We start from the raw sequence: 144,179 nt of genomic DNA, 5'->3' as shown, positions 1-144,179 counted from the left end.
GGGGGTAGGTAGGTGTCAGTGGTCGGGTATGGGTGAGAGGCGATGGCTGGAAATAACACACAATACTGCCTCTTTTCTGACACATTGACACACAGATTATGTCACGTGAGAGAAAAAAAAACCAACCCTCTCTGCCCCTGGTTGCCCCAACTATCCTTCCTTCGTAATAGAGGGGTCTTATCTTCCTCCCCTTCATCACAGTTGTGACTGCGCACACAGACCAGATAGCAGGGTGGGATTTACACTAGAATATTAATAAAAAATATTCGTCATCATCACCTGCGTTTATATGCAATCAGAGGCGCCCTCCCATCGCACATAGAGGCATTGTGAAGAGTGTAAATCCCAGGCAGGAGGAGGAGAGCGCGAGCGACACCAGTTACCTAGTGAACGCTCCTTTGTATAGTGTTTATTGCTGTTTGTCCTGGGGTGGTAGGTTGGGGGTGATGGGTGTTAGTCTGGGGTATCAGTGGTGGGTGGTAGGTGGGAGTCAGACGTTGGGGGTAGGTGTCAGTGGTTGGGAGTATTTGGGTGTTAGGCTGGGGTTTCAGTGGTTTGGGGTAGGTGGGTGTCAGTTTGGAGTGTCAGTGGTTTGGGTGTAGATGGATTTCAGTCTGGGGTGTCAGTGGTTGGGGGTAGGTGGGAGTCAGATGTTGGGGGTAGATGTCAGTGGTTGGGAGTATTTAGGTGTCAGACTGGGGTGTCAGTGGTTGGGTGTAGATGGGTTTCTGTCTGGGGTGTCAGTGGTTGGGGGTGATGGGTGTCAGTCTGGGGTATCAGTGGTTGGGGGTAGGTAGGTGTCAGTGGTTGGGGGTGATGGGTGTAAGTCTGGGGTATCAGTGGTTGGGGATAGGTAGGTGTCAGTCTGGGGTGTCAGTGGTTGGGGGTGATGGGTGTCAGTCTGGGGTGTCAGTGGTTGGGGGTAGGTAGGTGTCAGTGGTCGGGTATGGGTGAGAGGCGATGTCTGGAAACAACACACAATACTGCCTCTTTTCTGACACATTGACACACAGATTATGTCACGTGAGAGAAAAAAAACCAGCCCTCTCTGCCCCTGGTTGCCCCAACTATCCTTCCTTCGTAATAGAGGGGTCTTATCTTCCTCCCCTTCATCACAGTTGTGACTGCGCACACAGACCAGATAGCAGGGTGGGATTTACACTAGAATATTAATAATAAAAAATATTCGTCATCATCACCTGCGTTTATATGCAATCAGAGGCGCCCTCCCATCGCACATAGAGGCATTGTGAAGAGTGTAAAGGTAAATCCCAGGCAGGAGGAGGAGAGCGCGAGCGACACAAGTTACCTAGTGAACGCTCCTTTGTATAGTGTTTATTGCTGTTTGTCCTGGGGTGGTAGGTTGGGGGTGATGGGTGTAAGTCTGGGGTATCAGTGGTGGGGGGTAGGTGGGAGTCAGATGTTGGGGGTAGGTGTCAGTGGTTGGGAGTATTTAGGTGTCAGACTGGGGTGTCAGTGGTTGGGTGTAGATGGGTTTCTGTATGGGGTGTCAGTGGTTGGGGGTGATGGGTGTCAGTCTGGGGTATCAGTGGTTGGGGGTAGGTAGGTGTCAGTGGTTGGGGGTGATGGGTGTCAGTCTGGGGTATCAGTGGTTGGGGGTAGGTAGGTGTCAGTCTGGGGTGTCAGTGGTTGGGGGTAGGTGTCAGTCTGGGGTGTCAATGGTTGGGGATAGGTAGGTGTCAGTGGTCAGGTATGGGTGAGAGGCGATGGCTGGAAACAACACACAATACTGCCTCTTTTCTGACACATTGACACACAGATTATGTCACGTGAGAGAAAAAAAACCAGCCCTCTCTGCCCCTGGTTGCCCCAACTATCCTTCCTTCGTAATAGAGGGGTCTTATCTTCCTCCCCTTCATCACAGTTGTGACTGCGCACACAGACCAGATAGCAGGGTGGGATTTACACTAGAATATTAATAATAAAAAATATTCGTCATCATCACCTGCGTTTATATGCAATCAGAGGCGCCCTCCCATCGCACATAGAGGCATTGTGAAGAGTGTAAAGGTAAATCCCAGGCAGGAGGAGGAGAGCGCGAGCGACACCAGTTACCTAGTGAACGCTCCTTTGTATAGTGTTTATTGCTGTTTGTCCTGGGGTGGTAGGTTGGGGGTGATGGGTGTTAGTCTGGGGTATCAGTGGTGGGTGGTAGGTGGGAGTCAGACGTTGGGGGTAGGTGTCAGTGGTTGGGAGTATTTGGGTGTTAGGCTGGGGTTTCAGTGGTTTGGGGTAGGTGGGTGTCAGTTTGGAGTGTCAGTGGTTTGGGTGTAGATGGGTTTCAGTCTGGGGTGTCAGTGGTTGGGGGTAGGTGGGAGTCAGATGTTGGGGGTAGATGTCAGTGGTTGGGAGTATTTAGGTGTCAGACTGGGGTGTCAGTGGTTGGGTGTAGATGGGTTTCTGTCTGGGGTGTCAGTGGTTGGGGGTGATGGGTGTCAGTCTGGGGTGTCAGTGGTTGGGGGTAGGTAGGTGTCAGTGGTCGGGTATGGGTGAGAGGCGATGGCTGGAAATAACACACAATACTGCCTCTTTTCTGACACATTGACACACAGATTATGTCACGTGAGAGAAAAAAAACCAGCCCTCTCTGCCCCTGGTTGCCCCAACTATCCTTCCTTCGTAATAGAGGGGTCTTATCTTCCTCCCCTTCATCACAGTTGTGACTGCGCACACAGACCAGATAGCAGGGTGGGATTTACACTAGAATATTAATAATAAAAAATATTCGTCATCATCACCTGCGTTTATATGCAATCAGAGGCGCCCTCCAATCGCACATAGAGGCATTGTGAAGAGTGTAAAGGTAAATCCCAGGCAGGAGGAGGAGAGCGCGAGCGACACCAGTTACCTAGTGAACGCTCCTTTGTATAGTGTTTATTGCTCTTTGTCCTGGGGTGGTAGGTTGGGGGTGATGGGTGTAAGTCTGGGGTATCAGTGGTGGGGGGTAGGTGGGAGTCAGACGTTGGGGGTAGGTGTCAGTGGTTGGGAGTATTTGGGTGTTAGGCTGGGGTTTCAGTGGTTTGGGGTAGGTGGGTGTCAGTTTGGAGTGTCAGTGGTTTGGGTGTAGATGGGTTTCAGTCTGGGGTGTCAGTGGTTGGGGGTAGGTGGGAGTCAGATGTTGGGGGTAGATGTCAGTGGTTGGGAGTATTTAGGTGTCAGACTGGGGTGTCAGTGGTTGGGTGTAGATGGGTTTCTGTCTGGGGTGTCAGTGGTTGGGGGTGATGGGTGTAAGTCTGGGGTATCAGTGGTTGGGTGTAGGTAGGTGTCAGTGGTTGGGGGTGATGGGTGTCAGTCTGGGGTATCAGTGGATGGGGGTAGGTAGGTGTCAGTCTGGGGTGTCAGTGGTTGGGGGTGATGGGTGTCAGTCTGGGGTGTCAATGGTTGGGGATAGGTAGGTGTCAGTGGTCGGGTATGGGTGAGAGGCGATGTCTGGAAACAACACACAATACTGCCTCTTTTCTGACACATTGACACACAGATTATGTCACGTGAGAGAAAAAAAACCAGCCCTCTCTGCCCCTGGTTGCCCCAACTATCCTTCCTTCGTAATAGAGGAGTCTTATCTTCCTCCCCTTCATCACAGTTGTGACTGCGCACACAGACCAGATAGCAGGGTGGGATTTACACTAGAATATTAATAATAAAAAATATTCGTCATCATCACCTGCGTTTATATGCAATCAGAGGCGCCCTCCCATCGCACATAGAGGCATTGTGAAGAGTGTAAAGGTAAATCCCAGGCAGGAGGAGGAGAGCGCGAGCGACACCAGTTACCTAGTGAACGCTCCTTTGTATAGTGTTTATTGCTCTTTGTCCTGGGGTGGTAGGTTGGGGGTGATGGGTGTAAGTCTGGGGTATCAGTGGTGGGGGGTAGGTGGGAGTCAGACGTTGGGGGTAGGTGTCAGTGGTTGGGAGTATTTAGGTGTCAGACTGGGGTGTCTGTGGTTGGGTGTAGATGGGTTTCTGTCTGGGGTGTCAGTGGTTGGGGGTGATGGGTGTAAGTCTGGGGTATCAGTGGTTGGGGGTAGGTAGGTGTCAGTGGTTGGGGGTGATGGGTGTCAGTCTGGGGTATCAGTGGTTAGGGATAGGTAGGTGTCAGTCTGGGGTGTCAGTGGTTGGGGGTGATGGGTGTCAGTCTGGGGTGTCAATGGTTGGGGATAGGTAGGTGTCAGTGGTCGGGTATGGGTGAGAGGCGATGTCTGGAAACAACACACAATACTGCCTCTTTTCTGACACATTGACACACAGATTATGTCACGTGAGAGAAAAAAAACCAGCCCTCTCTGCCCCTGGTTGCCCCAACTATCCTTCCTTCGTAATAGAGGGGTCTTATCTTCCTCCCCTTCATCACAGTTGTGACTGCGCACACAGACCAGATAGCAGGGTGGGATTTACACTAGAATATTAATAATAAAAAATATTCGTCATCATCACCTGCGTTTATATGCAATCAGAGGCGCCCTCCCATCGCACATAGAGGCATTGTGAAGAGTGTAAACGTAAATCCCAGGCAGGAGGAGGAGAGCGCGAGCGACACCAGTTACCTAGTGAACGCTCCTTTGTATAGTGTTTATTGCTGTTTGTCCTGGGGTGGTAGGTTGGGGGTGATGGGTGTTAGTCTGGGGTATCAGTGGTGGGTGGTAGGTGGGAGTCAGACGTTGGGGGTAGGTGTCAGTGGTTGGGAGTATTTGGGTGTTAGGCTGGGGTTTCAGTGGTTTGGGGTAGGTGGGTGTCAGTTTGGAGTGTCAGTGGTTTGGGTGTAGATGGGTTTCAGTCTGGGGTGTCAGTGGTTGGGGGTAGGTGGGAGTCAGATGTTGGGGGTAGATGTCAGTGGTTGGGAGTATTTAGGTGTCAGACTGGGGTGTCAGTGGTTGGGTGTAGATGGGTTTCTGTCTGGGGTGTCAGTGGTTGGGGGTGATGGGTGTCAGTCTGGGGTATCAGTGGTTGGGGGTAGGTAGGTGTCAGTCTGGGGTGTCAGTGGTTGGGGGTGATGGGTGTCAGTCTGGGGTGTCAATGGTTGGGGATAGGTAGGTGTCAGTGGTCGGGTATGGGTGAGAGGCGATGTCTGGAAACAACACACAATACTGCCTCTTTTCTGACACATTGACACACAGATTATGTCACGTGAGAGAAAAAAAACCAGCCCTCTCTGCCCCTGGTTGCCCCAACTATCCTTCCTTCGTAATAGAGGGGTCTTATCTTCCTCCCCTTCATCACAGTTGTGACTGCGCACACAGACCAGATAGCAGGGTGGGATTTACACTAGAATATTAATAATAAAAAATATTCGTCATCATCACCTGCGTTTATATGCAATCAGAGGCGCCCTCCCATCGCAGATAGAGGCATTGTGAAGAGTGTAAAGGTAAATCCCAGGCAGGAGGAGGAGAGCGCGAGCGACACCAGTTACCTAGTGAACGCTCCTTTGTATAGTGTTTATTGCTCTTTGTCCTGGGGTGGTAGGTTGGGGGTGATGGGTGTAAGTCTGGGGTATCAGTGGTGGGGGGTAGGTGGGAGTCAGACGTTGGGGGTAGGTGTCAGTGGTTGGGAGTATTTAGGTGTCAGACTGGGGTGTCTGTGGTTGGGTGTAGATGGGTTTCTGTCTGGGGTGTCAGTGGTTGGGGGTGATGGGTGTAAGTCTGGGGTATCAGTGGTTGGGGGTAGGTAGGTGTCAGTGGTTGGGGGTGATGGGTGTCAGTCTGGGGTATCAGTGGTTGGGGGTAGGTAGGTGTCAGTCTGGGGTGTCAGTGGTTGGGGGTGATGGGTGTCAGTCTGGGGTGTCAGTGGTTGGGGGTAGGTAGGTGTCAGTGGTCGGGTATGGGTGAGAGGCGATGTCTGGAAACAACACACAATACTGCCTCTTTTCTGACACATTGACACACAGATTATGTCACGTGAGAGAAAAAAAACCAGCCCTCTCTGCCCCTGGTTGCCCCAACTATCCTTCCTTCGTAATAGAGGGGTCTTATCTTCCTCCCCTTCATCACAGTTGTGACTGCGCACACAGACCAGATAGCAGGGTGGGATTTACACTAGAATATTAATAATAAAAAATATTCGTCATCATCACCTGCGTTTATATGCAATCAGAGGCGCCCTCCCATCGCACATAGAGGCATTGTGAAGAGTGTAAATCCCAGGCAGGAGGAGGAGAACGCGAGCGACACCAGTTACCTAGTGAACGTTCCTTTGTATAGTGTTTATTGCTCTTTGTCCTGCGGTGGTAGGTTGGGGGTGATGGGTGTTAGTCTGGGGTATCAGTGGTGGGTGGTAGGTGGGAGTCAGACGTTGGGGGTAGGTGTCAGTGGTTGGGAGTATTTGGGTGTTAGGCTGGGGTTTCAGTGGTTTGGGGTAGGTGGGTGTCAGTTTGGAGTGTCAGTGGTTTGGGTGTAGATGGGTTTCAGTCTGGGGTGTCAGTGGTTGGGGGTAGGTGGGAGTCAGATGTTGGGGGTAGATGTCAGTGGTTGGGAGTATTTAGGTGTCAGACTGGGGTGTCAGTGGTTGGGTGTAGATGGGTTTCTGTCTGGGGTGTCAGTGGTTGGGGGTGATGGGTGTCAGTCTGGGGTATCAGTGGTTGGGTGTAGGTAGGTGTCAGTGGTTGGGGGTGATGGGTGTCAGTCTGGGGTATCAGTGGTTGGGGGTAGGTAGGTGTCAGTCTGGGGTGTCAGTGGTTGGGGGTGATGGGTGTCAGTCTGGGGTGTCAATGGTTGGGGATAGGTAGGTGTCAGTGGTCGGGTATGGGTGAGAGGCGATGTCTGGAAACAACACACAATACTGCCTCTTTTCTGACACATTGACACACAGATTATGTCACGTGAGAGAAAAAAAACCAGCCCTCTCTGCCCCTGGTTGCCCCAACTATCCTTCCTTCGTAATAGAGGGGTCTTATCTTCCTCCCCTTCATCACAGTTGTGACTGCGCACACAGACCAGATAGCAGGGTGGGATTTACACTAGAATATTAATAATAAAAAATATTCGTCATCATCACCTGCGTTTATATGCAATCAGAGGCGCCCTCCCATCGCACATAGAGGCATTGTGAAGAGTGTAAAGGTAAATCCCAGGCAGGAGGAGGAGAGCGCGAGCGACACCAGTTACCTAGTGAACGCTCCTTTGTATAGTGTTTATTGCTGTTTGTCCTGGGGTGGTAGGTTGGGGGTGATGGGTGTTAGTCTGGGGTATCAGTGGTGGGTGGTAGGTGGGAGTCAGACGTTGGGGGTAGGTGTCAGTGGTTGGGAGTATTTGGGTGTTAGGCTGGGGTTTCAGTGGTTTGGGGTAGGTGGGTGTCAGTTTGGAGTGTCAGTGGTTTGGGTGTAGATGGGTTTCAGTCTGGGGTGTCAGTGGTTGGGGGTAGGTGGGAGTCAGATGTTGGGGGTAGATGTCAGTGGTTGGGAGTATTTAGGTGTCAGACTGGGGTGTCAGTGGTTGGGTGTAGATGGGTTTCTGTCTGGGGTGTCAGTGGTTGGGGGTGATGGGTGTCAGTCTGGGGTGTCAGTGGTTGGGGGTAGGTAGGTGTCAGTGGTCGGGTATGGGTGAGAGGCGATGGCTGGAAATAACACACAATACTGCCTCTTTTCTGACACATTGACACACAGATTATGTCACGTGAGAGAAAAAAAACCAGCCCTCTCTGCCCCTGGTTGCCCCAACTATCCTTCCTTCGTAATAGAGGGGTCTTATCTTCCTCCCCTTCATCACAGTTGTGACTGCGCACACAGACCAGATAGCAGGGTGGGATTTACACTAGAATATTAATAATAAAAAATATTCGTCATCATCACCTGCGTTTATATGCAATCAGAGGCGCCCTCCAATCGCACATAGAGGCATTGTGAAGAGTGTAAAGGTAAATCCCAGGCAGGAGGAGGAGAGCGCGAGCGACACCAGTTACCTAGTGAACGCTCCTTTGTATAGTGTTTATTGCTCTTTGTCCTGGGGTGGTAGGTTGGGGGTGATGGGTGTAAGTCTGGGGTATCAGTGGTGGGGGGTAGGTGGGAGTCAGACGTTGGGGGTAGGTGTCAGTGGTTGGGAGTATTTGGGTGTTAGGCTGGGGTTTCAGTGGTTTGGGGTAGGTGGGTGTCAGTTTGGAGTGTCAGTGGTTTGGGTGTAGATGGGTTTCAGTCTGGGGTGTCAGTGGTTGGGGGTAGGTGGGAGTCAGATGTTGGGGGTAGATGTCAGTGGTTGGGAGTATTTAGGTGTCAGACTGGGGTGTCTGTGGTTGGGTGTAGATGGGTTTCTGTCTGGGGTGTCAGTGGTTGGGGGTGATGGGTGTAAGTCTGGGGTATCAGTGGTTGGGGGTAAGTAGGTGTCAGTGGTTGGGGGTGATGGGTGTCAGTCTGGGGTATCAGTGGTTAGGGATAGGTAGGTGTCAGTCTGGGGTGTCAGTGGTTGGGGGTGATGGGTGTCAGTCTGGGGTGTCAATGGTTGGGGATAGGTAGGTGTCAGTGGTCGGGTATGGGTGAGAGGCGATGTCTGGAAACAACACACAATACTGCCTCTTTTCTGACACATTGACACACAGATTATGTCACGTGAGAGAAAAAAAACCAGCCCTCTCTGCCCCTGGTTGCCCCAACTATCCTTCCTTCGTAATAGAGGGGTCTTATCTTCCTCCCCTTCATCACAGTTGTGACTGCGCACACAGACCAGATAGCAGGGTGGGATTTACACTAGAATATTAATAATAAAAAATATTCGTCATCATCACCTGCGTTTATATGCAATCAGAGGCGCCCTCCCATCGCACATAGAGGCATTGTGAAGAGTGTAAAGGTAAATCCCAGGCAGGAGGAGGAGAGCGCGAGCGACACCAGTTACCTAGTGAACGCTCCTTTGTATAGTGTTTATTGCTCTTTGTCCTGGGGTGGTAGGTTGGGGGTGATGGGTGTAAGTCTGGGGTATCAGTGGTGGGGGGTAGGTGGGAGTCAGACGTTGGGGGTAGGTGTCAGTGGTTGGGAGTATTTAGGTGTCAGACTGGGGTGTCTGTGGTTGGGTGTAGATGGGTTTCTGTCTGGGGTGTCAGTGGTTGGGGGTGATGGGTGTAAGTCTGGGGTATCAGTGGTTGGGGGTAGGTAGGTGTCAGTGGTTGGGGGTGATGGGTGTCAGTCTGGGGTATCAGTGGTTTGGGGTAGGTAGGTGTCAGTCTTGGGTATTAGTGGATGGGGGTAGGTGTCAGTCTGGGGTGTCAATGGTTGGGGATAGGTAGGTGTCACAGGTCGGGTATGGGTGAGAGGCGATGTCTGGAAACAACACACAATACTGCCTCTTTTCTGACACATTGACACACAGATTATGTCACGTGAGAGAAAAAAAAACAGCCCTCTCTGCCCCTGGTTGCCCCAACTATCCTTCCTTCGTAATAGAGGGGTCTTATCTTCCTCCCCTTCATCACAGTTGTGACTGCGCACACAGACCAGATAGCAGGGTGGGATTTACACTAGAATATTAATAATAAAAAATATTCGTCATCATCACCTGCGTTTATATGCAATCAGAGGCGCCCTCCCATCGCACATAGAGGCATTGTGAAGAGTGTAAAGGTAAATCCCAGGCAGGAGGAGGAGAGCGCGAGCGACACCAGTTACCTAGTGAACGCTCCTTTGTATAGTGTTTATTGCTCTTTGTCCTGGGGTGGTAGGTTGGGGGTGATGGGTGTAAGTCTGGGGTATCAGTGGTTGGGGGTAGGTAGGTGTCAGCGGTTGGGGGTGATGGGTGTCAGTCTGGGGTATCAGTGGTTTGGGGTAGGTAGGTGTCAGTCTTGGGTATTAGTGGATGGGGGTAGGTGTCAGTCTGGGGTGTCAATGGTTGGGGATAGGTAGGTGTCACAGGTCGGGTATGGGTGAAGGCGATGTCTAGAAACAACACACAATACTGCCTCTTTTCTGACACATTGACACACAGATTATGTCACGTGAGAGAAAAAAAACCAGCCCTCTCTGCCCCTGGTTGCCCCAACTATCCTTCCTTCGTAATAGAGGGGTCTTATCTTCCTCCCCTTCATCACAGTTGTGACTGCGCACACAGACCAGATAGCAGGGTGGGATTTACACTAGAATATTAATAATAAAAAATATTCGTCATCATCACCTGCGTTTATATGCAATCAGAGGCGCCCTCCCATCGCACATAGAGGCATTGTGAAGAGTGTAAAGGTAAATCCCAGGCAGGAGGAGGAGAGCGCGAGCGACACCAGTTACCTAGTGAACGCTCCTTTGTATAGTGTTTATTGCTGTTTGTCCTGGGGTGGTAGGTTGGGGGTGATGGGTGTTAGTCTGGGGTATCAGTGGTGGGTGGTAGGTGGGAGTCAGACGTTGGGGGTAGGTGTCAGTGGTTGGGAGTATTTGGGTGTTAGGCTGGGGTTTCAGTGGTTTGGGGTAGGTGGGTGTCAGTTTGGAGTGTCAGTGGTTTGGGTGTAGATGGGTTTCAGTCTGGGGTGTCAGTGGTTGGGGGTAGGTGGGAGTCAGATGTTGGGGGTAGATGTCAGTGGTTGGGAGTATTTAGGTGTCAGACTGGGGTGTCAGTGGTTGGGTGTAGATGGGTTTCTGTCTGGGGTGTCAGTGGTTGGGGGTGATGGGTGTCAGTCTGGGGTATCAGTGGTTGGGTGTAGGTAGGTGTCAGTGGTTGGGGGTGATGGGTGTCAGTCTGGGGTATCAGTGGTTTGGGGTAGGTAGGTGTCAGTCTTGGGTATTAGTGGTTGGGGGTAGGTGTCAGTCTGGGGTGTCAGTGGTTGGGTGTGATGGGTGTCAGTCTGGGGTGTCAATGGTTGGGGGTAGGTAGGTGTCAGTGGTCGGGTATGGGTGAGAGGCGATGGCTGGAAACAACACACAATACTGCCTCTTTTCTGACACATTGACACACAGATTATGTCACGTGAGAGAAAAAAAACCAGCCCTCTCTGCCCCTGGTTGCCCCAACTATCCTTCCTTCGTAATAGAGGGGTCTTATCTTCCTCCCCTTCATCACAGTTGTGACTGCGCACACAGACCAGATAGCAGGGTGGGATTTACACTAGAATATTAATAAAAAATATTCGACATCATCACCTGCGTTTATATGCAATCAGAGGCGCCCTCCCATCACACATAGAGGCATTGTGAAGAGTGTAAAGGTAAATCCCAGGCAGGAGGAGGAGAGCGCGAGCGACACCAGTTACCTAGTGAACGCTCCTTTGTATAGTGTTTATTGCTCTTTGTCCTGCGGTGGTAGGTTGGGGGTGATGGGTGTTAGTCTGGGGTATCAGTGGTGGGTGGTAGGTGGGAGTCAGACGTTGGGGGTAGGTGTCAGTGGTTGGGAGTATTTGGGTGTTAGGCTGGGGTTTCAGTGGTTTGGGGTAGGTGGGTGTCAGTTTGGAGTGTCAGTGGTTTGGGTGTAGATGGGTTTCAGTCTGGGGTGTCAGTGGTTGGGGGTAGGTGGGAGTCAGATGTTGGGGGTAGATGTCAGTGGTAGGGAGTATTTAGGTGTCAGACTGGGGTGTCAGTGGTTGGGTGTAGATGGGTTTCTGTCTGGGGTGTCAGTGGTTGGGGGTGATGTGTGTCAGTCTGGGGTATCAGTGGTTGGGTGTAGGTAGGTGTCAGTGGTTGGGGGTGATGGGTGTCAGTCTGGGGTATCAGTGGTTGAGGGTAGGTAGGTGTCAGTCTGGGGTGTCAGTGGTTGGGGGTGATGGGTGTCAGTCTGGGGTGTCAGTGGTTGGGGGTAGGTAGGTGTCAGTGGTCGGGTATGGGTGAGAGGCGATGGCTGGAAACAACACACAATACTGCCTCTTTTCTGACACATTGACACACAGATTATGTCACGTGAGAGAAAAAAAACCAGCCCTCTCTGCCCCTGGTTGCCCCAACTATCCTTCCTTCGTAATAGAGGGGTCTTATCTTCCTCCCCTTCATCACAGTTGTGACTGCGCACACAGACCAGATAGCAGGGTGGGATTTACACTAGAATATTAATAAAAAATATTCGTCATCATCACCTGCGTTTATATGCAATCAGAGGCGCCCTCCCATCGCACATAGAGGCATTGTGAAGAGTGTAAATCCCAGGCAGGAGGAGGAGAGCGCGAGCGACACCAGTTACCTAGTGAACGCTCCTTTGTATAGTGTTTATTGCTCTTTGTCCTGCGGTGGTAGGTTGGGGGTGATGGGTGTTAGTCTGGGGTATCAGTGGTGGGTGGTAGGTGGGAGTCAGACGTTGGGGGTAGGTGTCAGTGGTTGGGAGTATTTGGGTGTTAGGCTGGGGTTTCAGTGGTTTGGGGTAGGTGGGTGTCAGTTTGGAGTGTCAGTGGTTTGGGTGTAGATGGGTTTCAGTCTGGGGTGTCAGTGGTTGGGGGTAGGTGGGAGTCAGATGTTGGGGGTAGATGTCAGAGGTTGGGAGTATTTAGGTGTCAGACTGGGGTGTCAGTGGTTGGGTGTAGATGGGTTTCTGTCTGGGGTGTCAGTGGTTGGGGGTGATGGGTGTCAGTCTGGGGTATCAGTGGTTGGGTGTAGGTAGGTGTCAGTGGTTTGGGGTGATGGGTGTCAGTCTGGGGTATCAGTGGTTGGGGGTAGGTAGGTGTCAGTCTGGGGTGTCAGTGGTTGGGGGTAGGTGGGAGTCAGATGTTGGGGGTAGATGTCAGTGGTTGGGAGTATTTAGGTGTCAGACTGGGGTGTCTGTGGTTGGGTGTAGATGGGTTTCTGTCTGGGGTGTCAGTGGTTGGGGGTGATTGGTGTAAGTCTGGGGTATCAGTGGTTGGGGGTAGGTAGGTGTCAGTGGTTGGGGGTTATGGGTGTCAGTCTGGGGTATCAGTGGTTGGGGGTAGGTAGGTGTCAGTGGTTGGGGGTGATGGGTTTCAGTCCGGGGTATCAGTGGTTGGGGGTAGGTAGGTGTCAGTCTGGGGTGTCAGTGGTTGGGGGTGATGGGTGTCAGTCTGGGGTGTCAGTGGTTGGGGGTAGGTAGGTGTCAGTGGTCGGGTATGGGTGAGAGGCGATGGCTGGAAACAACACACAATACTGCCTCTTTTCTGACACATTGACACACAGATTATGTCACGTGAGAGAAAGAAAACCAGCCCTCTCTGCCCCTGGTTGCCCCAACTATCCTTCCTTCGTAATAGAGGGGTCTTATCTTCCTCCCCTTCATCACAGTTGTGACTGCGCACACAGACCAGATAGCAGGGTGGGATTTACACTAGAATATTAATAATAAAAAATATTCGTCATCATCACCTGCGTTTATATGCAATCAGAGGCGCCCTCCCATCGCACATAGAGGCATTGTGAAGAGTGTAAAGGTAAATCCCAGGCAGGAGGAGGAGAGCGCGAGCGACACCAGTTACCTAGTGAACGCTCCTTTGTATAGTGTTTATTGCTCTTTGTCCTGGGGTGGTAGGTTGGGGGTGATGGGTGTAAGTCTGGGGTATCAGTGGTGGGTGGTAGGTGGGAGTCAGACGTTGGGGGTAGGTGTCAGTGGTTGGGAGTATTTGGGTGTTAGGCTGGGGTTTCAGTGGTTTGGGGTAGGTGGGTGTCAGTTTGGAGTGTCAGTGGTTTGGGTGTAGATGGGTTTCAGTCTGGGGTGTCAGTGGTTGGGGGTAGGTGGGAGTCAGATGTTGGGGGTAGATGTCAGTGGTTGGGAGTATTTAGGTGTCAGACTGGGGTGTCAGTGGTTGGGTGTAGACGGGTTTCTGTCTGGGGTGTCAGTGGTTGGGGGTGATGGGTGTCAGTCTGGGGTATCAGTGGTTGGGGGTAGGTAGGTGTCAGTGGTTGGGGGTGATGGGTGTCAGTCTGGGGTATCAGTGGTTGGGGGTAGGTAGGTGTCAGTCTGGGGTATTAGTGGTTGGGGGTAGGTGTCAGTCTGGGGTGTCAATGGTTGGGGATAGGTAGGTGTCAGTGGTCGGGTATGGGTGAGAGGCGATGTCTGGAAACAACACACAATACTGCCTCTTTTCTGACACATTGACACACAGATTATGTCACGTGAGAGAAAAAAAACCAGCCCTCTCTGCCCCTGGTTGCCCCAACTATCCTTCCTTCGTAATAGAGGGGTCTTATCTTCCTCCCCTTCATCACAGTTGTGACTGCGCACACAGACCAGATAGGAGGGTGGGATTTACACTAGAATATTAATAATAAAAAATATTCGTCATCATCACCTGCGTTTATATGCAATCAGAGGCGCCCTCCCATCGCACATAGAGGCATTGTGAAGAGTGTAAAGGTAAATCCCAGGCAGGAGGAGGAGAGCGCGAGCGACACCAGTTACCTAGTGAACGCTCCTTTGTATAGTGTTTATTGCTGTTTGTCCTGGGGTGGTAGGTTGGGGGTGATGGGTGTTAGTCTGGGGTATCAGTGGTGGGTGGTAGGTGGGAGTCAGACGTTGGGGGTAGGTGTCAGTGGTTGGGAGTATTTGGGTGTTAGGCTGGGGTTTCAGTGGTTTGGGGTAGGTGGGTGTCAGTTTGGAGTGTCAGTGGTTTGGGTGTAGATGGGTTTCAGTCTGGGGTGTCAGTGGTTGGGGGTAGATGTCAGTGGTTGGGAGTATTTAGGTGTCAGACTGGGGTGTCAGTGGTTGGGTGTAGATGGGTTTCTGTCTGGGGTGTCAGTGGTTGGGGGTGATGGGTGTCAGTCTGGGGTGTCAGTGGTTGGGGGTAGGTAGGTGTCAGTGGTCGGGTATGGGTGAGAGGCGATGGCTGGAAATAACACACAATACTGCCTCTTTTCTGACACATTGACACACAGATTATGTCACGTGAGAGAAAAAAAAACCAGCCCTCTCTGCCCCTGGTTGCCCCAACTATCCTTCCTTCGTAATAGAGGGGTCTTATCTTCCTCCCCTTCATCACAGTTGTGACTGCGCACACAGACCAGATAGCAGGGTGGGATTTACACTAGAATATTAATAATAAAAAATATTCGTCATCATCACCTGCGTTTATATGCAATCAGAGGCGCCCTCCCATCGCACATAGAGGCATTGTGAAGAGTGTAAAGGTAAATCCCAGGCAGGAGGAGGAGAGCGCGAGCGACACCAGTTACCTAGTGAACGCTCCTTTGTATAGTGTTTATTGCTGTTTGTCCTGGGGTGGTAGGTTGGGGGTGATGGGTGTAAGTCTGGGGTATCAGTGGTGGGGGGTAGGTGGGAGTCAGACGTTGGGGGTAGGTGTCAGTGGTTGGGAGTATTTAGGTGTCAGACTGGGGTGTCAGTGGTTGGGTGTAGATGGGTTTCTGTCTGGGGTGTCAGTGGTTGGGGGTGATGGGTGTCAGTCTGGGGTATCAGTGGTTGGGGGTAGGTAGGTGTCAGTGGTTGGGGGTGATGGGTGTCAGTCTGGGGTATCAGTGGTTGGGGGTAGGTAGGTGTCAGTCTGGGGTGTCAGTGGTTGGGTGTGATGGGTGTCAGTCTGGGGTGTCAGTGGTTGGGGGTAGGTAGGTGTCAGTGGTCGGGTATGGGTGAGAGGCGATGGCTGGAAACAACACACAATACTGCCTCTTTTCTGACACATTGATACACAGATTATGTCACGTGAGAGAAAAAAAACCAGCCCTCTCTGCCCCTGGTTGCCCCAACTATCCTTCCTTCGTAATAGAGGGGTCTTATCTTCCTCCCCTTCATCACAGTTGTGACTGCGCACACAGACCAGATAGCAGGGTGGGATTTTCACTAGAATATTAATAAAAAATATTCGTCATCATCACCTGCGTTTATATGCAATCAGAGGCGCCCTCCCATCGCACATAGAGGCATTGTGAAGAGTGTAAAGGTAAATCCCAGGCAGGAGGAGGAGAGCGCGAGCGACACCAGTTACCTAGTGAACGCTCCTTTGTATAGTGTTTATTGCTCTTTGTCCTGGGGTGGTAGGTTGGGGGTGATGGGTGTAAGTCTGGGGTATCAGTGGTGGGGGGTAGGTGGGAGTCAGACGTTGGGGGTAGGTGCCAGTGGTTGGGAGTATTTAGGTGTCAGACTGGGGTGTCTGTGGTTGGGTGTAGATGGGTTTCTGTCTGGGGTGTCAGTGGTTGAGGGTGATGGGTGTAAGTCTGGGGTATCAGTGGTTGGGGGTAGGTAGGTGTCAGTGGTTGGGGGTGATGGGTGTCAGTCTGGGGTATCAGTGGTTTGGGGTAGGTAGGTGTTAGTCTTGGGTATTAGTGGTTGGGGGTAGGTGTCAGTCTGGGGTGTCAGTGGTTGGGGGTGATGGGTGTCAGTCTGGGGTGTCAGTGGTTGGGGGTAGGTAGGTGTCAGTGGTCGGGTATGGGTGAGAGGCGATGTCTGGAAACAACACACAATACTGCCTCTTTTCTGACACATTGACACACAGATTATGTCACGTGAGAGAAAAAAAACCAGCCCTCTCTGCCCCTGGTTGCCCCAACTATCCTTCCTTCGTAATAGAGGGGTCTTATCTTCCTCCCCTTCATCACAGTTGTGACTGCGCACACAGACCAGATAGCAGGGTGGGATTTACACTAGAATATTAATAATAAAAAATATTCGTCATCATCACCTGCGTTTATATGCAATCAGAGGCGCCCTCCCATCGCACATAGAGGCATTGTGAAGAGTGTAAATCCCAGGCAGGAGGAGGAGAGCGCGAGCGACACCAGTTACCTAGTGAACGCTCCTTTGTATAGTGTTTATTGCTCTTTGTCCTGGGGTGGTAGGTTGGGGGTGATGGGTGTTAGTCTGGGGTATCAGTGGTGGGTGGTAGGTGGGAGTCAGACGTTGGGGGTAGGTGTCAGTGGTTGGGAGTATTTGGGTGTTAGGCTGGGGTTTCAGTGGTTTGGGGTAGGTGGGTGTCAGTTTGGAGTGTCAGTGGTTTGGGTGTAGATGGATTTCAGTCTGGGGTGTCAGTGGTTGGGGGTAGGTGGGAGTCAGATGTTGGGGGTAGATGTCAGTGGTTGGGAGTATTTAGGTGTCAGACTGGGGTGTCAGTGGTTGGGTGTAGATGGGTTTCTGTCTGGGGTGTCAGTGGTTGGGGGTGATGGGTGTCAGTCTGGGGTATCAGTGGTTGGGGGTAGGTAGGTGTCAGTGGTTGGGGGTGATGGGTGTCAGTCTGGGGTATCAGTGGTTGGGGATAGGTAGGTGTCAGTCTGGGGTGTCAGTGGTTGGGGGTGATGGGTGTCAGTCTGGGGTGTCAGTGGTTGGGGGTAGGTAGGTGTCAGTGGTCGGGTATGGGTGAGAGGCGATGGCTGGAAACAACACACAATACTGCCTCTTTTCTGACACATTGACACACAGATTATGTCACGTGAGAGAAAAAAAACCAGCCCTCTCTGCCCCTGGTTGCCCCAACTATCCTTCCTTCGTAATAGAGGGGTCTTATCTTCCTCCCCTTCATCACAGTTGTGACTGCGCACACAGACCAGATAGCAGGGTGGGATTTACACTAGAATATTAATAAAAAATATTCGTCATCATCACCTGCGTTTATATGCAATCAGAGGCGCCCTCCCATCGCACATAGAGGCATTGTGAAGAGTGTAAATCCCAGGCAGGAGGAGGAGAGCGCGAGCGACACCAGTTACCTAGTGAACGCTCCTTTGTATAGTGTTTATTGCTCTTTGTCCTGCGGTGGTAGGTTGGGGGTGATGGGTGTTAGTCTGGGGTATCAGTGGTGGGTGGTAGGTGGGAGTCAGACGTTGGGGGTAGGTGTCAGTGGTTGGGAGTATTTGGGTGTTAGGCTGGGGTTTCAGTGGTTTGGGGTAGGTGGGTGTCAGTTTGGAGTGTCAGTGGTTTGGGTGTAGATGGGTTTCAGTCTGGGGTGTCAGTGGTTGGGGGTAGGTGGGAGTCAGATGTTGGGGGTAGATGTCAGTGGTTGGGAGTATTTAGGTGTCAGACTGGGGTGTCAGTGGTTGGGTGTAGATGGGTTTCTGTCTGGGGTGTCAGTGGTTGGGGGTGATGGGTGTCAGTCTGGGGTATCAGTGGTTGGGTGTAGGTAGGTGTCAGTGGTTGGGGGTGATGGGTGTCAGTCTGGGGTATCAGTGGTTGGGGGTAGGTAGGTGTTAGTCTGGGGTGTCAGTGGTTGGGGGTGATGGGTGTCAGTCTGGGGTGTCAATGGTTGGGGATAGGTAAGTGTCAGTGGTCGGGTATGGGTGAGAGGCGATGGCTGGAAACAACACACAATACTGCCTCTTTTCTGACACATTGACACACAGATTATGTCACGTGAGAGAAAAAAAACCAGCCCTCTCTGCCCCTGGTTGCCCCAACTATCCTTCCTTCGTAATAGAGGGGTCTTATCTTCCTCCCCTTCATCACAGTTGTGACTGCGCACACAGACCAGATAGCAGGGTGGGATTTACACTAGAATATTAATAATAAAAAATATTCGTCGTCATCATCACCTGCGTTTATATGCAATCAGAGGCGCCCTCCCATCGCACATAGAGGCATTGTGAAGAGTGTAAAGGTAAATCCCAGGCAGGAGGAGGAGAGCGCGAGCGACACCAGTTACCTAGTGAACGCTCCTTTGTATAGTGTTTATTGCTGTTTGTCCTGGGGTGGTAGGTTGGGGGTGATGGGTGTTAGTCTGGGGTATCAGTGGTGGGTGGTAGGTGGGAGTCAGACGTTGGGGGTAGGTGTCAGTGGTTGGGAGTATTTGGGTGTTAGGCTGGGGTTTCAGTGGTTTGGGGTAGGTGGGTGTCAGTTTGGAGTGTCAGTGGTTTGGGTGTAGATGGGTTTCAGTCTGGGGTGTCAGTGGTTGGGGGTAGGTGGGAGTCAGATGTTGGGGGTAGATGTCAGTGGTCGGGAGTATTTAGGTGTCAGACTGGGGTGTCAGTGGTTGGGTGTAGATGGGTTTCTGTCTGGGGTGTCAGTGGTTGGGGGTGATGGGTGTCAGTCTGGGGTGTCAGTGGTTGGGGGTAGGTAGGTGTCAGTGGTCGGGTATGGGTGAGAGGCGATGGCTGGAAATAACACACAATACTGCCTCTTTTCTGACACATTGACACACAGATTATGTCACGTGAGAGAAAAAAAAAACAGCCCTCTCTGCCCCTGGTTGCCCCAACTATCCTTCCTTCGTAATAGAGGGGTCTTATCTTCCTCCCCTTCATCACAGTTGTGACTGCGCACACAGACCAGATAGCAGGGTGGGATTTACACTAGAATATTAATAATAAAAAATATTCGTCATCATCACCTGCGTTTATATGCAATCAGAGGCGCCCTCCCATCGCACATAGAGGCATTGTGAAGAGTGTAAAGGTAAATCCCAGGCAGGAGGAGGAGAGCGCGAGCGACACCAGTTACCTAGTGAACGCTCCTTTGTATAGTGTTTATTGCTCTTTGTCCTGGGGTGGTAGGTTGGGGGTGATGGGTGTAAGTCTGGGGTATCAGTGGTGGGGGGTAGGTGGGAGTCAGACGTTGGGGGTACAAGTCAGTGGTTGGGAGTATTTAGGTGTCAGACTGGGGTGTCAGTGGTTGGGTGTAGATGGGTTTCTGTCTGGGGTGTCAGTGGTTGGGGGTGATGGGTGTCAGTCTGGGGTATCAGTGGTTGGGGGTAGGTAGGTGTCAGTGGTTGGGGGTGATGGGTGTCAGTCTGGGGTATCAGTGGTTGGGGGTAGGTAGGTGTCAGTCTGGGGTGTCAGTGGTTGGGTGTGATGGGTGTCAGTCTGGGGTGTCAGTGGTTGGGGGTAGGTAGGTGTCAGTGGTCGGGTATGGGTGAGAGGCGATGGCTGGAAACAACACACAATACTGCCTCTTTTCTGACACATTGACACACAGATTATGTCACGTGAGAGAAAAAAAACCAGCCCTCTCTGCCCCTGGTTGCCCCAACTATCCTTCCTTCGTAATAGAGGGGTCTTATCTTCCTCCCCTTCATCACAGTTGTGACTGCGCACACAGACCAGATAGCAGGGTGGGATTTACACTAGAATATTAATAATAATAAATATTCGTCATCATCACCTGCGTTTAAATGCAATCAGAGGCGCCCTCCCATCGCACATAGAGGCATTGTGAAGAGTGTAAATCCCAAGCAGGAGGAGGAGAGCGCGAGCGACACCAGTTACCTAGTGAACGCTCCTTTGTATAGTGTTTATTGCTGTTTGTCCTGGGGTGGTAGGTTGGGGGTGATGGGTGTTAGTCTGGGGTATCAGTGGTGGGTGGTAGGTGGGAGTCAGACGTTGGGGGTAGGTGTCAGTGGTTGGGAGTATTTGGGTGTTAGGCTGGGGTTTCAGTGGTTTGGGGTAGGTGGGTGTCAGTTTGGAGTGTCAGTGGTTTGGGTGTAGATGGGTTTCAGTCTGGGGTGTCAGTGGTTGGGGGTAGGTGGGAGTCAGATGTTGGGGGTAGATGTCAGTGGTTGGGAGTATTTAGGTGTCAGACTGGGGTATCAGTGGTTGGGTGTAGATGGGTTTCTGTCTGGGGTGTCAGTGGTTGGGGGTGATGGGTGTCAGTCTGGGGTATCAGTGGTTGGGGGTAGGTAGGTGTCAGTGGTTGGGGGTGATGGGTGTCAGTCTGGGGTATCAGTGGTTGGGGATAGGTAGGTGTCAGTCTGGGGTGTCAGTGGTTGGGGGTGATGGGTGTCAGTCTGGGGTGTCAATGGTTGGGGATAGGTAGGTGTCACAGGTCGGGTATGGGTGAGAGGCGATGGCTGGAAACAACACACAATACTGCCTCTTTTCTGACACATTGACACACAGATTATGTCACGTGAGAGAAAAAAAACCAGCCCTCTCTGCCCCTGGTTGCCCCAACTATCCTTCCTTCGTAATAGAGGGGTCTTATCTTCCTCCCCTTCATCACAGTTGTGACTGCGCACACAGACCAGATAGCAGGGTGGGATTTACACTAGAATATTAATAATAAAAAATATTCGTCATCATCACCTGCGTTTATATGCAATCAGAGGCGCCCTCCCATCGCACATAGAGGCATTGTGAAGAGTGTAAATCCCAGGCAGGAGGAGGAGAGCGCGAGCGACACCAGTTACCTAGTGAACGCTCCTTTGTATAGTGTTTATTGCTCTTTGTCCTGGGGTGGTAGGTTGGGGGTGATGGGTGTTAGTCTGGGGTATCAGTGGTGGGTGGTAGGTGGGAGTCAGACGTTGGGGGTAGGTGTCAGTGGTTGGGAGTATTTGGGTGTTAGGCTGGGGTTTCAGTGGTTTGGGGTAGGTGGGTGTCAGTTTGGAGTGTCAGTGGTTTGGGTGTAGATGGGTTTCAGTCTGGGGTGTCAGTGGTTGGGGGTAGGTGGGAGTCAGATGTTGGGGGTAGATGTCAGTGGTTGGGAGTATTTAGGTGTCAGACTGGGGTGTCAGTGGTTGGGTGTAGATGGGTTTCTGTCTGGGGTGTCAGTGGTTGGGGGTGATGGGTGTCAGTCTGGGGTATCAGTGGTTGGGTGTAGGTAGGTGTCAGTGGTTGGGGGTGATGGGTGTCAGTCTGGGATATCAGTGGTTGGGGGTAGGTAGGTGTCAGTCTGGGGTGTCAGTGGTTGGGGGTGATGGGTGTCAGTCTGGGGTGTCAATGGTTGGGGGTGATGGGTGTCAGTCTGGGGTGTCAATGGTTGGGGATAGGTAGGTGTCACAGGTCGGGTATGGGTGAGAGGCGATGGCTGGAAACAACACACAATACTGCCTCTTTTCTGACACATTGACACACAGATTATGTCACGTGAGAGAAAAAAAAACAGCCCTCTCTGCCCCTGGTTGCCCCAACTATCCTTCCTTCGTAATAGAGGGGTCTTATCTTCCTCCCCTTCATCACAGTTGTGACTGCGCACACAGACCAGATAGCAGGGTGGGATTTACACTAGAATATTAATAATAAAAAATATTTGTCATCATCACCTGCGTTTATATGCAATCAGAGGCGCCCTCCCATCGCACATAGAGGCATTGTGAAGAGTGTAAAGGTAAATCCCAGGCAGGAGGAGGAGAGCGCGAGCGACACCAGTTACCTAATGAACGCTCCTTTGTATAGTGTTTATTGCTGTTTGTCCTGGGGTGGTAGGTTGGGGGTGATGGGTGTTAGTCTGGGGTATCAGTGGTGGGTGGTAGGTGGGAGTCAGACGTTGGGGGTAGGTGTCAGTGGTTGGGAGAATTTGGGTGTTAGGCTGGGGTTTCAGTGGTTTGGGGTAGGTGGGTGTCAGTTTGGAGTGTCAGTGGTTTGGGTGTAGATGGATTTCAGTCTGGGGTGTCAGTGGTTGGGAGTATTTAGGTGTCAGACTGGGGTGTCTGTGGTTGGGTGTAGATGGGTTTCTGTCTGGGGTGTCAGTGGTTGGGGGTGATGGGTGTAAGTCTGGGGTATCAGTGGTTGGGGGTAGGTAGGTGTCAGTGGTTGGGGGTGATGGGTGTCAGTCTGGGGTATCAGTGGTTTGGGGTAGGTAGGTGTCAGTCTTGGGTATTAGTGGTTGGGGGTAGGTGTCAGTCTGGGGTGTCAATGGTTGGGGATAGGTAGGTGTCACAGGTCGGGTATGGGTGAGAGGCGATGTCTGGAAACAACACACAATACTGCCTCTTTTCTGACACATTGACACACAGATTATGTCACGTGAGAGAAAAAAAACCAGCCCTCTCTGCCCCTGGTTGCCCCAACTATCCTTCCTTCGTAATAGAGGGGTCTTATCTTCCTCCCCGTCATCACAGTTGTGACTGCGCACACAGACCAGATAGCAGGGTGGGATTTACACTAGAATATTAATAATAAAAAATATTCGTCATCATCACCTGCGTTTATATGCAATCAGAGGCGCCCTCCCATCGCACATAGAGGCATTGTGAAGAGTGTAAAGGTAAATCCCAGGCAGGAGGAGGAGAGCGCGAGCGACACCAGTTACCTAGTGAACGCTCCTTTGTATAGTGTTTATTGCTGTTTGTCCTGGGGTGGTAGGTTGGGGGTGATGGGTGTAAGTCTGGGGTATCAGTGGTGGGGGGTAGGTGGGAGTCAGACGTTGGGGGTAGGTGTCAGTGGTTGGGAGTATTTAGGTGTCAGACTGGGGTGTCAGTGGTTGGGTGTAGATGGGTTTCTGTCTGGGGTGTCAGTGGTTGGGGGTGATGGGTGTCAGTCTGGGGTATCAGTGGTTGGGGGTAGGTAGGTGTCAGTGGTTGGGAGTATTTGGGTGTTAGGCTGGGGTTTCAGTGGTTTGGGGTAGGTGGGTGTCAGTTTGGAGTGTCAGTGGTTTGGGTGTAGATGGATTTCAGTCCGGGGTGTCAGTGGTTGGGGGTAGGTGGGAGTCAGATGTTGGGGGTAGATGTCAGTGGTTGGGAGTATTTAGGTGTCAGACTGGGGTGTCAGTGGTTGGGTGTAGATGGGTTTCTGTCTGGGGTGTCAGTGGTTGGGGGTGATGGCTGTCAGTCTGGGGTATCAGTGGTTTGGGGTAGGTAGGTGTCAGTGGTTGGGGGTGATGGGTGTCAGTCTGGGGTATCAGTGGTTGGGGATAGGTAGGTGTCAGTCTGGGGTGTCAGTGGTTGGGGGTGATGGGTGTCAGTCTGGGGTGTCAGTGGTTGGGGGTAGGTAGGTGTCAGTGGTCGGGTATAGGTGAGAGGCGATGGCTGGAAACAACACACAATACTGCCTCTTTTCTGACACATTGACACACAGATTATGTCACGTGAGAGAAAAAAAACCAGCCCTCTCTGCCCCTGGTTGCCCCAACTATCCTTTCTTCGTAATAGAGGGGTCTTATCTTCCTCCCCTTCATCACAGTTGTGACTGCGCACACAGACCAGATAGCAGGGTGGGATTTACACTAGAATATTAATAATAAAAAATATTCGTCATCATCACCTGCGTTTATATGCAATCAGAGGCGCCCTCCCATCGCACATAGAGGCATTGTGAAGAGTGTAAATCCCAGGCAGGAGGAGGAGAGCGCGAGCGACACCAGTTACCTAGTGAACGCTCCTTTGTAAAGTGTTTATTGCTCTTTGTCCTGGGGTGGTAGGTTGGTGTCAGTGGTTTGGGGTGATGGGTGTCAGTCTGGGGTATCAGTGGTGGGGGGTAGGTTGGAGTCAGACGTTGGGGGTAGGTGTTTTTACTATTACTATATTTGAAAAATGTTTAATGATTTCTTTAATTGCGGTAGAAATGTGTTTCTCGTGTTCTATTTAGCCACCCTGATTGCTCCTTTGCATCTTTCATTGCATTCCTTGTAAATCTGGAATGCTGAGGGTGTCCCTCCTATTTTGTATTTTTATGGCCTTTTTTTATATATTTGTTTTCTTTTATACATTAGAATTTAGGGTCTCAGCTTATTGTACATAGTTTGCTGTTTTGAAATGTGGAGTTCTTGTCATACCAACATGCTTGTCTTTCCTGTAACGTATACCAAGTATGATTATACCATAATCGCTATTATCCAGGTTGCCTCTAAAGCTGGCCATACGTGAATCTTTTGTATTTGATATGTTTACTGTACTTACTGCAAAGTCAACTTCCATTCCAATATTGAAAATTAATGAATGAACATGTTTTAATTTTTTTTTTGATTGAGTGATTTTAAAAAATGGGAGCGATATGCTCATGAGCAGTAGGGTAGCATTTTTAGTCAATTGGAAAAAATTATGTTTAATGTTGAAAACAATCAGTAAAATGTTGAAATTCACAGGAAAATATCTGATACGATGGCTGGGCCCACCGAATGTTAGATCAAAAGAACGTTTAAATTTTTGTATGAACTTTCGTTCTTTTTTTTTTATCCATGTATGGCCAGCTTAATGTGCACATTTGTAATGAACTCCATGTTGTTTGAAATGAACAGATCCAGCAAAGCATCTTTCCTTGCTGGGGCTGTCACCATCTGTTCAATTAAATTGTCCTGCAATATGTTTAAGAAATGACATGCCTTTATTGACTGTACAGTTCCATTTGCCCTATCAATATCAGGATAGTTCAGATTATCCATAATGATAACATTGTATGGCTTCCCAGCCATTTCTACCTGTGAAAGGAGCTGAAACTCTTCTCCATCCTATGTAAGGGGGGCTATAACATACTTCCACAAGTAATTTAATATTTGTTGAACTCTTATGGATCTCCAGCCTTCATGATGCTGCACCATTGCAGTTCTTAGTGATATAATCTCTCAAACTCACTTTCAGATCACTCCTCATGTACATACATACCCTCCACCTCTTCTACCAGTTCTATTCCTCTGAAATAAAGTGTACCCCTCAATATCTGCAGCCCATTTGTGTGAGCATTCCAAAGTCAAATTGCTCCTCCAATAACAGAAGTGTTAGTTTATCCATTTTATTTGCCAGGCTTCTTGCATTTGTAAACATATCTTCTAATTTTGTATTAACGTTTAATACATTATTATTACTCATTTTTGAGTAATAATTTGATGCCACTACGAGGGGCGGACTGACAACTCATGGGGCCCCCGGGAAAAAGGGGATCATGGGGCCCCTGTGTCCTTGCCCAAACTCAAAAAAGGCTATGAAAAAGGTACCAGGGGCATCTCATGGTGCCCCCTACTGACCCCGGGCCCTCGGGAAGTGCCCGGGTTTCCAAATGGTCAGTTCGCCCCTGGCCACTACACTTTTTATATTGACTTAGGTGATTTTTCTCCCGTCTAGTTTGAGCCCAGCTCCCCCCACTATTCTACCTCTTCTATATCCTGTTCCCAATAAACCATTGCCTTCCATATGGAATATTCTTTTCTGATCTCTCCCGCCCAGATCCTTGGGGTTTGTTGCCATGCGCATTGTATTTACTTTTCCCTTCTATCTATTTCAAAAAATGTTGTCCAGCATAAAAGAGGAACTTCAAGCATATCATGGTACACATTTACACTTTCTTAATCCCAGGCTGGGACAAGCTTTCAGAAAGCTAACAACCTAACAAGAACACGTTTATTATAATAACCAGAGTGTATTTATTTTGGTTGTATTTTTACTTTTAATCATAACGCATTGTAATGACCCTAAGTGGCTCATTTTATATTTTCGTCTTGACATTTCAGATAGAAAGCATAACACCAAGCAGTTCATGAATATTTTGGCATTTATCCCAGTAAAAGGTTCATAATTGATTTATGTTGTAGAATCAGAATCACTTGACTGCTGAGATCAATAGTTATACAAAAAGTGTCTCTGGCTATTTGTAGTGCTTTTGATGAAAATGAAAACATATATTGGAGAATTAACATAACAGAGCAATACAAAACCCACCAATATTCAAAATATAAATATACACTGAAAAATGTGTCATTTTCTGTAGCCAGTTCTGGGATCTATGGTCTCCTGCCAGTCAAAATAATAAGGTCTGAAAGTCCTACTACAGCCACAGCACTAAATAGGGTCTGAGCACACTCCCTGATTGCTGATTGGACAGTAATGGCAAAGCAGCACCATGACAAAGTCAGCCTTCTACTGCCTCTCCCATCAACATGGCTATCATTAGATCCTACTGCAGTTATTATGTTCATGATTCAAAGAATATCATATAAAAATACAGTCTATATACATATACAGGTATGGGGGTCATAATTCCAATTAATACCATGTACCGTATTTTCCGGCGTATAAAACGACTTTTCAACCCCTGAAAATCTTCTGAAAAGTCGGTTTATACGCCGGTGCGAGTGTCAGGGCGGCACTTTTTCGAGGGGCGGCGCGGCGCCGCCCCCCCTCCTCCTCCAGCAGACACTAAATACAGGGGTGGGCAGAGGGGTTGCTGTACCTTACCTGGCTCCGGTCCCACGACGCTCCGGTCCAAGAAGCGCGACTGCTCCTTCTTTCAGTTCGGCCGCTCTATGGTCACGCGCCCGCTCGGCTCCGCCTCCTCACCGGTGATTGGGCGCCAGCACACAGGCGACCAATCACCGGCGAGGAGGCGGAGCCGAGCGGCCCAGTGAAAATCGAGCGGCCGAACTGGAATAAGGAGCAGCCGCTCCTCTCCCCCACTGACACTAACGATGGGGCACTATTCCTCCTCCACTGACACCAACAATGAGGCACTGTTCCTCCCCCACTGACAACAACAATGAGGCACTGTTCCTTCCCCACTGACAACAACAATGAGGCACTGTTCCTCCCCCACTGACAACAACAATGAGGCACTGTTCCTCCCCCACTGACACCAACGACGAGGCACTGTTCTCCCCACTGATACCAATGATGGGGCACTATTCCTCCCCCACTGACACCAATGATGGGGCACTATTCCTCCCACTGACACCAATGATGGGGCACTACTTCTCCTCCCCACTGACACCAACGATGGGGCACTATTCCTCCTCCCCACTGACACCAATGATGGGGCATTATTCTCCCCACTGACACCAATGATGGGGCACTATTCTCCCCACTGATACCAATGATGGGGCGCAATTCCTCCCACTGACACCAACGATGGGGCACTATTCCTCCAACTGATACCAATGATGGGGCACTATTCCTCCCACTGACACCAATGATGGGGCACTATTCTCCCCACTGACACCAATGATGGGGCACTATTCTCCCCACTGATACCAATGATGGGGCGCAATTCCTCCCACTGACACCAACAATGGGGCACTATTCCTCCCACTGATACCAATGATGGGGCACTATTCCTCCCACTGACACCAATGATGGGGCACTATTCCTCCCACTGATACCAACGAGGGGGCACTATTCCTCCCACTGACACCAATGATGGGGCACTATTCCTCCCACTGACACCAATGATGGGGCACTACTTCTCCTCCCCACTGACACCAACGATGGGGCACTATTTCTCCTCCCCACTGACACCAATGATGGGGCATTATTCTCCCCACTGACACCAATGATGGGGCACTATTCTCCCCACTGATACCAATGATGGGGCGCAATTCCTCCCACTGACACCAACGATGGGGCACTATTCCTCCAACTGATACCAATGATGGGGCACTATTCCTCCCACTGACACCAATGATGGGGCACTATTCTCCCCACTGATACCAATGATGGGGCGCAATTCTTCCCACTGACACCAACGATGGGGCACTATTCCTCCCACTGATACCAATGATGGGGCACTATTCCTCCCACTGATACCAACGAGGGGGCACTATTCCTCCCACTGACACCAATGATGGGGCACTATTCCTCCCACTGATACCAACGATGGGGCACTATTCTCCCCACTGATACCAATGATGGGGCACTAGTCCTCCCACTGATACCAATGATGGGGCACTATTCCTCCCACTGACACCAATGATGGGGCACTATTCCTCCCACTGATACCAATGAGGGGGCATTATTCCTCCCACTGACACCAATGATGGGACACTATTCCTCCCACTGACACTAATGATGGGACACTATTCCTCCCACTGACACCAATGATGGGGCACGATTCTTCCCACTGACACCAATGATGGGGCACTATTCCTCCCACTGACTAATGATGGGGCACTATTCCTCCCACTGACTAATGATGGAGCACTATTCCTCCCACTGATACCAATGATGGGGCACTATTCCTCCCACTGACTAATGATGGGGCACTATTCCTCACACATTGACACTAATGATGGGGCACCATCATTGGTGTCAGTGGGAGGAATAGTGTCCCATCATTGGTATCTGTGTGAGGAATAGTGCCCCATCATTGGTATCTGTGTGAGGAATAGTGCCCCATCATTGGTGTCAGTGAGAGGAATAGTGTCCCATCATTGGTATCAGTGGGAGGAATAGTGCCCCATCATTGGTGTCAGTGGGAGGAATAGTGCCCCATCATTGGTGTCAGTGGGAGGAATAGTGCCCCATCATTGGTGTCAGTGGATGAAATAGTGCCCCATCATTGGTGTCAGTGGGAGGAATAGTGTCCCATCATTGGTATCAGTGGGAGGAATAGTGCCCCATCGTTGGTGTCAGTGGGAGGAATAGTGCCCCATCATTGGTGTCAGTGGATGAAATAGTGCCCCATCATTGGTGTCAGTGGATGAAATAGTGCCCCATCATTGGTGTCAGTGGGAGGAATAGTGTCCCATCATTGGTATCAGTGGGAGGAATAGTTCCCCATCGGTGTCAGTGGGAGGAATAGTGCCCCATCATTGGTGTCAGTGGATGAAATAGTGCCCCATCCTTGGTGTCAGTGGGAGGAGTAGTGCCTCATCATTGGTATCAGTGGGAGGAATAGTGCCCCATCGTTGGTGTCAGTGGGAGGAATAGTGCCCCATCATTGGTGTCAGTGGATGAAATAGTGCCCCATCATTGGTGTCAGTGGGAGGAGTAGTGCCTCATCATTGGTGTCAGTGGGAGGAATAGCACCCCATCATTGGAATACCATACTGAAATAGCATACCATATTGAAATCAAATCTGATGTTTTTTTATTTGGTGTGCGTTGGAAGAGGGGTAGTCTTATACGGCGAGTATAGCTCAAACCCTATATTTTAACAGGAAAAGTAGGGGGTCGTCTTATACGCCGGAAAATACGGTAAATGCAACTGTTGGGTCCCTGTGTACATCTTTCTGTTAGAGGGTAGTTTCAAAGCATATTCATATACAACCTTCCTCTTTAAGCTTTGTGCAAACTAGGAACTTTTAGAAAGGTTATACAAATGCCTGTCAGATCTCAAGTGACACTAGAAATTCTTTAGTTTCAGATGATGTCTATTTTCCTTGAGGGTCCATTTACACTTTTTATGTTGTGCCAATGTGTGAATCAATGTGTGTTGCCATAATGCATGGAAATGCAACTGCTGTATGTGCATTGTGGTGTAATTCACTCCAACTCACTACACACTGTACAGTAGAGTGCAATGCATGACACACTTCAACATGCCACAATGTACTTACTATGCGTTGTGGTGCACAGTGCTGCTTAAAAAAGAGTCATGTGTGTTTTTTATCCATTGTGGCGTGTTGGCAGCTCATTCATAATGAAAGGGGTGCCCTAATGCAGCACATGTTAACACGCATTAATGCACCACAAGGGATCACTTAAGTGTGATCGGGCCTTTAATCTTATTTTAGTTGGACAAGTAAGCCCAAACATGACTAGAAAAAAGAGTGGATAATGGAAAACAGTATATTATTATTATAATACAGGATTTATATAGCGCCAACAGTTTGCACAACACTTTACAATATGTTATATAAAACAAGAATTTTACTGCTAAGTATGAAAGCCTTTAAACTATTATTTAGTTGACCAGCAAATCACTTTCATGCTCATTATTTTTAATTTATATACCTATTATTATATTATATACATTATATATTATTATTATATTATAATGTTAAAATAAAATGAGGTCAGTTCTTAAGTTGGAAGGATTTAGGAGTTTGCCCAGAGAACCAATAAACAGCAAGGCACAGCAAAACTTTGGCCAGCCATATTTTTGGTTTGGCTGAAAATTCAAGAATAGGAAAAGTACATGTATAACCTGTGGTGTAGCTTTACCTTTTAATATATATTGCCATGTGTACAATTGCTTACTGTAGGTGTTTTACGGATTTTGAAAGAACAGCTTGACTATATTACAACTGAAATCCAGACAAATGCAAATATATATGAATTGTAAGGGGATCTACTTGCAATTCTTTCTCCATTTTTTCTTTTTTAATGTGACTTTAACATGACTATGTTGTACTGTTTCATAACAGCATGTGCATTTTGTAGCATCTCTTAAGCATGTTATTTATAGGATTTGTGTTATTTCAATTGTTTACCTTGAAGCCGCCTGAAAATGCCCTCTCCCTGATTTGTTAAATATTTGTTTGGCATGTAGATGTACATGAGCCCCTTGGCAGTACCTGGCTTATTATGCCCTAATAGTTTGCAATTGTCCTTGAAATTCAAAATTAAATAAAATTCACCTACTAGAGACCTCAATGAGGCTCCTGATAAGTTTGATGGACTGCAAACTTGACAAATTCAGGTCAGCAAACCTCAAAGTGCACTAAGCTTGGGTTTGCCAAGCTTAAATTTTGGGTTCAGGCAGATTATCCCAAATGGGGTTCATCCCCATTCCTTAGCAAGTAAGAATTGCAAGGAAACATAAAACGTAGGAACACTTATAGCGACATAAAATAAAACAAGCTTTTAAATAAATTTTACAATAGTTTGCAATTGTCCTTGAAATTCAAAATGAAATAAACTTAACCTATTATAGACCACAATGAGGCCCCTAATAAGTTTTATGAACTGTAAACTTGAAAAATTCAGGTCAGAAAACCTCAAAGTGCACTAAGCTTGGGTTTGCCGAGCTTAAATTTGGGGTTTCGAGCAGATTACCTTAAATGTGGTTAGCAAGTAAGAATGGCAAGGAAAGATAAAACGTAGTAACACCTATAGCAACATAAAATAAAACAAGCTTTTAAATAAATTTGAGTTTACAGTTAGACATAAAAAGCAAAAAAAAAACAAAAAACAAATCTAACTGGCTCTTGATGCTGACCAGGCACGTTTTTTTCCACATATATATATCATGAGAAATTTCAATATCCATAGAAGACTCTGGACTAACACAGAAACTGTTATGCACCACTCACATTGAAGAAAAGGGATGGGGAGGTTGCTGCTTCAGTTTCAAATTACCTCTAACATGGTAGTGTGTTTATGAAAATAATACTTAATGCCATTTGCACCCTCAAGTTGTCCACTTTATGGAAATAGATCTTGCAGAGGATAACAAGGTGGCTTCCTCCAGGAACCAGAAGCAATGCCAAATCCTAAATAGACAGCTGATCTGTGAAGATAGCTTCTACACTGTGCTAACAGGCTTTGCAGAGTACATGCCATGACGTCAACACACTAAGAGGTTATCCAATCTAAAAGGGACCATAAGTATAAATTATAAAAATAGAAATGCAATTACAAAACAGTACATATAATCTACAGTATGTATATACACTATATTGCCAAAAGTATTGGGACGCCTGCTTTTACACACACATGAACTTTAATGGCATCCCACTCTTATTCCATAGGGTTCAATATTGAGTTGGCCCATCCTTTGCAGCTATAACAGCTTCAAATCTTCTGGGAAGGCTGTCCACAAGAGTGTGTCTATGGGAATGTTTGACCATTCTGCCAGAAGCGCATTTGTGAGGTCAGGCACTGATGTCGGACTAGATTCTCCTCTCTAGTACATCTCAAAGGCATTCTACTGGGTTGAAGTCAGAACTCTGTGCAGGCCAGCCAAGTTCTTCCCCCCCAAACTTGCTCATCCATGTCTTTATGGACCTTGCTTTGTGCACTGGTGTGCAGTCATGTTGGAACAGGAAGGGGCCATCCCCAAACTCTTTCCACAAAGTTGGGAGCATGAAATTGTCCAAAATGTCTTAGTATGTTGACGCTTTAGAGTTCCCTTCATTGGAACTAAAGGGCCAAGCCTGACCCTAAAAAACAACCCCACACCATAATCCCCTCTCCACCAAACTTTACACTTGGAACAATGCTGTCAGGCAAGTACCATTCTCCTGGCAACTGCAAAACCCAGACACGTCCATTGGATTGCCAAACAGAAAAGTGTGATTGCTCACTCCAGAGAACACATCTCCACTGCTCTAGAGTCCAGTGACGGTGTGCTTTACACCACTGCATCCGAAGCTTTGCATTGCACTTGGTGATGACAAGGCTTGGATGCAGTTGCTCGGCCATGGAAACCCATTCAATGAAGCTCTCTATGCACTGATGTTGTGCTAATCTGAAGGCCACATGAAGTTTGGAGGTCTTTAGCTATTGACTCTGCAGACAGTTGGCTACCTCTGCGCACTGTGCGTTTCAGCATGTGCTGACCCAGATCTGTCATTTTACGTGGCCTACCACTTGGTGGCTGAGTTGCTGTTGTTCCCAGTTGCTTCCACTTTCCTATAATACCACTAACAGTTGACCATGGAATATTTAGTAGCAAGGAAATGTCACGGATGGACTTCTGCACAGGTGGCAACCTATCACAGTACCACGCTTGAATTCACTGAGCTCCTGAGAGCATCCCATTCTTTCACAAATGTTTGTAGAAGCAGTCTGCATGCCTAGGTGCTTGATTTTATACACCTGTGCCCATTGAGGTGATGGTAACACCAGAATTCAATGATTTGGAGGGGCATACCAATACTTTTGACAATATAGTGTATGTAGAGAGAGAGGGAACAAGAGAACTTTACCAACAAGCCCTCTTCAAATTCTTCACATAGAACTCTTCTTCACATACAACCATGTGGCAAAGGATGTATGAATGATGCCATGAGCCTGGGAAACCTTAATGCAGGCATTACATACTAATTGAGGGTGTGGCATTCTTGCAGTTTCTGAAGTGGACTTTCCTCTGCCTGGTGCCTGGAAAAGTATATGTGTGCAGCTGATGACAATTTGACCATGTTGACATCCATCTGCTCATGATCTGTCAGTGGAATATGGATGTACCCCTGATACTGTTGGTTGACTTAGTCCACATACTATTCTAGAGGTAGTTTGAGTGGATCTGAGTCTCAAACTATAAAGGGTCACTGGCAACATCATCATCCAAGGAACTGCCTGGCTGCATGCAGTGATTGGGCTGAAATGTCCTCTATGAGGCTGTACAGTAGGATCTCTGTGCAGCCGGTATCTGTGCCAGAAACGGATATCCCGCATGGTATCCAAATATGTACATGAGGCAAAAACACAACCATAGCAGCACCAGCTGCTGCTAAACCTACTACTAGAACATTTACCAAAATTTCTTCAGCCATTGTGAGCCACACGAGTGTTCCTTACAGCACCTCTCCACCCAGCTGGTGCAAAATGTTCTAATACATGCATTCCATCTTCAAAAGAAAAATTGCTTTTCAATCATAACAAATAATAAAATTACATCTACTTAATTTGTCCAAACATTGTTTTCACCCGTTCAGTTGCATAATGCTACATCATTTTTTTAAATGAATATTTAGTAATTGTTTAATTTTTCCACAAGCCTAGCTACGTTACTTGTTTTCTTCTCAAGTGATTAAACACAGACAATTAACACACAAAGGAAATTCCCTAATTAAAGCTGATGTTTACCATATTTTTTAGATATAGCACCGTATACATTAGTTAAGTGTAATGGTGTGTATCCTATTACCTGAAGGTGGCTGCTTCTGGTAAAAAAATCTTGCAGTGCCTCCTTCAGGGCTGCAAGATACCATCCTGAGCCCAGAGACTGTAAAGCAAGGTGAATATTCACCTAAATCCCTGCAGTGAGTAGGAACAGATAGTGTTTCCAATTAATTTGCCTGAAACAGTCTCTGGGGTGGATTATTGAAACAATATGGATGACCGAGTAAGTAACAAGGACAGAAAAACTTTTGTCTGTTTGATTGTTTTCTGTTCTCTCACTTGTCATGATTTAATTGAATCGTATTTATTTTTTCAGAAACTATATGGGCAGACAGTACAATTACAATATAATTTATTACAGGAGAAATCAGAGGACCCTGCTCGTTGGAGCTTACAACCTAAGAGGGAGGATCAAGAGATACAAAAAGGTAATAACTGTGGGGGATGAGCAGATAAAGTGGAAATACAGTTGTTAGGTGGGAGCAGTTTTATTTGTTTCCAGTCTTTTCTACACCATGTTCCAAATTATTATGCAAATGATATTTTTCTAATTTACCTAAATAATTGATGTAAATAACAGTCAGCATAATTCTCATGTTATCAACTATTAAGAGTACAATTCAAATGTTATTGAACAAACCTCCTAATGATAACAGGATTTTTTTAAAACATAAAAAACTTACAATGCACTGTTCCAAATTATTACTCACAGTAAGTTTTAAAACACTTTATAGGTTGTAAAGAACTGAAAATTGTCATTTGTTGTGTTTGCAGCATATTTACTGAAATCAAAAGCTATTTCAATCAAACTTTTAACAACATTTTAACTTTTTAAATATTTTAACAGGTCACGTTACATTTTAACATAGGGACCCTTATTTGATAGCAGCTTCACAAGTCTTGCATCTATTGAACTTGTGAGTTTTTGGACAGTTTCTGCTTGAATTTGTTTGCAAGATGTCAGAATAGCCTCCCAGAGCTGCTGTTTGGATGTAAACTGCCTCCCACCCTCATAGATCTTTTGCTTGAGGATGCTCCAAAGGTTCTCAATAGGATTGAGGTCAGGGGAGGATGGAGGCCACACCATGACTTTCTCTCCTTTTATCCCCATAACAGCCATTGATGCAGAGGTATTCTTTGCAGCATGAGATGGTGCATTGTCATGCATGAAGATGATTTTATTATGGAAAGCATAGTTCTTCCTTCTGTACCAGGGAAGAAAGTGGTCAGTCATAAACTTCACATACTTTGCAGAGGTCATCTTTACACCTTTGGGGGCTCTAAAGGGGCTGACCCGCTCTGTTCTCATGATTCCGGCCCAAAACATGACTCCACCACTGCCTTGCTGACGTCGCAGCCTTGTTGGAACAGGGTGGCCGTCCACCAACCATCCACTACTCTATCCATCTGGACTATCCAGAGTTGCACGGCACTCATCAGTGAATAGCACCGTTTGAAAATTAGTCTTCATGTATTTTTCTGCCCAATGCAGCCATTTCTGCTTGTGAGCATTGGTTAGTGGTGGCCGAATAGAAGGTTTATGCACAGTTGCAGGACTCTGGAGGACTCTACACCTTGATGTCCGTGGGATTCCAGAGGCACCAGCAGCTTCAAATATCTGTTTGCTGCTATGTAATGGTATTTTAGCAGCTGCTCTCTTGATCCGATGCATGGATCTGGCAGAAATCTTCCTCAATGTGCCTTTATCTGCACCAACCCGTCTGTGCTCTGAATCAGCCACAAATCTCTTAATAGTGCGAAGATCATGCTTAAGTTTTCGTGAAATATCTAATGTTTTCATACCTCGTCCAAGGCATTGAACTATTTCACTCTTTTTGGCAGCAGAGAGATCCTTTTTCTTCCCCATATTGCTTGAAAATGGTGCTCTGCTTAATAATGTGGAACGCCCTCCTTTAGTAGTTTTTCCTTAAATTGGGCTCACCGGCCAATCTAATTATCACAGGTGTCCGAGATTGTTTTCAGTGATAAAAAGAGCCCTGACACACAATGCCATCCATGAGTTAAACTGAAAAACAAAATATTTCATCTTTGTGACACTTAAATAGAATTTGCATAATAATTTGGAACGAGGTGTAAGTTGTCCCGGTCTCCTGGTGGCATCCAGGCAAAAGAGCACCTTTCTGTGTACATAGTTCCAATGCATGCTTATGAGGACACTGGTTTTGCCCTTCTGGTACAGGCATAATTCTCTTATTTCACTTTTTTGTTACTCAAGTTTATATTTCTGCACAATAGATCTCATATTTCTGCACAATAGATCTTTAGAATGACATTTGCATGATTCATATATATAGCAGCCATACAATTTTGACTTCACTTTTCTACTTGGTTTTGCTCAGTGCTCACCCTTATATATTACTTGGAGAGCACAGACATTCCAAATTTTACTGATGTGTTGTTATGTAAGCCCCCCTCCCATCCTCCAAAAAATGTTAAAAAGAAAATTATGTTCTTGGGTGCTGGCATTCTCCTGGATGGGAAACTCATGAAGTCAGAGAGGGCCCCTGAGGGACTCATTCAATGTAGGGCTGGTTCACAGTGATGTCATCACTTTTGGACGTGTTTGAGCTTTGGGAGTGTCTGGTTAGTGGTGCTGGAGTGTGAGCCCATAGCTTTCTGTGAAATTTATGACACACTGACACTATTTCTGCCTATATGAGTGCACCTTTTAATTTTTAATAAAATGTTCATAAGCGATACTTGATAGCCTCTTGTTCCATGCATGTGGGGTTTCCATTTTGATGAATCCACCTGTGATCTGGATTCATTAATAAGGGCAAAAGTCTGGCCTGAATTATAACAAAGCATTTCAGACCTTCCGGTAATATTGGGGGTTGATTTTAACAGTGAGCTGCTCTCCTGTGGGAAGGAAGATCTTCATTTTTATCTTGTGTTTAATCGTGGATTTATAGATTTATATACTATATTTATGATGGATGTTTTGTATATTTTCTGGTATGATATTCACATGTTTATATGTGCATGGGTTTAAGTAGGCTCTCCTTTGCTACTGCTTTCACCTTTTGAGGTACAGAGCAACTTCTATAGCTTCTAGACTGCGTTAGCTCAGATCTAGCTGTTCCCAAGCTGTGTGGGGACCTACAGTATGGCTGGGCTGCCAGAATGAACAGCTCTTAGTCTCATAAAATGCTCTGAAAATTGTGGGCCTAACCACTTTATTACATGTCACATTCTTCACCAGGTAGGATACCCAGGGTGCTAATGGCAGCCTTAAGGTAGACCTCCACAAGATTGAACCTTGTGAGCCCACTGCTTATAAATTGACGGCATACCATGTATCTGGCAAAGTCTGCCATGTCAGATTTGGGTGATGTAGTGTAATATAGAGTAGCAATGATGGTTGTAGCACTACCCCCTTAGGAGTTGCTGAGTTTTTGGGTCCCCCCTACAGTCCTTCACAGCTAGGCAATACGTATTTTCCATTCAGACTTGTACCAGGAGACAGAAACCAGTCCTTGAGCTTTGTTTTTGAAGTTTTATTAGGGGATAGGCTAATTGGTGTATGGGATACCCAAGGGAATGGCACCTAAGAACAAACTTCCTGAACTATATTACAAGCCTTTACACAGAAATCCTCTCCTGGAGAGCTAGCCAGCATCTCCCAATGTACCTCTCCAATCCCAGATGCTCCTCAGTCCGGCTGTATGGAGGAATCCCTGGACAGAGGATACAGTAGTAACTACCAGAAGGGCAATGGTCTCAGCTTTAGAGCGAGTTAGGTTTCCCACCCAAGTGCTCTCTCCTCTCTCTGGCCCAGGGGGTGTAGGTGTACTCACTGAGTCCTTCTCTTGTGCTGCTGTTGGGTTGGTGGCCTTTTGGCTGGTCAGCTCCTTCCCTGCCGCCAGGTGGTCCTCTCTCAGGGGGCCAGTGAAGTCCAAAGCTTTCCTCCTCTCCAGCATCACTTCTAGAGGGGAGCCCCTTTCTGCCTAGGATCCTTCCCAGGCTCCTGCACCCCAGCCTCACTCTTCCTCCTCCTCCCACTCCTGCCACTGAGCATGCTCTCTTACTTTTAAGGGTTGTCCTTGCCCCTTTCAAGCCTCCTGTTGGGGAGTGGCCAGGTTCCCTCAAAGGTACAAGCCAGCCACTCCTCGGATCCACCCACTGCCTCTACACCTTCCTCCAAAGCTCTATAGCAGGGGGAAATTCCAGAGGGGCTGGCCTGCAGAGCCTCTTAGCCCTGACCAAAATTTGACCCCACTTGGGCTATTACACCTAGGCTGCTGCTGCTCAGCCCCATCTAACCATTGGAGTCTAGCTCCCCCTACCCACCTATGAGGGTGCTACATGGTTAAACCAGGAAAAGGTATACAACCAATGCTATGACAGAATGAGACTCTGTTGCTGTCAGGAAGGAGATCACTAACCTGATGAGGTGGTTTGGCTTGACTCACGACACCCAAGTTTATTCTCTCTGTAACCTGTGGCTCTGCTTAATAGGTAGAAGAATAACAGGTTTGTCACATTCATAAGGAGTCACATTAGTACCAAGCAGCTGATGCTGTAAAGGAATGCCATTGTTGCCAGAAGTATCAGAGGTAACTGAGGATTAGAAATTCTGGTTTAAGCCCTGCTTCACGCTGCGTGGACTGGTTGTGGGAGTGGGAATTGCATCTGTTCCTGCACCTGCAACCACCCACTGTCAAATCATGCTGCGTTTACGGGAAGAGTGGTTCTGCCACTCTGAATGGCACTCCCATGTATCTCAGCCTGCAGCATGTTTGCGGGTGTGGGAACTGCAGGCAGGGCAGCCCATTCAGATGAATGGGCTACCGTGCCCGTGCAGATGTGGCCCACATGGCCCGCAAAAGTATGAACCAGGCCTAAAGGACTCACCTTTTGTAAAATTTTTTTTTTTTTTACTCTGCAGCCTGTAAAGCACTGCACTTGCAATCAGCAAAGAAGGTTTTCATAATGTTTTTTGTATCTATACACAAATGTTTTGCCTTTCAATTCAATCTTCAACTGAATGGGTTGTTTTACAAGGTGAAGGTTCATATATACCTTAATTTCTGGGAGCAAAGGACACCATATTTTCTATACTCTACCAGCAGCAGACATTTATGATACAACCCTCACTGAATTAACAAACCTCTGTTTGTTTAAAGTGTATGTTACCCCAACATTTCATATTCCTGGTAGGTGCCTGCTGTACCATGTGCTTGTATGAACAAGTATCCTTTTCTATTTGCATTGTTTACTTTGTGTGAAATACTGTGTATTCTGCCAGTCCCCTTGCTTTCTATTTCAAACTGACCATGCTAGGCATGGAAGCACAGCCATTCCAGTGTGGTCAGTTTTCTTCTTTGCATTCTACTTACAGTAGGAGCATAGCCTGCCTGTATTCCTGTGGTCAGACTTGTGTGTATTTCTATTTTAAAATGAATAAAACTGTTACCAAAGAATAGTCTATGCAGATAAGGAGCATCTGTAGGTAAAAACAAACTATACAACTTTGACAACAGTTGAATAATGCCCCTGCTATAGGTGTAGCCCATTTACATCCCTCATGAAGCCTGACTGGAAAACCTCTGGGATGATTCTAAGAGACACCTAGCTGTTACTATTCACCTTTGTCGTTACAGGCATGACCCCTTAAATGCTGAGCTCAGAGCTGCTGCATCAGGGGAGAGAAAGCATATACGAAGAGGTTTAAAGCAGAAAAAGAGTTCACTCCCATGATGGTGAAGGTGAACAGTAACAGCTGGGCATCTCTTAGCAATGTCCTAGAAGTTCTCCAGTCAGGCTTCATGTGGTACATAAATTGCCTACATCTATAGCAAGGGCATTATTCAACTTTGGTCAACCTACAGTTTGTTTTATTCTCCAGACGCTCCTCATCTGTATAGACTATTGTTTGGTAACAGTTTTATTCATTTTAAATTAAAAATGCAAGGCAAAATGTTTGTGTGTGTGTATATATATATATATATTGTGGCAGTGCGGTATCCTGCCACATTGGAAATCACAGTGGTGACCCAGGATTCTCAACTATACAGGTTGAGGGGCTCCAGGCAGTTCTCGTAATGCAGAGGAAACTGGTTTATCGGTTTCCTCTTTGGTTTGTAAAGCCTGTTATGGAACCTGCGGCCTGGAGATTTCTAAGAGATTTGGGAGGGATGAAATCTCCAAATCCTGGGTCCAATTTTTGAGAGCAGCCAGCACACTGATTGCGCAGGTGTGTGCAGGCCTTTTTGTAGGGGCCCAAACCATGATTCTGGGTTGCACCCCGGCAGACAGGAGTCAGGAGGGTTCCACCCTGGCAAACAGGAGGTCACTCCCTTGGAGTCAGGTGGGCTTCACCAAAGAGAGGTGGAAGTCAGAGTAGCTATGAGCTAGTGGTTAGCTGTGTGCAAAAAAAAGCCATATTTTGGAAAGAGTCTGCAGGGGACAGATGTAAATCTGTGTACAAGCCAGGAGGCTGAATATTCATTGCATTTGTTTGATGGTGGATACCCCTGCGTGTGAAGCATGTTATTGAACTTTCTTTTTTGAATAAAATTGGGCTAAAAGGCCTTTAAATAAGAAGAAGCGAGTTGCTGTGTGCTTTAAAAAGCTCTACCATTTTGATGCGAGCTCCCACAATATATATATATTTATATATATATATATATATATATATATATATATATATACACACACACACACAGTATATAGGCAGCTTTCTGGTAAAGGTGAACTACATGTAGCACCCTCCCAGTGTAGGATGCTAAGCAAATTAAGTTTTTGCCTACTTCTTTAGTCAAGGGAGCAGTTATTGTTTGCTCTGGTCTGTTCAGGGTTTCACAAGCTGAGAGTTTGACTGTTTCCCCCTGCTTCTGGAAGAAGTTTCCAGAATATGGGGCTGGGAGAGGCTAATGACCAACCTGAATATTTATCATGCCCTAGCCAATCTCTGGAGAGGAGTGTCCAGATGTCTGGGAAGGTGATAACTAGTCTGGAGCCCTGGAGAGAATGTTCTTTCCTCATCAGTGAGGGTTCTGAAGCTTATGGAGCTGCTGCCCCCTGAGGTACAAACAAACGGGAACTGCCCCAATCTACAGAATAACTCGCCTTTGCAGAATGAGTACATGGAAGGGCGATGCATGTCAAACAACAACAAACTAAAATTCCCAGGTTAACTTACCAACCAGCCTGCAACCAGCCAAATTGTCCTGTTTATCAGTTCACATAAAAAACAGGGGTTTTGTTTGCACACATTTGCAAATACATGTGTAAGCTACAGAGCCACTTCACAGCAACCAAGTATTTTCTGTAGTCCTAACTAGAAGTCCTAGAAGCAATGTAAGGGGGGGTTCAAACTGATGACCAATGTAAAGGGGAGTTTGCACTGACCACTACTGTAATGAAGACGTTACACTGACATCCAATGTCATAGAGGATTTTACATCAACGACCAGTACATTTCTACACTGGCCAGCAATGTAATGGGGAATTTGCACTGACCACCAATGTAATGGGGAATTTGCACTGACCACCAATGTAATGGGGAATTTGCACTGATCACCAATGTAATGGGGAATTTTCACTGATCACCAATGTAATGGGGAATTTGCACTGACCACCAATGTAATGGGGAATTTGCACTGACCACCAATGTAATGGGGAATTTGCACTGATCACCAATGTAATGGGGAATTTGCACTGATCACCAATGTAATGGGGAATTTGCACTGACCACCAATGTAATGGGGAATTTGCACTGACATCCAATGTAATAGAGGATTTTAATTTAACGACCAGTACATTTGTACACTGGCCACCAATGTAAGGGGGAATTTACACTGACCACCAGCAGAGTTGTTGGTGGCTGGAACCTCCTGAGGCATAGTATAACTATAAATGCCACTGCTATTTACATTGACATTGAATGCCACATTGCTGTCGCTATTTACATATGAATGCTGCCGTTATTTACATGTGAATAGTAACATGGTTGGCACATGTGAGTCACCTGTAAGTGGCAATAGGACAGAGCTGGGCAGCATAAGTGACAGCACTTCACAGTGACATATCGGACACAGCCTGGACAAAGACTTCCAGGGACAAGGGAGTGTAAAATAGTACTGTTGGCATGTATGGGGCAGCTGCTTTTGGCTCCACAACAATAACTGGAAATCGCAACCGTACTTGGAACTTCGGTTCCCATGCAGGCTGTGTTTTAAAAATAGTGCAGGAACTTCTTTCCAGCATGTCAAATGAATGGGCTCTCGTGCCTGCGCAAATCGCGGCCTGCATGACTGCACAAGTGTGAACCTAGCCTAAAGAAGCCCTTCAGACTTAAAATCCTAAAGGGAAATCTTGACAAGGTTTTACTTCAGAGTTCTTACATGTCTACAGAGTTTTCATGTTATTTCTATTTTCCTTCAGGTATTCTGGTATAATCTCCCAATCCCAAAATATTATTGTAGAAGAATCAGTTTGTATTTATCTTAATGTATGGTTGTGCTAGAAGTAATAGATTGCAAAGTGGAATCAGGGCTGATGAGAAAGTCTTTGTTCTGAGAAATATGTTGTTTAATGAAGTCAAATATAAACTAATGAGTTAAACACCATTTTTGAATTCATGATGAAAGTAATGACATGTAAGTATTTTCTGTTTTTCTGTTTCTGTTTAGTATTTCCTGTTTTTAGAAGACAGTACTATGTGTAGCTCTGGATGGAAGCCCCATTCGAGTAGTGCCCCATTACATTCCCTTGGCCATTAACTGACCAGCTCCCAGATCTGTGGCTTCAGACTTTGGCCCAACCCACCACACCCACAGGAAGTGGAGAGTCAATGTGATGGTGGCAGGGAATCTCAGAATAGAAAAGCCAAGAAGAAGGTGCAGTCTGGCACTGAGAGGATAACAGTGACCAGGGACTGAAAGCTGGGGATAGTTGTGCAGCAAATAGAGACCCACTAGGCACCAGGGAGATCCACAGGAAAAAGAGAGAGAGCAAAATGGGAGAGCTAGCAGGGGGACAGTATGTTCAACCCCCAGGGCTGGAAAAGCATGCTTGATGCTAAATTATGAGTTATTGACTGCACTGGTGACCAATGAGCTCCATTACTGCAATACAAAATTCTAGCCTTTGACACAGCAGGCTGACCTGGTGTAAAGCTGGACACTAACCATCAATTGTGCCACAGTGACAGTGTGGTCTGCCTTTCATTTGCCTACATCTAGGCAGGAACAGTGTGGCCCACATTGCATCTGCTACATGCAGCCTTCAGGGAACTGAATGCATCCAGCCCAGTGGTGTATATTCCATGTGTGCAGAGTGTGCAATGCACATGGGCCCACAAGGGCAGGGGGCCCACTGTGCCCTGTCACACTCTACCCACATAGAGCAAGGAAACATGCCAAATGTAATGTGCATTTTTGGGTCCCAGAAGCAGTGGGATATTTATTAGCAGGCTGCCTTTTTTTCATTTTTTTTTCATTTTGACACACAGGGGCGGTGGTGGCCGCCTATTTGCCAATTCTTAGCCTAAAGATCTGGAAGTGCCTGGAGGAGTGATATGCCTTCTCAGCTTGCTGTGCCTTGGTCTCTTCTGGATAAATCATAAGGGTGGAGGGCGAAGCTGCGAAGAGCGGCCAGGCTGCTGAGGACTGGAACCTCCTGGAGTCTGTCTGGTTGTGTCAGGTGCCTGGAATGGTGGGACTCAAGCCGACATGGTGTGACATACAGACGCCTGGATTCAGCAAGAGAAGAGACTGTCACTGTGCCCTTTGCTAAGCAAACTAGTAGTAGCAGCACTGTGGTCTTCTGCCCTGTCTTAAACAAGATAGTAGACTACTAGCTTGCTTAATCTAGGACAGCAGACCACAGTCTCTTCTTATCAAACAGTGCTTATTCTGCTAGCTTGCTTAACTACTTCCAATCAGTGCCACCTATCAGTGCAGCCTCATCAGAGCCCAACAGTGCAGCCCCATCAATACCCAGTAGTGCAGCCTCACAAATGCCCAGCAGTGCAGCCTCATCAGTGCCGTCTATCAGTACCCATCAGTGCCCCCTCATCAGTGCCGTCCCACCGGTGCCCATCAGTGCAGCCTCACTAGTGCCCATCAGTGTAGCTTCATCAGTGCCCATCAAACTTGCTGGTTATCGGCATTCCTTTACTCAGAGTGAAGAAAGGAGAGCCGGAAACCGGCAAGTCTGATAAGACACATTTACACTGATAATCAGAGCACTGATCATCAGTGCCCTGATGATCACTGCAGTACCATCAGTTCCAATCAGTGATACCTATCAGTGCCCATCAGTACAGCCTCACCAGTACCCATCTTTGCAGCCTATCAGTGCAAATCAGTGAACAAGAAAAATTACTTATTTGCAAAATGTTATAACAGAAACAAAGAAAAAACATTTTTTTCCCTAAATTTTCAGTTTTTTTTCATTTGTTTAGCAAAAAATAAAAAACCCAGTGGGGATTAAATACCACCAAAAGAAAGCTTTATTTGCGGGAAAAAAATGATACAAATCTAATTTGGGTACAGTTTTGCATGACCGAGCAATTGTCATTCACAATGCGACAGCGCTGAAAGCTGAAAATTGGATTGCGCAGAAAGGGGGTGAAAGTGCCCGATATTGAAGTGCATAATTCAGAGCAGCAGGCCACAGTATTTTACCAAACAAGTTCTGCTACTACTAGCCTGCTGCCCTGGATGGGTTAAGCAAGCTAGTAGCTCTTGTTTGCTAAGAGACTGTGACAAGTTATGTGATTTGGTCTTGGTGGGACACAGGCTGTGCTGCAGGCTGTATACTGACCTGACAACTTGTGAATCACTGTTGGACATGGTTTCACAGGTCACCACTGAACATCAGGTGGCAGGAACAGAGGAATACCTGAGGCTTGTGGCACACACATAAACACATATAAGTATGCTCTTTGCCAACAAGACTTACAGTGCCTTGAAAAGTATTCATACCCTCTGAAATTTTCCACAGTTTGTCTTCTTACAACCAAAAACGTAAATATATTTTATTGGGATTTTATGTGATAGACTAACACAAAGTAGCACATAAATGTGAAGTGGAAGGAAAATGATAAATGGTTTTCAATATTTTTTACAAATAAATGTGAAAAGTGTGACGTGCATTTGTATTTAGTCCCCCTGAGTCAATAGTTTGTAGAACCACCTTTCACTACAATTACAGCTCCAAGTCTTTTTGGGTCTCTACCAGCTTTGCACATCTAGAGAGGGACATTTTTGCCCAATCTTCTTTGCAAAATAGTTCAAGCTCTATCAGATTAGATGAAAGCATCTGTGAACAGCAATTTTCAAGTCCTGCCACAGATTCTCAATTGGATTTAGGTCTGGACTTTGAGTGGACCATTCTAACACATGAATATGCTTTAATCTAAACCATTCCATTGTAGCTCTGGCTGTATGTTTAGGCTTGTTGACCTGCTGGAAGGCGAACCTCCACCCCGGTATCCGCCCTGTATTTGGCTCCATCCACCTTCCCATCAATTCTAACCAGCTTCCCTGTTCCCGCTGAAGAAAAGCATCCCCACAACATGATGCTGCAACCACTATGTTTCACGGTAGGAATGGTGTGTTCAGCGTAATGTGCAGTGTTAGTTTTTTGCCACACAGAGCGTTTTGATTTTAGGCCAGAAAGTTAAATTTTGGTCTCATCTGACCAGAGCACCTTCTTCCATGTGTTTGCTGTGTCCCCCACATGGCTTCTCGCAAACTGCAAACAGGACTTCTTATGGCTTTCTTTCATCCCTGACTTGTCTGGTGTGTTCCTTGGTCTTCATGATACTGTTTGTTCACTAATGTACTCTAACAAACCTCTGAGGGCTTCACAGAACAGCTATATTTATACTGAGATTAAATTGCACACAGGAGGGCTCTATTTACTAATTACATGACTTCTAAAGGCAATTGGTTCCATTATATTTTAGTTAGGGGCATCAGAGCAAAGGGGGCTGAATAGAAATGTACGCTGCACTTTTCAGATATTTGTAAAAAAATGTTGAAAACCATTTATCATTTTCCTTCCACTTCACAATTATGTGCCACTTTGTGTTGGTCTATCACATAAAATCCCAATAAAATACAGTTGCGTTTTTGGTTGTAACATGACAAAATGTGGAAAATTTCAAGGGGTATGAATACTTTTTCAAGGCACTGTATCAAGCATATTGGTTGAACAGATTATTTTATTGATGTTCACAGTGTTGTTCTCTATCCACCAAGTGCATTTAGGTCAAGACCATTCACTAATGGTAAATAGAATGAACCACAGTCCTACTAATCTCATTGTATTGTTGAACAATTCTGCTGTGAGTAAATTGTTACCTTTATTGTTGACAATCCACTTAACAATTACTTTCTGAAGGTTTAATGTCTATAATATGCTTGAGGTGATTGTAGCCGTATTAGTGCATTTGCGACAGGAACAATTGAGTACTGTCCGTGATACTTTTTTTACTTGCACTAAAATACAATATTGAGGACAAGCTTTTGGGGAATGTCCCGTTCTTCAGGTCTAAGCAGTACTGAAACAAAGATTTAGCAGAATGTTAGAAGAGATGGTAAAAAACAAAAAAACAAAAAACAGAGATAAGACACAGCAAAAGCAAAGTCTGGAAGGGGGGGGGGACAACACTAACAGAGGCAGTCATGCTTGAGCTGATAGTCATAAAACTGTTGGATAATGATTGAGGAATCCCATGTCCAAATTCAGGCCGTTATCTCTTGTGTCAAATAGAATTATCAATCTTAGTTCAAAAGTTTTTCTTTCCTGAATGGATTTGAAATTTCCTTTAAAGAATGACAGAGGGGGTGGCAGAAGAGGAGCGGTTGGTAAGGTGGATGAGTCTGGCCGCTGAGTTCAGGATAGACTGAAGTGGGGATAGTCTGTGATGAGGTAGGCCGGTGAGAAGGGAGTTGCAGTAGTCCAAATGTGAAATAATGAGGCAGTGAACGAGTAGTTTAGTAGTGTCTGGGGTTAGGAACGTACATATTCTGAAGATGTTGAGGAGGTGGAGTCTGCATGAGTTTGCTAACGAATGGACATGGGGTTGGAAGGACAGGTTTGAGTCTAGAGTGACACCTAGGATTTTGGCTTGCGGGGTGGGACTGATGGTGGCGTTGTTGGTCATGATGGAAAGAGGGGGGGGCGTGGACTGGGGGGAAGATTAGGAGCTCGGTTTTGGAAAGGTTCAGTTTGAGGAAATGGAGTGACATCCAGTCTAATATGTCGTTCAGCAGGTGGGTGATACGGGCGGAGACTGAAGGGGTGAGGTGAGGGGTGGAGAGGTAAATTTACGCGTCATCAGCGTAGAGGTGATAGTTTCCATTCAGACTTGTACCAGGAGACAGAAACCAGTCCTTGAGCTTTGTTTTTGAAGTTTTATTAGGGGATAGGCTAATTGGTGTATGGGATACCCAAGGGAATGGCACCTAAGAACAAACTTCCTGAACTATATTACAAGCCTTTACACAGAAATCCTCTCCTGGAGAGCTAGCCAGCATCTCCCAATGTACCTCTCCAATCCCAGATGCTCCTCAGTCCGGCTGTATGGAGGAATCCCTGGACAGAGGATACAGTAGTAACTACCAGAAGGGCAATGGTCTCAGCTTTAGAGCGAGTTAGGTTTCCCACCCAAGTGCTCTCTCCTCTCTCTGGCCCAGGGGGTGTAGGTGTACTCACTGAGTCCTTCTCTTGTGCTGCTGTTGGGTTGGTGGCCTTTTGGCTGGTCAGCTCCTTCCCTGCCGCCAGGTGGTCCTCTCTCAGGGGGCCAGTGAAGTCCAAAGCTTTCCTCCTCTCCAGCATCACTTCTAGAGGGGAGCCCCTTTCTGCCTAGGATCCTTCCCAGGCTCCTGCACCCCAGCCTCACTCTTCCTCCTCCTCCTGACCATCAGATGAATGGGCTACCGTGCCCGCGCAGATGTGGCCCACATGGCCCGCAAAAGTATGAACCAGGCCTAAAGGACTCACCTTTTGTAAAATTTTTTTTTTTTTTACTCTGCAGCCTGTAAAGCACTGCACTTGCAATCAGCAAAGAAGGTTTTCATAATGTTTTTTGTATCTATACACAAATGTTTTGCCTTTCAATTCAATCTTCAACTGAATGGGTTGTTTTACAAGGTGAAGGTTCATATATACCTTAATTTCTGGGAGCAAAGGACACCATATTTTCTATACTCTACCAGCAGCAGACATTTATGATACAACCCTCACTGAATTAACAAACCTCTGTTTGTTTAAAGTGTATGTTACCCCAACATTTCATATTCCTGGTAGGTGCCTGCTGTACCATGTGCTTGTATGAACAAGTATCCTTTTCTATTTGCATTGTTTACTTTGTGTGAAATACTGTGTATTCTGCCAGTCCCCTTGCTTTCTATTTCAAACTGACCATGCTAGGCATGGAAGCACAGCCATTCCAGTGTGGTCAGTTTTCTTCTTTGCATTCTACTTACAGTAGGAGCATAGCCTGCCTGTATTCCTGTGGTCAGACTTGTGTGTATTTCTATTTTAAAATGAATAAAACTGTTACCAAAGAATAGTCTATGCAGATAAGGAGCATCTGTAGGTAAAAACAAACTATACAACTTTGACAACAGTTGAATAATGCCCCTGCTATAGGTGTAGCCCATTTACATCCCTCATGAAGCCTGACTGGAAAACCTCTGGGATGATTCTAAGAGACACCTAGCTGTTACTATTCACCTTTGTCGTTACAGGCGTGACCCCTTAAATGCTGAGCTCAGAGCTGCTGCATCAGGGGAGAGAAAGCATATACGAAGAGGTTTAAAGCAGAAAAAGAGTTCACTCCCATGATGGTGAAGGTGAACAGTAACAGCTGGGCATCTCTTAGCAATGTCCTAGAAGTTCTCCAGTCAGGCTTCATGTGGTACATAAATTGCCTACATCTATAGCAAGGGCATTATTCAACTTTGGTCAACCTACAGTTTGTTTTATTCTCCAGACGCTCCTCATCTGTATAGACTATTGTTTGGTAACAGTTTTATTCATTTTAAATTAAAAATGCAAGGCAAAATGTTTGTGTGTGTGTATATATATATATATATTGTGGCAGTGCGGTATCCTGCCACATTGGAAATCACAGTGGTGACCCAGGATTCTCAACTATACAGGTTGAGGGGCTCCAGGCAGTTCTCGTAATGCAGAGGAAACTGGTTTATCGGTTTCCTCTTTGGTTTGTAAAGCCTGTTATGGAACCTGCGGCCTGGAGATTTCTAAGAGATTTGGGAGGGATGAAATCTCCAAATCCTGGGTCCAATTTTTGAGAGCAGCCAGCACACTGATTGCGCAGGTGTGTGCAGGCCTTTTTGTAGGGGCCCAAACCATGATTCTGGGTTGCACCCCGGCAGACAGGAGTCAGGAGGGTTCCACCCTGGCAAACAGGAGGTCACTCCCTTGGAGTCAGGTGGGCTTCACCAAAGAGAGGTGGAAGTCAGAGTAGCTATGAGCTAGTGGTTAGCTGTGTGCAAAAAAAAGCCATATTTTGGAAAGAGTCTGCAGGGGACAGATGTAAATCTGTGTACAAGCCAGGAGGCTGAATATTCATTGCATTTGTTTGATGGTGGATACCCCTGCGTGTGAAGCATGTTATTGAACTTTCTTTTTTGAATAAAATTGGGCTAAAAGGCCTTTAAATAAGAAGAAGCGAGTTGCTGTGTGCTTTAAAAAGCTCTACCATTTTGATGCGAGCTCCCACAATATATATATATTTATATATATATATATATATATATATATATATATATATACACACACACACACAGTATATAGGCAGCTTTCTGGTAAAGGTGAACTACATGTAGCACCCTCCCAGTGTAGGATGCTAAGCAAATTAAGTTTTTGCCTACTTCTTTAGTCAAGGGAGCAGTTATTGTTTGCTCTGGTCTGTTCAGGGTTTCACAAGCTGAGAGTTTGACTGTTTCCCCCTGCTTCTGGAAGAAGTTTCCAGAATATGGGGCTGGGAGAGGCTAATGACCAACCTGAATATTTATCATGCCCTAGCCAATCTCTGGAGAGGAGTGTCCAGATGTCTGGGAAGGTGATAACTAGTCTGGAGCCCTGGAGAGAATGTTCTTTCCTCATCAGTGAGGGTTCTGAAGCTTATGGAGCTGCTGCCCCCTGAGGTACAAACAAACGGGAACTGCCCCAATCTACAGAATAACTCGCCTTTGCAGAATGAGTACATGGAAGGGCGATGCATGTCAAACAACAACAAACTAAAATTCCCAGGTTAACTTACCAACCAGCCTGCAACCAGCCAAATTGTCCTGTTTATCAGTTCACATAAAAAACAGGGGTTTTGTTTGCACACATTTGCAAATACATGTGTAAGCTACAGAGCCACTTCACAGCAACCAAGTATTTTCTGTAGTCCTAACTAGAAGTCCTAGAAGCAATGTAAGGGGGGGTTCAAACTGATGACCAATGTAAAGGGGAGTTTGCACTGACCACTACTGTAATGAAGACGTTACACTGACATCCAATGTCATAGAGGATTTTACATCAACGACCAGTACATTTCTACACTGGCCAGCAATGTAATGGGGAATTTGCACTGACCACCAATGTAATGGGGAATTTGCACTGACCACCAATGTAATGGGGAATTTGCACTGATCACCAATGTAATGGGGAATTTTCACTGATCACCAATGTAATGGGGAATTTGCACTGACCACCAATGTAATGGGGAATTTGCACTGACCACCAATGTAATGGGGAATTTGCACTGATCACCAATGTAATGGGGAATTTGCACTGATCACCAATGTAATGGGGAATTTGCACTGACCACCAATGTAATGGGGAATTTGCACTGACATCCAATGTAATAGAGGATTTTAATTTAACGACCAGTACATTTGTACACTGGCCACCAATGTAAGGGGGAATTTACACTGACCACCAGCAGAGTTGTTGGTGGCTGGAACCTCCTGAGGCATAGTATAACTATAAATGCCACTGCTATTTACATTGACATTGAATGCCACATTGCTGTCGCTATTTACATATGAATGCTGCCGTTATTTACATGTGAATAGTAACATGGTTGGCACATGTGAGTCACCTGTAAGTGGCAATAGGACAGAGCTGGGCAGCATAAGTGACAGCACTTCACAGTGACATATCGGACACAGCCTGGACAAAGACTTCCAGGGACAAGGGAGTGTAAAATAGTACTGTTGGCATGTATGGGGCAGCTGCTTTTGGCTCCACAACAATAACTGGAAATCGCAACCGTACTTGGAACTTCGGTTCCCATGCAGGCTGTGTTTTAAAAATAGTGCAGGAACTTCTTTCCAGCATGTCAAATGAATGGGCTCTCGTGCCTGCGCAAATCGCGGCCTGCATGACTGCACAAGTGTGAACCTAGCCTAAAGAAGCCCTTCAGACTTAAAATCCTAAAGGGAAATCTTGACAAGGTTTTACTTCAGAGTTCTTACATGTCTACAGAGTTTTCATGTTATTTCTATTTTCCTTCAGGTATTCTGGTATAATCTCCCAATCCCAAAATATTATTGTAGAAGAATCAGTTTGTATTTATCTTAATGTATGGTTGTGCTAGAAGTAATAGATTGCAAAGTGGAATCAGGGCTGATGAGAAAGTCTTTGTTCTGAGAAATATGTTGTTTAATGAAGTCAAATATAAACTAATGAGTTAAACACCATTTTTGAATTCATGATGAAAGTAATGACATGTAAGTATTTTCTGTTTTTCTGTTTCTGTTTAGTATTTCCTGTTTTTAGAAGACAGTACTATGTGTAGCTCTGGATGGAAGCCCCATTCGAGTAGTGCCCCATTACATTCCCTTGGCCATTAACTGACCAGCTCCCAGATCTGTGGCTTCAGACTTTGGCCCAACCCACCACACCCACAGGAAGTGGAGAGTCAATGTGATGGTGGCAGGGAATCTCAGAATAGAAAAGCCAAGAAGAAGGTGCAGTCTGGCACTGAGAGGATAACAGTGACCAGGGACTGAAAGCTGGGGATAGTTGTGCAGCAAATAGAGACCCACTAGGCACCAGGGAGATCCACAGGAAAAAGAGAGAGAGCAAAATGGGAGAGCTAGCAGGGGGACAGTATGTTCAACCCCCAGGGCTGGAAAAGCATGCTTGATGCTAAATTATGAGTTATTGACTGCACTGGTGACCAATGAGCTCCATTACTGCAATACAAAATTCTAGCCTTTGACACAGCAGGCTGACCTGGTGTAAAGCTGGACACTAACCATCAATTGTGCCACAGTGACAGTGTGGTCTGCCTTTCATTTGCCTACATCTAGGCAGGAACAGTGTGGCCCACATTGCATCTGCTACATGCAGCCTTCAGGGAACTGAATGCATCCAGCCCAGTGGTGTATATTCCATGTGTGCAGAGTGTGCAATGCACATGGGCCCACAAGGGCAGGGGGCCCACTGTGCCCTGTCACACTCTACCCACATAGAGCAAGGAAACATGCCAAATGTAATGTGCATTTTTGGGTCCCAGAAGCAGTGGGATATTTATTAGCAGGCTGCCTTTTTTTCATTTTTTTTTCATTTTGACACACAGGGGCGGTGGTGGCCGCCTATTTGCCAATTCTTAGCCTAAAGATCTGGAAGTGCCTGGAGGAGTGATATGCCTTCTCAGCTTGCTGTGCCTTGGTCTCTTCTGGATAAATCATAAGGGTGGAGGGCGAAGCTGCGAAGAGCGGCCAGGCTGCTGAGGACTGGAACCTCCTGGAGTCTGTCTGGTTGTGTCAGGTGCCTGGAATGGTGGGACTCAAGCCGACATGGTGTGACATACAGACGCCTGGATTCAGCAAGAGAAGAGACTGTCACTGTGCCCTTTGCTAAGCAAACTAGTAGTAGCAGCACTGTGGTCTTCTGCCCTGTCTTAAACAAGATAGTAGACTACTAGCTTGCTTAATCTAGGACAGCAGACCACAGTCTCTTCTTATCAAACAGTGCTTATTCTGCTAGCTTGCTTAACTACTTCCAATCAGTGCCACCTATCAGTGCAGCCTCATCAGAGCCCAACAGTGCAGCCCCATCAATACCCAGTAGTGCAGCCTCACAAATGCCCAGCAGTGCAGCCTCATCAGTGCCGTCTATCAGTACCCATCAGTGCCCCCTCATCAGTGCCGTCCCACCGGTGCCCATCAGTGCAGCCTCACTAGTGCCCATCAGTGTAGCTTCATCAGTGCCCATCAAACTTGCTGGTTATCGGCATTCCTTTACTCAGAGTGAAGAAAGGAGAGCCGGAAACCGGCAAGTCTGATAAGACACATTTACACTGATAATCAGAGCACTGATCATCAGTGCCCTGATGATCACTGCAGTACCATCAGTTCCAATCAGTGATACCTATCAGTGCCCATCAGTACAGCCTCACCAGTACCCATCTTTGCAGCCTATCAGTGCAAATCAGTGAACAAGAAAAATTACTTATTTGCAAAATGTTATAACAGAAACAAAGAAAAAACATTTTTTTCCCTAAATTTTCAGTTTTTTTTCATTTGTTTAGCAAAAAATAAAAAACCCAGTGGGGATTAAATACCACCAAAAGAAAGCTTTATTTGCGGGAAAAAAATGATACAAATCTAATTTGGGTACAGTTTTGCATGACCGAGCAATTGTCATTCACAATGCGACAGCGCTGAAAGCTGAAAATTGGATTGCGCAGAAAGGGGGTGAAAGTGCCCGATATTGAAGTGCATAATTCAGAGCAGCAGGCCACAGTATTTTACCAAACAAGTTCTGCTACTACTAGCCTGCTGCCCTGGATGGGTTAAGCAAGCTAGTAGCTCTTGTTTGCTAAGAGACTGTGACAAGTTATGTGATTTGGTCTTGGTGGGACACAGGCTGTGCTGCAGGCTGTATACTGACCTGACAACTTGTGAATCACTGTTGGACATGGTTTCACAGGTCACCACTGAACATCAGGTGGCAGGAACAGAGGAATACCTGAGGCTTGTGGCACACACATAAACACATATAAGTATGCTCTTTGCCAACAAGACTTACAGTGCCTTGAAAAGTATTCATACCCTCTGAAATTTTCCACAGTTTGTCTTCTTACAACCAAAAACGTAAATATATTTTATTGGGATTTTATGTGATAGACTAACACAAAGTAGCACATAAATGTGAAGTGGAAGGAAAATGATAAATGGTTTTCAATATTTTTTACAAATAAATGTGAAAAGTGTGACGTGCATTTGTATTTAGTCCCCCTGAGTCAATAGTTTGTAGAACCACCTTTCACTACAATTACAGCTCCAAGTCTTTTTGGGTCTCTACCAGCTTTGCACATCTAGAGAGGGACATTTTTGCCCAATCTTCTTTGCAAAATAGTTCAAGCTCTATCAGATTAGATGAAAGCATCTGTGAACAGCAATTTTCAAGTCCTGCCACAGATTCTCAATTGGATTTAGGTCTGGACTTTGAGTGGACCATTCTAACACATGAATATGCTTTAATCTAAACCATTCCATTGTAGCTCTGGCTGTATGTTTAGGCTTGTTGACCTGCTGGAAGGCGAACCTCCACCCCGGTATCCGCCCTGTATTTGGCTCCATCCACCTTCCCATCAATTCTAACCAGCTTCCCTGTTCCCGCTGAAGAAAAGCATCCCCACAACATGATGCTGCAACCACTATGTTTCACGGTAGGAATGGTGTGTTCAGCGTAATGTGCAGTGTTAGTTTTTTGCCACACAGAGCGTTTTGATTTTAGGCCAGAAAGTTAAATTTTGGTCTCATCTGACCAGAGCACCTTCTTCCATGTGTTTGCTGTGTCCCCCACATGGCTTCTCGCAAACTGCAAACAGGACTTCTTATGGCTTTCTTTCATCCCTGACTTGTCTGGTGTGTTCCTTGGTCTTCATGATACTGTTTGTTCACTAATGTACTCTAACAAACCTCTGAGGGCTTCACAGAACAGCTATATTTATACTGAGATTAAATTGCACACAGGAGGGCTCTATTTACTAATTACATGACTTCTAAAGGCAATTGGTTCCATTATATTTTAGTTAGGGGCATCAGAGCAAAGGGGGCTGAATAGAAATGTACGCTGCACTTTTCAGATATTTGTAAAAAAATGTTGAAAACCATTTATCATTTTCCTTCCACTTCACAATTATGTGCCACTTTGTGTTGGTCTATCACATAAAATCCCAATAAAATACAGTTGCGTTTTTGGTTGTAACATGACAAAATGTGGAAAATTTCAAGGGGTATGAATACTTTTTCAAGGCACTGTATCAAGCATATTGGTTGAACAGATTATTTTATTGATGTTCACAGTGTTGTTCTCTATCCACCAAGTGCATTTAGGTCAAGACCATTCACTAATGGTAAATAGAATGAACCACAGTCCTACTAATCTCATTGTATTGTTGAACAATTCTGCTGTGAGTAAATTGTTACCTTTATTGTTGACAATCCACTTAACAATTACTTTCTGAAGGTTTAATGTCTATAATATGCTTGAGGTGATTGTAGCCGTATTAGTGCATTTGCGACAGGAACAATTGAGTACTGTCCGTGATACTTTTTTTACTTGCACTAAAATACAATATTGAGGACAAGCTTTTGGGGAATGTCCCGTTCTTCAGGTCTAAGCAGTACTGAAACAAAGATTTAGCAGAATGTTAGAAGAGATGGTAAAAAACAAAAAAACAAAAAACAGAGATAAGACACAGCAAAAGCAAAGTCTGGAAGGGGGGGGGGACAACACTAACAGAGGCAGTCATGCTTGAGCTGATAGTCATAAAACTGTTGGATAATGATTGAGGAATCCCATGTCCAAATTCAGGCCGTTATCTCTTGTGTCAAATAGAATTATCAATCTTAGTTCAAAAGTTTTTCTTTCCTGAATGGATTTGAAATTTCCTTTAAAGAATGACAGAGGGGGTGGCAGAAGAGGAGCGGTTGGTAAGGTGGATGAGTCTGGCCGCTGAGTTCAGGATAGACTGAAGTGGGGATAGTCTGTGATGAGGTAGGCCGGTGAGAAGGGAGTTGCAGTAGTCCAAATGTGAAATAATGAGGCAGTGAACGAGTAGTTTAGTAGTGTCTGGGGTTAGGAACGTACATATTCTGAAGATGTTGAGGAGGTGGAGTCTGCATGAGTTTGCTAACGAATGGACATGGGGTTGGAAGGACAGGTTTGAGTCTAGAGTGACACCTAGGATTTTGGCTTGCGGGGTGGGACTGATGGTGGCGTTGTTGGTCATGATGGAAAGAGGGGGGGGCGTGGACTGGGGGGAAGATTAGGAGCTCGGTTTTGGAAAGGTTCAGTTTGAGGAAATGGAGTGACATCCAGTCTAATATGTCGTTCAGCAGGTGGGTGATACGGGCGGAGACTGAAGGGGTGAGGTGAGGGGTGGAGAGGTAAATTTACGCGTCATCAGCGTAGAGGTGATAGTTGAAGCCGTGGGAGTGTATCAGTTTGCCGAGGGAGGAGGTGTAGATGGAGAAGAAAAGGGGCCTGAAGACAGAGCCTTGGGGGACCCCAACAGAGAGGGGAAGAGAGGGGGAGGTGGTAGCATTATAGGTAACGCTGAAGGAGCGTTGGGATAGGTAGGAGGAGAGCCAGGAGAGTGCGGAGTCTCTGATGCCGATGGAGTGTAGTTTATTAAGGAGGAGGGGGTGGTCAACTGTGTCAAAGGCCGCGGAGAGGTCAAGTAGTAAAAGGACTGAGTAGTGGCCATTAGCTTTGGCGGTTAGCAGGTCATTAGTGATTTTGAGTACGGCGGTTTCGGTGGAGTGTAGGTGACGGAAGCCAGACTGTAGTGGATCGAGGAGGTTGTAGTCAGTGAGGTGGGCGCAGAGGTGATTGTAGACATGTCGGCACATGAATGGCATGGACCTGCACATTGGCGCACGTCCACGTACTTTCAGTTCCCAGAATGGCACCAAGCTACCTATTTAAAGGAAGTCCTAACGTGCTGATTGCTGAATATTCTTAGCTCTCTGTGATCCTTGTTCCTGTGCTTCCTGGTTACCCTGCTGCCTGATTTCCTATTACCGACTCGATCTGTTATTGGATTTCCCTTACTCTCTAATGATCGTGAGCCTGGCTTTCTGCTTGACCTTGCTCCTGCTTGATCTCCTATGCTTGATCCAGCTTGTCTCCAGACACTGTTCTTTCTACCTCTGCTCATCTGTGTATGACCCTGGTCTGACTGTTGAATACATCCTCTTCTCCAGACGTCTGAACTTGTATGACCGTGGTTCCAGCTGCCTGCTCCTTCAGAGCCTGGTTACCAGATCTGCCTTCCAGGCCCTGTCTGGCATTCCACACAATCAGTACATGGACTGTGTACCACTGCTGATTGTGAAGCGGACCCTTATCTGCATCAACCACCATCCCTACAGACCATCTCTACTGATCACCACCTGCTGTCCAGGTCCCAGCACCAGTACTAACCTGAGCCTCACACGTCTAGTCCCACATTTAGGTGTGTTTGGACTAAAGTCGCATGGGAAGCCCTGTCACCACTTTGGCCTCCACCAAGGTACGTGACAACATGGTTTTATGGGACCTTTACAGTATCATCAAAGAAGCAAATATGACACAGATAGACAATATGATTTAGGAGGGGAGTTTCACAGCTCCATGAAAACTGTGCTGTCAATCACTGTGATGCAGGGAAAGGAAAGGGTGGACACAGACAAAATATTTGATAACTGACAAGTTCTGGTATGCAAATTAGCTGATCTTCCATTGAAGGGAAATACTTCAAATATTGTTTTGCTTTTATTAGTTTAATCATTTTAATCAATCATCTTTTAAAACAATTGTATTAGTTGAGCATTTTACATCGATCAGTTTACAATACAAGCTTTAAATGCTTAGCTATTCAGCCAATAATGAGAAGTCAGTTCATACAATCAAGTTAACATTGAATTAAATGCTTTACAAGAGAGACCACAAATATCTCCTGAGTCTTCTAAGGCACTCTAGCTGATATTGCCATAGCCTGCTTATTTATTTGTTGATTTAATTCCTATCCTTTGGGCACACATGGCACAGCAAAGCAGAAAAACAGAATAAGGTAAAGAGCTGAGTGTGAAGCCTCCTGAGCCTGTGGGTACATGACGCAGATGGTTGTGTATGTGAGTGTATGTGTGCATAGAGAAAGGTAAGACTAGCACAGAGGACAGAAGGGAGCTTTGTGTGCTTTCTCATATCCAGCTCCGCTTACTTTCTATCTCTCAGTTAGATTTCAGGCATCATAAACATGCAGTGGCTCTTTTTGACTCTCTTCACTACTTACTATCATCAGGTAAGTTGTGCTGCATTCATATATTTTTCTTTAGCTATGTGTTTAACTTTACAGAGTTTATGCTGCCGAAAAAAAAAAAATGGAGAGGCCTATGGTAGGAGCAAACATAAGCTGCTGCTCTGAAGCTATGATGTTAAAGCTGCATTTCAGGCTTGCAGACTTGCCCAGATCACATAGTTCGAGGTGGGAGCTCGCTCTCAAGAATCTAACAGCAGTTTCTGAACCAATCTAACTAATTCACAAAACATTGTCACTACTTAACCATCAAATACAACCAAACTGAGCTTCATTCTCTAAATTAGTTATGGTGTTAGGGAAACCCATTTTAAACTAGACTTTATTTGCAAGTCTCTATACATTAAAATTATTATTTTTCATGTGACCCAGCATGAAGACATGGCAAACAGTGACACGACATCAGTTTACTGCATAGACTTCTCAAGCCTGTATGCTAAGAGTCATCCCATGTGTTGGACTTTGTTTTAGGTGGGGGTGAGGGAAGTCATTGGAGTGTCAGTTAGGCAAGTTAAACCCTCAGGTTCCAACACTATTTAATAGTTTATAACTTCAAATTTTTATCCCATTTGGCATGCACTGCAAATGTCAGAAGACACTCAATTATTGTTAGTGCTCAAGTCAAAGGGTGTTGTCATGTGGTATTTTCTATTCCCCTGCAGCTGCATCCCAATCCAATTTAAAATGCAGCGTTTGGCAAGTAAAGGCTGCCTATGACCTACTTTGCCTACAGTGCAGACACACTTCATTAGGACATACTGCATCCAACTGCAAGGAACACTGTGCAACGCACAGCAGGTCAAACCCAGCCTCTGCACTGTCATGAGTAGTGCTCCCTTAAAATCAATGGAATTTTGATGACCTGTGTTTGACGTGTTCCAAATGCATGTCAAGCACAGAAAAACAACACCTACTGACATGAGCCCTTATTTCCTTTAAAATGATATTTTAATACATGTGTATAAATTATAATATTGTATTTTATTGTGTTCTTGATATTGTTTGACACCTTTTAACAATATGGAATCATTTAGACTGTAAACTCTCACAAACAGGGCCCTCCTAACCTTCTTTTATGGATTTGTATTTAATGCCTAGTACCAGGGGGGGACTGACCATTTGGAAACTCAGGCACTGCCCGAGGGCCCGGGGTCAGTAGGGGGCCCCATGAGATGCCCCTGGTACCTTTTCCATAGGCTTTTTTGAGTTTGGGCAAGGACACAGGGGCCCCATGATCCCCTACTGCCCGGGGGCCCCATTAGTTGTCAGTCCGCCCCTGCCTAGTACACACTATGAGAAAATTGGATGAACGATCATCCAATTTTCCACAAAGGTGTGTATCGTGATGTACTGACAATGGTGTTTACCTTAGGTTCACACCTAAGCGTTTTCAGTTTTGCAGAAATGCACTACAGTCCATTTAACATGATTTCCTATGGGACAGGTTCACATCTCCACATTTTCACCAGGTGCGTGTTTTGGAAAAGGTCAGGGCATTTTTTTTGTTCTATAGACTTCAATGGAAATGCTGCAGAAAAGCATGTAGTGTGTTTTTGTTGTGGTTTTTCCACGTTTTTGATGCGTTGCAACAAGAATAAAAAAATGCATCAAAAACGCATGTACAAAAATGCAAAATGCACCACAAACCTCAATGCAGAAATGGATAGGTGTGAACCTAGGGTCAAGGATAAGTTCGCCTTTCGACCAAAAATAATAAATGCACATTTTCTGCAAGTAATCTTTCTGTAAGTAAATGCACATTTATCATTCTTGGTTGCAGGATCCTGGAAAGCATCACACCAGTGATCATTGCTAGTGCCATACTGGTCTCCTGCAGACCTGTCAGTATACAGTATCTACTTGCCTGTACGGGATGTACGGGCAAATAGATATACTGACAGGAAGAATCAATGCATGTGGAGTGCCGTGGTAGTTCATTGAGTGCTACAAGCTGACAGCCGCTAAGGCTGTTGGGACTTGTAGTTCATTCATTCACAGAAAACAGTGAACGAATGATGTGGCCGTGTGGACAGAGCCCTGCATGGCCATGCTGTTTTTAAACAGTGACAACTAGTACGGGGAACTTCTCTTCGTACTTCTGTCATAGGGAGGGGGGGGGGGGGGGGGAAGCAGCAGGCCGGAGCTGCAGCATTAGGAGCATGTCACATGGTCCACCCTAAAAACGGGTGGAACATGTAACATGTTCCCCAAGGTGAACTTATCCTTCAACTTGTACAAACATTCTTGACTGACAAAGGCAAATGTAGGCAAACATAACTGCTTACCAGCGTAGAAGAGTTGTTACCTGCTCCTGACCACATGTGCATTTTTTTTTCTCCATTCAGTTACTTCCATACGATTACTGTACACATTGGATAAAAATCGAACGTTGTATTCACTTACGCTAAAAATTTTCGAGCTTGCACCTTTGTTGTTTTTCACCTGAATAGTTAGAATTGGCTGTCGAAAGCACTACACTAAAGGACAGTTAACTGACTGATCGTTCCTTGCACTGAAACTTTCGTAAATGTTCTTATCGTGTATATGGGCCTTTACTATTCTGTCTCCCTTTATTTTGAGAAGAGCTGTGCAAACTGTTGGTGCTCTATAAATCATGTATAATAACCATTATTAAAATAATTTGTAAGTATAATGTAGAAATACTAGCTTATTTTTGGATTTGCCATAAATGTTCATGGGGAAAATAGAAAAGAAAATCTGGAGGATTTAATTTAGAATCAAACTGAGTAGCATGATAACGGGCACACACATTTACAGTCATTAATGGACCACCATGGCAAAAAACTATTATATTCTGTATATGAGTAATACTCATTTTACTCATCTAATTTTATTATGGTTTTATATAAATTCCATTTTTTTTTATTTTGCATGCAGTTTTGTTTTTATTTTCTCCATATCTACATGAAGATGTGGCTATTTATAAATAGAAAATTTCAACTTTTAGGATAAAAAGTGACTGTTGTAGGCACCGCTGGCAGTGTATTGCTTGTCCTAACCTCTTTCATATCATTGTATTGAACACCTTAGCATGTAGACATTGAGACAAATATAAATAAAGGTGTGCAAAATAAAAATTCATATACTCAATGCTTTTACCTTTATGAATTGCATAGAATTATCACGCTACAGTGTCTTTTAGGATAATGATCCCATTTATATCCACAAACGTAAGGCCCCATTCACACTTGAGAGTTTTGTAGCTCGAAACTTAAAGCTCCAGGACTCTTAACAACCACAAATCCATTAATTTCAATGGCCTCTGTTCACAGCTGATCATTTTGTTACCTCAAGAAAGTACATGAGATTCTTTTAGGCAGATTGGAGTGTTTTTGGCCCCACTGGCTTTAAAGGAAACACCTTACAACAAAGGAAAAACATACAACATGGGCGTTTTATGAGCATTTTGTCACTCCCTTTCAGGCCAAACAGCAACTCGCCACCTGAAAAACGAGTAACGTGTTTTTTTCTAGTGTTTTTTCGCTCATTTACCAGCCAAACAGCAGCTATCCACTCCTTATTTCCTCCCCCTAGTACTTTCCATTGGCTAAAATAAAAATACCTGAAACTTGAACACACATGTACAACGCTTGTATACACTTGTAAAACTCTCATATAAAGACTTCTGAAAATTACTCTGCTCAGGTCTGAATGCAGCCTTAGGCCAACCATATATGGATCAAATCTCAGCTGGTTCAGCCAAGATTTGATCCATCTATGGGCAGGCTGGTTGTACTGAGGTTAATCCATCAATTGATTTCCGTATAACCAGCCTGTCATATTTTTTGCATGAGATCATTGCTAGCTGCTATAGCTGCCAGCAGTGATCATTGTGTTCTGAAGGCTCCCCGACGACGGACCATAATAGCACTGTGGGAGGGATTCCCCGATCAACACTGGCTGCGTTGATGGGGGAACCAAGCAATTTTCTTTCCTTCAACCCTTGGTGGAAGGAAGGAAAATTGAATAATCTATGGCTTGGCTTAGCGTCACTTTCAGGATAAAAACTGTTGAGAGTGCAGAGTTTGCTGTTCATGGAACGGATTATCCACTTTGTACATAATTACATGTCCCCCTCTGTTTGCTTACATGTGTTCTATATTAGAAGTATTAGATCATCTTGAGAAACTACAGTAATAGCAGTATCACTGCATGGGCTGGGGAAGATAAATCTTTACTGTCTAGTTTAATACATTTTTCTTAGATTCTTGGTGGAAACAATGATACTAAAAGGTTACAGATCTTAAGGCACCTCATCCAAAAAATGTTAGTAAATGTCTCAAAGCAATACAAAATAATATAATTAATTAAAAAAATTAGGGCTAAAGCCTAAACTGGATTACTTATGATCTGCATTGACAAAATTTCCCCAAACTAATGGAACCAGCAATATAATCAGTCCAAATATTGAAATCCTGATATCAGAAAAGGTTGTGTGTCATACATCCCTGGAACTTGGAGCCTGTTACTGAAAAGCTGTTTTGAGCCCAAGCAGATTAGGACCTGCCAGTGTTTGCTCTTCTATTGGTGTTATGAGCAGCTTACTGTCAGACACGCTGATGCTACATGTGGTCATGAAGTGGTTAAGCTTGTGCTTGCCTGCTGCACTCCTCTCCTTTGCTCTTGTGAGCATTCCAGCTCCCTGCTTTACTTTCTAAATAAAAGGATCACTTTAACTCAGGCACTCAAATCTGTACATGCTTTTGATAGTAAAGTATTTCCTGTTGAGCTAATCCCTTAAATCTTTGGTTGTGTATAAAATTGAAAATGTGCTGTCATATGGGTAATGGTGAAAGATTTGGCATTGGCCTGTTTGTAAAGGTTACAGTGTGTAGAATAATTTCTTAAAAGTAGCGCAGCGCTTAACCTAAATAAACCTCAAAATCAAAAAATGACAAACATACTGAATAAACAAATATATATATAAAAGTGCATCAAGTGCCCAAACAAAAGTGACTAATGGTCACCCTCGTGGTCTATTAACAGTGAGATATAATAATGAAATATATAAGTGAAATGTATTAACGAAATATGTGAAATCACTCATATAAATAAACAACCTATAATATATCAAAATGACCCCTATATACAGGGGATATAAAGAATGTGACAGATGTGACCACACAACAAATCACTTAAAAAACTCAAAACAAATATAAAATTGTCCATAAATAAGTGCTTCAAACAACACAAAAATCATGCAGCGTGAAGATAGTGATGGTATCGGTGAAAGTGTCAGCACACTTTTATCCTCAGTGGCTAGATTGCCTCCTCACCTCCTTTAGGCGACTCAATGGGCCATTTCACTTTCAGGATCACACCTGGATCCTACTCCAATCCTGGCAGGTAATTATTTGACCTGTAGTTCCTCTCCCAAGTATTCAGTCAGATACTCCAGGCCTCTCAGGAAGGGATGTGTCTGTCAAAAACGTTTCTCACCAATACAGCATGGAGAATTCCTATTCCATTTAGCATTTTCAAGGGTATAGGTAGTGAAAGACTTCAGAAAGGACACTGAAATACTTCTTGCTGCAGTCCTGTTCCTGATCTCTAATCAGGGGCGGACTGACAACTCATGGGGCCCCCGGCAATAGGGGATCATGGGGCCCCTGTGTCCTTGCCCAAACTCAATAAAGTCTATGAAAAAAGTACCACTGGCATCTCATGGGGCCCCCTACTGACCCCGGGCAGTGCCCGAGTTTCTAAATGGTCAGTCCACCCTTGTCCCTAGTCATGTGTTTGTCTGTGCTCATCAGACAAACACATGATTAGGGATCAGGAACAGGACTGCAGCAAGACGTATTTCATGCTAAATGGAATCGGAATTCTCCATGCTGTATTGGTGAGAAACGTTTTTGACAGACACATCCCTTCCTGAGAGGCCTGGAGTATCTGAATACTTGGGAGAGGAACTACAGGTCAAATAATTACCTGCCAGGATTGGAATAGGATCCAGGTGTGATCCTGAAAGTGAAATGGCCCATCGGGTCGCCTAAAGGAGGTGAGGAGGCAATCTAGCCACTGAGGATAAAAGTGTGCTGACACTTTCACCGATACCATCACTATCTTCACGCTGCATGTTTTTTGTGTTGTTTGAAGCACTTATTTATGGACAATTATTGTGATTTGTTGTGTGGTCACATCTGTCACATTCTTTATATCCCCTGTATATAGGGGTCATTTGATATATTATAGGCTGTTTATTTATATGAGTGATTTCACATATTTTGTTAATACATTTCACTTATATATTTCATTATTATAGCTCACTGTTAAAAGGGCATGAGGGTGACCATTGGTCACTTTTGTTTGGGCACTTGATGCACTTTTATATATATATTTATGTTTATTCAGTGTGTTTGTCATTTTTTGATTTTGAGGTTTATTTAGGTTAAGCGCTGCGCTACTTTTAAGAAATTTATTTTACACTGTCGAGGTATCAGTTTAAAGTGTTGGCTGCTATTGTTTAGGCCACTTCCTTAAGTGCAGGAGGATTTTGTGTATATTTTTGACTTACACTGTGTAGAACTATCCAAGATTTACTTACGATTCATCATATATTCACGGTTTCTATTCAGCTGATTTTTAGGCAATTAGCACCAATTTATTGTCATTATTTTATCGGCATAGATTTTAAAATGATCATTTCTCTGCCATAGACAGTAGTGTCTCTAAACATTAAATCACATGACACATATTTTATTTCTTCCTAGGTTAAAGATGATTATAGCCATATTAGTGCACTTGCAACAGAAACAATTAAGTATTGTCTGTGAATTTTTTTATTTGCCCTAACATCTCTTTCAGGGTTTACCCCTTTCTTCAAGGTCCAAGCAGTGTTCAAGTTTGAACCTGGGTTCACACTGATGCGGTGAGGAATTTCAGCGTTTTCTGTGCAAATTATGCACCGAATTGGACCCTGTTCATGCGAACCGATGCGGATGTATATGCAAAATGTGGTGTGATGTGCAGAATCGAATTGCATAGGTGTGACTACCCATGCGACCAGGGGCGGACTGACAACTCATGGGGCCCCCGGGCAATAGGGGATCATGGGGCCCCTGTGTCCTTGCCCAAACTCAAAAAAGCCTATGAAAAAGGTACCAGGGGCATCTCATGGGGCCCCCTACTGACCCTGGGCCCTCGGGCAGTGCCCGAGTTTCCAAATGGTCAGTCCGCCCCTGCATGGGTCCTGCACCTTTCTGGTGCGGTGCGATTTGAGCCATACAAAATGTACACAAATCGCATGTGATTTGCAGAGGAATGTGGTGCAGTTCCTGTGTGAATCACATGCGATGTACCACACCACATTAGTGTGAACCTAGCCTGTTAACCCTTTGAGGATCGTAAGATTTTGGAACGCCAAAAGAATTCATTGTTTTGTTTTTAAAGTTCGTACACTTCAGTTGCTGTAACTAAGCCATTTCATGAAATAATTGGCAAAAAGCTAGATCCATTTGTTGTTGATAAGAACTAATATTTTGACTCAAACCAAAAAAAAAAAGAAGAGTTTTAAGTTCTTAATCAGATGATACACGCAATTAAAAACATGGGACAAATACGTCCCTTGGTGCTCAAAGGGTTAATGCAAATTAAAGATGTATCATTAACACTACTCAATTGTTTTTGTCCTAAATTAAAGCAAATCTGAAGTGGCAAAGTACAAGAGTCTAGCTCTGCTTCCTCAGTGGTATCAACAGTGGTTCAGACAAGTTACTGTCACATCTGGTATGCGTTATTATATACTGCAGATTTGTTACACAATGACTTGACATTTTAATTTACACGTACCAGCCATCTGCAACCACTGCAACAATAAGAATTTATTTTGTTTAATTTATATTTGCCTAGTAATACATTTATTTTCTTGGATACATTTCCTACAACAATTCCACTCTGTATTTCTTTGATTTACATTGAAAAATACATATATATATATATATATATATATATACTTTTTGTATCCATTTGACCATCATTAGCTTCAGTATCTCGTATAATGTAACCATAAGCACTGCATGGCAGTGGCAGAGAGACAAAGATTCCGAAATAGATGTTGAAATTGTGTCCAGTTGTGTTCACAAAATATTATTGCAAATGCACCTGGACATAGCTTTGACATTTATCTCAGAATGAATATTTCTTTTTTTAACAGTTGGTTTATTGAAATTGCACAAAAGTATAACAAAGCAAGGTATATAAGAACAGGCAAACTTATGGCAAGCAGTAGAAATACAACACACATGGCATTCCAATGCTAAGGATCATACTGAGTCAACTGGTCATCCGGAGGAGGGAAACCCCTGGGGGGGGGGGGGGGAGGAGAAGAAGAGGGACAAAGAAGAAAAGCAAATCATAAACATAAACAATGCAAGCAAATAATCAGTATAAACTGGACATGCCTGTACAAAGTTGGACAATTATGGCAGAATGAATATTTCTATCTTGTTGTACCAATGGAAATATTATCATGATGTGCTTATTAACTAGAAAACAGTTTGTGATTGTGTGCTTATGTCTATGGTAGTTGATATTAACCCCTTCCTGACAAGGCCATATTTTGCCATACGGCGCTGTGTTACTTTAACTGACTATTGCGTGGTCATGCAACACTGCACCCAAATTAAATTTACGTTCTTTTTTCCTCACAAATAGAGCTTTCTTTTGGTGGTAGTTGATTGCCTACGCAGTTTTTATTTTCAGCACTATAAACAAAAAAAATGAACATTTTGAGAAAAAACTATATCTTTTTGCTATTAAACATGTTCAGTAAAAAAATGTAAAAAATCTAATTTCATCATAAATTTAGGCCAAAATGTATTCTGTGACATGTCTTTGCTGAAAAAAAATTCCAATACGTGTAAATTAATTAGTTTACTTGAAAGTTACAGCGTTTACAAATGGCGGTATAGATACTGGAATTTTTTTTTTTACTAGTAATGGCGGCAATCAGCGACTTATAGCGGGGTTGCGGTGGACATTCTGACACTGGGGGAAACTGACTTGGTGTCACTGACATCCCCAGTGACACCAATACAGTAATCCGTACAAATAAAAAGCACTGACACTGTACTAATGGCGCTGGGGAGGAAGGGGTTAATAGTAAAGACATGTTGGGTGCTCAGAGGAATTTAACTATACTCCCCCTATAAAAGACACAGTACACCTTATGACTGGTACACACGGGCCAAAGATCGGCCGGTTCAACAGAAACCGGCTGACATTCAGCCATTGTGTACAACAGCCTGTCCAACAGAAGCCAGTCTAACCATCGGCTTTTATCAAACAGGATGCTGGTTTTCCAGCATATCTATCAGTGCTTGCAAAAAAAAAGGCTGTGAGCGCTGATCAGTGTGTTCTGGTGGGGGGGGGGGGGGATTTTGCCACACTAATATTGCTTAGATAGTACAACGGGTGAGCCCATTGGGTTAAGATAAAAAAACTATCATGTGTACCCCATGTTAGTCTAAAAAGGGCGGGTTGTGCTTCACTATCATTTAACTTTACTCAGGATCTTGACCCAATTATATTAGGATTAACCCCCCAATTCTCATCTCTGCGGCTGTGCTTGCCGCGTTTTGCATGGGCACGAGAGCCCATTCTTTTGAATGGACTCCCATGCCCGTGACACACAGGGAAGAAGTCCCTGCACTTCTTTGGAAAATGCAGCCCGCACGGGAACTTTGGTTCCCAGTACAGTTGTGTTTTCTAGTGCGGGCGGCGTGCCATTAGTACTAATGGCACCCGCCTGCGGGTCCGCAATTCTCTGTGCGGGTGGTGCAGCTGCATGGATTCTTGTTCGGATCTGCAGCGGCACCACCCACACATATGTGAACCTAGGGTAAGAGTGGACCTTGATCAAGCTGATTAGTGGATACTTGTAAATATCAGTCGATCCATCTGTTTGGTTTTCTTTAAGACGGTACTCCAAGAGGATATAAGAGACACCATTAATACATAATTAACCACTTGCCCTCCTGAGGATTTACCCCCCTTAATGACCAGGCCTCTTTTTGCAACTCGGCGCTGCAGTAATTCAACTGATAATTACGTGGTCATGCAATGCTGCACCCAAACGAAATTTACGTCCTTTTTTCACAGAAATAGAGCTTTCTTTCAGTGGTATTTGATCACCTGTGCGCTTTTTATTTTTCACGCTATAAACAAAAAAAGGCCCAAAATTTTGCAGAAAAACAATATTTTTTACTTTCAGCTATAAAAAATATATAGTAAACTCAAAGTTGGTTATAAATTTAGGCCAAAATGTATTCTGCTACATGTTTTTGGTAAAAAAATCCCAATAAGTGTATATTGATTGCTTTGTGTGAAAGTTATAGCGTCTACAAACTATGGTATAGATAATGGAATTTACGCCATTTTTTTGCTATACAGCGCTGAGCTAGTTTAACGGACAATTGTGCGGTCATGCAATACGGTACATAAATGAAATTTATCATCCTTTTTTTTCCCCCACAAATTGAGCTTTCTTTCGGTGGTATTTGATCACCTGTGCGGTTTTTATTTTTTGCGCTATAAAAAAAAGGCTGACAATTTTGAGGAAAAAAACAATATTTTGGACTTTTTGCTATAAAACATGTCCAGTAAAAAAAAATTTAAAAATCAAATTTAGTCATAAATTTCTGCCAAAATGCATTCTGCGACATGTCTTTGCTAAAAAAAAAAACCCAATACGTGTAAATTAATCGGTTTACATGAAAGTTATAGCGTTTACAAATGGCGGGAAAGATACTAGGATGTTTAGTTTTTTTTTTTATACTAATAATGGCGGCAATCAGCGACTTATGGCGGGACTGCGCGGACATTCTGACATTGGGGGGTACTGACTTGGGGTCACTGACATCCACAGTGACACCAATACAGTGATCAGTGCAAAAAAAAAAACACTGACACTGTACTAATGGCACTGGGGAGGAAGGGGTTAAGTTTATTTTTCAGGCAAAGGGTTAACTGTGTGAGGGGAGTGTTTTACTAGGGGGTGGGGATGTGTACTGCACGGGACACCGCTGATCGGGAGAGAGAAACTCTTCTGTCCCGATCAGCTTGTCCTGGAGCTGTCAGGGAACTGACAGAAAGCACAGCTACTGCAGCTGTGCTCTCTGTCAGCGATGATCGCGGGACATAGCTGGTAACGACCGGCTGTGACCCGGCGACTGACATCTGCGGCTGTGATCGGCGGGACAGTTAGGGTAGCGGCGTGCCTCGCGCGCGCCCCCTACCTGTTTACAAAACACACGTTTTAAAACGTGGTTTTGCCCAGCCGTGCTGCCCTGCCACCGTATTTATACAGTGGCTGGGCGGCATGTGGTTAAATGCATTTTTTATATGGAAGTACGTGATTTTGACCTAGTTTCAGCCATACAATAGAGGTGAAGTGTGGAAGGAAGAAGCATGTGAAGCCAATCAGTTCATATGCTGACGAGTAGCGGGTCCAGGATGACCTGGGCTCAGATGAGGTGGGTTGAATTATGTTTAGTCATAAGGGATCTAGTGGCAAAAAAAATACTGTGGGGAAAGCATTGGATCAAAGCTAAACATTGCAACTGTAGATACCCTGCCCTAGGTAGTAGTTCCATAGACTAAATTTAGTGCTGCTAGGCCATAGCCAGCCTGAGCACGGATTGACAGTTTTGATTTTCTCAGGTTTTCACTAAGCTCAGTGTTATGGTTTGCTTCTGCTTGCTGTTGGGGAGTGTCCCTGGCAAAATGTTGATACAATACAACAATTTGAGTGATGAATATATACACTGCTCAAAAAAATTAAAGGAATACTTTGAAAACACATCAGATCTCAATGGGGAAAAATATCATGCTGGATATCTATACTCATATGGACTGAGTAATGTGTTGGGAATGTAAGGATGCCTCATCGTTTGATGGAAATTAACATTATCAACCTACAGAGGACTGAATTCAAAGACACCCCGAAAATCAAAGTGAAAAAATGATGCAGCAGGCTAGTCCATCTTGCTGAAATTTCATTGCAGCAATTCAAAAAGGTACTCAGTAGTTTGTATGACCCCCACATGCTTGTATGCATGCCTGACAACATTGGGGCATGCTCCTAATGAGACAACGATATTTCCTCCCAGATCTGGACCAGAGCATCACTGAGCTCCTGGAAAGTCTGAGGTGCAACCTGGTGGTGGACCGAAACATGATATCCCTAAGGTGTTCTATTGGATTTAGGTCAGGCGAGCGTGGGGGCCATTCAATGGTATCAATTCCTTCATCCTCCAGGAACTGCCTGCATACTCTTACCACATCAGGCCGGGCAATGTCATGCACCAGGAGGAAACCAAGACCCACTGCATTGGCATAGGGTCTGACAGTGGGTCCAAGGATTTCATCCAGATACCTTATGGCAGTCAGGGTGCCATTGTCTAGCCTGTAGAGGTCTTTGAGTCCCTCAATGGACCCTTTCACGTCTGTCACATGTGCTCAGGGTGAACCTGCTCTCATCTGTGAAAAGCACAGGATGCCAGTGGCAGACCTGTCAATTCTGGTGTTCATTGGCAAATGCTCTATGATGCCGGGCAATGGGCACAGGGCCCACTAGAGGATATCGGGCCCTCAGGCCACCCTTGTGAAGTCTGTTTCTGATTGTTTGGTCAGAGACATTCACACCAGTGGCCTGCTGGAGGTCATTTTGTAGGGCTCTGGCAGTGCTCATCCTGTTCCTCCTTGCACAAAAGGAGCAGATACCAGTCCTGCTGATGGGTTAAGGACCTTCTATGACCCTGTCCAGCTCTCTTAGAATAACTGCCTGTCTCCTGGAATCTCCTCCATTCTCTTGAGACTGTGCTGGGAGAGACAGCAAACTTTCTGACAATGGCACGTATTGATTTGCCATCCTGGAGGAGTTGAACTGTCTGTGCAACCTCTGTAGGGTCCAGGTATCTCCTCATGCTACCAGTAGTGACACTGACCCCAGCCAAATGCAAACCTAGTGAAAAACAGTCAGAAAAGATGACTAGGGAAAAAATTGTCAGTGGCCTCCAACTGTAAAACCATTCCAGTTTTTTTTTTGGGATCTTCTCATTGTTGTCCCTCTAGTACACCTGTTGTTAATTTCATTAACACCAAAAGCAGCTGAAACTGATTAAGAACCCCCTCTGCTACTTAACTGACCTGGTCAATATCCTAGGAGTTTGACGTAATGCTATGATTAAAAAGGGTTCCTTTCATTTTTTTGAGTAGTGTATGTCCCAACAGCCAGCCACTAGGAGGCTTATTGCCAGTGCTGGATAAGAATATACAAAGCATGTGTGTGAGCTTTTCTCTTCCAGGCCTGCAAGGTGTGTTTTTGTTGCTCTCTTTCCTTTCCTTCCCAGGCCTGCTGCCTGGTGAGGGTGTGCAGTGCAAGATAGTCTCCCAGGCCTGGGGCCTCAAGCTTCCTGGTGTCCTGCTGCAAGGTATATCCGGGGGAGGAAGCGTAGGAATGTGTAAGCCTGGAACAGGGTGCCGGGGTAAAACTTAGTCAGTTGAACGATGCCTGGGTGTGCTGGCTAGAAGCTGTAGACATTGCAGAAAGTTCTGGGGGCCCATTCTAGGGATATGGGTGCTCCATTACAGCTGCTTTACAGTCGGAGAATACAGAGTGACAGTCCGGCTTAAAGGGCCTTCTTTTGTTTGGACTGTGGATGGAGATCCAGAGTCTTTATCTTTGTTCTTTTTGGGCGTCCTGTCCCGAAACCCCTCTCTCCCTTAATTTACTGGGTATTTAATAAACTCTGTAAACTTTCTTCAAGTTACTCACACCCAATTTCTTCCACCCCATGAAGAGTCGAGAAGTGAGGTGAAATGCTAGTGCACTGAGCTACCTCCATTACTACCTAGGGGTAAGGGGTGCTACACAACAATAGGTGGTTTTGTTGTTTTATCATCATTTAATGGGCTTAATTTTTTCTTCATATTTGTAGTTGGAGTCATGTGTCATTTTTCTTACAGTGTATACACAGTCAAACTTTTTTTTTTTTAGTTTTGGATTGAGCAGAGAATGGTTAGAATTATCCAGGTCTCCATTAGAAAGATTTACCTTCACTTCTTTTTCCTGCTGATAATGTTTGACTAGACAGGAAATGAGGGTTACTCCACACAGCAACACAGACAGAAATACCAACATTTTCTTTAGTAGAATAGAAGAGGGCTAGAACCTCTGTCAGATTTTTATTGTTGTTTGTCTCCCTGTGCAGATTTTTCCTCACTTCTTGTCTGGTAAAACTATTTTCAGACACACTGGACTTAGGAGTAAAAAAAACCCAAAACAAACAAGTTCTAATACTTCCTAGCACATAAAATTAAAAAGTAAGGCTCCGGCAGTGAAAGGGGGTTCATTTTCATGTTTTAATGTTACATTATTAGCATCAGTGAAAAGGGTCACGTGGCTTGCAACCTAAGAAAATATTCTGCTAAAGTGATGGCATACTTATAAAGTGCATATTGCTATAGTTTCTTTGCAGGGCAGAAGAGCAAGTAAACTCTTTGATGGCGAAGGACAAAGCAACAGACTCAGAGAACATCCAACGAAAGGAGTTTTGTCACTGGCCATGCAAATGCTCCAATAAACGTTCATGCCCCATGGGAACAAGCCTGGTGAGGGATGGTTGTGGATGCTGTAGGATCTGTGCTAAACAACTGGGGGAAAGTTGCAATGAAGCAGAGGTGTGCGATCACCACAGAGGTCTGTACTGTGACTACTCAGCTGATGCCCCAAAGTTTGAAGTCGGGATTTGTAAATGTAAGTTTGCTTTCTTATTGTTGGCTGTATTGGGGGTTTGATAACTGTTCTTTCATCATTTGGTGATTTGTAAATGTAAGTTTGCTTTCTTATTGTTGGCTGTATTGGGGGTTTGATAACTGTTCTTTCATCATTTGGTGATTTGTAAAGGTGAACTTAATATTATTGTTCAGTGACTACCATGCTATGAATTTTACTTATGCATTTGATTTACTGCTTTATGTTTGTCAAGAAAGTTAAAAAAACACAATGAAATATACATTTTAGAGCATCTTCAAATATTATCCACACCGATTTGCAAGTGCTGCTGTATTACAGATAGTCCTTTGTGTTTTCCTGAGAAGCAGTGCAATTCTAAGCACTCATATTTGTGGGGCCTGAGTCTGCATACAGATGAGGTTCTAAAGTCTTGCCAGAATTCAGACAACCAAGATCATGTGGCTTGGAAGCAAGGAGATTGTGATCATCACATGCATCACTTACGCATCTAAAGCTCTGGGCTTTCAAACAGAATGATACAGAGACAGCTGTATTTTGCAATATGATGCTGTGAACAGTGGAATGATCTTATCTTTATAATCATAATGCAGGCATTCATTTTGTGTGTGTGTGTGTATATATGTATATGTGTGTGTGTGTATGTATGTATATATATATATGTATGTATATGTGTATATATATATATATATATATATATATATATACACACACACACTATATTGACAGAAGTATTTGGACGCCTGCTCATACATGCTCATGAACTTTAATGGCATCTCAGTATTAGTCCGTAGGGTTCAATACTGAGTTTGCACACCCTTTGCAGCTATAACAGCTTCAAACCCCCCCCCCCCCCAATTTTGATCATCCATGTCTTTATAGACCTTGCTTTGTGCACTAGTGAGCAGTCATGTTGGAACAGGAAAGGACCATCCCCAAACTGTTCCCACAAAGATGGGAGTATGAAATTGTCCAAAATTTCTTGGTATGCTGATGCCTTCATTGGAACTAAGGGGCCAAGCCCAAGCCCTGAAAAACAATCCCACACCATAATTCCCCCCCCCCCCTTTCACCAAACTTTACACTTGGCACAATGCAGTCAGGCAAGTACCGTTCTCCTTGTAACCACCAAACCCAGACACTTCTATCGGATTGCCAGACAGAAAGGCATGATTCTTCACTCCAGAGAACACATCTCCACTGCTCTAGAGTCCAGTGGTGGCGTGCTTTACACCACTGCATCCGACGCTTTGCATTGCACTTGGTGATGGCTTGGATGCAGCTGCTCGGCCATGGAAGCCCATTCCATGAAGCTCTCTATGCACTGTTGTGCTAATCTGAAGGCCAAATTAAGTTTGGAGCTATTGACTCTGCAGACAGTTGGCGACTTCTGTGCGCTGTTCCCACTCTGTCATGTCACGTTGCCCACCACGACATGGCTGAGTTGCTGCTGTTCCCAGTTGCTTCCACTTTGTTATAATACCAAACAGTTGACCGTGAAATATTTAGTAGCAAGGAAATTTCACGGATGGACTTTTTCCACAGGTGGCAGTGCCACGCTTGAATTCACTGAGCTTGTGAGAGCAACCTATTCTTTCACAAATGTTTGTAGAAGCAGTCTGTATACCTAGATGCTTGATTTTATACACCTGTGCCCATGGAGGTGATTGGAACATCTGAATCCAATACTTTGGGCAATATAGTGTGTATATATGCTGTGTATATACAGTTGTGTTCAAAATAATAGCGGTCAGACATCACTAACCTGATCAATCACTGTTTTTGGTAGAAATGATATTTTTACATGGCAAGTAATTTACTAGCAAATGTAATAGAGTAATAGAAATCCAACAGACCCAACAGTCATGACATGCATGCTCCTGATTCTGTGTAATTGAATCACTAATTGAAAGGGGCATGTTCAAAATAATAGCAGTGTGGAGTTCTATTAGTGAGGTCATTCATTCTTTGAAAAACAGGTGGCAATTATTGCCCTTATTGAAGGAAGGAAGGCAGCAAATGTTGTACATGCTGGTTACAGTGCATTTCTCTCTGAAATTCTGAGGAAAATGGGTTGTTCCAGACATTGTTCAGAAGAACAGCGTACCTTGATTAAAAAGTTGATTGGAGAGGGGAAAACATATAAAGAAGTGCAGAAAATGATAGGCTGCTCAGCTAAAACGATCGCAAATGCTTTAAAATGGCAACCAGTACCTGAAAGACGTGGAAGAAAGGGAAAAACTACCATTCGAATGGATAGAAGAATAGCCAAAATGGCAAGGACTCCGCCAACAATCAGCTCCAGGAAGATCAAAGAAGGTGTAAAGTTACCTGTGAGTACTGTTACAATTAGAAGACACCTATGTGAAGCCACGCTATCTGCAAGAAGCCCCCGCAAAGTACCACTGTTGAAGAAAAGACATGTGCTGAAGAGGTTACAATTTGCCAAAGAGCACATTGACTGGTCTATAGAGAAATGGCGCAACATTTTGTGGACTGATGAAAGTAAGATTGTTCTTTTTGGGTCTAGTGGCCGGAGACAGTTTGTCAGACGACCCCCAAACACTGAATTCAAGCCACAGTACACTGTGAAGACAGTGAAGCATGGTTGCGCAAGCATCATGATATGGGGATGTTTCTCATACTACGGTGTTGGGCCTATTTATCGCATACCAGGGATCATGGATCAGTTTGAATACATCAGAATACTTGAAGAGGTCATGCTGCCTTATGCTGAAGAGGAAATGCCCTTGAAATGGGTGTTCCAACAAGACAATGACCCCAAACACACCAGTAAACGTGCAACATCTTGGTTCCAGACCAACAAGATTGACGTTATGGAGTGGCCAACCCAATCCTCGGATCTTAATCCAATAGAAAACTTGTGGGGTGACATCAAAAATGCAGTTTCTGAGGCAAAACCAAGAAATAGAGAAGAACTGTGGAATGTAGTCCAATCGTCCTGGGCTGGAATACCTGTTCACAGGTACCAGAAGTTGGTTGACTCCATGCAACACAGATGTACAGCAGTTCTCAGAAACAGTGCTTATACAACTAAATATTCATTAAGTGATTCAAAGGAAAGCAAAATCTTCAAACATTTTTCAGTTTATATAGTGAATGTTTGAGTTTGTAAAGAAGAATACAAACACTGCTATTTTTTTGAACAGTCTAATATTCACTTTTCTTCAATTTTTTTTAGAGGAACAACACAAATTTGATATATTTTTCTTCTTGTTTTGATTTGGAATAGAATGTGTAGTGTTCCCAATGCATTTGTGTGTATGGAAATAAATGCTATTAGGATTTTGAGCTTTATTCACTTTTTTCAACACACTGTTATTATTTTGAACACAACTGTATATATCTCACACTTTACACAGCAATTTTTGCCAATAACATTTCTTCAGCATTTTACTTTTTCATAAACTATTCCATGTGACCATTTCTCAAAAACTCTCATGCTAAATGACTAATCATGCTAAATTACTGAGTCTAGAATGACTAGGCCTGCCACAGTGCTAACATTCTATTGGCCCAGCTTCTTCATCCTGATGTCCACATATGAGCAACTGAACCCCATAGTCTTGTATGGAACCAAGATATAGACCAAAGCCTGTTTGTCTCCCAGCCCATAGAAGTTTATGGACCTCTACTGTACATGTGCAGACATCAGAATGAAGAAGCCACCAGAAAAGATGTAAACATTGTGGTGGACTTCCACAGTCAAAATTCAATGGGATGGGGGCAAAAGGCTAACAACTGTTACTGAACGTTTACTTACCCTTTTAAGCTCCTGAGCACACCGAGACCTGAATTTTTTTTTGTTGTTAAAATATTTTCAGCATGCCATAATTAAGAGGGGAATTGGTCATATACGGCATGTGCATGTATAAGGCATGGGGACGCCTTATCACTTTTTTTTTATAAATGTATGTTTATCGATCATAATAAGTACTTGGGACAGTAACAAAATGCATCATATCCATGAGGTACAAGGTAGAAGGATTGTAAGTGAACGTTTGCTAAACATAGTATGTTGATGGCCAGTAATACAACAGTAGGTGAATTTATGGCTTAGTATGGTGTCCTTTTTTGGAAAAATATGATCTATGGAACATTCAAACTTATAACAAAGACGTGTATTGATTAGCACATAGTATAAATATACCTGATATCTTCTATCCTTGAACTTACAGATATATATGCTGTTGGATGTGAACTCAACGGTGTGCTTTATCAGAATGGACAGTCTTTTCAGCCAAGTCCCTTTTACACCTGTCTTTGTATAAGTGACACAATTGGATGCTCTCCACTGCTTCATTCCAAACAAGATGGAAGCCAATGCACAGAGTCTACAGATGTCACTAAAAAAAAGGCTGATTTATCAAACTGTGCTTTAGAGAAGAATGCAGCTATGACAGAAAACAAACTTATACTAGGTATACAGCATTATCTATCAAGTTTCTTTAGTTCACTGTAAGGCCTCCTATACAAGTGTGCCAACCTGTTGACTTAAAGTGGTTGTAAACCCTATCATACACCCAGTGCAGTGTAAAACAAGGTAGAGAGGGTGCACTAGCCTTCTGCATTAACTCTTCTTCAGAGTGGTGGATTGCCCCCTTGAAATGCTACCGTTATTTGGAGGGTGCTCTTGCATTTGGGACTGGTCTTGGTGACTAGGTTGCTTTGGACCCTGATATGCTTTTGCCATTGAAGTTGTTTGTGAGTATACATCTATTTTATTAAATCAATAAAACTACCACTCAGGTAATGCACAAGGCTGATGTGCCCTCTCTTCCTTGTTTTACAGTGCATCTTCTGAGTTCTCCCCCAACCCTTAGGGGGCAGCAAAGCCTGTTTCAGTATTGGAATTGCTAAGGACCTGTGATCCATCTATTGCCAGTGCACCACTCTTGAGCGCAGGGGATTTTTGTCCCCCGAGTCAGAAAAACTTGTCAGAAGTGATAGAGGAACAAAGCAGCAGACAGGAACGACACTGGTTTGGATTGAGAAAAGTACACACTATAGAGGGATATGCTTTGTTCATATTTCATGTCTGAGGTTTGCAACAGCTTTAAAATAAATTCTGTTTCAGTCCACAATATTATTTTATTATAGTTTGTAGCACTGACTATGTAAGTTTGTTGAGTGATATTGAGCCAGACATTCGCAGTATGTAAGAAACATACATAGAGGTCTTTTTTTATTTATCTAGTGATTAATGGTTTGTTGGGTTTTTGTGGGTTGGACATTTTTTGGTCTTTGTGTGTAGGAGTTGCAGATACAGTAACAAATTTGACAGCATGTTAAGTATTTACAAAGCATCTGGGATTAATGGAGGAAATATCAGCTTTGAGTTGTTCAAAGGAAACAAACACTGAAAGATATTTGTAGGCTGATCTTATGAAAATTCTAGTTGCTTAACTGTCTGTGGCTTCCAATATACAAAACAAGCATTCAACAAGTGAAGACCTTATTTTCATATATATTTCATATAGACCGCGCTTAAGGTCATACAATCAACTAAGTAACCATATATACAAATTATAGTGATAACAATGGACAAAAACATATAAAATATTGGTATTCAGTCCCAACATGTGAATTTAAGTGCAGTAGTGCTGTATCCTTAACGGTGAACCTCCGTACTGAGGTAACAAGTGCTTCACTGTGCTCACACTGATGCCCCACATGGATGTAAATTCACCATCATCCCATGACCATCTATCTCTAGGTTAGTCAAATGCGCTTTTGGGACTATCCCAGTATGCAATATGATATCGTTGGCCGGTATTCCTTCACACTCTTAACCGTGGTAACCGGTGACCCTCCACTAGGGCTGCATCAATAATAGAAGCTCCTCTCCTCCACAGGCAGTAATTCATATTATGAGCATAAAATAAAACAAAATCAGACAACCCATAGTGTAAAACCGTAAGAGCTTTAATAATGGGGTCAAACAATAAAAATGCCACTCACAAAAAAAGTACTTTCCTGGCACTAGGTGTATTCAGCCTTGTTGTATATGAATGTAAGTTAAAATGGTCGCCGCGTTCTAGTGTGCGTTCCAAATGGCGGAAGTGATGTCGGCGGAAGTTGCGTCATCAAACCTTGATGCGTTTCGGCCAATAGATCGTCTTTAGGAAGTGCAAAATCCACCATTTTGAAGATGGTATTAATACCCTTCAGTCACAAATCAATTGCTCAATCATACTGCAGGGATAATTTTTTTTCATTTATCCACTGATTCTGCCGTTTTATAAATGCGTTGACCCTATTTCTGTGTATAGACATGCATTAGGGAACCTTCCCCCTTAAGAACACCACTATGTGCCAACTTTTCAAATAGATTTTGAATATGTGTAATTAGCATCAATATAATGGCTTAACCATATTCCATTGGGCGCTGACTTTATTCAGCAATGTTGCAGTTATTGTTAAAACTATGAGTGCCACAGCTGTACTATGATTGAGCAAATGATTGGTAACTGAAGGGTATAATTACCATCTTCAAAATGGCGGATTTTGCACTTCCTGAAGACAATCTATTGGTCGAAACGCATTGAGGTTTTATGACGCAACTTCTGGCGATGTCACTTCTGTCGTTTGGAACGCACGTTGGAAATTATTGGAGCTTTAAGCTGGCCCTAGATGGCCAGTAGCCAGAGCCATTGATCTACAAAAGTTTTCCAACATTCCCGTTAGACAGAAGTTGATCTAACAATCAATTTCTGTTAAATAGGGATGACTGCAGATGGAACGACATTTGGCTGGTCCCTGATGAACCAGTTGAATTTCAGCTCATCTATGCCAGCATTAGCATGACATTCAGGTAACTAGTATTTTTAGAGAACATGAGGTCAGTAGTGGCAACCTATATACTTTCTTCCATACAGGTTTCCTTTAAAGCCTTGTAATTGTATTAGATGTTCCAATAAAGGTAGGAATCATTGTTTTCTTTAAAGCATTATTTGGCAGCACTTTTCCTTATCAGGATTCATAGTCTATTCTGTGTATGAGAAGCAAAAAATTATTTTTGAATGAATAAACTGCTGAAGGTTGACTAAATCTGCTTTTAGCATTTGTGATCCAAATATATGAGATAAATCTTGTGTATAATATCTAGATCATTGACCTTAATCAGTAGCTGTCACTGTGTAATGTAAGTGTTAATAATAGTAAAAGCAGGGTATAGTGCTAAAAAACAAATAACGGGGAGCTATGGAGTTGTGACGTCACGCCGCGGCGCCAAGAGAGCCCCGGCGGCCATCTTCAGATGGTCAGTGTTTTTTGTTTGCCTATACTCATTGTTTGTACTTCACTTGAATAAACATCGTCTGTTTAGAAGATATCACACTACCTCCTCTTTTGGAACTCCTTGTGAGCTACTAATACCCACAGAGCGGCTGCATCACATATGGCAGTGGATACCAGGCAGTGTGGGGCACCTGACCAAGACCAGACCATTGAGGGATCCCCAGTATTCTGGAATTGATATTTCTTAATGCGCATTTGGATTGCGTATCTGGTGAGTGCACAATCTCATCATTCTTATCACCATAGCACCAGACTAGACCACTGGACTTTGAAGATCATCTGGATCTCCTGTGCACTTTTCATTGTGGACTATTGTTTGATTTCCTAGTCCTGCACTTTGCACTTGATTGGTCACTAAACAGTGACAAGATTATCACTTTATGCTGCACTTTATTTCAATTTATATGAGCTGGTTTCATGTGTTTTTATGATGTATGCATGCATTTACCATTGACACGGTTTTTGCACCATTCAGTCACTTGATTCTATTATTTAAGTATCGTTATTTATTGTTTTATAGCACTGCACCCTGCTTTTACTATTTATTTGGAGGTTTTATATGGTACCTTTTGGTGTTTAGCAGCTTTATTTCTGTATAAGCGCTCGCTTGTTTTTACAGATTATTCTTAAGTGTTAATAATAGTGTTCATGTATACTATGGCTTAGATGCTTGTTATATTTGAAGATGACTCACAAGCTATTCCGAATCTGTTTTGTCGGATCACTTGCATTAAAAGTAGAAATTGCACTGTAGGCTTTTTTAAAACCAATAATTTAGCACATTGTGTGTCAATGACAGATTACTGTCATTCATATAATAAAGGCATGGCTTTGTTTAGGCACATTTTCAGCAAAACAATATGTGCACTAGTATTGGTGGAATTTTTGTTGTAATTATCATCAGTGAAACAATAACTGATCACTAAGGAGATTCATCTATAAACAGTGAGCTAACAAAACATTTCTTGATGCCCATAGTAATTAAACAGCTTGCAATCGCACTGCAGTACAAAACTGAAAGGACTCATTTTAACTTGCTTTGGACTCAGAAATGCGATTAGGGAGCAGTGCAGGAGCTGCTGCCAGGCATTTAGAAGGCGATACTGCCACCTCCTACATGTTGTTTTTTTTTTGACACTTGAACAAGGTTTTGGGAATTCTGTACTGCAACCACAAGACTAGTATTTGGCTTGTGGTTGCGGCTCCGCTACATTCATTTGAATGGGTTGCATTTGGCGGTACTACTGCTAGCATAGACCTATAATTTTTGCTGTAGTTATGAAGCATCGTACAAGTTCATCGGGCCGTGGGTTATTTTACGGCAGGTGGCAGGATCACAGTAAAACTATGTCTCAACCTCTTATTTTTACCGCCCCTGACTGCAAGTGTACACCAGCCCAAAATGAAGTATTCTCATTGGTTTTTAGAACGGCCTGTGGGCCGAAAGTTATTAATTCTGTTTAGCCACGTTTGCATACGTATTTGCGTTTAGAAGCGTTTTTTTAAGATAACCTCAGGAGACCTTCCAAAATTCCCAGAATGCACTGAAAAACAGTAAAACATTAACTATTTCAGACATTTTGAGAGAAATAGAGAGAGCAGGAGCAGAGAGAGCAGTATGTGTTGAGATGACCTGTCTTTTCTGGTTGTATTCACTATGGATCCCATCATGAGTATAATGCAGCACGTTCTACCATTTTTTCCTTCACACAAAACCTGGAACTGACTGCGCTGGTGTGCTAGGTCCATTTGAATACATGGAAAACGCTTTGCATGCATTTCTGATTATGAAAAAAGGTTTTGGACAGCATTTGGATATGGAACAGTTAAAAAACGCTGCTAAACTCAATTGCTTATAAATGTGCTTAGCCGCGTTTACAAGCGTTTGGCGTTTGAAACGCTTATAAAATCTACTCCTGAACGTTTGGTGTGTTAAAAAAAATGACTGTAAACTCAACTGACTGTAAACGACTGTAAACGACTATGTGTACATGGACACATAGGAAAACATTAGGGAGAGTTCAGGGCTGCTGAAAAAAACAAAAAAAAGCTCCTGAATGTGAGTTTATCAGCTGCAGTGTACATGGAGCCTTATAGCTTATTAGCAGTAGTTCTTTTGTTCTAATAGGGAAAAAAACAGTGAGCGCTAGTCCTGAAAGCGGCTAAGCACTCTAAGCAACCGATATATACTTAAAATAGAATAACATAAAAATAGTGCAGCGCTATGAGTAGTGATAGTAAAACAGATATGAGTCCACTTAAAGTCTTAGTCAATAGAACGTGTCCAGTGACAAGTGAGGATTCAAAGTTGGTGATCCGTGTGGAAACGGCTGAAAAACGCACTCACCAGAACAAAGACACATAAACGCAGTGTGCATCTAGAGCTCATGGATCCTCAATCCAGAAGAGAATAAAGCTGGTCCGGTTACAGGAAAAATGGATCCCTCCTCTTTGGATGCAGCAACAGATCCTCCTCTTCCCAGTTAGGTGTAGGATTCCAAGATCAGGGTTCTGCAAGCAAAAAGCTCCTCAAGGGAGTTTAGGGAAGGACACCCATAGTGTAGTAGATTATAAAAAGCAGCTTTATTAAAGTAAAAGTAGCATCCAATTCAAAGTAGGCAGGTATCATCAAGATGTGTCAGCAAGACAAACTAACCCTGACACTCTGAATGATGGCCGCCGGGACTCCACGTGGCTCCGGCGTCGTAGCGTCTCGACGTCCAGGCTCCTCCTTACGCGTTACGTGTGCACGCACATCTTCAGAGGTATGGAACCACCATTGGTGTCAGCGGGAGTAATAGTGTCCCATCATTGGTGTCAGAGGGAGGAATAATGCCCCATCGTTGGTGTCAGTGTTTGTGGAAGAACAGTGTCCCACCCTTGGTGTCAGTGGGAGGAATAATGCCCCATCGTTGGTGTCAGTGGGAGGAATAATGCGTTATCAGTGTTTGTGGAAGAACAGTGTCCCACCATTGGTGTCAGTGGGAATAATAGTAGAAATTCTGAAGGACCCTCTGCACACTGGTATATACCCTTTCAAGCAGACTATGCAATAAATAAGTGTTGGGATTTGAGCACAGGGATCTCGTTTGTTGTATTGTTGGGTCAGTAGCCAGACCTGAACCTTGTAGCTCTCCCCATTGTGTCTTTTCCCCTATGCTAGCATTGTGTCCACAGTAGCACTTGCGTAGGCAGGGCAGAGTAGGACTGGCCATAGAGGGATTACTTTGATGCAGTTGGCCAGCTTAAGCATGTATTGCAATATGTGTGAACTAAATATCCCTATTTATTGCATAGTTTGCTTGGAAGGGTATATACCAGTGTGCAGAGGGTCCTCAGAATTTCTAGTGTTAATATGTGGTTACACCCCTTTAGCACCTGATGGATAAATGCATGCACTAGCTGTTGGGATTTGAGCACAGGGATCTCTTGTTTGTTAGTGGGAGTAATAGTGTCCCATCGTTGGTGTCAGTGGGAGGAAAAATGCCCCATCGTTGGTGTCAGTGGGAGGAATAGTGTTCCATCATTGGTGTCAGTTGGAGGAATAACGGCCCATCGTTGGTGTCAGTGGGAGGAATAGTGCCCCATCATTGGTGCCAGTGTTTGTGGAAGAACAGTGTCCCATCATTGGTGTCAGTGGGAGGAATAGTGCCCCATCGTTGGTGTGAGTGGGAGAAATAGTGTCCCATCATTGGTGTCAGTGGCAGAATAGTGCCCCATAGTTGGTGCCAGTGTTTGTGAAAGAACAGTGTCCCATCATTGGTGTCAGTGGGAGGAATAGTGCCCCATCATTGGTGTCAGTGGGAGGAATAGTGTCCCATCGTTGGTGTCATTGGGAGAAATAGTGTCCCATCATTGGTGTCAGTGGCAGAATAGTGCCCCATCGTTGGTGCCAGTGTTTGTGAAAGAACAGTGTCCCATCATTGGTGTCAGTGGGAGGAATAATGCCCCATCATTGGTGTCAGTGGGAGGAATAATGCCCCATCGTTGGTGTCAGTGGGAGGAATAGTGTTCCATCATTGGTGTCAGTGGGAGGAATAATGCCCCATCGTTGGTGTCAGTGGCAGAATAGTGCCCCATTGTTGGTGCCAGTGTTTGTGAAAGAACAGTGTCCCATCATTGGTGTCAGTGGGAGAAATAATGCCCCATCGTTGGTGTCAGTGGGAGGTGTAGTGCCCCATTGATGTCAGAAACAGGAGTTGTGCCCCATTCATGGTGTCATTGAGAGGCATAGGACTCCAAGGGCTAGATAAAGGCAAGCAAAGGGCCATATCTGGCCCCTGGGCCACAGTTTGGAGACCACTGAGCTAGAGCAAAGAATACTGGAGCTAAAGAGGGGCAGTCAGTGAGATCCCCAAACTATCTAATCAAACCTCCTCCAAAAAATAAATCCTATTGAGGAAACTGCTGTGCTCTAGTTCTTGTGGGATCATCTATCTAATTAAATGGTAAACTTCCCGGCAAAAGATGAGATAGTGAAGCCCCTCCCCGTCTCCGCCTCCTTCCTGCCATTTGTAGTAAGAAGAGCCTGTAGCGTTTTGCCAGGACTCCACTAAAATGGCGTCTCCGTGGAACAGAGCGATCTTCCAGCGTTGACATCGTTGCTATGCCGCCAGGGAGCGCCAAGCATAACAACTCACGCTGGAGACCGGTGCTGATGTGAAATGTGCCCGCCGTGTACAAGAACAGAAAGAAAAGTTCCTCTTGCGGGCAGGTATTGTGTGCGGTAAGCGGTGCTGTCAGTGCGGGAGAGATGACACAGTCTATAGTTGTACAAGGTGAGGAATAATGGAGATACTGGAGGTGATGAATGGCTGCTTTACTTTTTCTTTTCTGCTGGTGCCATTCTAAAAGTTTGCTCCCTCTTCTAACTTGATAAGTGGCACGTCCGTGCTATGGAGGAGTTCTGTAAGTGGGGATGGACCTGATATTTGCTGCAACCTTTCTCAGGCTTTTTTCTACATTGAGGAGCCATTAAAAAACCCTTCATGTGTCAGGGACACGAGTGAGAGGGTCAGGGGAAGAATGTTCCTCATATTTGTAGTCATTGGGAAGAATCCCGCCATTGCAGCTAAAGAGAACATAGTTGTTGTCAGAGGTAACTTATCTGGGATGCACACATCAATCATTGCTCAACCCCTTGCCTACCGGGCACTTATACCCCCTTCTTTACCAGGCCAAATTTCAGCTTTCAGCGCTGTTGCACTTTGACAATTGCGCGGTCATGCAACATTGTACCCATATGAAAATGTTATCATTTTTTTTCTCACAAATAGAGCTTTCTTTAGGTGGTATTTAATCGCCGCTGGGCACTTTACTTTTTGTGCTATAAACAAAAAAAGTGCAAAAAATTTGAAAAAAAAAAGTTTCTTTGTTTCTATTATAAAATTTTTCAGACAGGTAATTTTTCTCCTTCACTGATGTGCGTTGATGAGGCAGCACTGATGGGCACTAATAGGTGGCACTGATAGGTAGCACTAATGAGGTGGCACGGATAGGTGGCACTGACTGGAATCAATGCTGGGCACTGACTGGCGCAACTGCTAGGCATTGACTGGTGCAATTGCTGGGCACTGACTGGCACAACTGCTGGGCACTGACTGGTGGCACTGACTGGCAGCACTGCTGGGCTGCACTGTTGGGCACAGGTAGGTGGGCACAGGTGGGTGGCACTGCTGGGCACAGGTAGGTGGCATTTCTGGGTACAGGTGTGTGGCACTGCTGGGTGGCACAGATGGGTGCACTGCTATCAACAGGTGGGTGCACTGCTGGGCACAGATGGCGGAACTGGTGGGTGGCACTGCTGGGCACCGATTATCAGGGCACTGATCATCAGTGCCGATCCCTGCTCTGACAACTGCCGGTTCTAGGCAAGTACTTTCCTCACGCTCTGTGTCATTGGACACGGCTGACCACGTGGTAAAAGGCCGCTGTGATTGGCCTTTTACCACATCACGTGATCAGTTGTGTCCGTAGGACAGAGCGATCACGGAGATCACCAGGTGCCCACCCCCGGGGGCGCGCAGGAGAGCGCGTTCTGGGAGGACGTCATATGACACCCTCCCAGAACTTGCCGGCCGCAGTGTAGCCGTCATTCGGGTATCTGCAGTTGGCAAGTAGTTAACCACTTGTCCTTCCTGACCAGGCCATATTTTGCGTTACGGCGCTGCGTTACTTTGACAGTTGCACGGTCATGCAACGATGCACCCAAATGAAATTTATGTCCTTTTTTCCCCACAAATAGAGCTTTCTTTCGGTGGTATTTGATCGCCTGTCTGTTTTTTCTTTTTTGCACTATAAATAAAAAAAGACTGACCGTTTTGAGAAAAACAACATTTTTGACTTTTTGCTATTAAACATGTCCAGTAAAAAAAGTATAAAAATAAAATTTCGTTATAAATTTAGGCCAAAATGTATTGTGTTGTCTTTGCTAAAAAAAATCCTAATAGGTGTAAATTAATTGGTTTATGTGAAAGTTGTAGCTTTGTTTTCTTTCTTCATTTTCCAAAAATTTGTTGCAACAAACAAGATCTGTAAAATGCTTTTCATACATCTTATCAAGTTCCTTGGGGTGTCTACTTTCCAAAAAGGGGTCATTTGGGGGGTGTTTGTACTATCCTGGTATTTTGGGGGCCTCCGAAACTGTGATAGGTAGTCAGGAAGTGTAATGAGGAAATAAAGCCCTTTAACCGCTAGCCTACAGGGCACTTAAACCCCCTTCCTGCCCAAGCCAATTTTCAGCGCTGTCAAACTTTGAATGACAATTGCGCGGTCATGCAACAGTGTACCCATATGAAATTTTTATAATTTTTTTGAGACAGCGCTTTCTTTCGGTGGTATTTAATCACCTCTGGGTTTTTTATTTTTTGCTAAACAAACCAAAAACAACAAAATTTAGAAAAAAAAGTTTTTTCTTTGTTTTTGTTATATAAAATTTTGTAAATAAGATGTTTCTCTCCTTCACTGATGTGCGCTAATGAGGCTGCAGTGATGGACACTGATAGGCTGCAGTGATTAGGAGGCATTGGTAGGTGGCACTGATGGGCATTGACAGGCATCCCTGGGCACTGAAAGGCAACGCTCATATATGACACTGGCGGCACTGACGGGCACTGATATGTGGCTTTGATGTGCACTGGTAGGCACTGATATGTGGCATTGATGAGGCACTCATGGGCACTGGCAGGTGGTATTGATGAGCACTGACAGCTGGCATTGATGGACACTGATAGGTGGCACTGCTGGGGCTACACTGATCATCAGGGCACACTGATCATTCGTGCTCTGATGATCAGTGTACATGTCCCCTCTGAGGGATGCTGATTACCAGCTGTCCTCTCCTCTCAAGCTGTCAGCGTGACAGCTCGTGAGGCGAGAAATACCAATAACCGGCGTTTCCCAATTTACATGCGATCAGCTGTGATTGGACACAGCTGTTCACATAACCGAGCCGACATCTTCGGTTCTTTCCGTTGATCAGTAATCCGCTGTGTCCTAGGGACACAGCGCGCCACCGATCGCCGCACTGCGTGACCCTTGATCCGCGCATGCGCGGTTAGAGTGGGAGGACATCATATGACGTCCTCCCAGAACGAGAGAACCGCCTTGCGCCTGTCTTTACTTTATATGGCAGGCGGGAGGCGGTTAAAAGCCTGAAGGTGCTTATTGGAGTTTGGGGTCCTGTATGCGTCTAGACTGCCAAATAGTATCTTACATGTGGTACCCCTATACTCGGGAGAAGTAGCAGAATGTATTTTGGGGAGTAATTCCACATATACCCATGGCATGTGTGGGCAATATATCATCTAAGTGACAACTTTGTGTAAAAAATAAATAAATACATTTTTTGCCATTTTCCAAAAACTAAATAAATAAAAAAAAAAATAAATTCTTCTTCTATTGACTCAACATGCCCAGCATTAGAAGCTTATGCCACACATCACTCACTCTTCTAACCACTTGAAGGCCAAGCCTTTTCTGACACTTTTTGTTCACATTAAAATATCTGTATTTTTTGCTAGAAACGAACTTCGAACCCCTAAACATTATGTTTTTTTAAAACAGATGCCATAGAGAATAACATGGTGAGTGTTGCAATTTTTTATGTCACATAGTACTTTTGCGGCGATTTTTCAAAAGCCATTTTTTTTAAAAAAATGCACTTTTTTTTTATTTTAAGGTACAAAAACATAATATATTGGCCAATTGTTTGTTAAAATATAAAAGATGATGGTATGCTGAGTAAATAGATACCAAACCTGACATGCTTTAAAACTGCACACGCCCCGTGCAACGGCGAAAAACTGCAAACATTTTTAATATCCATAGGCGACGCTTTACAGGAGGTCTAGTGCTAGAATTGCTGCCCTTGATCTGATATTTGCGGCGATAACTCACATGCCACAGCATCTTCTGGATACAAAAGGGCCATGATGATCGCTTCCTGGAATTTTTGGAAGGATCCACTACATCCAGTTGCTTTGTTAATCACAAAACAGTTTTATAGAGCGAATTGAAATAAATAAACACACTTTTTTTTACCAGCATCTGGCTTTTTGGGAAACTAAGTATGGCTTCATCATCTGGTCATTAAAGTCCACCTCTCCCATGTTAAGTTTATAGTTGTGGACACAGAGGGGCTTCTCAACAACACCAGCTGCCATGGAAATTTGGATGGTCCTGTCTACGTGAATTAAAGACTGCACAAAAACATCCTCTTTGTCCTTTTACTTCATTGCAAGCAATTCATTGTTTTTCAAGCAGGCTTTTTCCCCCTTTCTAAGACAGGCATTTACAAGCTGTTGGGGGAAGCCCCGGCGATTAGGTCACACGGTGCCACATCTACCAATTCCAAGATTTGTACAAATGTCTAAATAGTGGCATGTAAAAAAAGTTGTCCACGTATAAGTGGTACCCCATATGGAAAAAGAGTGACACCAAGTCCTAAAATATCTTGTCACTGCTCCCCATATACACTGGGCATCCAGGGGGCTCCATGTGACTATCTTTTCCCTCTTAAATCTGAAAATTTCATATATAGTCTGTTGCCCTCTCACAGATCTTATACATTTTGACCGCATATCTGGCACGCTTGCTGGGGAGAAAGTGTTTGAATGCAAGGCGGCCAGAAAAATTAATGAGGGACTCCTCAACGCAGATGTTTTGCTGGGGAGTATACATATCTGCAAATTTCTGGTTAAGGTGATTTACTAGGAGCTGAATTTTGTGGAGCCGGTCCTTTTCAGGGTCACCCCAAGAACGACAGTGTAATGTCATTGAAATGCATAAATTGCATTATATTCTCATATCTATGCCTGGCCATGGCAGCAGAGAACATGGGCATATGATGAATCAGGTCTGTGGACCTATACAATCACAATTAATTTGTTTTAGTAATGCCCATGTTGAGAGTTGGGACCAAAAAACTTTAAATTCGAAAGCCGTAATAGGTTTTCATGCAACTGGTCTGGCAAGCTTTGAATTTGGGTTGGCGGTGATAAATTGTTGTGTGTGTGTGTGTGTATAAATTTCTTTGATACACAATGAATCCATAAAGATCTTCCGTGAAAAACAGCTCCAAAAAATCAAGGGGAATATTTAAATTTGCTGTTTCCACCTGAATTCCAGGTTGGGCAGTGAATGGGGGAAGTGCGGGTGCTGCAGAATTTGTGGGCTGCCAATCAGGATTTGCAAGCACATCCGGAAGGACTCTATGGGCCTGTATTCAAATTCTTGGTAGTTGCGGGACACTACTTGTGCTAGCCACTGCACCAGCTTGTACTTCACTTATGGGACTCGCCACATCATCAAATGATACTGCAGTGCTGGTATGTATAAGACCAGGATGTACTAGACCGCTGGTGCTCGCCTTTTTTTACCAAAAGATAGAGTAGCACTAGTAGTGGCGCTCTGAGAATCATCATGCAATTGTAACACCTCATCAACCTAGGAACAGGGTTGGGTACGCCTGACCTTAGCAAGGAACTCTACTCCACCGTCTGAGCTATCTGTCAGGGTGCCACTGCTCTCTACAGGTTCATATTCTGAGCCTGATTCTGTTTAGTGAGGTTTCCCCTTCACTTTCCTCTGACATGCTCAGAATCTTGTAGGCCTCTTCACTAGTGTACCTTTCATTGGACATTTTGGCCACTAAATGTATAGATACCTAGTGCGACTCATGGGGAAAAAAGAGCATCTGGCTGTCAGGGACTGCTTGAATCGCTACAAAAAATATTTACCGGTTAGTGCTAGCAGAAATAAGGCCTGATCTTGCTAACCCTGCAGTTTTGTGTGCAATGTATCAAGAGACAGTAAAACTGCTATAGGGCGGAGTTTAACTGGTTAAAGGATAAGTTTTGATAAACATATAATAAATGTACGTTGTTTTCCAGGTAAAAAATGTGCATTTATTATTTTTTGTTTGCAGGAGTCTGGAAAGCATTGCACAAGCAATCAGCAGATCTCAGGTGCCATGCAGGTCTCCTGCAGATCTGTCAGTATATCTGCTTGCTCGTACAAGATACACAGAATATAACTGGATACTAACATTTTATAGGTAAAGTTAATCCAGAGAATATCCAAATGCCTCTCGGGGGATCAAGAAGGAATTTTGTGCCCTGCAGGAGCAAATTGGATCATGCTTTTCTGGATTTTTTTTCTGCCTTTCTCATGCAGTTCAGTGTGGAGCGATTTGAGTTCATTCATTTTAGCTGAAATCACACTTTACCACACCAAATTCATGCACTACTTTCGCAAACTTGCTGCAACGCGATCCGGTACAGGCAACGCACTATGTTTGGGGTGTAATTAACTTGACGCCCGCTGCTGATCGCAACTGCAATGAGTTTTGAACTCAAGCCTGAAAATATGCATGAAACACGGCTTTCCCGCACCACGAGCCAGCCCTTAGTAAGGTAAATATATTTTGGTAAACTAGTATGCTATTGTCTGTAAAGGCTTAGTATTGTGAAGTGTTCTTGCATGGCAAGACCACTTACTGTTATCTCACATATATATTCTTATTATTATAGCCAAATTTACCACCCTAACTCCTCCCACAGTTTTTACACTACATAGACAGTAATATACAGAAACGTGCGGATTGTTCCCGATTGGTGTGCTATTACTTTGTGGAACGTTTCACTGCATGGTTCACGAAATATCGGCGTTTTTGTGGTGAAATTGGTCCCATAGGAACGAATGGCAGAATGTTCAAAACTAGAGTGAGAGCTGACAAAAGCTAGAGTGTGAGCCGAAAAATCAGGACATGATTTCTAAACTGCCATCACTCCCTCATTTTCAAGCCCACCTACACAAATCTTATATCAAAACGTTCAGCTATCCCTGCTGCCACTAAAAATGTCCAGGGCTAAGCCATAGCCCTGATAGTTTTCACAATATGACCATTTGTTTGCAACTCACGCCGCCCATTGACATTCATTGAAACTCCACTCTAGCCACCTCAAATTTGAAGGGCAATATCTAAAATGTGACTGTGCCTTTTATTTTTAACATTTCAGAGACATACTATGCAAAATGTAGGTCTGGGTCTTGTGATTCTCACAATATAAAGCTCTTCGCTGTAGAATTTATAGTTTTTAAACTACAACCATTTGAAGATGGCAACCACCAGTGAAGTGAGCAAGTTGGAGCAGTTTGTTTTTAACCGCTCTTCTCTGCCCTTGCTGTAGAGTGAGTTGCCATACGCCAGGTGTGTGAGCAGGCAGCAGAGTGACAAAAGCTAGAGTGTGAGTTGTAGACTACTGGTGGAGGCAAGAACACTTCACACAATTTCCCCAGAAATTGTAGCTTTTCTAGTTTATTATGTACTCTTGAAAGATCAGCTTCTCAGTTTCTCAACTCTCTGTTGTTGTAGAGTCTTTTAGGGGCTATGCTATTCAGCCACATGTTACCCTGAGTCACAGAGAGATTGCTGTAAAGACTCCATGTTTGTGCCACTTTCATAATCAGACCATGCATTGAATGAACATGCTGAACTTACAGACATACTTTTAGTTATCGTCATTAGTAAATGGTAAGAAGAGTGCAGTTGCTAAAAGATCTTTGAGTTCCAATTCTGTGGGGGAGATTTGCGAAGGCCTGGTTCACACTAGTGCGGACCGTGCTGTCTGTATTTGCTTGGGCACGGTAGCCCATTCATTTCAATGGGCTGCTGTGCTTGCATCTCCTGCATTAAAAAGATGCATGTACCTTTTTAAAAAACATTCTGCGGTCTGAGCAGCACGATTCCATTGCAGGTGCGGGAACGCGTACAATTCCTACACCCGCAACCAGCCCACAGCCTGCAGGCTAGTTTGTAAACCCAGAGATAAACTGGTGCAGCTGTGCATAATCAATCAACTTTTAACTTCAGCTTGTTCAATTAAGCTTTGACAATAAAACCTGGAAGCTGATTGGATACTATGTACAGTTGCACCAGTTTTAGCAAATCTCCCCATCTGTGTGGATTTTAGATATTCCCTAAGTGGGTATCTTCCTATAATCCAAAATAATACTTGTAAAAATTTAGCTTCTTCTCAGACTGAAATATGAAGACAATAAATTGGAAACTGCTTTGAACATGGGAACATTCTGTCTTACAAAATTATAGCCTAAGCAACAGATCAATTCTGACAATGTTTTAAGATTTGTATTGCTCTTATTTTCTCGTGTAGTTGGGCAGTGTGGAAATCAGATTGGGTGCAGGTTCTGGGACCTTGCATTGAGAGAACATGCTTCCGTCAACAAGGTAAAACAACTTCCTTTTCAGATTTTTTTTTTTTTTTTTTGTTAAATCCAAGGTGGCACGTACTTTATGTTTAAAGCTCCTTTGGTGACTTGCACTTCAAAATAGTCCTGAGTGGTACCAAATCGGAGAAGGCGTTCTGGAGAAGCAGGTCTGCAGGGACAACATTAATGACAGCTCATCTTCAACTTAGTCCAAAGCAAAGTAAATACTTCACCAAGTGTTCATGTGGCTGCTTATGCTGAGCTGTTTGGCTTAAATGCTGTTTACCTTTTGAAAAAAAAAATAAAAATAATAATAAATACACATCTTTTTGCAGGTAAAAAAAATGTGCATATATTATTTTTGTATACTCTGCAGCCTATAAATCATTGCACCCACAATCAGCAGAGCACAGGTGCAATGTCAGGATCCTGCAGACTCTGTCAACTGTCTGCTGTACCTCCTATACAGGCAATCAGTCCAGAAGGAATCAATGAGCTACAAGAGAGCTCGCCAGCACCCTTGTAGTTCATTAATTCACAGGAAACTGAATGAATGATGCTGCCGTGTGGGTGCAGCCATGCATTACTGTGCTGTCTTGAATTGTAACAGCGGGTGCGGGGAGAAGGTCCCCTGCCCACTGTCACAATGGGGTATCAGGGCAGGTGCAGGCAGGTAATCTTGGTAACATGGTACACCCTAAATACGGGTGTAACATGTTACCAAAGATGAACTTATCCTTTAAAGTATGTTTCTGCTCATGGTCAATGCTGTGAATACATACTGAGGTTAAGACGTTAAAGTGAGCCTGTGATAGCTTAAAAATGTAAAAGTGTCACAAGGGTAACTCTCATGCCAGTATTCACTCCAGGGATGTTGGCCTCAACAGCCCAGGCTCCTGCACACCTCCAAAGCATACAATTTGATGAGCTGGAGTCCGACTATGATCCATCACAATGCTTTAGTCAATAAAAGACGAGGAAGCTGGTGCATTCTATCAAACTCAGCAAAGTGCTAATGCATTTTAACCAAAGCCTTAATTATAGTGGAACTAACCTTAGCATTTAAAAAATCGGGAGGAGGCAGCTCTTTATTGCAGAAGACACGTGGTATGTCTCTTGCAATAAGACACTTGCCTGCTTGCTCACAGCCTCCTGTGCTGTTGCACATGATTGACTGACTTCTGTGTACATGTGTAGGATCACGTCACTCCTTGTGGGCAATCAAGAGGCTGAAAACCTGGTTTACCTCCTGTCATTTATCTTTCAAATGCCAAGTCAAGAATCTGTGGACAACCTAGGTCTAGTCTTTAAAGCTTGCACCATACATTACAATTTGATTGTACAATCTCCTTCCCAGCAACCACAGCCACCCTGACTGGATACAAAATAAATGAATTGTTTAGGCAGGCACTTGCGTTATACAGTTGTTGGTGGATCTAAAGGAGGATGTACAGACATTGTCCAATCACATTGTAACATGTGAATCCAGGTTTCAAATCCAGTTGCTATGTGATGCAAGAGTCTTAAAAAGTTTAAAAAGCAAACCGTTCATATCTCTCCCTTGAGTGAGCCAAATCCTCCTTCATTTGTGCCTTACACACTCTCTTCCCAGACATGGCATCTTACATTGTGGTGGAGGTACAGCAGCACAGTGGCTTCTATCAATCCAGAAAGCACTGGTCAGGACTAGTTAATAGCTGCGCCCCCTCAACATCTTCTGATCCTACTGTAGTACAAGCAGACACAGCTTGCATGAGTGACAATGCTGCTTTGAATTTGGTAGCAGTGCAGCAGTGTTGTCCCCCCATCACAGGAAGCTGCATTAGATGGACTACACTGGTAGGGTCAGCCAGTATTGTGAGACTATGTAGGGGAGATAAGGTAAATTGGTAACCACAGATGCAGCATAATATATATGGGAAGCCATAGTTCTAATTTAAAGAGCTCCAGAGGAATCATTTGAAGCCTAGACCGTTACATTTGTGGTTAGGTTCACGCCATAGGCAAATGAATACTGTAGAGCTGTTCTTACATCTTTTTAGTGTTTTAAAAATATATAACCAGATGCAAACCATTTTCTTTTTCCAGAAAGGAATTTACGATGAAGCTCTGTGCAGCTTTTTTAGAAATGTTGATACAAGGTAAGGGTTATTGTTCATGCAGAAAAATAAGAAACTTTAAATCTGCTGCTTGCACAGCCCTGAAAAACTATTGTGCATAATCTGAAGAACTGGATGTCAGTGCTATGGATCCCTTGACTTAAATTAATCTCAGAAAGCTTTGTAACGGTCAGGACAGTCTGTCATGTTGGTAAATTAATTTAGAGGATGATTGTAGTGGTTCCAGGTGTTCATTGGCCCGCTAACATCATGCTTGGGTGGTTTATACAGTTTGATTTGTTGCATGTGGCCAGTATCAGTGCCTATTCAAACCTGACCATTTTCATGCAGTAAAACACATGAATAAAAATGCATTTGAAATAGAAATTCCATTCTCTCCTATGTGGCTGGTTTACATGAATGCAATACAGTTTAGTATATGTTTAAGGGGTACTATATAGGGCCATTCGCATCGTTGTGTGTGGGTTACCTCATGTGTTGCAATTCACGCGCGTGAATAGGCTTTTAGTAGTCCTATAGCTTGCACCAGGTTGTAGGACTGCTCTTACCAAGACGTCTTTACTGATATCTCCCTGGCCATTAAATATGTCATGAAAGAAACACAATGACTGCCATTTTGACCTCTCTTTCTGACAATGTTAGCTGGTCATACTGCCTTTCTGGCGTCAATGAAACCTAGATACATGGGACAAATTTAGTGGTATCAGTATGCAGTGGTAACTTGGCAATAACTTTGTGGGGCATAATTTTAAAGCCGTAAATGTGATATTCACTGCAGGTAAATCAATTACTGTAATATAAAACACAAACATCAGGAAGATTCATCTGCAGTGCATTATTGGTGAATGTCATATTTACTGCCTTATAAATATACCTCAATGATTAATTTGAATACCTAAAAATGTTTACAGTGTTGTGGAAGGACATAGTGTAGCACACTTTTATGAACTAAATACCCCGCTGAGATTTTTATTTGTATTTTATAATCTGATACATGTGGAAAAATGCAATTTACATTTGAAATATATATATATATATACCGTATTTTTCGCTCCATAAGACGCACTTTTTTCCCCAAAAAATATGGGGGAAAATGTCTCTGCGTCTTATGGAGCGAATACTGACCAGTCCTCCACCTGTCACCGCCGCCGTGTTAGTGCCAGCGGCTGTCCCATCCCAGTGCAGCCTGTCCCCTCCCACTGCAGGCTGTCACCAAAGTTCACCTTGCCCTCTCTCAGCGGGCTGACCCCGCAGCTCTTCATAGCAGGCAGTCCCCTCGCCGAACCCAGCCAGCTTGCTCTGCAGTCTGGTCCGCCCTGCAGGCGTGGCCTGTCCTCGGAGCTCGTCCCCGCTCCTGGCATGTCTATGTACTGAGCTCCCAGCTCTGCAGTCCGGTCTGCGGGTGTGGCCTGTCCTTACAGCGCCTCCCCTTTCCTGGCATGTGTCCATAATGTGCTCCCTGCTCTACAGTCCGGTCCTATCTGCTGGTGTGGCCTGTCCTCGGAGCTCAGTGCGCCCCCTGCCTTCTGTAAGTTAAAATGACAGATGCTGGGAGTTGTAGTCCTTTTCCTTGGTGTATTGTGTCAGATCATTTGATATTCTGGGTGGAGGGGCCCTGTTGGGACTTTATATGATGTAGTATGTCCGCAGTCTCTGGTCATCCCCTGTACTGTGTCCGCAGTCTCTGGTCATCCCCTGTACTGTGTCCGCAGTCTCTGGTCATCCCCTGTACTGTGTCCGCAGTCTCTGGTCATCCCCTGTACTGTGTCCGCAGTCTCTGGTCATCCCCTGTACTGTGTCCGCAGTCTCTGGTCATCCCCTGTACTGTGTCCGCAGTCTCTGGTCATCCCCTGTACTGTGTCCGCAGTCTCTGGTCATCCCCTGTACTGTGTCCGCAGTCTCTGGTCGTCCCCTGTACTGTGTCCGCAGTCTCTGGTCATCCCCTGTACTGTGTCCGCAGTCTCTGGTCGTCCCCTGTACTGTGTCCGCAGTCTCTGGTCGTCCCCTGTACTGTGTCCGCAGTCTCTGGTCGTCCCCTGTACTGTGTCCGCAGTCTCTGGTCGTCCCCTGTACTGTGTCCGCAGTCTCTGGTCGTCCCCTGTACTGTGTCCGCAGTCTCTGGTCGTCCCCTGTACTGTGTCCGCAGTCTCTGGTCGTCCCCTGTACTGTGTCCGCAGTCTCTGGTCGTCCCCTGTACTGTGTCCGCAGTCTCTGGTCGTCCCCTGTACTGTGTCCGCAGTCTCTGGTCGTCCCCTGTACTGTGTCCGCAGTCTCTGGTCGTCCCCTGTACTGTGTCCGCAGTCTCTGGTCGTCCCCTGTACTGTGTCCGCAGTCTCTGGTCGTCCCCTGTACTGTGTCCGCAGTCTCTGGTCGTCCCCTGTACTGTGTCCGCAGTCTCTGGTCGTCCCCTGTACTGTGTCCGCAGTCTCTGGTCGTCCCCTGTACTGTGTCCGCAGTCTCTGGTCGTCCCCTGTACTGTGTCCGCAGTCTCTGGTCGTCCCCTGTACTGTGTCCGCAGTCTCTGGTCGTCCCCTGTACTGTGTCCGCAGTCTCTGGTCGTCCCCTGTACTGTGTCCGCAGTCTCTGGTCGTCCCCTGTACTGTGTCCGCAGTCTCTGGTCGTCCCCTGTACTGTGTCCGCAGTCTCTGGTCGTCCCCTGTACTGTGTCCGCAGTCTCTGGTCGTCCCCTGTACTGTGTCCGCAGTCTTTGGTCGTCCCCTGTACTGTGTCCGCAGTCTCTGGTCGTCCCCTGTACTGTGTCCGCAGTCTCTGGTCGTCCCCTGTACTGTGTCCGCAGTCTCTGGTCGTCCCCTGTACTGTGTCCGCAGTCTCTGGTCGTCCCCTGTACTGTGTCCGCAGTCTCTGGTCATCCCCTGTACTGTGTCCGCAGTCTCTGGTCATCCCCTGTACTGTGTCTTCAGTCTCTGGTCATTTTCTGTACTATGTCTGCAGTCCATTGGTTCAGAATATTTTTTTCCCCAGTTTTCTGCCTCTAAAACCTAGGTGCGTCTTATGGTCAGGTGCGTCTTATGGAGCGAAAAATACGGTATATATAATGCAACTGCTGGCCTGCCAAGCTTGCTTGCAAGCAATGCCATGTGATCGCTGTGATTGTCTAGCATACTAATCAGTAACCATGCTGATTGGTCTTCATTCTGACAGGACCGTTGTCATCTATACTACTGCCACAGCACTAATGGCTAGCATCAGAAGTGGCTACTAGTTCAGTCACTGTATCCTGATCTTTTTTTTTTTCCTTGTGTACATTAAATCACTGACTAGGAACAAGCATGCAGATATAGACTTCTGACTTTTCCTCAGCTTTGTGGATCTGCATAATTTTTCCAGGTCAGTGACTCAAATTATTGCAGCCAGAGAATCTACATAGCAGCCAGGGAAATAGAATTTTCAGAAGGAGGTCAGCAGTGGCAGCTTCCATAGCTTTCTCATGTCTCTAACATGTAAAAAGGTTATTTACATTATGTTAAAAGACTCTTAATATTTGTAGCAGTGTGTGTAAAGGTATTAAAGGATAAGTTCACCTTTTTAAAAAAAATAATAAATGCACATTTATTGGCAGATAAAAACGTGCATTTCCTGTTGTGTTTTTTTTTTGTTTTATTTCTGAACAGTCTGTAAAGCATTGCAACCGCACCTGCAGCAGCACTGGTCTTTCTCCCTGTTCTCAGTGGACAGACTGATAGCAGCAGGAGCCAATGGCTCCCACTGCTGTCAGTCAAATCCAGTAAGGAGGGAGGTGAGGCTGGGCCAAGCTGTGCTTTGTGTGTCTGTTGATGCACACAGCCCAGCCTGGGAAATGTACCCGCATATGAGCCCCCATAGGATACGGCTTGCTATGGGGGCACACTCAGGAGAGGAGTGGACAGCACCAGTGGGAGACCTCAAAATATAAGGTAAAGGGTCCCTCTGTGCAATATCTTTGCACAAAGCAGGTAAGCATAAACCTCTTTTTTTCAATTTTAGGTAGAAAAACAAATACAAGGTTTTAGCATCACTTTAAGCTGGAATCCCGATTCTACAGTTGATTACTCTAAAAAGGTGTACTTCCCTACTATAAAATAATGACTTGGTGGTGCAAACCTCCCTAACCCTCGGTTGGTGTGTAATTTTGCTATTGCTATATTTTTGTGGGTTTGTTTACCTTTTATGTCAGATTGGTTAATGGAATTGACTAATACTTGGAAGTTCTTGCTGCATAGTGACCTGTTGTTATATTGCACTTGTCTTATATTGTTACTTTTGTGCCTAACTTTTTTACTTAACCCCTTCACGCTGAAGGTTAAAACAAATCTTTATGCCTAAGCACAATTTTTTTACTTTGACATGTGTTAGTAAAACTGTACATATCCTCACAACTACTTTGTTCATCCAGGAGAATTTTACCTTGTTTTTTTGTTTTGTTTTTTTTTCAGAGCAAACTGAGCTTTTATTTGGTGGTAAATGGTTATGGATATCGCCTGATTTTTTTTTTTTTTTTTTTTTTTTTTTTATTATCAAAGGAAACCTGGCCCAAAATAGTAAAAACATATATATTTTATTTAATTTAGCAATATGTTTCTTGTTAATACCAGCACCTACCACCAAAAAACAACCCAAAATTAATTCTCCTGCTTATGACGATCGCAGCGATACCACATGTGTTTTGTTAATTGTTGTTTGTACCCATAGTACAGCCCAAAAACATAAGTGAGCATTTTTCTTTTTTTTGTCCTACCTAAAACACACTGGCACTTTAAAAAAAAAAAATCCTACCCAAGGTATACTGAACTTGACTTTTGACTCTTACCTGACTCAGACACTGACCTAAATTAAACCTTGATCTAGGTTTTTTTTTTTCTCTCTCTCTCTGCAAGAAGAGAGAAAGATACAATGTATCTCTCTCCTCCATTCAGAGCAAGAAAACACGGAGGCAGGCTTCACAGTGACTGATCTCTCTTATAGCCAATCAGAGGCTATCGCAGTGATCAGGTGACCCTGAATTGGGAGTTCTGGGTCCCGATCGTTAGCTCTCGGTAAGACCCTGGTGTCCATACTGGGAGCGCGTTGTGTGGCGAGCTCCCAGGAAAAGGGAGATATGGAAATATGTGGCCCCATGGCAAAAAGCCCAGTGTAGTGGTGCCGCATATTTATGTTATGTTGGCATATAGGGGTTAAATTCAGATGCATACTTTTGTACATTTGGGGGAAAAAAATATATATTTATGATTTTTATTTTCTTGTGTTTACTTATTAAAATATTATTGAAACTGAGAAGCCAACAAAAATTAGGTACATTGTAGCTTACTTCACTTTTCAGGCTAAGAACATTTTTATCAATTACAGAAAATATTTGAAATGCAGTGTCCTTGTCACTTTCTGTAAGTTTAACAGAAAGTTAAGAATCGTATTTCTATTGTGTAAACTATTAATCCCATTGATCCACTATGTAATGGATATGAAGGGCAGAAATCTACCCCATATTGCAACCTAGATACAGTGAAGAAATGAGTGTATACATGAAAGGTCAAGAAGTATGTTCACAGAATTACCAGGTTAAAAAAGCCAGCAAAGAAAGAAAACAGCTACTACATCTAAGAGCTGGCAATGTCTTACATTTTTTGGGGTGTTCTGTATGCTTTAAAAAGTTTGTGATGAGAGGATGCAAGCCTGTTGTCTTGAAGGACTTTTACAGTTTGAGGAAAAGTCATGTGTGAAAATACTCTTTAGTCATAAGTGCATTGTAAAACAATGATTTAGTATTTAGACATGGTAAAATGCTTACCAGTGTCCCAGTCATTTTGTGGTGAATAGGAGAGCTGTTTAAATATTGTTTAAAAAGAAAATTGTCTTTGTTTTCAAGAGCTGAAGCTGTCAAACCAGATGTTCAGAGAGGGAAGATTTGCTCACTTAAAGCACGGGTAAGAAAAATGATACTGATTGCATCTTGAATGAACATCTCTAAAAGTACCGGTGCTGTTATGACTGCACAGTAATGTAGCTTCTGTCCTGCTGATCACACAAAGTATGACTATGGTTATCAAAGAATGTAATGGAGACTTTTATTATAAATATTTCTAAGTCATGTACAACCCAATTATGCTATGAATTAATTTAGCACTTTACTCATACTCTTATTCATTGCCTGGTGGGGATATACCTTGTTAAATATGTTGCATGTTTTAAACTACTGTAATTAAACTACTTTCTGAAATCTCAGATGCACTTCAGCTCTAGCTATATAATTTTAAAAAGTCATAAGCACCTGTTGTCACGATCACGGCATCAGACCCCAGACCTTCTCACCAAACTCGTGACCGAAGGACTAGCCGATCTAAAACCGCGATGTCACGTGGGTAACAATGTCACACCCAGCTGCACCCTGCAGAAGGATTTTCCAGCTAATTGGACCACAATCAATGTACCGGCAGCCTGAGCGATTGTTACTCGGTCAGGTTAATTACGCAATTAACCCTTCACACTGCCACCACCTCCTTTTTGTACAGAGAGGAAAATCGGCAATCTCAGCAATAACACTATAATGGTTGAGGTAATCGTCTGCATAACATGGTTATACAGAGGGTTAAACGACCACAGTAGCATTCTCTTTAGAGGCAGGAATTCGTAAATTGCAATAAAGCGCTATAGAAACAGTTCAAGACTTTCAGAAGGAAAGATTTATTACTAAAAGGTCAAACGGGTGCAATAAAAATATTTACAGAAAAGAGGTAACTAAGATAGGTATATATATAATATGCAGAGACTAACAGCAAAGAGATATCAGAGAGAGGTGAAAGGGTTAAGGTATTTGCCAAAGTCCTGGGTTAGCAGATCCAAGTTTCAGAGCGAAAGGGCACGGGTCTCCCCAGGTGGTACTGATGTTAAAATGGGAGACGTCTTCAACTTCTTCTTTTCTTAGGCCTGACATCATAATTTGTAGTTCCCCAGCAGGGGGTGTCTTTGAAGTCAAGGACCAATACCCCGTTTAGGGCGTGTAGGTGTGGGCGGTGTGACAGTGTGCCGATCTGTCACCCAGGATTCTCAACAAGGCAGGTTGAGGGGCTCCGGGGTAAGTGTTTGATACAGAGGAAAGTGGCTTTTCACTTTCCTCATTTGTTTGTAAGGTCCATTTTGGGACCTGGAGCCTGGAGATTTCAAAGCTATTTGGGAGGGATGAAATCTCCAATCCTGGGACCAGGTTTTGGGAATAGCCAGGAGACTGATTGCACAGGTGTGTGCAGGCCTTTTCATAGAGTCAGGACCAGGGTTCTGGGCTCCACCTTGGCAGATGGAGTCAGGAGGGCTCCACCTGGAAGACAGGAGTCAGGAGGGCTCCACCAAGGAGACTAGCTGTGTGCTAGTGGCCAGCTGTGTGCGAGAGCCATAATTTGGGAACAGTCTGCAGGAGACATCAAACTGCGTACAAGCCAGGAGGCTGAATTTTTGTTGTTTTTGCTTGACGGTGGATACCCCTGCGTGGGAAGCATGTTATGGAACTTTATTTTTAAATAAAATTGGGCAAAAAGGCCCTTAAAGAAGTGAGTTGCTGTGTGCTTTTGAAAGGAAAAGCTCTACCACTGGAAGCGAGTTCCCACAGCGGATACCTCAACTAGAGCCAAAATCTCCCTTAACTCATATTTTGGCCCATAACTTTCCATCTGCACAAGTGACATTCCACCCGCGGGTAGATTATTATGCAGACACGTCTGAGGATTGATTAGAGATGAAATATGTAATTCTATACTGAACAGTTTACGAGATCTATTTTTCTGCTTTCCTGTGTATTTGAGACAAGGCAAGTGACCTACCAAACTGTTCGCCTTCTCGTGGCCAATCTGACGATATGTCTGGTTTTTATGCAAGTCTCTCATATTCCAAGATATGAGACATATGGGAAAAATGGATTTTAACAAAGGTTATCTGATTCTGTCACATACGCTGAATTAGGTTTATTAGGTTGGAATCTTTCAACTCCTGGGAAAGCTTGCCTTATCTCTTACGAGGTGTTACAATTTGCAGGTTCTTTGGACAGGGAAGCCCTGGCTCCCTTGGGGGGCTTTATAGCTCCTATGACCCCTCTGTGACACACATACACACTGGCCAAATGTCACTGGGACTCTCAGAAAGGGAGGGGGGAAAATATGTTTGTCAGGATGGTTAACCCCTTTGCCAAGATGGAGGTTCTTAACAAAATGGAGGACTGCGTCAGTCTCTGGGTCTACGCCGTTACACTTGTGTTTTTGAAATGGCATCTACAAAAAAAAAAATCCCTTGTGAAGGGGACCAGCAAGATAGCCCTTCAGGTAAGGTAATTGTCAATTGCTGCAAGGATCCTCCAAGGTTTCTGAATATCCAAACCACCACAGGTAGGAGAGAAATCCAGCTAGAAGAGAGGAATAGAAAGCACCTCTGATAATATCCTCCAGTATCAGATGAAATAAAGGTAAAAAGCGGGAAGCTTGTCTCTTTTAATGGCCTAAATAATACACAGAGTGTATCTTGGCTACATACGAATTGTCTCCTAGAGCAGTGGTTCTCAACCTTCCTAATGCCGTGACCCTTTATTACAGTTCCTCATGTTGTGGCGACCCCCAACCATAAAATTATTTACCCAGTAATTATAATTCATGAGTGTCGTTTTATTTCCAATACTGCTGCTTTCAACACAGCAGCTGCTTTCTACACAGTAGCTGCTCTTTACACATCGGAAATATGTGTTTTCTGATGGTCTTAGGGGACCCCTGTGAAAGGGTCGTTCGACCCCCAAAGGGGTCGCGACCCCCAGGTTGAGAACCACTGTCCTAGAGGAAGGAAGCTTTCTCAAACTATTTCCACTCATGATACTGATCTGAAGAAAAAAAAAAAGTTACACTCCTTGTGTTATCTTTGCTACTGAAAGAGGTGAGCTTCCAGTGTTTTAACTCCTATTCCAATTTAGTCTGGAATATGCTCTTAGATGCACTTTCTGCTTCTCTGTACGTTTTGAAATGGGGCAAATTTGTCTTGGAGTTGAGCTGTCCGCTCCTTCTTGTAGTGTGAATGGATACGTTCAGGAACCCATTCCTGGATAGTAAGAGGGTTGTTAGTTCTCCAGTGTCTGGGTATTACCATTCTAGCTGCTATAAGAAAAATGCAAAGGAGACCCTTGATGGCATTTGAAATTAATCCTGGGAGCATGGGATGGAGGACAATATCTGGTGTCCCCAAGATGGAAAGGCTGCTCACTTGCTCATATATTGTGAAGATCTTTGTCCAGAGGGGCATGACCAAGGGCTAGGACCGCCAGATACGTAGTCTAGTACCTTCCTCTGTCATGCAACATCAGAAAAAGTCCAACAGTGAGCTAAATATTTTTTATGCTACTTTCCAGTGTAAATTTGTACTTTTTAACTGATTAATCTGCTAATAACTTTGCTGTTCACACTACTGATGAGTAACAAAATATGCATAATAGGCTACACAGATGTAGGCTTATTTATTGAGGCAGGCAGGTTAAAGAAGCAACATGGTGCTGCTCTCTGCAGCTTTCTCCTGTGCACCTAGTGTTGTTGGATGACATGCCCCCAGGCGGTGAGTCCTTGACACCCTTGGCTCTCAGGAAGTAAAATGAATGATGATGGGCATCATTCAACACATAAGAACACCGGATCACAGAGCAGTGGATCTGTTGGTGACAGCGATGGAGTATTACAGCGAACGTTTTTTGGGTTTTTTTTTTTATTAATTTTTTAACAGGTTGTGGGATATTTTATTGTTTTAATTTTGTGCTTGAGATAGAATCAAGTTTGAAAACAGACCTGTGGTGTGGTGAAAGGGAGTGAACTGACTGCTGATTAAAACTGCAGTCATCACAGGATCTCTTAAATTCTGGGTGGCACTCTTATGTTAAAAGCAACAATGACATGGTTTTGTAGTAACCAGTCCCTGCCCACTTCCCATGTTCTCTTATTGGCTGCAAATTGTGGAATGGAAAGTGGAAGGAGCAAGCTACCATTAGAGCTTGTGGGAAAATTAGTTTAGTATGCATTCACACAGATGTGGGATCCTGTAGTTCTTTGCAATTGGGCATCAAAACAGAGTACTTGGTAAATATTTGGCTTTATGTTGGAAGCAGAAAGAACCTTAGCTAAATGATTCTTAGCACCCCCACCACATTCACACTTTGGAGAACAGTAATAGCAGGACCGGTACCAGAAGTGTGCAGATCCACTAATGATTGGTGGAATATTACTAATGTGGGTTACGGCACTTTCATTGCTTTTTACAAAGCCTTAGTATTAGGCTTATTATTGCATAGGGAATACTTTAATGTTTAGATTTTTTTTTTCCCCACATTCCTGGAATCAAGTACATAATGAAAGCATCACAACATTAAAAGTCCCTCACAAACACTCATGAGAAAGACCAATATATTTATTTGCCTAGTGCCTGTAAGTACAGTGATCAAAATCATGCTAAATGTGTTTTTGTTTTTCATTAGGCTGTCTTGATAGATATGGAAGAAGGTGTTGTAAACGAGATATTACAAGGGCCTCTTTGAGACCTTTTTGATAGCAAGCAGCTCATTACTGATGTGTCAGGATCAGGAAATAATTGGTAAGACCCTAATACTACATATCTGTAGAGTATTGGTACATAAACCGAGGTCTGGGAGCCACAGCTGGCTGTCATTTTTAATTGAGCATTGTTTACGGTAACTTTTTCAGCAGAGCTTTAGTATTTGACTATCTTCAGAGCCAACTGTCACAGGTGCATGTGCTACATATATATCTCATTTAACCTTTAACACATCAATGTAATTTCAAGAAGTAATATTTTATGTCTTTTAAATCTAGTTATTACAATAATACCTTTTTTTTAATTTAAAATAAATCTATTTTACCGTAATGCACAAAGTGGTCTTTTACGTCTTCTTGGCATGCCTCTGTTCCTTCTGTCAGCGGGTGCCAGCATAGCAAGCTGTGGGCGCACTCTGAAGTTGGACTTTGTGCGTTCATAGACACACAGCGCCAATAAGCCACACTCCCTGCCCTCTCTGCACAGGATTTTTTTTTTTTTTATTGAACAACTTTTTCTATAATAACGAAAAAAAAAATAGAGTAACAATAAAAACAAAAGAGACAGATACCTCAGTATCGGAGAGTAGTAGTAAAAAGAAAAACAATAGAAAGAGAGTAAACAAGTGGCTTCCATTTTCACAACACAAATACCATCTTGTAGGAGTAACACAATTTCGGTCTGCAATTTCCATTGGAAACACAGCTTGTGTGAGCAGGTATGTTAACATTAGACACCGAAATGACACATAAAGAGCATAAATCACAAATGTTATATAGTACATTCTAATAAGTTCTCTGGAGTCAGTGGAGGAAAGGGAGGGGTCGTTAGAGGATAGCCAGCGGTCCCGGCAGCCTCTATGCTTGTATGTAAATTCTTCCCTTTTTTTATTGTGGAACTCACTGCTTCTTTCCATTGTGTTTGTGCTGGAGGATTAGGCGGTAACCACTTTTGCAAAATAAGTTGGCGAGCAAGGTACAGGGTTCTGATACATAACATATTATAATCCGAGGGTAACACCTCCTCCTGGATAATACCCAATATAGTACTCTTAGGGTCTATAGGGACCTGTGTAGAACATATGCTGGTTAGTATACTGAAAATTATGGTCCAATAACGATGTACTTTAGGACATCGCCACAACATATGGATCAGTGACCTATTATGTACCATACAACGCGTGTACCATGTGTGCAAGCACTATGGGGTATAATGAACCCTGTGTAAAATAAATAGTTGTGTCAACTGTTGAGAGGGATATCATGATACCCGAGGAGTAAGTTCAAGTGCTTGGTGCCATTGTTCTTCTTCAAAGGGACCCACATCCTCCTCCCACCTATCTCCACATTTCAGCTGTGGCATGTAGAGTATAAATTCCCTATCAATCCCCTCTCTACACAGGAGTTTGATAGGACATTTTGGCTTGCTGGACTGGTGACAGGAATCAAGAATGTATTCACGGATGAGGGTGGGGGGAACAGTTAGCAGGGCACTTAAAAAAATTAAAAAACAAATTGAAACTGCCATGCAGATTTCACTTGCAGAGACATCAGTTTACGTCAGTTTTCATGTGCGCTTCAATGAGTTTTATACATGTTGCCGATTCCTGCGCAGAAAAAAATGATACTAGTGTTGAGGTGTGAACAGGACACATAGAGAACAATTGATTTCATTGTGCCCTTGCAGAACACATGCAGAAAAACTGGCATCTCTGTACTTTGGTGTGAACGAGCACTAGGGTAAAGAAAAACCTGTTAGACCTTAGAACCACTTAAAGATAATGTGTGGTGTGAACTATGCAGCAGGGTTTAAAAAATATTTAGTTACAGCAAATTTTGTTGAAAACAGTCATTACCATTTCTGAATTAAAATGTTTATAATGATTACAATGATTCCTGAAGATATGTACCTATTCATTTGTATGTGTAGGGCAGTTGGTCACAAGCTGTATGGCTCTCAGTACCGGGAGCAGATCGTAGAGAATTTGAGGAGGACAGCAGAGCAGTGTGATTGTCTGCAGTGTTTCTTTGTGATTCATTCAATGGGAGGAGGTAAGATGAACATTAATAGTGGACATGAAACCTGATCATGCACCAGCAGGCTTGAAAAGCATATTCATTATTCAGTATGTGCCAAGCTAGCTCATAGGCATAAAAAGGATTAACTTGGTCATTTTTACATAAATAGAAGTTTGAATTAAAAATTCCAACGTGCCCATTGCTGTTCAAATGCCATATCTGTTTGTGGATGTCTGCTTTAGGACCCTTTTACATGGGGTGGATTCTGCTCTGATCAGCAAGGGATCCACTCACATACAGTGGGGCAAAAAAGTAATTAGTCAGCCACCAATTGTGCAAGTTCTCCCACTTAAAAAGATGAGAGAGGCCTGTAATTGGCATCATAGGTAGACCTCAACTATGAGAGACAAAATGAGAAAAAAAATCCAGACAATCACATTGGCTGATTTGGAAAGAATTTATTTGCAAATTATGGTGGAAAATAAGTATTTGGTCAATATGAAAAGTTCATCTCAATACTTTGTTATATATCCTTTGTTGGCAATGACAGAGGTCAAACGTTTCCTGTAAGTCTTCACAAGGTTGGCACACACTGTTGCTGGTATGTTGGCCCATTCCTCCATGCAGATCTCCTCTAGAGCAGTGATGTTTTGGGGCTATCGCTGGGCAACACGGACTTTCAACTCCCTCCAAAGGTTTTCTATGGGGTTGAGATCTGGAGACTGGCTAGGCCACTCCAGGACCTTGAAATGCTTCTTACGAAGCCACTCCTTTGTTGCCCGGGCGGTATGTTTGGGATCATTGTCATGTTGGAAGACCCAGCCACGTTTCATCTTCAATGCCCTTGCTGATGGAAGGAGGTTTGCACTCAAAATCTCACGATACATGGCCGCATTCATTCTCTCCTGTACATGGATCAGTCGTCCTGGTCCCTTTGCGGAGAAACAAGCCCAAAGCATGATGTTGCCACCCCCATGCTTCACAGTAGGTATGGTGTTCTTTGGATGCAACTCAGCATTCTCTCTCCTCCAAACACGACGAGTTGTGTTTCTACCAAACAGTTCTATTTTGGTTTCATCTGACCATATGACATTCTCCCAATCCTCTTCTGGATCATCCAAATGCTCTCTAGCAAACTTCAGACGGACCCGGACATGTACTGGCTTAAGCAGGGGGACACGTCTGGCACTGCAGGATCTGAGTCCCTGGCGACGTAGTGTGTTACTGATGGTAGTCTTTGTTACGTTGGTCCCAGCTCTCTGCAGGTCATTCACTAGGTCCCCCCCATGTGGTCCTGGGATTTTTGACCCCACGGGGTGAGATCTTGCGTGGAGCCCCAGATCGAGGGAGATTATCAGTGGTCTTGTATGTCTTCCATTTTCTAATTATTGCTCCCACAGTTGATTTGTTCACACCAAGCTGCTTGCCTATTGCAGATTCAGTCTTCCCAGCCTGGTGCAGGTCTACAATTTTGTTTCTGGTGTCCTTCGACAGCTCTTTGGTCTTCACCATAGTGGAGTTTGGAGTGTGACTGTTTGAGGTTGTGGACAGGTGTCTTTTATACTGATAACAAGTTCAAACAGGTGCCATTGATACAGGTAATGAGTGCAGGACAGAGGAGCCTCTTAAAGAAGAAGGTACAGGTCTGTGAGAGCCAGAAATCTTGCTTGTTTGTAGGTGACCAAATACTTATTTTCCACCATAATTTGCAAATAAATTCTTTCCAAATCAGCCAATGTGATTGTCTGGATTTTTTTTCTCATTTTGTCTCTCATAGTTGAGGTCTACCTATGATGCCAATTACAGGCCTTTCTCACCTTTTTAAGTGGGAGAACTTGCACAATTGGTGGCTGACTAAATACTTTTTTGCTCCACTGTATCTCCTTCTGATCGGAGCAGAGCAGGCAGATGACACATCCATGTCCACTCAGTTTATGCAGAGCGGACATGGACAGATTTTTTTTGTGTGGGCTGCATCGGTCCAGAGGTAGGAGGATGTAAACTAACACAAGTCTGTTTACTCCTGGCTGTCCATAGGAATATGTAGACCTACCCATCAGGTCCACCTGAAAAATTGACAGGCAGACCTAATCAGATCGCCCGTGTGAAATGGGCTTTAAAGTAGCAGCAATTTAAGAAAGAGAAAATATATATATGGTATTATAAGAGTGTTACTCTTTTAAAGCTATAACAGTAGACTACCAAAGAATGCGCATATTGCTAATTCAGTTCTTTTGTCACCCTCAGGTACAGGATCTGGTTTAGGTACATATGTATTGAATGTGCTTGAGGATGAATTCCCTGAAGTGTACAGGTTTGTCACCTCTGTCTACCCATCAGCTGAAGATGATGTAATCACATCACCCTACAACAGTGTTTTAGCCATGAAGGAGCTTACTGAACATGCAGACTGTGTGCTTCCCATTGAAAACCAAGTAAGAACCTTTACATTACAGTCATGTTTCTTTCAGCCGTCACTGCATGTTGTGTGTGTTTTAAATAAACATATACTGTGTGTATATATAGTGAAACACTGGCCAGTTGTATCTGTAAGACTACAAATCTATCTACTCTTTATCATATTAAAGCGGAACTAAACCCTCCTATAGTTTGCAGCTAAGGAAGCTGCCATCTAATCCTCTGTTTGGTCTTCAACTGCCATCATGCTGCATATATGATCAGTTATGACACCAGCCATTTGATGGTTTGACAGTTTGGTCAAGCAAATGTAATACGTCTGTAGTAGATGATGTAAGTCTGAAAAGGAGGGTCACACATCGCTGGTATCATCCACAAGAAACTTTATGGGAGATTGCTCAGACAGAACTTGGTTCTGCCATGGTATTCTGTCTGAGCAGTCTCCAGTAAAGTTTCATGTGGATAGAATTGTATTATTCTCATTAATTATAGGCAGATGTCCAAAGTACCCCCCTCCTTACATCAGATGTCAAGAGCCTTCCCATTATCAGAAGTCGGAGTCACCCACTCTCCCTCACATTGCAGTTCACCTCCCTTACCTTGTGCTGCTGCTGTGAAGAAGCTGGGGGCAGAGCTGGGAAGCAGAATGTGCAAGGTTTGGAAGAGGACCAGAAGAGGGCTGCCAGAGTGTGCTGTATGCTGAAACCAAGGTAGGCAGAGACAAAAGGGTGCTGCAGCTGCACAGAGAGGCACAGGATCTGTAGGAGGAGTTTGGCTTCCTCTCTGCTGCTGACTGCTTACACAAGGTGGGGGGGCAGAGACAGGCCTCTCCGCATCTGCATGGAGGAGTGCAGGATCTGGCAGAGGAGTTCTGTCCTCTCTGCTGCCGATTACTGAGATAAGGTGGTGGTGGAGACAAGTGGGGTGCCTCAGCTGCTGCCAGACTCATCCACCTTGCCAACCACTCAGTGTCTGCCAACCCCCTCTGCCAATCCCTCCACTGGCTTCCACTCACCCAACAAATAAAATTCAACAGCCTACAAAACCACCCACAACTTGGCCCCCAGCTACATCACTGACCTGGTCTCAAAGTACCAATTAAACCGCTCTCTTCGGTCCTCCCAAGACCTCCTGCTCCTGACTTCTCCCAAGCTTCTCACATCCTTTGGAACTCCCTACCCCAATCTGTCTATCTCCTAATCTATCTACCTTTAGACGATTCCTGGAAACCCTTCTCTTTAAAGAAGCCTATCCTACATCTAATGCATTGTGTTTTTACTTTCTCCACTCCTTTCCCACAGCTATTACCTTTTTGTGTCACTTGAACCATCTTCTTAGATTGTAAGCTCTGACGAGCAGGTCCCTCTTATTCCTTTTGTACCAAATTGTATTGTAACTGTAATGTCTGCCTTCATTTTGTAAAGTGCTGCGCAAACTGTTGCCGCTATATACATCCTGTATAATAATAATATATACAATACTGTGCAAAAGTTATAGGCAGGTGTACAAAAGTGCTGTAAAATAAGAATGCTTTAAAAAAAATATATATATATATTTTATTCTACTTATTTTTTGTAACTCCAATTGAAAAACCAGCATCCATTCAACTCAAAAAGCTGTTTGAAGGAGTACAAAGAAACAGGCAACACTGAGGATTGTAGACGCAGTGGTCGGCCCAGGAAACATCATGCTTACTTCCCTTCAACATTGGAATATGTCCAACAGTGCCATCAGCACAGAACTGGGTGAAACTAGTGGGACCCAGGTGAACTTGTCTACTGTCTGTGGAAGTTTGGCCATCAGTGTCAGTTGCACCCAAAAAGCCTTACCTCTGATGTAGAAACAAGGCTATGTGACTCAACTATGCACCAGAACGTAGGATGAGTGCAAACATATGGCAGCAGGTGCTCTCCCCTGATGGGTCATACTATTTAACTGTAGCAGAAGGCAGTTTGTTCATTGGAGAGTGGTACAATAATGAGTGTCAGCAGGCAACAGTGAAGCATGTTGGAGGTTCCTTGCAAGTGTGGGGCTTTTGGTCAGGATCAATGGTGTCCTCAGTTCTGACTGGCAGATACTTTTCCATCATGTAATACCATCAGGGAGGTGTGTGATTGGCCCCAGTTTTATTCTGCATCAGGACAATGACCCCAAACATACAGCCAATGTAATTAAGAGCTATCTTCAGTGTAAAGAAGAACAAAGAGCAAAGGGTGGTCACGCCAAATATTGATTTGGATTCCTCTTCTGTGCATTTACTTTTCCATTTTGTTAATTGATAAAAATAAACCATTAACACATCTATTTCTGAAAGCATTCTTAATTTACAGCATTTTTTCAAAACTGTCTAAAACTTTAGCACAGTACTGCATAAGCAGTGCATCTCTTCAATCCTTGCACATTTTCCGTGTTTTTTGTTTCTTTAACAGTTCAAGAAAAGTACCTATTAATCTGCCATAAATCTAGTGAGGTACTAGCTTTCTGAGGCACACTGAAATTCCAATCAAGTGTTATCAGCCCTGCCAGATCTTTTTTTGTGGATTACAGGACTCCTCTGTCATATGTTATGGAAATGAGAAGGGTGGTTTTGTAGTCCAGCAGGGGAGAACTGAGCAGGGCTGCCAACACTTTGTGGGATTTTATTGCAGAAAAGGCACTATGTTGTCAGCCAAACAGGTTAGGAGCACATTTCCTCTCATTAACAGAATGTTATGGAGACCAACAAAGCATGGAGTATACTATATACTATTCTCTGTTCCTTTAGTTTGTATTATGTCTTTGTATTAATATGTTATTTGTTTCTGTTAAGTCATTAGCTGACATTGTGAACAAAATTGTCCAGATGACAAACTCTGGAAAACTTGGAAGTGTAAAGCAAAATAGTCTTCTAATTTCCAATAAAGGTGGTGTAAAAGAAAGTGAGAAACCATTTGATGCCATGAACAACATTGTAGCAAACCTGCTTTTAAATCTCACAAGGTAAGCACCTTAATTTTGATTTAAATGGTTTTCTGTTACTGGGTGTAAGCAAAGATCCAAGTACTTCTCGTGTGTTGTATGCAGTATTTAACAAAAAACTTCTCTATTCCCTTTGGTCTTTTATACACTGCTCAAAAAAAATTGAAGGAATATTTTTTAGTGTCAAGTGTCATTACTGGTAGCACGAGGCGATACCTGGATCCTACAGAGGTTGCACAGGCAGTCCAACTCCTCCAGGATGGCACATCAATATGTGCCATTGCCAGAAGGTTTGCTGTGTCTCCCAGCACAGTCTCAAGAGCATGGAGAAGATTCCAGGAGACAGGCAATTACTCTGAGAGCTGGATAGGGTCATGAGGGTGGCCTAAGGGACCAACGTTCTCTAGTGGGCCCTGTGCTCACTGCCTGGCACCATAAAGCTCGAATGGCATTTGCCATTGAACACCAGAATTGGCAGATCTGCCACTGGCGCCCTGTGCTTTTCACAGTTGAAAGCAGGTTCACCCTGAGCACATGTGACAGACATGAAAAGGTGTGGAGAAGCTGTGGAGGCCTGGTCTGGGGAGGCATATCCATGGAGGAACGCACAGACCTCTACAGGCTAGACAATGGCACCCTGACTGCCATTAGGTATCAGGATGAAATCCTTGGACCCATTGCCAGACCCTACACTGGTGAATTGGGTCCTGGGCTCCTCCTGGTGCACAAAAATGCTCGGCCTCATGTGGCGAGAGTAAGTAGGCAGTTCCTGGAGGATTATGAAATTGATACCACTGAATGGCCCCCACGCTCGCCTGACCTTCATTCAATAGAACACCTTTGGGATATCATGTTTCGGTCCATCCATCCCCGCCAGGTTGCACCTCAGACTGTTCAGGAGCTCATGAAGACACAGCTGATTGACACAGCAGATCACAATGTAAATACAGTTGCCGGTTATCAGCTGCACTTTCCTCACGCTGTCACAAGGAAAGTACTGCCGATAACTGGCAACTGTCACAGAGCAGATCAGCACTGATCATCAGTGCCGAGCAGTTGCACCCAGCAGTGCCTATCAGTGCCCATCATTGCTGCATATCGGTGCAGCATCCTCCGTGCCTCCTCACCAATGCCCATCAGTACAGCCCATCAGTGCTGTTTATCTGTGCCACCTCATCAGTGCTGCGTATCAGTTCAGTCTCATCAACGCACATCAATGAAGGAGAAAAATTACCTGTTTGCTAAATTTTATAATAGAAACAAAAAAATAATTTTTTTTTTCAATTTTTTTTTTGCTCTTTTTTTTGTTTATAGTGCAAAAAATAAAACGCACAGTGGCGATTAAATACCACCAAAAGAAAGCTCTATTTGTGTGAAAAAAATTATAAAATTTTCATATGGGTACAGTGTTGCATGACCGCGCAATTGCCCTTCAAAGTGCGACAGCACTAAAAGCTGAAAATTGGCCTGGGCATGAAGGGGGTAAAAGTGCCCGGTAGGTAAGTGGTTAAATCATGTTATCATCCCTGTCCAATTCAGCTCTGCGGACTACTGAATGCCACCCCCCCTCAGCTAGGAAGATGAGGAGAGGGAAAGGTGTTCTGTAGTTTTATTCTAGGGTGACAGTGCTATCTCTCCATTGGCACAATACATAAGTGAAAATACAGGAGTAAAATCCTAAAAAAAACCCAAAAAAACAAAACAAATGAAGCCACCACGTCTAAGGACTGTAAACTGCAATCTTTAAATGACGACTGAAAATCATACACACGGTTTATTTTCAATACTCTGGATCCCCTTCTCCATTTAAAATTATCTATACAACATACACATAAGAAAAATCAGGATAGGAAGAAAAATATTTATGCAAAATTCCTAATTAATTTGTCCACATTGAGTATGAAATATTTGTAATTAATTTTTTACTTTGAACTGTGAACAGCTAATAGATTGCATAAAGTGAGCCTTTGCCTGTGTTTTAACAGTTTGCCAAGTCACTGACCCAGATTAAGTATGCAGATCAAGCAACTCAGGAGTCCTTACCTGTGCCGCTGTTCAGGGTCAGTGATTCAAAGTATTGACGCAAGAGTCAACATGAATGACAAGCAACATGCATTTCTGAAGGGCTTAGCAATGGCAGTCCCCATGTTTCTCTCTTCAAATATCTTTCTTTTAAAGATTGTGATTTTGTGAGCTTATAAATTGTATAGATGGTTTCATGAAAGGCCATATCTTTGAGGCAACTCAAGGTCATGATAAACTTTGGAATGTCAAAAATAAGTTACACCATGGAGACAATTAGTTGTTTTTTTTCCTTTTAATTAGGAGAATATTACTATTCACTAGACATACTCCAATAGGAAAGATATTTAAACACCTTTTGCATAGTAACTAATGTAGTTTTAGAAATGCGTATAATTGGTAGTATCTTGCTTTTGGACACCTCACCTGTTTGTTAATCTGTATGCTATGAATACCCTCTCTGCTCTATTGTCTCCTGATTTAAGCTACGAGCCATAAGTGGTCATGATTTGTAAACTCCAACAATGCATTTGCTAATGTATTTCTGATTCCAGTTCCATAGCTCAAATGCTGACCCTTTTTCTCCAGTACTTTCTAAGAGCCAGTTTACACTACATGCGTTTTCAGTGTGCTTTTTTTCCCTGCATCCAAATGCACAGAAAGTAGGTTATATGGTTGTCAGTGTTATAGTTCACATAAGTACTTCCTGCACTTCAGCATTTTTCCTGCACAAAACTGTACTGGAACATGGTAAAATGCACTGGAACACACATGTCGCTATTTAAATTGAGAAGGGAAAAAGATTAACCGAAACACATCAAAATGCATCTGGACTGCGTTTCTATAGTGTGGACCGGCCTTAAGTGACTGAGGCTGGCTATACATGGTTGAATAAAAGAAAATTGATTTGATTTTCCCCATCCACTTAATCAAGGTGAATAGGGGAATCCCTCCTGCTGCGCTAATGTATTCTGACAATGGGGAGACTTTCTCACCAGTCAGAATATATTGATCAGCACTGGTGGAGTTGGTCATTAGAAATTTTTCAAACGGGCTAGTTGTCCACAAGTCAATCCAACCTGACCCTACTGTACATGGATCAAAATTCAAGTGGTCTCTGCTGAACCAGACAAAATCTGCATGGCCAGTTTAACTCAGATAAAATATGCAAATTAGATGTTCTGACCTCACTCTGTCTTTACTTGCTGCATGCTTGCGCTCGGTCAATGACTTAAAGTATTGTAGCCACAAGTGACTAACAAAGGTCTACTTTTAGCATGAAGTTAGTAATGGCAACCCCAGTATTTTTCATGTAACACATTTTTCTTTTAAGAAAAACACTTCTACACACTGTTTACTAGCTGTGGCTTTTGAAACCCAATATGCGTTCCTAACAAACAAGTCTCTGCGCACATAGGACAGTTACAATGAGATTATCCCAATGACGGGTAGGATTTCCTCTTACTTTGGACTGATTCAACTGAAGAAGAAAAAACGAGGTTTCTGCTATTAGCACCAAACAGATGTTTACATAAAGGTAAAATTAAAAAAACCTAACTGGTCACTATGGGGAAAAAATATAAACGGAATGGTTTATTCTGGTCACTATGGGGAAACAATAAATACAATTTCTTTTTGTTTTAGTAAATCTTCTTCTGTCATCTCTGGAGCAGAAAATGAGTAAATTTCCCCAGAGGGTAGATAGATACCACAATGAAAAGCTGCAGGAGAGCCTAGCCATTCCCAATTCTATTCAAACAAAAATGTTTTAGTTGAGTTGTACTTTAGCACTGTTATCCTGCCAGATGAAGGAGCCATAAGCTCTTGAAAGTTTGCCATTTTGTTCTTTTGTTACTGAAACACATTTATATTTGCTTTTATATTTGCATGACAAATTCTAAAAAGTAGCTGAATAAGAAGCTGTGCAGGAGACGGAAGATTACATTTAATGTGTTTGTTTTCCTCCCAGCTCTGCAAGATTTGAAGGGCAGCTTAATATGGATTTGAATGAGATCACCATGAACTTGGTCCCATTCCCTCATTTGCATTATTTGACCTCCAGCGTAACTCCTCTTTATACACTTGCTGATGTGAATATACCTACACGAAGGTGAGGGCTCTGAGGCTAAGGCTGTACATTGACCTGTGCCATTCCTCTTGTTGTGCTGTATAACCGTGTATAGCAGTTGTTCTAAGATCTTTATATAGTGCATCCAGAAAGTATTCACAGCGCTTAACTTTTGCCAATTTTATGTTACAGCCTTATTCCAAAATTGATTAAATTAATTTTTTTCCTCAACATTCTACAAACAATACCCCATAATGACAACGTGAAAGAAGTTAATTTTGAAATCTTTGAAATTTATTAAAAATAAAAAAAAACACATGTACATAAGTGTTCACAGCCTTTGCCATGACACTCAAAATTGAGCTCTGGTGCATCCTGTTCCCACTGATCATCCTTGAGCTGTTTCCACAAGTTGCTTGGAGTCCACCTGTGGGACATTCAGTTGATTGGGCATGATTAGGAAAGGCATAAACCTGTCTATATAAGGTCCCACAGTTAACAGTGCATGTCAGAGCACAAACCAAGCTATGCAGTCCAAGGAATTGTCTGTCTGTAGAACTCCGAGACAGGATTGTAGCAAGGCACAGATCTGGGGAAGGGTACAGAAAAATGTCTGCAGCATTGAAGGTCCCAAGGAGCACAGTTGCCTCCATCATCCATAAATGGAAGAAGTTTGGAACCACCAGGAATCTTCCTAGAGCGGGCCATCCGGCCAAAATGAGCGATCGAAGGAGAAGGGCCTTAGCCAAGGAAGTAACTAAGCCCAATGGTCACTTTGAAAGAGCGCCAGCATTTCTCTGTGGAGAGAGAACCTTCCAGAAGAACAACCATCTCTGCAGCACTCCACCAATCAGGCCTGTATGGTAGAGTGGCCAGACGGAAGCCACTCCTCAGTAAAAGGCAAATGGCAGCCCGTCTGGAATTTGCCAAAAGGCACCTGAGGGACTCTCAGACCATGAGAAACAAAACGCTCTGGTCTGATGAAACAAAGATTGAACTCTTTGGCCTGAATTCCAAGTGTCATGTCTAGAGGAAACCAGGCACCGCTCACCACCTGGCCAATACCATCCCTACAGTGAAGCATGGTGGTGGCAGCATCATGCTATGGGGATGTTTTTCAGCAGCAGGAACTGGGAGACTAGTCAGGATTGAAGGAAAGATGAATGCAGCAATATACAGAGACATCCTTGATGAAAACCTGTTCCAGAGCGCTCTGGACCTTAGATGGGGGCGACGATTCATCTTTCACCAGGACAATGACCCCAAACACACAGCCCAACTCTATGAATGTCCTGGAGTGGTCCATCTAGAGCCCAGACTTCAACCCGATTGAACATCTCTGGAGAAATCTGAAACCGGCTGTGCACCCGATGCTCCCCATCCAACCTGATGGAACTTGAGAGGTACTGAAAAGAAGAATGGGAGAAATTGCCCAAAAATAGGTGTGCCAAGCTTGTAGCATCATACTCCAAATGGCTTGAGGCTGTAATTGGTGCAAAGGTGATTCAACAAAGTATTGAGCAAAGACTGCAACTACTTATGTATTTTTATTTTTAATAAATTGCAAAGATTTCAAAATGAACTTCTTTCACGCTATCATGGGGTATTGTTTGTAGTTTGTAATTTACGTTAATCCATTTTGAATAAGGCTGAAACAAAATGTGGCAAAAGTTAAGCGCTGTCAATACTTTCTGGATGCAGTGTAGCTCCCTCTGTCACGTCACAGCTCTCTTGCAATCCCTAGATGGCAGCTGTGACAGCTCGATCTGGAAATTAGACTTTTAAAGGTAAAATAAAACGTTGCAAAGTTTTTTCCTGTTGCATTTATCAGTGTGTGTGTGTGTTTCTTTTACTTTAAATGGTCCTCTGTTTAACCCTTATTAACCCTTAATATACTCTAATCAGCCATAATTAACTCCTTATTCTCCTTCTCCATTTAACTATTTTCCTTCTGATTTTTTTTTTTTTGTTCATTTCCATTTTATAAACTTTTAGTAATTAAAACTTTTTTTGTTTGCTTTGTTCGTTAATATTTTTACACCTTTTAACATATATATTTACATGTTTCACTTTAGAAATTAAATACATTTATTTAAAATTTTGCGCTTTTTTTTTTAAAAATAACTTTTCAATGCTTTGTACCGGAATCATAATTTTAGTGTCCTTTTAAACAGGACAATTTACAGAATACAATGTGCACTTATAATACAAAATACATTCACACTGAGCTGAGCTTTTTTCAGGCATTTTCTTCAAGTGTTATTTTACAGCGTTTTTGAGCGTTTTTTTTTTTTTTAGCAGATATGCAAATATTATAGGTGTTTTTGCTGTGGCTAATAGAAATAGTTGCTGTTTGAGCTGAAACCGCCTGAAGAAATGCTTGAAAAAACACTTATTTCTACTGTTCAGGTGTTTTCTATTTAAGACTATGGGGGAAAAAAACGCTAAGATTTGCCTGAAAATTTTTCATGAAAAGAAAGTTTTGTTTTTTATAGAACAGGTTTACATAGTAGGGAGTCTGAATTTATTGAGTTTACTGTATGTGTCTTTTTTGGGCTTTTCATATTTTGGTCACTTTGGTGTTTATTGAGTTTCCTTTAGGAGTCTGGCCTGTTTGTCACACACAATCAAAATTATATGAGTGTGATATTTTGTTTAGTGTGCTTCCTTTCCAAGCATTGTTACGAAGGTAAATTGAAAATTAGGTACTACCCTTCTTACTGAACAGTATATGCTTCAGCTGGCCATAGATGGATTGAAATTCATCCATTTCAGCAGGGACTGTCCAAATTTTAATCCATGTGCAAGCTGTTTGTACAGAAGTCGATCTCTCGACTAACTTCTGTACAACCAGCCTATTGGAAAATGTTTGCTTGATCAATGCCGCATGCTTCAGCAGGTGGTGCTGATGAGTATATTCTGGCAGCCTGGAAGCCTCCCGGCTGTAAGAATGCAATTTCATGTGTATGGATGGAAGAATTGATTCATTTTCTTTTGTTAAACCGTCTGGTTGAATGAAAGAAAGTGGATCATGTTTGGCCAGCTTACGATCTTCCTTAGTGAGATTTAAGCTTTTTAAAGTGACCCTGTCATTAGAGGCCTATAGTGGTTGCTGTTGTAAAAACATTACAGACAATTGAATGACTGTCTGGCATCAAAAATTTGAGTCACTGACCAGGAACAAACTTACTAAAAAGGAATTTAGGAAAAATGTCAGAATTTCTTATCTCTATATGTTTCATCAGCACAACAACTGGGCAACTTGTTTTTTCAAAAAGAAAGTGGTCAGCAACAACAGCCTCTGTGATTTTCTCATGACAAGTTTCTTTTAACCAGGCCCCCTACTGGCAAATTGATATGCCATAAGAGTCCTTATGCATAAAACAGGAAAAGACTGCACTGAACAATTGCTCTAAACATTGGGAACATTTCCAGAGGGCACATATAACAGAACAAGTTAAATGAATGTTTATACATTACAGTATTTTGCTGCCATTTTGAGAATATAGCAAAACACTGCATTTACTGTTATTACATGTTTTTGCACAGGTTGGACCAAATGTTCTCTGATGCCTTTAACAAAGATCATCAGTTAATTCGAGCTGACCCGAAGCATAATCTTTACCTTGCCTGTGCTTTGATGGTGAGAGGAAACGTTCATATTTCTGATGTTCGCAGGAATATTGAAAGGTTGGTGTAAACTAACACCTCCGAAAATAAAAAGTTCTCTGGTGTAAACCCCACAAGGACCCTAATCACATAGACATTTTGTGCTAGAATTTGCATTGTGTTGTGCGTCAGACTTATGTAGGAGTCAACAAGCATTTTGGAGAATCCAAGCAACATATACATCCAGCTTTCACAATTTTTAAAGCTAAAAAAAAGCTGACAGCTGTAGAGTTTTTTTCATTCGTTCAGCCCTGACTTGTTTTTGCATTCTAAAGGGGCAGACGAAATTTTAGGAGTAAAGTTGAAGCCACATGTACAAATAAGACGGCTACATCAAACCAAAAGGCCACAGAGGTATGAATATGAAATCAATCCGAGGAGTGAAGTTCCGATTTAAAGGCTACATTCACCCTCTACTATAAAATAATAAATGCACACTTTTTGCATGTTTAAAAATGTGCATTTTTTTTTTTTTTTTGTAACAGGAGCCTGCAAAGTATTACACCCATGATCAGCACGTTTCATTACAGCAAAAAGACATTCTTGCCTTCTTTTCACTACCCAACCATCCCGTTTAGTCACTGGGAGTGAAAGTACAATCCTGTGTGAGCTACATGGCACTGGAGTTGTACTTTACACAGGTTATGGACTGGAAGGCTGGCAGCGGCACGAGTGAAAAAAATGCACATGTATGCTGGATGAGGATTACATCAAACCCATTAGTTTGCACTAAGTGAACAAAGCACAAGTATTTTTCTAAGGGCCGTGTAAAAATGCAGTATGACTACTCTGGGAAATCACTCCCGGATCTTAAGTTTGATCTGTTTGCTGTTTGACTGATGCCAGTATTGTTCTTATAACCAAAGCACACCCTGGCTCAGCTGTCACATTCCTCAAAATACTATTTCAAAGAGTGGTATGAACTGTAAATTGAAACAAACTATGAGTGTAGACGTCATAAACAATGCATCACACAGGATGGTTATCATGAAGTCCTGTGCAACTTTCAATGCCAGAAATCACTGCTTATCTCATTATCTTAAGTCCCTGTTACACATATTTATTAAGAATAAAATGGGGATTACTTACATTGCCAGAGTCCATGACAAAGAACACACAATATAGAATGTAGCACAACATACTTGCACAATTTTGCAAAGCACAAGGGACACATACATGCTTGCTAGAATTTACTGCCTGCAAATGTTTTTCCTGGGCAGAGAAATGGGCTGAGAATGGATATAAGAAGCCTCCTAAAATCCTTTTAGCGGTGCTGGCAGAGCAAGCAGTTTGGTTGGAGGGGTAGAGACAAAGATCTATGAGATTGAGCCTCCTGACATTATTTCAGCTGTGCAGGCTCCTTTCTTGACCAGGTGAAAAGGACATAATTGGATGGCAGCAAATGGGTTTTTTTTTTTTGTTTTTGTTTTCTAACAAACCCTCTCCTCTGTGAAAATGAGTGGTTGGCAACCCAAACCCAAATATCTGGAATAAGTCTGTGGGAATAGTTACCAAGAGCTTCAGCTTGTAAGTAACAGCATAAGCTGACCGCTTGCACCTTTTTTTACAACTGTTGGCAGTTCCAGTGACTCCACCGCCACTATGAAGTGGCTATGCAAATAGCAATGTTTTTAGAGCTATTGTGTACACCTAGTATACCCAAGCAGCAATGTCCAGGCCTGCTGATAGATCATTTGACCCCTGCTGGCTCATAGTCAGAAGGATGTAGTAGATATCCAGAAAGCAGAGATCACTAAGAGGGGCTCTGGATTTTGTAGGATCTGCATGTGACTGGAAAAGCTGCAAAAGGACTGCTTGTTGGCCCATTTGTATGTCCAGTAAGGAGCAAGGTCAACTTATACTGGAAGAGTAGAGATTTACATATAAACACAACTCCCCATATCTGTGGATCCATTCATTGTTGCAGGTTTTCCTGAAGGTAGACTCTACTTATCATTTTTTTCATTATATGCTCAGTTCGAATTGCCAATGCAATGGATTCAGATGCCCTGTTTTGTGTTCCCTTTTAAATTAACATTACCCTAGAGTTCAGTTATTTGTATAAAGCCCAAACATGTTGAATTCCTTCACATTTAACACATTTTTTTCATTTTCTCTAGGCCCCATTCACATGTCTCTGCTCCTACTGTCATGTATTTTTCTTTTAGTGCATTTTGCATGTATTTTTTCATGCATTTTTATGAGTTTTCATGCACTTCCATAGACTCTCAACAGGATAGAAACTGCAGGTAAATGCATATCATATCAGACATGCTTCATTTGTTACAACAGAGCATGCAGATGTGAATAGCCTCATTGGAATCAATGTATTTTCATGACACATTCATTTTTTTGTGCTGCAAAATGCACATGAAAGCACACAGGTGTCTACTACGCTTTAAAATAGTTGTTTAAACCTAGTATAACATTTTTGGCAGTCTTTTAGTAGATTTCAATGATTTTTGGTCCAGATGGAAAAGTCTGTTGTGATTGACGACTTTAGATGCCATCTATTAAAAAAACAAAAAATGCATGAAAGTTGTGTGTGTGTTTATGTATGTATGTATATAGATATATAGATATAATTTTTTTTTTTTTTTTAATTCAGGCTGAAACCCTCACTACAGTTCGTCTCTTGGAACCAAGAAGGGTGGAAAACTGGGATGTGTTCTGTCCCACCAGTTGGCCATTCCCATTCATTGTTGGCACTAGCCAATAACACATGTGTGAAACCAGCATTTATAGACCTCAGAGAGAGGTTTATTAGGCTGTACAGAAAGAAGGTACATTTAACAATCCATATAGTGTGTGTTTGTTTTTTAAAGTTTTTTTTTTTTCTGCAGTGTATGCTAGGCGTATATAAACACGTTTTTTACAGGGTTAATTTCTGATAAACTTTTCATTTTTGCAGGCTCATCTTCACCATTACCTACAAGTTGACGGCATGGAGCAGAGCTGTTTTTCAGAGGCTCTAACATCATTATCCTCATTAATAGAAGAGTACAACCAACTGGATGCCACCAAAGGGTTATATATGCCAAACCCTCCTCGACTTAACATAGCAGTTTGACATTTATTTTCTATCCTTACGTTTTGCAATTTCTTTTTTTTTTAATTCTGCAATTGAAAGTCTTATACATATGTACCAGAGTAATCTGATACAGATGCATTAACATGCATGCTCTGTAAAAGTTGAGGGATGTAAATGAGGAGATTGCCTTTATTAACTTGACAAATTCCAGTAAGGAAGATTGGAACATGCATGACTCCTCCTCTTTTAAAAAGAGGAGAGCCTCCAGTAACGGAAGCTGAGAGGTACATAAATCTCAGCAATATAGTTTTAAGGAGATTCAGCCTATTGGACTTCATCTACAATGAGAGATTATTTTTGCACTTCGGTGAACTGTCTATAACTTTTTTTGTTTGTTTTTTCTATTCTTTGAATGTGCCTATACCCTTTACATGTGTTTATGTAAGTACTGGCGCATACCTGAGTATAGGGGAGCACAGCTATTCATGTCTATAGGCAGCTATACACGGCACCTGAGCTTCCTGGGAGAAATACACCAGAATTTGTTTCAACTGCTCATGTGTCGGAGCCCTAATTCTTTAAAGGCTTTGTGTTGGACACATGCATTTTTCCATAGGATTCAGCCATACCGGCAGGTACGAACTGTGGGGGAGAATTACTAGGGCTCCATGCGTACTAGCGGTTTTTGTAAGCTCAAAAAACGCTGGAAAAAATGCTGCATAAACACCGCTGATAATAGCGGTTCTTAGTAGCGTTTCAGAGTGTTAGCGTTTTATTAGTGTTCTTACAGTACATGGTGAAGGGAGAAAAAAAGCTGTGTTTTAGTAGCATTTAGCAGCGTTTATGAGCATTTAGCATTTTTTTCTGCTGGAAAAACGCTACACAAGCAATTTTGTTTCTGCTTCTAGATCCTGAAGCTCAAAAAATGCTCATAGCCTAAAGTAGTGTGCATGGACACATAGGATACCACTATTTAGCTTCTAGGAGCAGAAAGAAAAATGCAAATAACAGCTTCTAGGAGCTTAAAAAAAATGCTAGTATGCATAGGGCCTAAAACTGATGCACTCCGGAATCTGGTGCAGCTGTGCATGATAGCCAATCAGCTTTTAACTTCAGCTTGTAAAATTAAGCTTTGGCATTAAAATCTGCAAGCCGATTGGTTTCTATAGAGAGCTGCACCAGATATTGCACTCTGCAGTTTTGGTAAATAACCCCCCACTGTGTCTCCGTTCTTTAATCTTGGTTTAGATATGTTGGGTTTCAGATAGTTGCTTGTTTTATTTAATTTTTTCAGGAAGATAAGTACCGGTAGGGTATTCACAGTTACCCATGCAAGGAAGCGGTGTTCAGAATGTTTCAGGTGGTGCTTCTATAAAATACTGGACTTTCAGTGTAGAATGTTACTGAACACTTGTATGTACACGGATGTCAGATGCAGGGCCAAGCAACGCTTAAAGTAGAACAATTATTGTAATGGTTTACCACTCCAGGAATGCTGCATACAGGGTTTGGGGTCAACAGGAAGCATCACAAAGCTTGAAAAATACAGAGGTATATCGATATCTGGCTTGCTGCCCACAGTCAGACCCATCAGTTAAGGAGAGCTGGGTGGTTCAGTTTACAATACATCATGTCTTAATATTGCAACTGAGTTAAATTACAATTATTTTTTAACACACTATTGTGAAAGGTACTGATCATTTTGAATAGTTTCACATGTACAAACTGGATTCTCTTTGTGAGATTTAATGACAAACAAAAGTACATTTTCTGTATGCAATTTGTATATATATATTTTTGAAACCTGTTTTAAAAAAAAAATACTATATTTAAATTTTGTCAAATAAGATTGTATTTATAAACAATATGTAATAGCTTTATTTTTATTGATAAATTCACATAATTGAATATACTGATTTTTAAGGAGTCTTCTCTTTTGTATATTCTTATTAATGCAATTAGACCTGTTAAAGGGGTATTTTGAGGTCATAAAGAGAGTTATTTGCTGTTTAATATAAATTTTATATACGTGGATATTGTTTGTTTATTACAATTGATTATTTCTTAAAAATCCATGGTAACCTTTAGGAACATAAGTAACAAATTCACAAATTATATACTAACACAATAAATATGTTTAATCAATTTGTATTTTAAGAAGAACTACCAGAACAAATATGGGAGCTGACATCTCCTGGGAATACTAGGCCTGGGTGTCATGGTGATGTTTTTGCTCTCATTCTTTTGATTTACTGTCCTGTATCAGGTAAAAAATAATGAATTCTGACTGTTCTTCTTTATTTGCAACATGCTTGCCCTTGGTCCATGACTTTAAAACCAGTCAGAACTAAATAGCTAGCCTTTTCAGAAGCAGGCCAACATTGGTAGCTCCCATATTTCATTAGGTGTTTTCTATCTAAGCTAAGCTATAGCCTTTGAAGTAGAATTCTGGTCACACCCTAACTACTCTTAAAAGTAAAGTGAATGTATCCCACGCCTCTAACAATTTATAAAATATATATTGTGCACCATGTAAAATATGCTAAAAGGTATTGGCTGCTAGCAATGTAATTATGTTCCCACAACCAACACAACTATAAAAAAGAAAAAAATATAATGCTGCACCTCCCACTCAAAGATTATTATTATACATTATATAGCGCCAAAAGGTTTGCTCAGCGCTGTACATTATAGTGGGGGACAGTACATGAGACAATACAGTAACAAGACAAAACATGATGGGTTCGAGGGACTTACTCTTTCGAGCTTACAATCTAGGAGGGAGGGGATAGTGGTACAGGAGGAAGTGGCTGTGGGGGATGGAGTAGTAAGAGGAGTGTAGAGTGTAGATCAGCAATTAGGTGAGGGTGGGGTAGGCTTCCCTGAAGAGGTGGGTTTTCAGGGTGCGCCTGAAGGTGAGGAGGGAAGGTGACAGTCTGATGGATTGGGGTAGAGAGTTCCAGAGGATGGGGGAAGTCCTGCAGTTGGGCGTGGGAGGTGGAGACCAGGGAGCTAGAAAGTAGGAGGTGTTGTGAGGAGCGAAGATTACGGGTAGGGTGGTATTTGGGTATCGGGTCGGTGAGGTAGTTTGGGGCAGCGTTATGAATGGCTTTGTATGTCAGTGTTAGTAGTTTGAATTTAATGCGTTGGGCAATCGGAAGGCAGTGGAGGGAATTACAGAGGGGGGTGGCAGAAGAGGAACGGTTGGTAAGGTGGATGAGTCTGGCCGCTGAGTTCAGGATAGACTGAAGCCGGGATAGTCTGTGATGAGGAGGGAGTTGCAGTAGTCGAGTCGTGAGATAATAAGGGAGTGAACGAGCTGTTTAGTAGTGTCTGGGGTTAGGTACGAACGTATTTTGGAGATGTTGCGGAGGTGGAGTCTGCATGAGTTTGCCAACGATTGGACATGGGGTTGGAAGGACAGGTTTGAGTCAAGAGTGGCACCTAGGACTTTGGCTTGCGGGGTGGGAGTGATGGTGGCATTGTTGGTCGTGATGGAGAGGGTGGGGTGGGGGGCACATGCTGGGGGGAAAATTAGGAGCTCAGTTTTGGAAAGGTTCAATTTGAGGAAATGGAGCGACATCCAAGATAACAATGCAATATGTGAATCTATAAGACTAATTAAACATGGACATTCTGACTAACCTGTGTAAAAAAGATCTGTTTAATTACCTATTTTCAGGCCGCTCCAGTGATGTGATCTACTCTTCTTTGTCAGGTTGTGCCAGTGGCAGGGGAGGGAGCGCCGACAATGGATGAGCCAATGGGATGTCGCTGCTCAGGCAATACTAACCATTGTCGAGCGTTTTCTCCATCCCCATTCTGCTGCTGGTCGACACAGAATATAATTTGACCTGATGGAAGTGGCCTGAAAATAGGTAAGTATGCAGATCTCTTCTTATACAGGGTAGTCAGAATAGGTGTTGGGAGGGGAGAGGAAGCATTTTTAAAAGTAGTTAGAGTTTAATTGGAATTCTGCTTTAACTTCAACTATAAACCTATTTAATAATTGAAGAAGACTATTTGTCATATCATATTAAATATAGATGATTTATATATTGCACACACAATGCATGTCAGACATGAGGAAAGTCAAAACTTGGCCATTAAAAGCATTTTACTCCTACTGAGTTAATCAAGCAAACTGCCAGAAGCTGCCGGGAAACTGCAGAGAAGCTCTGCTTGCTTCCCAGTGGATCATTCATTTCTACATGTATTGACTCTACCAGCTGTCACATGAATATGACACGATGCTGTACTCCAGCATGCTCTTGAACTTAGTAGTGTATTCATATCTGAATGGTGACCGTATTAAACTAGTATTTATCAACAGTGGGTGCCATATGTGAATCCAAATTGACATTGTTGATATTTTTTTAAAAATAACTAAAAAGCAGCATGAGAACATAAATAGATAACTAAATAGCAGTTTCAACTACTTTCCTTTCCATGAAAGAGGAGGGTAATTCCAGTAGAGTACTTTTAAAATCTTGTGTCTGCACCCACTGCTCTCAACTACATTTCAAATTAACTGTACAGCCTAAAAGTATCCAATGCACAGGATTAACATTGTACTACAGTTAAGCTGTGTACACACTATAAGAAAATCGTGTCAACGATTCACAGCAAGTCGAACCCGAGGATGGTACTAATTGTATGAAAATTCTCAAACGACAAAGGCTTTTTCATTGTTTTGACGTAGAAATGTAGCGTAGATTAATGTTGTCTATTGTTTCTGATCATACGCAGTCATTCGTATCCTATTTTTCTTGTACGAACACAGTACACATTAAATGAAAATCACTAGTTTGTCCCTTCAGAAATTTTCGTTTGGAAAGTCTGAATTGGACGTCGAAAGTTGTATACACACTATATGAAAATCGAACGATCGTTCGTCGTACTGAATTTTTCCTTCTATATTGTTATAGTGTCTACCCAGCTTAAGAAAAATATTAATTTCCCCAGGTTTTCAGCAGTTAGGAGGATACGTTTTTCAGAAAGTGTAAGATGCTTATAATGTTTTCATTTTTATACATATAATTATAATCAAAACTTGTTATAAATTTAAATACAAATAGTGTTAGACAGTCCTTTTTAAACATGCAGCCTGGCCTCACAAACCTTTTGTTTTTTAAAATGATTGCCAAGGACTGATTGCAGTAACTTTGACTTCAAAGCATACACATGTGGCTGGGACTTCATTGCAAACTTAGATAAATACAGAAACGTGCATACAAAATCTTAAAATCAGAAGAATCTATAGTGTATGTATGTGTATATATATTCACACACACTATATGGCCAAAAGTATTGGGACACCCTTCTAAATCATGGGTTTGGGTGTTCCAATCACCTCCATAGGCACAGGTGTATAAAATCAAGCACCTAGGCATGCAGACTGCTTCTACAAACATTTGTGAATGAATGGGTCACTCTCAAGAGCTCAGTGAATTCAACCATGGTACCATGATAGGTTGCCACCTGTGCAATAAGTCCATCCATGAAATTTCCTTGCTACTAGATATTCCACAGTCAACTGTTAGTGGTATTACAACAAAGTGGAAGCAACTGGGAACAACAGTAATGCAGCCACCAAGTGGTAGGCCACGTGAAATGACAAAGCAGGGTCTGTGCATGCTGAAGAGCACAGTGTGCAGAAGTTGCCAACTGTTTGCACAGTCAATAGCTAAAAACCTCCAAACTTTGTGTGACCTTCAAATTAGCACAACAACAGTGCGTAGAGAGCTTCATAGAATGGGTGTCCATGGCTGAGCAGCTGCATCCAAGCCTTACATCACCAAGTGCAATGCAAAGCATCGGATGCAGTGGTGTAAAGCACACCGCCACTGGACTCTAGAGCAGTGGAGATGTGGTCTCTGGAGTGATGAATCCCGCTTCTCTGTCTGGCAATCTTATGGACATGTTTGGGTTGCCAGTGGAACGGTACTTGCATGACGGCATTGTACCAAATGTAAAGTTTGGTGAAGGAGGGATTATGGTGTGGGGTTGTTTTAAAGAGGTTGGGCTTGGCCCCTTAGTTCCAGTAAAGGGAACTCTTAAGGTGTCAGCATACCAAGACATTCTGGACAATTTCATGCTCCCAACTTTGTGGGAACAGTTTGGGGATGGCCCCTTCCTGTTCCAACATGACTGCACCAGTGCACAAAGCAAGGTTCACAAAGACATGGATGAGTGAGTTTGGGGTAGAAGAACTTGACTGGCCTGCCCAGAGTCCTTATCTCAACCCGATAGAACACCTTTCGGATGAATTAGAGTGGAGACTGCAAGCCAAGCCTTCTCGTCCGACATCAGTGCCTGACCTCACAAATGCGATTCTGGAAGGATGGTCAAACATTCCCATAGACATGCTTCTAAACCTTGTGGACAGCCTTCCCAGAAGAGTTGAAGCTGTTATAGCTGCAAAGGGTGGTACAACTCAATATTGAACCCTACGGACTAAGACTGGGATGCCATTAAAGTGCATGTGCGTGTAAAGGCAGGCGTCCCAATAGTTTTGGCAATATAGTGTATCATGGCTAATCAAGCAAAGATTTTATAATCCTTGTAAAAATAGCTTGGGAAAGAATATATCACTATTTTTTTTCCCATATGTCTCATTAATTCTCAATATAGGTTGCTTTACAAATACATTATTCAGGGATAATTGCCACATTTCAAACAGTTGTCTTCCTTAGCGGTGCATATGGTATATTATATGATACAAAGACCAAGGGGACCATGAGCCATGAGTGTTAAAATTTATAGAGCGATGCCTTCACCTAACCCCCACAGAAGCCTACCTAACACCACTACTGCTGTCACAAGGTTCTGCAACAATTGGATTCTATGGGGTTGATTTTCTAAAACTGGAGAGTGGTACAGCTGTGCATGGTAGCCAATCAATGTCTAACTTCAGCTTGTTCAATTTAAGGCCTGGAAGCTGTTTGGTTTCTATGCAGGGCTGCACCAGATTTTGCACCATGTAGTTTTAGTAAATCAACCCTTATGTAGTTTTTCCCAAAATTTTCATTCAGTCTGTCAGCGCCTCTAGAGGCATCAAGGATCATGGTATATTCTTTCACAAGCTATATTTACAAGGGCTATAAAAACCTTGCTTGATTAGCTGTGCTATATTTGCTGTATATTTTAAATCTTATGATTTTAGGATTTTGTATGCAGGTTGCTTGTACGCAGGTGCGTATAAAGTCGCAGCCACGTGTATGATTTGAAGTTTATTTTAGGACTGTGTTAAGTCTTTGTGCATACCCCACATTCGGTCCTTGGCAATTGTTTTAAAAATAGGGTTGAGAGGCCAGGCTGCAGTTTTAAAGATCTGTCATGCATGATTTGTATTTACGATTTGTATTTACATACATATACATTTTTATTTAATAAAGAATTCTTTTAATTTTAAGATCTGGTATATACATTACTGTATTTATCTAACGTGCTTATAAAGTCTCAGCCACATGCGTATGTTTCATAGTCACACATTTAAAATGAGGATTATCTATTATCTAGGATAGTAGTGGGTTGAGATATGTACTATGCATATACAGGTCCCATGCATAGCAGGTTTCTGGGCAATTCTAAATAAAACTAAACACAAATTCCATAGAAAATTAATTTTGTAATTTTTTTATCAAAATAATTTTGAGTGAATAAAACCTTTTATTATTCAAATTGGGTTTGTTGAGGCAAGAAAGAGTGTAAATACTATGAATAGTATATTCTTATGGGAATTAAAACTTTGTTTTAAATGTAAACTTTCCCTAGAATTCTTGTCACTAATGCCCCTATTTTCTATATAAATTATTGTACCTTCTAATAAGAATCTTGCAGGTGATTTCCTACTATAATATCTTGTGTGTTTTAGCATTTGTTTCTGAAAGTGATTTGGGTGCATAGTTTATTATATATTTCCTGATCATTTCTAGATTATGGCTTCAGTGTAAAGTGTGACCATTTTGTAACCAATCTGCTAAACTACTACTCACAAAATTTTAAGATGAGCAAATATGTCTCCTGGGTTAATACAGGTCTTCTGACAAACACAAGATGTGATCCACATCATTTTCCAACTGAAGGAGCCTTCATTTTGACAGTGGAATTGGACTGTTATCATTTTAGACTTGTTGGGGATGCAACATCTCCGATCTGTGCACACACCACAATAAGTGGGTCTATAACTCCTTCCTGTTGAACACTCCGATAACATCAATTTCACTGGTTGAGGTTCTTGAAATGTAGGCTGACATGTTTTTCCTTTTGGAATCTAAAAAATAATACAACACACAAAGCATACCCATTATTTATATTTATACCTGCTTCTAAAAGTGATTCTTAAGGCAGATGTTTTTTATTGTTTACCTTAATTCTGTGCATTAAAGTAAAAAACCCTCTGCATGCAGCTACTCCCCAGCCCCCTTTATGCTTACCTGAGCCCAATCTCTTTCTCAGCTTTTTCCTTCCTCGTTGACTCCCACTGCTGTCAGTCACAGCCAGCGAGGAGGTGGGGGGGGGGCACCGCCGAGCCACACTGTCAGGGCACACATAGAGTCTGCTTGAGATCAAGCCCACATGAGTGCCCCCATGGAAATCGGCTTGCTATGGTGGCACTGGGTGAGGGGCAATTCCCAGGAGCACTAATGGGGGACCTGGGAAGAGAAGGATCAGGGCTGCATTGTGCAAAACCATTGCAGAGAGCAGGGAAGTGTGACATGTATTTATTTATTTATTTTTTTTAATCGAGCCTTTACAATCACTTTAAACTTTCCTCTGTATTTTACAGTTTTGATTACTTGCCATTTAAGACACTTTTGTTGTCTTCTTATTTGCTGTACTATTCTTTCAAGGTCTTCTTCATTGCTGTCTTGGTGTTGCCCTTGGTTCATATTTCACTATCACTTCTGTAACATCTGCAGCATGGCTGCACCTTCCTCAAGAGACCAACAAAGTTCTTGTCCACACTCTCATAACCTCTTGCCTTGACAACTGCAATGTCCTCCTCCTAGTCCACTAACAATACCCTAAACTCTATTATCAATCATTAGGTCTGCATAAGACTTTTCTATTCCTCCCAGGAATATAATTTACTATCCTTTGCCTTCTACACTTCACAACGCCTCCCCGGCCCATATTTCTGATCTTCACATATGCTTCCTAAAGCACACTTTCTCTGCTCCTCCATTGTACTACTCATGTCCTCTTCACGCATAACATTCCATGCATAGCAACAAGATTTTTTTTTTTTTTAAACCCACATCTTGAAAACTGAAATTTTCTCTCTACTTTATTAATTACTATGTAACCAATTGTCTCCCCTATTGTGTTTTGCATACATATAATTGTTGGGTCTATTTCTCCTCCTTATGTATATGCTTGTTTCTGTGTAGAGTTATTTTTCATTGTATAGCACTGTGTAAGGTCTCTTCTGCGTGTTGGTTTTTTTTTTTTAACGGATGTGGATATAGATGCATTGTTATATAATGCTCAACAAAAATTAAAGGAATACTTTGAAAACACATCAGATCTCAATGGGGAAAAATATCATGCTGGATATCTATACTGATATGGACTGGGTAATGTTAGAAACAAAAGGATGCCCCATCGTTTGATGAAAATAATCAACCTACTGCGGACTGAATTCAAAGACTCCCCGAAATGCAAAGTGAAAAAATGATGTAGCAGGCTAGTCCATTTTGTTGAAATTTTAGCAACTTCAGATGGTACTCAGTAGTTTATGTGCTTGTATGCATGCCTGACAATGTTGCAGCATGCTCCTAATGAGATGACAGATGGTGTCCTGGGGCATTTCCTCCCAGATCTGGACCAAGGCATCACTGAGCTCCTGGACAGTCTGAGGTGCAACCTGGTGGTGGACCGAAACATGATATCCAAGAGGTTTTCTATTGGATTTAGGTCACGCAAATGTGGGGGCCATTCAATGGTATCAATTCCTTCATCCTCCTGGAACTGCCTGCATACTCTTACCACATGAGGCCGGGCACTGTCGTACACCAGGAGGAACCCAGGACCCACTGCATCAGCGTAGGGTCTGATAGTGGGTCCAAGGATTTCATCCTGATACCTAATGGCAGTCAGAATGCTATTGTCTAGCCTGTAGAGGTCTGTGCGTGCCTGCATGGATGTGCCTCCCCAGACCATCGCTGACCCACCACCACCAAAACAGCACTTCCGCCTGCTGGTACTGGGGTTGTTGGTTCCAATCCCAACCAAGGTACCACCTGCCTGGAGTTTGCATGTTCCAGGCAGCATAACGTTCTCCTCGGCTTCTCCAGTCTCTTTCCCGTCTGTCATGTGCTCAGGGTGAACTTGCTCTCATCTGTGAAAAAGCACAGGTCGCCAGTGGTGGACCTGCCAATTCTGGTGTTCAATGGCAAATGCCAATCGAGCTCTATGGTGACAGGCAGTGAGCACAGGGCCCACTAGAGGACGTCGGGCCCTGAGGCACCCTAATAAAGTCTGTTCCTGATTGTTTGGTCAAAGACATTCACACAAGTGGCCTGCTGGAGATCGTTTTTAGGGCTCTGGCAGTGCTCATCCTGTTCCTCCTTGCACAACGGAGCAGATACCAGTCCTGCCGATGGGTTAAGGACCTTCTATGACCCTGTCCAGCTCTCCTAGAGTAACTCCCTGTCTCCTGGAATCTCCTCCATGCTCTTGAGAATGTACTGGGGGACACATTGATGTGCCATCCTGGAGGAGTTGGACTGCCTGTGTAACTGCTGTAGGGTCCAGGTATTGCCTCATGCTACCAGTAGTGACACTGACCCTAGCCAAATGCTAGCCTAGTGAAACACAGTCAAAAAAGATGAGTAGGGAAAAACATTTAAGTGCTTCCACCTGTAAAACCATTCCTGTTTTGGGGGTCGTGTCATTGTTGCCCATCTAGTACACCTGTTGTTAATTTCATTACCACTAAAGCAGCTGAAACTGATTAACAACCCCCTCTGCTACTTGACTGACCAGATCAATAGCCCAGGAATTTAATTGACTTGATGCTATACTCTGATTAAAAAGTGTTCCTTTAATTTTTTGGAGCAGTGTGTGTGTGTATGTATATCTATATATTGTATCTATAGAACCATACACACAGCTGCAGACAGATCAGGAATAGAGTGATGAATACAGAGTCGTAAAGCAAAAATAGAAAATTTTATGTTTGCAATACTGGAAATAAAGAAAACTTTACGCTTATATACATTTACACGAGGTCTTTATGGAACATTTTACTCAGGATCTTTTTAACAAGATCCTGAGTATACTGTACACATCAGTAAATTCTTACGTCTATGTAAAACTTATTCAAGAACTGGAATCTCTTATGTTTTCAGTAAGATAAACAACTAGGTACTTTCCTAATAGACATACTGTAACATAGTTGATTTACTAAAGGCAGATACACTGTACACTTTCCAAGTGTAGTTGCACTCTTCAAGGGGAAGCTGTTTGCTTCCATCATCCAATCATATGCAAGTAAAAATGCTGTTTTTTTTTTTGTTTTTTTTTATTTGCATGTGATTAGGTATTCTTTGTAAAGTGAAGCTTTACTTCAACTAACCTATGGAGCAACTACACTTGCAAAGTGCACAGTATTTTTGCCTTTACTAAATAAACCCTAACATGTCTGTTTTGATATACAATTGTCAGCCACAGATGCATTTGTGCAAATCAACCAGACTGTCCTTTAACACCTCTGTGAATATATTAAAGCAGACTTTTCAACAAGAAAAAAACCATTATGGAGTAGAAAGCACTTGAAGATCATTCATCGTATGGAATGTGTACAATCTATTTACTTTTATCTTGTTTAAATTAAAATACAATAATTTAATTTTCTCCCCGCTTCCTAACCCCACAGCATTCACCCTTTCTCAGAGATCGCTTTGGTAAAACCATTTTTTATTTTTCTGCCCGATACACACTAAGAGGAGCTCGCAAGGAGGTCCCTGTACTAACTATGTGATGTTAGTACAGCAATCTCCCCACTGAGCTATTGTGTTTTGACAGGGGCACCTCCTCTCCACCAAAACACACCAGTCAGCGCTTGCAGCAATTGGCTGCCAGCATTGATCAGATGTTGATCAGCAGATGTTTTTCTGGCATGCCCATTCTACAGCAGCTGGACAGGCTCCTGTACACATGGGCCGAATGTCGGCCGGTTTCTGTTGAACCAGCCAATAGTGGCTGATATTTGGACCATGGGTACCAAGCATTAGGCTTGTCTTAAATCCTGAATTATAAGCTCTAACGAGTACGACCCTCTGATTCCTCCTGTATTGAATTGTGACTGTACTGTCTGCCCTCATGTTGTAAAGCACTGCGCAAAGTGTTGGCGCTCTATAAATCCTGTATAATAATATGTAAACCCTAACAATAACTTCTGTAATTTGCTCCTTTTTTGGTCTGTTAAATATACCATTGAAAACTATTTGTTAGATCTGTTTGATACCTGTTGATCCTGCGAGAAATCCAGTGAGCAGATTACTTCCTGATTTCAGTTTTCGCTCTCTGTGGACTATAGAACAACCCCCTATATTATGGAGATATAATTGTCCTGTAGTTCCAAGACAAATCTTGTCACAGGGTGACAATGCTGCTCTTACATAGTTACAATACAGTGAGTTTTCACCTTTGTACAGAAAGTGTATTACTCTCAGGATCACCAGGTGAAATTAAATGGAAAATAACTAGAAAGAAAACAAATACATATAAGGAATGTAAAACTGCAATGTATTAGATTTTTGTTCTATTTAGGACTATACATGCTTTAATACTCCTTTCCAGTACAGTGTTCTTGTGTTCTATGGGGCTGCATAGCATATACAGTTGTGTTCAAAATAATAGCAGTCAGACATCACTAATCTGATCAATCACTGTTTTTGGTAGAAATGATATTTCTACATGGCAAATAATTTACTAGCAGGTGTAGTAGAGTAATAGAAATCCAACAGACCCAACAGTCATGACATGCATGCTGCTGATTCTGTGTAATTGAATCACTAATTGAAAGGGGCATGTTCAAAATAATAGCAGTGTGGAGTTCTACTAGTGAGGTCATTCATTTTTTGAAAAACAGGTGGCAATTATTGCCCTTATTTAAGGAAGGAAGGCAGCAAATGTAGTACATGCTGGTTACAGTGCATTTCTCTCTGAAATTCTGAGGAAAATGGGTCGTTCCAGACATTGTTCAGAAGAACAGCGCACCTTGATTAAAAAGTTGATTGGAGAGGGGAAAACATAAAGAAGTGCAGAAAATGATAGGCTGCTCAGATAAAACGATCGCAAATGCTTTAAAATGGCAACCAGTACCTGAAAGACGTGGAAGAAAACTACCATTCGAATGGATAGAAGAATAGCCAAAATGGCAAGGACTCCGCCAACAATCAGCTCCAGGAAGATCAAAGAAGGTGTAAAGTTACCTGTGAGTACTGTTACAATTAGAAGACACCTATGTGAAGCCACGCTATCTGCAAGAAGCCCCCGCAAAGTCCCACTGTTGAAGAAAAGACATGTGCTGAAGAGGTTACAATTTGCCAAAGAGCACATTGACTGGTCTATAGAGAAATGGCGCAACATTTTGTGGACTGATGAAAGTAAGATTGTTCTTTTTGGGTCTAGTGGCCGGAGACAGTTTGTCAGATGACCCCCAAACACTGAATTCAAGCCACAGTACACTGTGAAGACAGTGAAGCATGGTTGCACAAGCATCATGATATGGGGATGTTTCTCCTACTATGGTGTTGGGCCTATTTATCGCATACCAGGGATCATGGATCAGTTTGAATACATCAGAATACTTGAAGAGGTCATGCTGCCTTATGCTGAAGAGGAAATGCCCTTGAAATGGGTGTTCCAACAAGACAACGACCCCAAACACACCAGTAAACGTGCAACATCTTGGTTCCAGACCAACAAGATTGACGTTATGGAGTGGCCAGCCCAATCCCCGGATCTTAATCCAATAGAAAACTTGTGGGGTGACATCAAAAATGCAGTTTCTGAGGCAAAACCAAGAAATAGAGAAGAACTGTGGAATGTAGTCCAATCATCCTGGGCTGGAATACCTGTTCACAGGTGCCAGAAGTTGGTTGACTCCATGCAACACGGATGTACAGCAGTTCTCAGAAACAGTGCTTATACAACTAAATATTCATTAAGTGATTCAAAGGAAAGCAAAATCTTCAAACATTTTTCAGTTTATAAAGTGAATGTTTGAGTTTGTAAAGAAGAATACATACACTGCTATTTTTTGAACAGTCTAATATTCACTTTTCTTCAATTTTTTAGAGGAACAACACAAATTTGATATATTTTTCTTCATGTTTTGATTTGGAATAGAATGTGTAATGTTCCCAATGCATTTGTGTGTATGGAAGTAAAAGCTATTATAAGGATTTTGAGCTTTATTCACTTTTTTCAACACACTGCTATTAATTTGAACACAACTGTATATTCCTGGCCATTCCAATAACAACTAAACAGATTGGATATTTCAGTTTAGCCTGAACACTGCCTGTGTGAATACATCTACCTGCAGAGGCAGAAAGAGCTAAGCTTTTTCATTTATTAGGTTACCTCCTTAGCTGACAAGATATTGGAATAGAAGATGGTGGGGCTTCAGTAAGCCAATTTATATTCATTAGCAATGTCATTCTGGCAACCTATATGATATTCTATTGATGTAGCATCCGCACAAATTCCATATAGGTTTGAGTCCTACTGAGAAGAGTACTTAGCAGCCAAGTGGTGCATAGCAAAAAAGTTAATTACATGGCCACAATTTGAGCTCTTGGATTTATTGTGGTATAACTTGTAAATTTCCACAACTGTTTTAATTTAAAATGCATTTATATATTTAAAACATTCAACTTGACAACCTAAAAAGGAATTTCATATGTGCTTACCTTTATTGCACTGAGCAGAGTAGTATTACATGGTCGTAGGTAGCATAGTCTGCTTTCTTTTGTCATTTCACATTTGCTGTTTTCATTGGTAACTCTGACTGAGATCCCCATGCCACATGTTTTAGAACATGGACTCCATTGAGTTGCCTGGACAAGGCACTTCTTTTTCCAAACAAGTGGTAGAATTTTGTATACTAGAACGAAGCATAGTAAATTTAAAGTGAGTTATCCAACAAACTGACATTTCAGCTTAAGGGTGGACAGCAGTGTGCTGGGTCACCCACTGCTTATAATACTGTTCACTCCAGGTGAGAGCTTCCCCCGCATTCCTGGGTGTTTCTCTTTCAAGATTTAGTGGGGCGACTTCTACTTATTTCTGATTTCACTGTGGTGTTTAGAGCAAAAGTGGAAGACTTTGGAACTCTTGGACTAAGTTCCAAAAAGGGCCAACAGGCTGGTGTGTAATTCAACCTAGTGGCATCTACCAAGAACCCAAATACCTAACAAATAGAGAGAAGATCTTTGTATGAAACTATGTTCTTAATAACAATATATAGCCTCTTTACGGTGTTTTAAAGCCAGAGAATTAGCATGGCAGCCAGGAAACTAGCAGTGTCATAAGGACAGCAACCATATTTGTCTCATGACATTTTTATTTTAAATACTATACACAAATAATTGACCAAAAATGTAATTCTGTATAAAATCCTGGAGAATTGCACATTCTTGCTTGATATTTTATCCCAGCATATATTGTGCGTTCCATAAGCACTGCCATGACCATCAGCTAAAGTAGGAAGCTTTCCAATCATATGTACACTTTTATCTATATGAGAAATACTGCATTTAAACCTGTACTAAAATGTGCAAGATTCTCATCTCCACAGTTAAACCCTCTCCAGCTACTGTCATCTCTTCCTGGGCTGCAAGTCTTTTCAGGGTATACAAGGCTTATTTTGGGAGGTAAACCAGACTAGGTTTAAGTATGTACGTTTTTAAAAGGCCAAAGTCATATGTATGAAGAAATTTCTTTTTAATGCCTTAGGGAAGCTAGGTCAGAGTCCATACAGACAGTGGTGTATTTAGGTTTTGTGCTGCCCTAGGCAACACAACAATTGGTGCCACCCCCCCCACAGAAAGAGCCTGACATTGAGCAAGAACACCCCTGCCCTTCACCCGAGCCTTCCACTACCACTGCCCCCCATACACCAGCCACCATACCCCATGGTGAGCGACAAAGAAAGACACTCCCTTCACAGCTCCAGACATCCCCAGGAACTAGACGAGCTGTGCATACACCGTCATGAAACCCACAGCATGTCTCAGAACCCACCAGGTTCCCATGCCGTGTGTGTCCCTTCTGCTGCCCCCCTGAAAAATGCCGCCCTATGCAAATGCCTTGTGGTAAATACACACCTGCATACAGAGTGAATGTGGAACTCCTAGCAATATTTCTAGGTCTCATGCTAACCAATTTAAGAAATATATGGCTCAGTATGTCCAGTTTTCTATGGATTGCAAAGGAGAGGTAAATTTTATGAATGAGCTATATAGACAGGTAGACCTAGGGTAGGAGTGTGCTAAAGAGATGGATATGACTAATAAGCTTGAGTGGAGCTTGTATACAGCCATACCTGTCTTAAAGTGAAAGTAACGTCCACTTTTATAATTTGTACCTACAGGTAAGCTTATAATAAGACAGCTGCTGAAATAGTAAATATCTCCTAAACTTGCACTGTTTAGGAAATATTCACACAGCATGCAGCCGGTGACCTCAGCAGCACATGCACTCTGAACAGACACGCTGGAATGATGTCATCAGCGCCCCAGCCATTCATAAAGCCGGAGTTCCCAAACCTGCCCGGGAGCCATGACAGTGCTGAGCTGGAGGGCTCCGTGTCCAGGTAAGTCTGTCATAATGTACTGGTATGCGGCGCATACTGGTACATGACCTAAACATGCTGGGGTCCTTTTTTATTTTGGTGGTGGTATGCTACCACTTTAACCAGTTTTCAAGGTTGTCCATTTTTAAATTAGCAAGGTAAATCAGTGGGTAGCACTGATGTATCAAGTTCAATTGTGACCAAGGATGCTATTTGAATGGAAAATTTTGGTTTCCTCCAGGTACCCCAGACACATACTCTAAGGTTAACTGGTGTCTGATCAAGTTGGCCATTGAGCAAAAGTGTGACTGAATGTGAGAGGGGCTGTTGTTCAGTTGTATGTACGTTGTAAAGGGATAATGTGATGACACTATAGAGCCAGTAAAGCCATATCTTACACCTATGAGGGCCAAGAAGCCAGAAACAGTTTTATGCATATTGGTTATATTGGTTCTGTAAAATGATGGCTATATCCGTTCAATACACCATCAGGTCTGGATGTACACACGACTAAAAGAGGGCAAAACGATTTTCATGACTGACCACAGACCCATAAGCAGAGACTGAGTTCCCTGCTTTTAGGTTTTGTGCTGAAAGTAAGGATACCTTCTGTTATATCTGCTGTCTCTCTTGAGACCAAAGATATTTGAATTGATGTTGGTTGCCAGCTAGGACCTTGGTAATCTTCTATTTAGGTCACAGATCATTTGTTCTGGCCCATTGGTTTCTATCAAGTTTCTTGGTTTCTTATTACCAGGTATTCTGTTAATAACATGGATTTGACTCTGCAGAGGTTAATTGCCAGATTGGCCATCAACATTTTAATTCTGCTCCCAGTGTGATACCCTGATGCAGCAATCTGACTAGAATTAGACCATGGAATGTTACTGCAGGGGACAAAAATTAGTTTTTCTACCATTTGGAAGCACACATTATTGCATACACCGTTTTACAATGTATTCAACTGAGAAGAAGTACTTTACAACGAGGGGGAGATTTACTAAAGCTGGTTCACTCAGAATCTTGTGCACCTGTACATGGTAGCCAATCAGCGTCTAACCACGGCTCGTTCAATTAAGCTTTAGCAATAAAACCTGGAAGCTGATTGGTTTCCATGCAGAAGTGCAAAGATTCTGAGTGATGCAGCTTTAGTAAATAAACCCCTGTGTGTACTACTGCATCAACTGAGCAGCAAGGTACTATGCAGTAAGTTCCAAAGTAGAAAACAAAATGAAGATGTCTCAGCACTGGTGGCTGTTGATGAGTCCATCTATAGCCATCTTCAGTTACTGCTTACTTACAGTTGTAAGAAAAAGTATGTGAACCCCTTGGGATTATGTGGAGTTTTGCATGAACTGGGCATAAAATGTGCTCTGAACGTCATCTAAGTCACAACAATAGAAGAACACAGTCTGCTGAACATAATACTACACAAACATTAGACGTTGCCATGGTCTAATTGCACATAACATGTAAACATTCACAGTGCAGGGAGGAAAAAGTATGTGAGGCCCTAGCTTAATGACTTCTCCCAGAGCTAATTGGAGCCAGGAGTGAGCCAACCTTGACTCCAATCAGTGTGATGATATTGGATGTGTTGCTGACAGCTGTCCTGCTCTTAAAAAACACACACCTGTTTTGGGTTTACTGGTTTTAAGAAGCACTGTCTGATGTGAACCATGCCTTGCAGAAAAGGAGCTCTCAGAAGACCTACGATCAAGAATTGTTGACTTGCATGAAGCTGGAAAGGGTTACAAAAGTATCTCCAAAAGCCTTGATGTTCATGTGTCCACGGTAAGACAGACTGTCTACAAATGGAGAAAGTTTAGCACTGTTGCTACTCTCCCTAGGCGCGGTCGTCCTGTAAAAATGACTGCAAGAGCACAGCGCAGAATGCTGCATGAGGTAAAGAAGAATCCCAGAGTGTCAGCTAAAGACCTACAGAAATCTCTGGCACATGCTAACATTTTTGTTGACACATCTACAATAAGGAAAACATTAAACAAGAATGGAGTACATGGGAGGACACCACGGAGGAAGCCATTGCTGTCCAAAAAAGAATATTGCAGCACGTTTGAAGTTTGCAAAAGAGCACCTGGATGTTCCACAGCACTACTGGCAAAATATACTGTGGACAGATGAAACCAAGATTGAGTTGTTTGGGAAGAACACACAACACTATGTGTGGAGAAAAAAAAGGCACAGCACACCAACATCAAAACCTCATCCCCACTGTAAAACATGGCGGAGGGAGCATCATGGTTTGGGGCTGCTTTGCTGCCTCAGGGCCTGGACGGATTGTTGTCATTGATGGGAAAATGAATTCCAGAGTTTATCAAGACATTTTGCAGGAAAACGTACGACCATCTGTCCGCCAACTGAAGCTCCGCAGAGGATGGGTGATGCAACAGGACAATGACCCAAAGCATACAAGTAATTCAACAAAACAATGGCTGCAACAGCACAGAATACGCCTTCTGGAGTGGCCCAGTCAGAGTCCTGACCTCAACCTGATTGAAATGCTGTGGCATGACCATAAGAGAGCGATTTACACCAGACATCCCAAGAATATTGCTACATTGAAACAGTTTTGTGAAGAGGAGTGGTCCAAAATGACTCCAGATCGTTGTGCAGGTCTGATCTGCAACTACAGGAAACGTTTGGTTGAGGTTATTGCTGCCAAAGGAGGGTCAACCAGTTATTAAGTCCAAAGGTTCACATACTTTTTCCTCCCTGCACTGTGAATATTTACATGTTATGTACAATTAAACCATGGCAACATCTAATGTTTGTGTAGTATTATGTTCATCAGACTGTGTTCTTCTATTGTTCCTCCCCTTCATCACAGATGTGACTGCGCACACAGACCAGATAGCAGGGTGGGATTTACACTAGAATATTAATAATAAAAAATATTCGTCATCATCACCTGCGTTTATATGCAATCAGAGGCGCCCTCCCATCGCACATAGAGGCATTGTGAAGAGAGTAAATCCCAGGCAGGAGGAGGAGAGCGCGAGCGACACCAGTTACCTAGTGAACGCTCCTTTTTAAAGTGTTTATTGCTGTTTGTCCTAGGGTGGTAGGTTGGTGTCAGTGGTTTGGGGTGATGGGTGTCAGTCTGGGGTATCAGTGGTGGGGGGTAGGTGGGAGTCAGACGTTGGGGGTAGGTGTCAGTGGTGAGGAGTATTTGCGTGTCAGTCTGAGGTGTCAGTGGTTGGGGGTGATGGGTGTCAGTCTTGGGTATAAGTGGTTGGGGGTGATGGGTGTCAGTCTGGGGTGTCAGTGGTTGGGGGTGATGGGTGTCAGTCTTGGGTATAAGTGGTTGGGGGTGATGGGTGTCAGTCTGGGGTGTCAGTGGTTGGGGGTGATGGGTGTCAGTCTGGGGTGTCAATGGTTGGGGGTAGGTAGGTGTCAGTGGTCGGGTATGGGTG

The 144,179-nt window shown here is 43.4% G+C and overlaps 2 protein-coding genes and 1 long non-coding RNA gene across 6 annotated transcripts; 2 read left to right on the top strand and 1 right to left on the bottom strand.

The window, feature by feature from the left end:
- The first annotated feature begins 58,081 nt into the window (after nucleotides 1-58,081).
- Nucleotides 58,082-81,204, top strand: LOC149457561 (uncharacterized). Its single transcript, XR_016313606.1, has 3 exons — nucleotides 58,082-58,234; nucleotides 72,740-73,028; nucleotides 77,225-81,204. It is a non-coding gene; the product is annotated as an uncharacterized LOC149457561 (long non-coding RNA).
- Nucleotides 81,205-84,886: 3,682 nt separating this feature from the next.
- LOC149457560 (tubulin epsilon chain-like) lies at nucleotides 84,887-125,844 on the top strand. 4 transcript variants are annotated; one of them, XR_016313605.1, is made up of 11 exons: nucleotides 84,887-85,123; nucleotides 93,020-93,093; nucleotides 95,163-95,215; nucleotides 101,055-101,112; nucleotides 107,678-107,799; nucleotides 110,014-110,201; nucleotides 112,994-113,163; nucleotides 117,134-117,274; nucleotides 120,782-120,875; nucleotides 123,510-123,684; nucleotides 123,813-123,950. XR_016313605.1 is itself a non-coding variant. In XM_089683544.1 (11 exons), exons 2-11 carry the CDS (start codon nucleotides 93,077-93,079, stop codon nucleotides 123,969-123,971), a joined length of 1,224 nt encoding a protein of 407 aa, XP_089539670.1. In that variant the 5' UTR covers nucleotides 84,893-85,123; nucleotides 93,020-93,076; the 3' UTR covers nucleotides 123,972-125,844. The 4 variants fall into 4 exon arrangements, 3 of the variants coding, with proteins under 3 accessions (XP_089539670.1, XP_089539672.1, XP_089539673.1); XM_089683544.1 differs by having other exon boundaries at nucleotides 84,893-85,123; nucleotides 120,782-120,922; nucleotides 123,813-125,844; XM_089683547.1 differs by lacking the exon at nucleotides 84,887-85,123 and adding an exon at nucleotides 105,672-105,787 and having other exon boundaries at nucleotides 93,067-93,093; nucleotides 120,782-120,922; nucleotides 123,813-125,844.
- A 5,710-nt stretch (nucleotides 125,845-131,554) lies between these two features.
- Nucleotides 131,555-140,801, bottom strand: LOC149457559 (cellular communication network factor 6-like). Its single transcript, XM_089683534.1, has 3 exons — nucleotides 140,720-140,801; nucleotides 138,863-139,056; nucleotides 131,555-132,207 (listed from the first exon to the last, which is right to left on the bottom strand). The coding sequence occupies exons 1-3, from the start codon at nucleotides 140,799-140,801 to the stop codon at nucleotides 131,926-131,928; spliced, it is 558 nt and encodes a 185-aa protein (XP_089539660.1). The 3' UTR covers nucleotides 131,555-131,925.
- Nucleotides 140,802-144,179: the final 3,378 nt, after the last annotated feature.

The sequence above is a fragment of the Staurois parvus genome, unplaced genomic scaffold (assembly GCF_062004578.1).
Source record: "Staurois parvus isolate SC_StPar_1 unplaced genomic scaffold, SC_StPar_1.0 ptg000314l, whole genome shotgun sequence".
NCBI classification, from domain to species: Eukaryota; Metazoa; Chordata; class Amphibia; order Anura; family Ranidae; genus Staurois; species Staurois parvus.
This window is presented reverse-complemented; position numbering and strand designations above follow the sequence as displayed.

Coding starts and splice junctions, on each gene's coding strand:
- LOC149457560 (XM_089683544.1), top strand. Junction 117,275..120,781: donor GTGAATATACCTACACGAAG/GTGAGGGCTCTG, acceptor GTTTTTGCACAG/GTTGGACCAAATGTTCTCTG. Junction 120,923..123,509: donor GTTCGCAGGAATATTGAAAG/GTTGGTGTAAAC, acceptor TTTTTAATTCAG/GCTGAAACCCTCACTACAGT.
- LOC149457559 (XM_089683534.1), bottom strand. CDS start 140,801: ATGCGCCGCATACCAGTACATTATGACAGACTTACCTGGACACGGAGC. Junction 139,057..140,719: donor CTGTCATGGCTCCCGGGCAG/GTTTGGGAACTC, acceptor GCTTCGTTCTAG/TATACAAAATTCTACCACTT. Junction 132,208..138,862: donor CTCTGCTCAGTGCAATAAAG/GTAAGCACATAT, acceptor ATTATTTTTTAG/ATTCCAAAAGGAAAAACATG.